The sequence below is a fragment of the Neoarius graeffei genome, chromosome 1, assembly GCF_027579695.1.
Source record: "Neoarius graeffei isolate fNeoGra1 chromosome 1, fNeoGra1.pri, whole genome shotgun sequence".
Lineage (NCBI taxonomy): Eukaryota > Metazoa > Chordata > Actinopteri > Siluriformes > Ariidae > Neoarius > Neoarius graeffei.
In genome coordinates this window covers 22,892,643-23,036,821 of record NC_083569.1, presented here as the reverse complement: position 1 = coordinate 23,036,821, position 144,179 = coordinate 22,892,643, and the positions used below count along the sequence as shown (strand labels likewise).

Below are 144,179 nucleotides of genomic sequence, written 5' to 3'. Positions count from 1 at the left end.
GCACCAACTCTGCTGGGCCAGAGGAAAGAACCGCTTACGTCAGCGGGGGGGCGGAGTTGTTAAGACCAACAACAATAAAAAAGACCACGAAAGATCGCCATTTTTAGGCGAAGAGAAGCAGCAGCTCTACAAACGCGAAGTCATCCATTATTATTATTATTGTTGTTGTTGTTGCTGCTGCTTCTTCCGTGTTGTTTTTGCTTTGATATTCGCGCCAAGGTTTATGCAAACGTAGCGCCGTAACTGACGTATACAGCGACGTAAGTGACGTATACAGCGACGTAATGATGTATTCAGCGACGTAATGACATGGCTCCGCTTAGCACGGCGAGCTTGGAAAAGCAAACTGGTTCTCAGCTGGCTCGCAAGTTGAAATACACATTTTGCCCATTATGTACAAAAAACCGGGACATTCAGTGTCCCGGATTTTTATTATTTTTTTTTCCGGGACAGACCATGAAAATCCGGGACAGACCATGAAAATCCGGGACAATCAGGAAAAACCGGGACAGGTGGCAACACTAGGAGTGTTGATGCAAGTACAAACATATCATACATTCATGGATGGACCGTTTCACAAAGTGATTGTTGACATATATGTACATACGTATTAGATATTCATGAATGGACTGATGGACAAGCAGCATATTGATACACATGTGCCACACACTCCTGGACTGCGAGTAAGCCAAGTGATTGTATACACTGCTGAATGATTGGTCTGATGACATATGGGTAAATGCTCTAAATACTACTTGACTACATTACTTACCTGTTGGATGAGATGTCGGGGACGACATCTGTGTTGTAGGGGAGTGTGTCATGGTTACAAAGTTTGTGACTGACAAATACTGAGTAGATTGATAAAAAGGTTTAGGGTTAAGCAGGAGCTTATGACTAAACATAATTCATGGCAAGATAAGATTTAAAAAAACAATGCACTGGTAATGCATGTTGTTCATACTGTGATAATGTAATTCATTAAGAACAGTGATAAAAAAGAATAATAATTCATTATTTTCATGTGTTCAGAGTTGAAAAGGTTAAAATGATGAGTGATTACCTACTCTGCGTTCAACTGCTTTTGTCTTGCGGGTACAGAAAACAAAAGAGACAGTGATAGCAGCTAAGGATAAAAGTAGTTAATTTCGTATCATTTTTTATTTACTCCCTTTTACTTATCTTTCATCAAGATGCATTTGCAAATGTTAATTTTGAGAACTCAATTGTGTTTATATTTCCTGTGAAAAAGTCTGTGGCGGATGTGTAGCACAGCGATCGATTGGTGATGTCTGTATATATGGCTTCCGTGTTCTGAGAAGAGAAGCTGGAGCGCAGAAGAAAAATAAATACACAGTGAAGGCTAATGTCGTGCTCGTGTTTTTTTTTTTTTTTACTTTTATATTTTCATAACCTTACCCGGCAATGAGGGCGTAACACATGCAGCATATAGAGAGGTGAATGGAAGGAGGGAAACCAGAGTGATAAGTTGTATTTTGTGGGGAGAACCTGCAGACGTGCTTTTACACAGAAAATAAGAATCTCCTCACTGATGGTGGCATTACTATGGTGTGTGACACAGAGTGGTCCGCACAGGGCAGAGTCTGCCTTGATGTTGCCATGATTAATGGTTTCTGTATTCACATGATTCTAATAACTATAAACACACACACACTACCGTTCAAAAGTTTGGGGTCACCCAAACAATTTTGTGTTTTCCATGAAAAGTCACACTTTTATTTACCACCATAAGTTGTAAAATGAATAGAAAATATAGTCAAGGCATTTTTCTGGCCATTTTGAGCATTTAATCGACCCCACAAATGTGATGCTCCACAAACTCAATCTGCTCAAAGGAAGGTCAGTTTTATAGCTTCTCTAAAGAGCTAAACTGTTTTCAGCTGTGCTAACATGATTGTACAAGGGTTTTCTAATCATCCATTAGCCTTCTGAGGCAATGAGCAAACACATTGTACCATTAGAACACTGGAGTGAGAGTTGCTGGAAATGGGCCTCTATACACCTATGGAGATATTGCACCAAAAACCAGACATTTGCAGCTAGAATAGTCATTTACCACATTAGCAATGTATAGAGTGTATTTCTGATTAGTTTAAAGTGATCTTCATTGAAAAGAACAGTGCTTTTCTTTCACAAATAAGGAAATTTCAAAGTGACCCCAAACTTTTGAACGGTAGTGTAGATACACGAATTTTTTCATCGTAATAAGTGCTTTATTCAGATCAGGGTCACAGTGGATCTGGAGCCAATTATGGGAACACTGGGTGAGAGTCAGGCATATACCAAATACCTACATCATACTATAGTTTCATGACAAGAAAAGGGATTGTAAGACAACATAGTTCCTGTGGAAGAAAGAATAATGTTTGAAATAAATTTAGTTTAAATTCAATTTTGTGGTTTTTGTTGGGAATTCTGAAAAGAAGTTTCAGAAGCCAGCCTCAGTGAAATACATTTCTCTATGCTCTCTCTCTCTTGTACACCTGCCTACATGCAAACCCCCACTTCCCAGAATTCACAGCAGCTTTCAAATATGGCCACAACAGACTCCAACACCCACCCTGCACATCACTGCTCACAGTCTGCTGATTCTGGTTTGGACTTTGCATTTTGACGTTACCTCTGATGTTCTGTTTGTGCCTCGCTTGACCTTTGCCTGTTTTTTGATACTGTGTTTTGCATCATGATTTGGATCTGATTAACAGTGTGCGCTTTATAAACACCCCATTCTGCTTTTACAGCTGTCTATTGCATGTCAATCTCTCTCTCTCACTCTCTCTTTCACTAATTTCATGTCATACTGGAAAAAGGCATTCAACATTTTCATAGAAGAGAAAAATAAATAAGTTTTAGCTTCTTTTACTTTCTTGATCTAGGATATTTCAGCGTGTTTAAACAAGCTTTCATTATTGTACTCCAAACTCAGTAGTTGTTTAACAGGAAATGTGATGGTCTTCTTTTTTTTAATCAAATCTCTTCTAGTAAACAACTGACCCCCCCAAGATTATAATATACCATTGGTAAGAATGATGTTTCGGTCTAATTTAGAAATAAACTTCAGCAGATTAATACACAAATGGTTTATCTACAAAAGCAAACTGACATCATAGACTGAGGGTTGAGCCTGCAGAGGTAAACATGTACAGAGCTCCATCATGTGAGAAAAGCACGGCTCTGCTCCAGTCATGTGTAGTGCTTTTTGTACAGTGTAGTTGGGTTTCCTGTCACTGTGGGCCTCAGAGCACAGTAGTACAGTGCAGAGTCTGTCACTGCAGCAGAGGAGATGAGCAGATCCACTTTCTTACTCGTTTTATCAAGTTTGATGGACACTCGTGGATGAGGTGGTTGAGCCTTTGTGACATGTCCACTGCTTTCGTCAATTAACAGCAGAAACTCTGGTCTTGATCCAGGTTTTTGTTGGTACCAGTGGAGACTCGTAACTGATCCAGTATATGTGCAGGACAGTGTGATGTTGCTGCCTTCAGTTCCAGATATAGTGGTTTGTTCTGGTTTAATGCTGTTGTCAGCAGCTTCTGCTATAAATACATTAACATAATATCATAACCATTTATTATTAATAAACTATTATTAAAAACATTGTTCTTTTTGTTTGTTAAATAATTAAACATTTCGTGTATAATGTATCTGACTTACCAATGTCAGCATGAGTGAGGAAAAGCAAGAAGAGTAACATTGTTGTTATGAGTGTTTAGTTCAGACCTCTAGTTTTAGAAATAAATGCCAGTGTTGTGTATTTGAGATTGTCTCTGATGTCACCACATGTAGCTCCACCCACTCATATTTACTCATATTCACCACGACTCTGCTTCAGCTTATAATACACAAGCCTTTATTTGCTTGTCTGCGACTTTAATCAATTATGACTTTATGTTGCTATGAACTACAGCACAAATATTACAACTTTGAAAAATCCCCAACTTTGCCATGAGACATATTCTATACTCAGATACAAATTGACTGTGAAACGGGCTGTAGGATTGGTTCTGGACTAACGGCCTTTAGGAGCCGCTCTAGAACATCGGCCTCAGATGGACTAGCCCCGTCTCAAAAATTTGTATGGGGGTTCTCCTTCTCTAGGGACTCATAAATGAACCAGAGCATGACCAGAAAATCATGTGAGTTCCGAAGGCACGGGTGCTCTCATCGCATGAGGGACTCGGCCCATCGGTGTGCTCATCCAGTCAGACAGTTAATCACGCATGTTACCCAGACAGGTTCTGGAGGCTTGAGTTCTTCAAGGTCTGCATAATAGGTGCCACACTGTATGGTGAAGCCACACAGGTGATACTCTCCATCGTAGGGTGTTGAGTGTATACGCCGTTACACTGCCAGAAAAACGAAGCTAGAGGCTGAGATACAAAATTCCAGAAGTGGTGTGGCATGGTGTACTGGAACCCTTCTGCTGCATTCATGGTTTGATGAAGTATTCTGTCAGGGAGCGGTGGGAGATGGATGCAAGTGCAGAAGTATTTTTGAAAAATACATAAATTATGTATTTTTACATATTTATTAAAAACAGCGTGACAATCAGGTGTAAACACACAGGCAAAAAATCCAAATCGACAGGCAATCTCTAGAATGGGAAACAAGCAAAAGGTTGGGTGAGGTGTGAACAGACTATCACAGGCAAAGAGAACAATGGAAACTAGGAACAGGCATAGGAATCAGAAAACCAGGAAATCTAGCACGGGGAAATAAGGCTCGGTGATGCGCACTGCATGTGAGAGTCTGTTCAGTGCGCGCGCAGTCTGGAGCGCATCCCAGAGTCCTTCTGGTGCACCAAAGTGCACAGGACTGACAGTGATGCATTACATAAAGACCAAAAGAGGCATGACCTGTCAACAAAGCATTTTAATTTTGCAAATATATAATTTACACAGGCGGCACGGTGGTGTAGTGGTTAGCGCTGTCGCCTCACAGCAAGAAGGTCTGGGTTTGAGCCCTGTGGCCGGTGATGGCCTTTCTGTGTGGAGTTTGCATTTTGTCCGTGTGGGTTTCCTCCAGGTGCTCCGGTTTCCCCCACAGTCCAAAGACATGCAGGTTAGGTTAACTGGTGACTCTAAATTGACCGTAGGTGTGAATGTGAGTGTGAATGGTTGTCTGTGTCTATGTGTCAGCCCTGTGATGACCTGGTGACTTGTCCAGGGTGTACCCCGCCTTTCGCCCGTAGCAGGCCCAGCGCCAGGAACAGTTTACTTAGGGGGCAATTAGAAATCGCAAGGGGGCAAATATTTTTCATATAGTGTGTAGTAGTGATGGTGGTCTGACAACGTGTTTCAAACAATTAACTGCGCCATCCACAAAACCACGGCCCCGAAGGTTGCTTTAGTCCGGGAAAATCATGTGACATATTACCAGGGCAGTTGCGCTTTATCAACTCCCGTGCCCACCTGTTAACCCTCCCCTCCGATTTTTTCACAGGCACGCGTTACAACCGGAAAGATGCCAAACATAAAACAACACACACAAACCTACAGGCAAGTCCTTTAAATTTAAAATACATACAAATAGCTCCACGGCATGAAAACAAAACGTCAATGCAAGTCTAAGGTACTTGGCTCGGCGGCCAAAATCATAATTTAAAAAAATCAACAGACCCCGCGGCTGCACCAGTAATAGTCTTCCTGACTCGCACCGAGTCAACGCTAACCACTTAATCCGCGATCCCAGTTTAGGTGTATAGGGGACTAAACACTCTGAAGTGATGAATTTTCACCCCCGCTGCATGGGGGGGGGGGTGACGTGAACGGCACATATTCTTACGCTATTTGCGCACAAAGCGGACCATATATGAACACATACACCAACATAAACGGATCATAAACATCATCATTATCTGTAGCCGCTTTATCCTGTTCTACAGGGTCGCAGGCAAGCTGGAGCCTATCCCAGCTGACTACGGGCGAAAGGCGGGGTACACCCTGGACAAGTCGCCAGGTCATCACAGGGCTGACACATAGACACAGACAACCATTCACACTCACATTCACACCTACGGTCAATTCAGAGTCACCAGTTAACCTAACCTGCATGTCTTTGGACTGTGGGGAGGAAACCCACGCGGACACGGGGAGAACATGCAAACTCCACACAGAAAGGCCCTCGCCGGCCACGGGGCTCGAACCCAGACCTTCTTGCTGTGAGGCGACAGTGCTAACCACTACACCACCGTGCCGCCCACTTGACTGCATATTACAGGATATTGTAGAGACAGTGCACTTGTAAGTGTCATAACAACCAATCAGATTTGTTCTACCGTGCCAGTTTTAGTAGTGATTTATGTGAAATGTATTTTTGTGCAATGCGCAACCACTGAATATTTCGTATTTGAAAATGCAAATTATTAATACGTCTATAATACATTATATTTTCATAAGAAAACAATTAAGTGATCTGAGTCTCCGTTGAGGGGGCAGGGCTGTAGCCACGAGGGGGCAACGCCCCCTTTCACCCCCCCACGGCGCTGGGTCCGACCCGTAGTCAGCTGGGATAGGCTCCAGCTTGCCTGCGACCCTGTAGAACAGGATAAAGCGGCTACAGATAATGAGATGAGATGAGATAATTTACACACACACACATTTGCACACTCAGTCAAATCAAGGGTTAATTTAAAATCACTTATCCATCCACTAGGACCAGCTTGAAACCAATCTATTATTGATAATAGCCCCTCTCACTCACCATTAATGAAACAATGTGTTCAAAGCTTGATATTCACAGTGTAAGGAAATCACACTTCAGCCCAAGATGCAGCTTTAGCTCTACTTTCACAATCAGCATTACAACCCCAAATCAGAAAAAGTTGGGAAAGTATGGAAATAAAAAAAAAGCAGTTAATTCTAAATTTACTTTGCCTTGTATTTCATTGTAGAAAGTATGAACCCAAGATGTTTCATGTTTTGTCTGGTGAACTATATTTCATTTGTTAATATACATAAAATAAGGAAAAAAAATAATATTTTTGATTCTAAATTAAGGTTTATTAAACTCCTTACTGCTCAGCCCTAACAACACACAAAGTTAAACATCAATACATCCCAGATGTCTCTGTGGAGCAAATTAACTTTTTTTCCCATCTTCAAACCAATTTACATTTATTTATTTATTTATTTATTTATTTATTGAGGATGATATTAATATTTAACTAGAAACTATTTGTACCTCTTATGTAAGGGCCAGGACATCAAAAAGCAGTTTTCCTTAATGGTCATGAAAATTAGGTTGAATTAAGCTGTTTGCTTGTTTGTGAACAGAATCATCGCACACCCCAAACCTTGTGGTAAATGTTTTTTGCACAAGCGTATTTCACTGATTACTATTTAAAATAAATGCTTAAACTGCATTAATGCACTGACTGTTGGATTTTAATAGAAAGATTATGGACAAGTTTGTCTAGATGAGAGCTCACTGTGCATCTTCACTTATTTTTATCATGGGATGTCATTAGTCACTGATATATTTTACATTACGATAGAATTTGTTATTTTTTTGGCTGTAGTTTTAAATCACAGGTAGAGGTGCAGCACTTTCTCTGTTATAAAATGTCTGTGCAACATAGATTATGAATATGGCAGAATTTGGCTTTGTGACATGTTAATGTCAGCATCAAGGAGAAAGTACTGTAAGTTGTGATGTTTTTGCACTACCTTAGAGTAGCTTTTTTTCTTCCATTAACCTGATTAACGTAGCATGGTGGTGTAGTGGTTAGCACGGTTGCATCACAGCAAGAAGGTTTCGGGTTTGAACCCAGTGGCTGGCGAGGGCCTTTCTGTGTGGAGTTTGCATGGTCTCCCTGTGTCTGCGTGGGTTTCTTCTGGGTGCTCTGGTTTCCCCCACAATCCAAAGACATGCAGTTATTGACGTGGGGCGGCCTTGGGCTGAGGTGCCCTTGAGCAAGATACCTGACTGCTCCCTGGATGCTTTGGTGTGGCTGCCCACTGCTCTGTATGCATGTATTCACTGCTTCAGATGGGTTAAATGCAGAGGATGAATTTCACTGTGCTTGAAGTGTGCATGTGACAAATAAAGGTTTTCTTTAATTTGAAATTGCAAACTAAAAACAAAGAAGGGAAACAAGAGAATTAAAAAAAAACCTCACAAATATCACAAAAATGATTTTGATGTGTCTTTCCAGGTGATTTGATCAAGCAATATTTCCAAAATTGAAATGGAATCCCATTTCCTGCATTTAAGTCACATAACATGACATGATGTGCAAATGGAAATGCTACCTTTCTGAAAAAAAGAACACTCTTTTAGAGCTATCGCAAGAGGAGAATCTATCCTGAGAGGAGAAAATCCAACATCACTCAATGGAAACACAGGCCATTCACAATTGTGCTTTGTCAAGAAAAAGAAAAAAAAAATCCATTCCTTCTATTTTGCACAAAACTGCACTGGAAACCCAGCTCATGATTGATGAGGTGTGTAGAAGGGTTTAGATTTATTCAGTACATTAGTGCATAGCTTCATTAGCAGAAGTGTTTGCTGTCCTACAAGAATTTCAGAGTTAAAGACACCTCAGGGTTTGTTTCTTTTTTTATAGTTATCAGTGTACACTAATCAGCCATAACATTAAATCCACCTGCTTAATATTGTGTAGGTTCCCTTTGTGCCACTCAAAACAGCTCTGACCCATGGAGGCATGGAATCCACAAGACCTCTGAAGGTGTGCTGTGGTATCTGACACCAAGACATCAGCAGCAGATCCTTTAAATCCTGTAAATTGGGAGATGGGGCCGCCATGGATCAGACTTGTTTGTTTGGCACATCCCACATCTGCTTGATTGGATTGTTATCTGGGAATATGGAGGCCAAATCAACACCTTGAACTCTTTGCCATGTTCCTTAAACCATTCCTGAATGGTTCTTGCAGTGTGGCAGGGTTCATTATCCTACTGAAAGAGGCCACTGCCATAATGGGAATACCACTGACATGAAGGGGTGTACTTGATCTGCACGATGTTTAAGCCTCACTCACAACCCACCATATGTGCTACTACAGGTGGTCTAGAGTAAAAAATTTGGCAAAACCATGCTTGAGACTTGAGCGACACTTGCGTGTGTTCAGCGCCGTAGAAGGTCGCAGACTGCCCATGGAGACTTTTGGTCCTGCACATGCAAATTCTACGGGTCTTGTGACAAATCAAGAACGTATACACTACATACAGGACCCATACTCCTTTTGTACACCTGAACCAAGTCAGCAGCATGGCTAGTAGGGGCTTTTTGCGATGACAGTAAGACACATGAGTGACGCACAGTCATTGTATGAGTGATGTGCCTCAGAAGTACTACACAAGTATTCCACACTTGCTATTTGTGCGGCACGCAAGACAGAAGTACATCTCACTTTCTACCCCTATGTGTGGCGTGCATGCAGCACACGCGACCTGCACACGACACTAGGGGCAAGACTCTGGGTATATACTAGGGAGGAACCAAGGAATCGATCATGTAGCATTGTAGAAAGTCAGAAGACCACCTTATTTGCTGTTTTTATTTGAGTATATGTTAATTTACTATGCAAACGTCAAATAATAAAATGTGAGTATAAGGGAATAACGCATTTTATTACATTGTAAAAAATCCCAACTAAATAGCCCAACAGTTTGAGCACTGAAACACACTTTGACTCCGAGTTGCTGTCCTGCTCCTACTCCTGCTGAGTGGTGGGACGGGGTGTCGGGATGTCCTTGTCCTCATCACTGAGCATGGCACAATGGCCTGACAGCGATGATGGGATTGCAATGCCCTCACTTCTGGGTGTCGTTAGCTGAAACATACATGAAAATCAGCATATATAATATTAATTACATAAGCATATAGATACTGAAATGAATGTTTAAAGCATGTGTATTTACCTGTGAAAATACCTCTGGTGAGGTGCTGTGCCTTCTGCTGGCTTGAAGGCAAACTTCTCCCTGTCCGTGCAGGGCTCACCGGTGCTGCTGCCATCATCATCAAATTCTTCCTCCTCCTCCTCCCCCTCTGCTGTTTCAGGCTGGGTTACTTCACATTTGCTCGCTTCTTCTTGGGTCCCATTTTCTAAACTTTAATCTGAAAATTTTTAAATTTTTCCCACAAAATATCCATTGATCTTCAGTCGAAAGACATATTCAGAATGCTGCAGACATGCTAGTTTTATACCCACTCCTGGCTTGCGTCACACGCAAGTTATGAGTGATTGTAACGCGCTAATCACATGCATCACACATGCTTCACAAGTGCGGCCCGAACTCGTAGTGCAGGAAACTGGTAAAATGCAAGTCTCACACACGCCACTCTCACTGAACACGCACTGATCACATGCGTCAGACATACGTTTTCCACAGGCTAACGGCGCAGTTTTTCCCATGCCTCGAGGAAGCCAGGCGTGCAACCTGTACTTGACAAGTACTTTGCCCGTACTCCTCCCCCAAACTTTCCCCCCGGTTCACCGTGACCCTGCAGCACGGCTGCAAGCTACCAAACCCTGCATCCTTTGTGTGTCCAAAACACTTATGGCGGGTTGCGAGCAGGTAGGTGGGGGTTAGGCAGATGGAAAGAGAAAACCTCCACTAAATACACACAATTTCAAACTGAAAGTCTTCAGTGTAATCCCACAGTCAATTCAAAATATTTTTGGTTGTTTATTTTATAACAGACATTTTTTGAAGTATTTAATTAAAATGGGAGAAAAAACAGCTGCTGATCTTGGTAATACTATCAAAGGTGCCATCAAGTCATTCGGCCTTACAGGTGAGTGGTGTATGTTATATCTGTGTATGTGTGTGTGTGTGAGAGAGAGAGAGAGAGAGTGGCAAACTGGGTGTTTTACTTGCTTAAGGTGTCTTCCTTCCTTCCTGTGGCCTACATTTACATTTAGAGTAGCTTTTATCCAAAGTGACAGTTGAACTCAGCAACTCAGCAGTCATGGTATTAATGTCCTGCCTTGAGAATAAGAAGTTCAAAAAGCACATACTGTATGGGTGTCAAGGTCAGGTGTCCATATATTTTTGGCCATGTAGTGTACCTACATATACCTGGGTGTTCACAGGTTGGAATGGGAAATAAACACTGATAACCTCTATGTGAATTTCTCCTTGAGTCCTGTATGTGTTTCCTCCAGGTTATCCAGTTTCCCATCTCCTTCCAAAAACATACCAGTAAGTACATTGGAGATGTCCATCCATCCATCCATTATCTGTAACTGCTTATCCTGTGCAGGGTCATAGACAAGCTGGAGCCTATCCCAGCTGACTGTGCAGGGGGGACTATGATAGGCAGGGTACACCCTGGACAAGTCACCAGATCATCACAGGGCTGACACATATGGCCCTTTTCCACTACCCTTTTTCAGCTCACTTCAGCTCGCTTCAGCTCACTTCAGCCTGACACGGCTCGCGTTTCGACTACCAAAAACCAGCACGACTCAGCTCGTTTCAGCCCTGCTTAGCCCCTAAAACTCGCACCGTTTTGGAGTGGGGCTGAAGCGAGCCAAACCGTGCCGACTGAGGTTGGGGGCGTGAGCAGACACTCCCCTGTGCACTGATTGGTGAGGAGGAGTGTCCTCACATGCCCACACACGCCCCGCGAGCACGCTGGGATCTGTAAACACCGCAAACCCGGAAGAAGAAGAATTATGAATTACGAGAATTTCTGAAGCCTTATGCGCCTCGCCTCATCTATACGCTCTTGCCAGTATCTGTTGGTGTTGTAGGTGACAACAAGCCACAGCACCAAGACCAGCAATACTAACGACTCCATGTCCTCCATGTTTATTGTTTACTATCCGGGTTGTGAGACTACCGCTTAAAAGCTCACTGAATCAGTGACATACAGAGCATCGTGGACGAGTTCGCGGAGCGCAAGGCTCGTCGTATGCCCTTCAAATAATGCGCGCAGTAGGCTATTGATGTTTTATTATGAGCCATGTACAGTATGTCGCCGAATGTTTTTTTGTTTCTGAGTTACATGTTCGTTTGAAGGACTTAATGTACAAAATAACATAGTTGCACCCCGTAGTGTTGAAATTGGTAAACACAGTGCATTCAGTGAGGTTTGCACCGCCCTCCTTTTATTTCTGACTCTTCCTGTCACCACTCTGAGCGCTCATTCGTATGCCCTTCAAATAATGTGCACAGTATAGGCTATTGATGTTTTATTATGAGCCATGTACAGTATCCTAATGTTTTTTGTTTCTGAGTTACATGTTCGTTTGAAGGACTTGATGTACTAAATAACATAGTTGCACCCGGTAGTGTTGAAATTGGTAAACACCGCAGTTGCGGACATTTTGTAACCTAAAATGATGTTATGATAAGCTTTAATAAAATGCCCGGTCATTTGCCCCGCCCCCGGCCCGGCTCTGACTTGTTCCGCCACTGTCACTGATGTCACTGTTTGCGCTGCTTAACGACATCACGTGACGTCCACCCACTTTCGCTAACTCCACCCAATGTGTCCACCCACTTCCAGCCAGCACGGTTCAGCGCGGTTGTAGTCGAAATGCAACTTCAATAGCCCCGCTCAGCTCGACTCAGCTCGACTCGGCACGGCACGGCTCAGCCGCGTTTGTAGTGGAAAAGCGGCAATAGAGACAAACAACCATTCACACTCACACCTGCAGTGTATTTAGAGCCACCAGTTAGCCTAACCTGCATGTCTTTGGACTGTGGGGGAAACTGGAGCACCTGGAGGAAACCCACACAAACGCCACACAAAAGGCCCCCTGTCAGCTGCTGGGCTCAAACTCAGAACCTTCTTTCTATGAGGCAACAGTGCTAGCCACTACACCACCCTACATTGGAGCTGTCCCTCACAAAAAATTTAAGTTTCTGGCAGATTCCCCTCAAGCTAAGAAGAGTGTTAGAGAGTTTGTACATCACAAACAGGACTTCTGTGTTCTCATGGTTCCTGCAAGTTGTAGTTTGATGTTAAGACTGGTGTGAGACAAGGGTCAATAATATCATCTCTTATGTTCATCATATTGAAGAATCAAGTCATCAAACTGTCAATGAGAGAGATGGTGAAAGAAATCATGAAATGAAAGACAAATTTGCTTATGCTGATGACGTGGCAGTTATCGAGTCTGACCCACTGAACTTGACCAACTCTGTCTGAATGTAGTACAAAAGGAACATGGATTAAAATTAAACCTAGGAAAGACAGAGGTGATGACAGTATCAAGGCACCCCAAGGAGATGAAAGTGGAAGTTGAAGAAGTCATCCTGAAGCAAATCAATCAATTTAAATACTTGGGGAATATTTTTGACAGCAAGCCTACACATAAGAATGCCGTTTTGGAGCAAATTAAGGAATATAGTAAAAATGTGAACCTGCTCTTCCCCCTTCTAAAAGACAAACAAAAACCCTCAAAAAGCTGGGGTTAGGCATATATAAGACTATCCTATGGCCAATACTGTTATAGCTGCAAAGCATGGACCCTTACATCAAAGACCAAGAGTAGGGTGCAGGTGGCAGAGATGAGAGTTCTATGAATGATCAAGGATGGAACCAAACTTGACAAAATGAGGAATGAAAAAAAATTGGAGAAGAACTGGGGGTGGAGAGTGTCCTAACTTATGTGGATCATGCCCAACTCAGATGGTTTGGTCATGATGAGAATGGAGGACCAATGGATACCAAAGAAATGGTTCATCTGGAAACCTACAACTAAAAGACCCATTAGACAGCCAAGAATGTGATGGATCCAAAACATTACTGAGTCCCTCACTGTATGATCGATATCCATGGACTCTGTAATAGAAGTCAAATTATTTAAAGATTAAGATAAATGGAAAAAAAACTTATCTGCTGACAGGTGTTAGGCCTACCAGGATTTGGATGAGAGGTGCATTATTGACTCCATCAGAAGAACAAAGATTGCCTCACTAAGGAGCAGGAAGTGGTTGTAGTATAGGCCTGCAAGAATGTCCCAGAACACAACTGGCCCAAAAAAACAACAACAAAATGGACTGATACTCAGATGCTTTACAGAACAATCTGTGAGAAGATACAGAGTGATGGAATCTGATCAAAAATGGTGGTCATATTTCTTTCATCCACTTGTCTACTTCACTGATTGACCTGACCATACTAAAAGCACATTGGGAAAACTCTGTGGAAAACCACAAAAACATCAACAAACGCATAACTCCCAGTAATACAGAGTGCATATAGTCCATACTGGTACCCAAGAACAAATCATAGCTCTTTAGTCTGCTGAGACAGATAGGGCCTTTCACCCCATGCACAATGCTTTTGGAATCAAAGGCCATCTTAGCATTATCTACAAAGCCCTTGTGGGTACGAGTGGGGCCTTTTGGATCTACTGCCTAAAAATGAAAGGCATGGACTTGACCTTTCTCTCCACTTTTTACTGTTTGACCAAGATGTTCACATTTTAGACCCAAACTGTCCAGTGAATTGAACAGAATCAAGTACTAATGCTTTTTCCTGGCAAATCACATGTTCCAGCAACAGGAAACACTTTACACATCAAAGGTTCTTGAGCTCCTGCAAACTGAACAGAAAGTCCATCTCTTTCAATTTTGTTCAGTGTCACATAGTGATTCAAGGAATGTCAACACTCATGGCTTTGAATCCTCAAACCAAAGACCTTCAAATATCATGTTTTCTTGTTTTATGCATTGAACAAAGCTTAGCTCATTTATGACACAAGAAAAAGACCAAATAGAAAACTTTGAAGAGTTGATAATGGGTATGCCATTTGTGTTCCTAGTTAAAGAAATGTTTCTGGGATCACCAATCTGATAGACTTCATCATATATTTCCTCATCAATACTGTCATGACACTTTTTCTGTCTATTAAACCTGAACTTTGGTTTTTTCTCAAACCTTCCTTAGCAAACAATGACTTTAGCTGTGCTTCAATAGGAACCTCAATGAAATAGGAAGTGGAGCCTCCATCAACCCATTTGTTTCACAGGATTTACACAGGGTGTCTGTATTGTCAACGGACGTGAGGCATGCACTCCACTACTTGTGCAAAAGTAGATTAGAGGAATCATCAAAAATTGTTTGAATTTCTGAAGACATTCAGTCTGGAGATCAGAGGGCCAGTGCAGAGTGATTAGTGTGAGCTAATCAGGCTTTTGCTGTTATTTTGTGTCTGTTTGCAAAAGTCATTATGAGAAGAAGGCTCTCTGCAACAGAAATTGGCACATTTTGGTAAAGTGGATGATCCCCAGTTTTTGTAGAGTCTTTGAATCCTGTTCCCTCCTCTAAGTTCAGCTCTACACTGTCCTCAAATGATGGGTAATCATCAAATATCAGGTTAGCATCTAACGTTCCCTCCTCATCAATTTCAGGTCAGCAATCAACAAATGTATTGATGTGAAAAGACTGTTCACTCTCTGATTCTACATTAGTTAATGTAGAATCAGAGAGTGAACAGTCTTTTCACATCAATACATTTGTTGACACAAGAAAAAGTTACTAACTAACTTACTCAGTAAGTCAGCTAACCTGCCAGTATTAGAACCATAATTAGTACTGTGGAGAGTGAGTGAACATGTGGCAGCAACAGTGAGTTTGGAGTGGGGCAGCCATTTCCATTTCAACCAGAACTTGTTTCCTGCCATGGACTTTCGAGCCTCAGGAAGCCCAGGAAAACAAAGTAAAGTCAACATGTGCCTCCTCAAGGGACCACGACAGATTAATATTTTCTATTCAACAAGGCCTTGTGTCTATTGAACTTGAGAGCTTGTTAGCTGCTATCTTGTGCTGTCCATTCTTCTTCTTCAGACGCCAAACAGACCTCTGAGGAACAATCAATAGGAGGAACAGACAGCTGCCTGAGAAAGCTGACTGCTAACATCAGTGTAAGTGCTATTTTATAATCTGTTAAATAATGAGGGTGGAAACCATCATGTTAAATTATGAATCAGAATCTCAAACTATTTCTTTATATTAACGTCACTGAACATTGTGTTACATCATCATAGGAAGTGTAAAGTTTTTTAAAGTTTGTTTTCCATTGATTGCTCAAAGAAAGCATTACCAAAGATGATGGCTGTAGATATTCAAAGCAAATAAATATCAAAGTTTGGGAACTCATACAGAAAACTGTATTTGAATGAAACAGGTAAACAGCTCCCCCTCCTGAGGGAAAAAAATCAAGCTTTTTGTACAGTGTGTTTGAGTTTTGTGTCACTGTGGTTGCCATTGCGCAGTAGTACAGTGCAGAGTCTGATACTGCAGCAGGAAAGATCTCCAGATCTACTTTCTTATCCTTTTTACGAAGTCTGATAGACAGTCTTTGGTCAGGTTTAGTGACATCATTTGAAGATACAAAAGTCAGCAACAGAAATTCTGGTCCTGATTGAGGTTTTTGTCGATACCAGTGGAGATATTCAGCCGAGTCATCATATGTGCAGGTCAGTGTGGTTTTGCTGCCCTCAGCTGAAGATATAATGGTTTGGTCTGATTTAATGCTGCTGTCAACAGCACCTGCAGTAAAGACATTGCAACAACATCAACATTTCTTTTTTCATTATTTAAGGACATTTTTTTAAACCAACTAAATCATGTTTAGGTATCAGTACAAATCTCCAGGATCCACCTAAAGCTTGTGTATAATATAAATAACTTACCAAAGGTTTTAATAACCATGAAAACAAAGAAGAGTAACATGATTGTGATGAGAGTCTCTTTTGCAGTCGATATAAATGGCAGTAACTCTGTGTAACTGTCTAAACTGTATCTCACCACATCTCGCTCCACCTACTTTTACACTCGTATCAATTCTGGCATCAATCTCTCAGTTTATAGTCTTATACATTCTGCCCTCTTTTAATTAGAAATGACAAAGATGGTGTAGTAATCAATTATTTAAATCAAATCACAGAAATATTGAATGTAGATAATACAATATATCATCTGTGATAATTCCACATGTTGCTGAATGTTCTGATAATATTATACAGTTCTCTAGTATAAGGACCTTCTGTTTTTTGTGATATTAGCAGACTGTGATAATTTTTGCTATGTGGAACATTACAGGCTCATTAATGCTACACACATATTGAAATAATAAGCAGTTAATTAATTTACATATACAATGACTTTAGTTTCACTTTATTTATCTAATATGTTCCATTGCATGTCAATGGAATTGCATGAAATTTCTGAAGGCATGACATGTATCAATCACAGAAAGAAAAAAAGGCAGTTGAGGTGATCTGCTGCATAATAGAATTTAACTCCCACAATTTAACTGTTCTCCCCATGTCTGTGTGGGTTTCCTCTGGGTTATTTGGTTTCCCCCACAGTCCAAAGACATGCAGGTTAGGCTAATTGGTGGCTCTAAATTGACTGTAGGTGCAAATGTGAGTGTGAATGGTTGCTTGTCTCTGTGTCAGCCCTGCGATAACCTAGCGACTTGTCCAGGGTGTACCCCACCTCTCGCCCGTAGTCAACTGGGATAGGCTCCAGCTTGCCTGCGACTCTGTAGGACAGGATAAGCGGCTACAGATAATGGATGGATGGATGGAATTTAACTGTTTGGCTAAACTTGATTTTAATGAGCCTATTCCACTGTATATCAAGCTAACTGCATCAACTTTCCTCAGGTGTTTCCTGTATTAGTCAACTGGGTTGTGATTAAATACTTGCTTAGATTTTGATCAGACAGCAGAAGACTTAAACTGTTTGTTATTAAATTTGAGTGATACATAGAACTACAGAACAGTAATAGTCTATTTAACACACAGTATAATGCTGTTCAGTAACAGACTATCATCAGCAAAGACACAGTTTACTTGTTGAATATTATTTAAAATGCTGATGAGAATTTTCATCACAATTCCTGTCTTGCAGTGATTCAAGTTTTCCTGCTTCCAACACACCTGCAGTCTCATTTATTAAACTTGTGTACACATAGTTTTGTACATAAACAGTGCATAAATTCCACACAGAATGGAACTTATCAAGTTGCTCTTGAGTGTGAAGATGATCATGTGTATGCAGGAACCTCTAGTGGTAGAAAAATACAATTACAGGCAAACTGATTAAAAGAGGCGCTCATCTCATTTACTGTCAATCATATCAGTGTAATTGTCATAATCCAGTATGACAGCAATTTCAGAAATGTTGGGAAGCTGTGTTAAATATTAATAAAAACAGAATGTGATTATTTGCAAATCATGAAAACCCTATAGACCCCTTGCGCATGACGTCACACATCACGTGATAATTACACCTGGGGGTCAAACAGACACTGTCTTTCATGTAAGTAAGGTTTAATCTTTTTCAATATGGTTTATTTTTGTGCTGTTTTTGGTTGTTTAAATCATTCAAATCAAGACCTAGATAAAAGGTATTACTGTCTCCCCACGATCAAGAAAAATGTTAACAAAGAGAAGCAAATGCTTCAAGAACAATGAAGAAATGAGTGGTTAAAGAGAATACGACGAGAGGAGCGAAGCCTGAAAACCCCAGGGAAATTTGTGATTGTATTTAAAATATATTTAAAAAATAGAAAGTTGAAAGTAAGTATGGAAGAGTTTGCTTAAGAATCTCGTTTTATTTTTTTCTCCTTGCATTCGAGTTTGATTTTCTTGCAGGTGAAGCAGCTTCCTGATTCAACACAGAAAACCCAGCTTGGTTTCAAAAAACTTGGTAAAAAAAAAAAAAACAAGGAGTGGCATGCATGATATATCCTGAAAGAACAGAAAAGATTAAGAGCAGAGAGCATTGGAGCTTTGTTTCTGTTATCAGAGGAACACGGTTCCATGCAAAACCGCTCTGTGAAAGACTGCGTGGGCAAGCCGTGCAATAATTTAAGAATAACTTTCCTCAAAATTAAATTGCAAAGAATTTGAGGATCATATCATCTACTATAAATAATATCATTAAAAAATTCAGAGAACCCAGAGAAATCTCTGTCTGCAAGAGACAAGGCCGAAAACCAACATTTGATGCCTGTGCTTTTCGGGCACTCAGGTGACACTACAACAGACACAATTCTGTCATGGAAGTTACTGCATGGGGTCAGGAACACTTCTGAAAACAACTGTCTGTGAACACAGTTTGTCACAGCAAGTTAATACCACATATAAAAAATAGCCAGAAACACAGTCACCTTCTCAGGGGCCTCAGCTCATTTACAATGAACTGAGGTGAAGTGGAAAACTCTCCTATGGTCTGACGAATGGAAATTTATCTGATGACATGGACATTACATTCTCCGGGCAAAAGAGGAGAGGGACCATCTGGCTTGTTATTGATGCACAGTTCAAAAGCCATCATCTATGATGGTATAGGATGCATTATTGTACATGGCATGAGTAGCTTGCACATCTGGGAAGGCAACATTAATGCTGAATTATATCTCATCTCATCTCATTATCTCTAGCCGCTTTATCAGGGTCGCAGGCAAGCTGGAGCCTATATAGGTTTTGAAGTAACACACTGCCTTCCAGATGACATTTTTTCAGAGTAGGCCTTGCTTATTTCACCAAGACAATACCAAAATCCATTCTGCACATGTTGCAACAGCATGGCTTCATAGTAAAAAAGAAAAAAAAGTGCAGGTGCTAAACTGGCCTGCCTGCCGGCCATTGAAAATGTGTGACACACTATGAAGTGAAAAATATGACAGTGGAGACCCCAGACTGTTGAGCATTTGACATCATTTATCAAACAAGTATGGTAAATAATTCCATCCACCCATTATCACTTACCTTGTGTAGGGTCACAAGCAAACTGGAGCCTATCCTAGCTGACTATGGGCAAGAGGCAGGGTACACCCTGGACAAGTTGCCAGGTCATCACAGGACTGACACAAAACTATTCACACCTACAGTCAATTTAGAGCCACCAATTAGCCTAACCTGCATGTCTTTGGACTGTGGGGGAAACCAAAGCACCCAGAGGAAACCCACACAGACACAGGGCAAACATATACCCTGTCCAGACTAGGGATTTTGTACCAATATGATACTACTTTCGTACCGCAACACCTGTCCACAGTAGCAACTATACTGGTACTGTAGCGGTATAACTGTATCGGTACGAAACCCACAAATGTATGGGTTTCATACCAGTACAGTATCGGTACTGTAGCGCTTCGCTGTAGTGTGGACAGATGAAGCGGTTCTGTATCGATACAAATATAATGTGCATGCGCAAAGTCACACACCTCAATCGATGTCTTCGCTGAATAAAATAGTGAAGAACGGAGATTCGTTTTCTTTGTTTCTTTCTCAACTGCCTCACGCGTTTTATACGATTCGACTGAATAAATGACCACCAGAAATACAGACTGTACATTGACAACAAAAAGCACACACACGTTGTTTCATCTGCCATATTCTCGGAAGGAAGTTACTCAGTAACCACGGAAACATTTCGCGCACGCGCATTTCAACTACCGTGAAAGAAAACCACAAACATTTCTCGCTAGTGTGGACAGATACATATGTACCGGTATACTTTGTATCGATACAGTTCCACTATCGTACCGGTATATCTGTGAACACAGCTATACAAACTCCACACAGAAAGGCCTCCATCAGCCACTGGGCTCGAAACCAGAACCTCCTTGCTGTGAGGCAACAGTGCTAACCACTACACCGCCGTGTAAATAATTTCATGTACAAAACTTCAACAATTAGTGTTCTCAGTTCTTACTGAGTGGTGTTTATAGAAAAGGTAAAAAAGGGCAATATGCCCTTGTCCAATACTTTTTATTGGGACATATTGCAGGTATCAAATTCACAACGAGTGTACATTTACAAACAACAATAAAGTTTATCAGTTTGTACATTAAATATCTTCTTTTATTATATTTAATTGAATACAGATTAAAAAAGCTTTGCAAATCACAGCATTCTGTTTTTATTGAAGTTTTTCACAGCATCCCATTTTTTTTTTTAAAATCAGAGTTGTATGATTTGACAGTAGGAATTACCTGATTTCTGCAGCATCTTGCTGCATAGAAGCCACTCTAACCTAATATTGCCAAAATGATTCGCTGAATATTTGTAGAAGGAAAGAATGAGACATGAACATTAGAACAAGTTCCTTTGTTCCATAATGAGTTGTAACAACAAAAAGCATTTTTAACCACTTACCCTCATGCTTATAATCAACAGGTAATGGATTTTTGAATAATTATGATGAATAATAATTGATACTGATCAAATGGGCAGCATGGTGGTGTAGTGGTTAGCACTGTTGCCTCACAGTAATAAGGGTCTGGGTTTGAACTTAGTGGCCAGTGGGGCCCTTTCTGTGCGGAGTTTGCATGTTCTCCCTGTGTCTGTGTGGGTTTCCTCTGGGTGCTCCAGTTTCCCCCACAGTTCAAAGACATGCAGGTTAGGCTTACTGGTGGCTCTAAATTGACTGCAATTGTGAATGGTTGTTTGTCTCAATGTGTCAGCCCTGTGATGATCTGGTGACTTGTCCAGGGTGTACCCCATAATTAGCTGGGATAGGCTCTAGCTTGCCTGTGACCCTGCACAGATTAAGTGGTTACGGATAATGGATGATACTGATCAAGAAATAGAAAAGGGTCATTTTAATTTCATTCATTTGTCATAAATGGTTGGATGGTTGCTATTATATAATAAATTGTCTGCTGAGCTCATCTCATTGTGAAATGTTCTGTATGGTTGTCAGTGTTGCTCCATAACAACTTGTACAATATTATTTACCTTCCCTAGATTATACTACATCTCTTAGCATAGACACTTCTGAATGTTCCAAAATATCAATATTTCTCCAAACAAGTTGTACAATATGTCTTTTCTCCAGAATATAGGACAATTCTTAATTTGTTTTTGTACATATAAATGGATGAAAATTGATTGGAATAAATCATGGGGTAAACTGGGCAACAGAGTAGTTGACAATGAATTTAAAACAGTCTGCAGCAGTAACACCTGACACACTCCCTCTTTATTTTTATTTTCTGTTTCTTCAGCTGCATCTGTTACCACAAATGTTGTTTGAATCTGTGGTTAACTGATAACAAGTTGGTAAAGGAAGGATCTTCGATATATTCCATTTAACTTCATGTGTACTATTGTTTAGGTTTTTGTACAGCCTCTCAGTGACTCTGTATTACTGTGCTGATACTACTGTAAGAGCGCAGTGATAGAGTGCAGAATCTGAGATCTGTAGGTCTTTAATAGTAAGTTCAGTCGAGTCTGAGGATGTTTCTGAATTGAATCGACGGCCAGAAGGGTTGTAGCCATCAGAACTTAGTGACTTTGCGCCTTTATACAGTAAAAACTGTGGTGCCCTCTTAGGATATTGTTTGTACCAGTAAAGCCGAATGTAATCATTGCTTGACTGATATGAACATTTCAGAGTAACAGTGTCTGTTTCTTTCCCCACAATGTTGGTATCTTTGTCCATCGGCCCAATGTTATCTGCAAAACTGCCTGTTTGCAAAGAAGAATAGAAAGAAATTAATCTGTGAAATATTTCTGTAAACAAAATATTGACTTACAAAATTAAGAATTTAATAGATTAATACAAAAATGAGTATTGGTTAGTATAATTAATGAGCTGATGAAAGTGAATTACCTGTTGCTACAGTGAGAATCAGTGGGATGTATCTCACTGTGTACAGTAAGTTGTATAGTTGAGCCATTTCTGAACACAGCTCTGTGAGGATTCTGTATAATAGTGCTGTATGTGCTGAAGCTGAGGTTGAAACAAGGTTTACACATGAGGGAACATGTGTCTCTAGAAGGCCACACCCAGGAAGTGCAGCTGTTGTAGCAGAACGTTACACAGATCATCACTTCACAGCATCAGTGACAGTGAACTGCGTCACCAGTACAACACAGAACAAGTCCTGCTGCTGATCAACCCAAAACATGCTTTTTTTCCCCCATAGCAATTGTAGTTCATGATGATTTTACCCATGAAATTGATGGATGATCATGATTTGACTCTTAAACAGCATTATTAAAAACAAACAAACAAAAACAGCACACATCCAGAACTGAATATCTCCGCCTACATACATCCCTTTATCTTTACTAAGTGGACAGTGGATCTGGAACCCTTTCCTGAACATGCTGAATGAGAGGCAGGGATTATCTTCATTTTATTTAAAAGTTTTTGGAACATCTCAAAAGAAGACTTTTTTTGTAGTAACTTCATACACAAGCACCTCTATCAGTTTCTCTGAAATTAATCTTTAAGAAAGCCCATTTCTCTACCAAATTGGAAACACAGAAATTGGAAACACAGTGGGACAAGGTTTACACACAATGGGTTAGTGAAATGTCTATTTTTCAAAACCAGACAAAAATATCTTTGGCAGATCTCCTATGTAGAGGAAACACTGATACGCTCAAACACGATTTCAGCACATAATTATTGTGCAACAGCCCGAAATAATATTTTAACAGGTAATGTGATGTTCATTTAAAATATTTTCTACAAAATATTTGTTATTGAATCAAATAATTGGATTTTATTTGATCATTAGCATTTTTAAGATGTCATTAGTGAGGATTACTATTTAGGTCTAATCCAGAATAAACTTTAGCAATTCATAATACGTAGGTACACAAATTAACATCATAGACAAGCTGATGAAGGAGGGAATGTAAACGCTAATGCTAAAGCTAACATGGCTGCTCAGTGGTGGACCCACAGTGACTTCCGCATACACAGATACTGTAAGAGCTGATAATGCAGTGTAGTTTTGAATAGACTCTGGCTTGTGCTGGTAAAACAATAGGAAACTAATGCTACCAAATTTTAACGTTGCATAAAAGAGAAAAAAAATGGAGGTAGCACAAATGTTCATAAAAGTTTATTAAGAATGGCCTATATTTTATTTAGCTTCTTTTTTAATAAAAGGAATATTTTACTTTATAGGCTATTATGTTTTATTCCAATCTTTACAAATGTGAGGAAATGATTATTCTTGGTTATTAAGAAAATGAAACCAAAGGTGTTTTTTTTTAACAAAAGGAATATTTAATCTGATACAGAATAAGAAAATAAATGTTGTATTTTTTTCTTCCTTTTTTTAAAAAAAAATATCTTCAGAATATTGAATCGTGAACCCAGTATTTCGAATCGAATCAAATCATGAACTGGTGAATCGTTTTGCTAAATATTTATTCTTTTTGTGTTATGTAGTTATTTATGTATTTTTATTTATTCACATTTATTTTTTCATTCATTACTGACAGACTGAATGAATGTGAATCACATGAGATGCCCTTAATACAGTTGTGGTGAGAAGTTTACATACAGTTACATGAATGTCATATTTGATATGAATGTCATGGCAATATTTGGGCTTTCAGTAATTTCTTTGAACTGTTCTTTTTATGTGGCAGAATGATTGTATAGCATACATCTTTAATTAAAAAAAACACTAGAATTTGGTGCACAAGTTTTAATTTTATTTGGGTTTTCTGAAATCAACACAGGGTCAAAATTATGCATATAGGGTCAAAAATTTACATGCACTCACTTAGATTATTAATTCAGAGGTGCTGAAACTTCCAAAATGTCTCTTATCTTGCCAAGGCCGAGGTCTCTTAACTTTATGTTAGTGATCATGATTGACTACAGCTGGTAGCTTCTCTGTGCCTTCATAAAAAGGGTTTGTTTACAGTACTCATTGGATTGACCAATACACAGTAAAATGGGAAAGTCCAAGGAGCTCAGTGCAGATCTGAGGCGACGTTTACATTAGACCGTATCTGTCTCGTTTTCTTCGCGGATGCACTGTCCGTTTACATTAAACCACCTGGAAAAGCCGGGAAACGGGAATCCGTCAGCGTCCACGTATTCAATCTAGATCGTATCTGGTCCGGTGCTGTGTAAACATTGAGATACGCGAATACGCTGTGCTGAGCTCTAGCTGGCGTCCTCATTGGACAACGTCACTGTGACATCCACCTTCCTGATTCGCTGGCGTTGGTCATGTGACGTGACTGCTGAAAAACGGCGCGGACTTCCGCCTTGTATCACCTTTCATTAAAGAGTATAAAAGTATGAAAATACTGCAAATACTGATGCAAATACTGCCCATTGTGTAGTTATGATTGTCTTTAGGCTTGCCATCCTTCCACTTGCAAGTAGTAAGTGATATGCGCTGGGATCACACACACAGCGGCTCAGTCCCGAATCGTGGCTTGTGCACTTCACTCGCGCACTGTGTGAGCTGCGCAGGGCCGGAGTGCGCACCCTCCAGAGGGCACTCGCTGTTCAGGGTGGAGTGATTTGGAGCGCAGGATGCCTGCGGAGCCGAGCGTATCCGTGTATTGGTGTTGCTGTGTGCACGGCTAACGGTTTTAGTGTAAACGCGAATCGTTTTAAGAACGTTAATCTGATGATCCGCTGATTCGACGTAATGTAAACGTAGCCTGAGAAAGAGGATTGTAGATATTCACAACTCCGGAATGTCCCTTGGAGCCATTTCTAAACAACTGCAAATTCGAAGATCAGTTCAAACAATTGTATTCACGTTATTGTGAGGTGTAGTCACTTTGCCAAGCCACTTTGCTTCAAGAAAACCCAAACTGTCACCCTCAGCTGAAAGGAAATTGCTTTGGATGGTCAGGAACAACCTGCGAACCATCATGGTGATGAATCACTGTCTACAGGTCAGATCATCTCGTTGCCGTTGTCATGTGGATGTAGCTAAGAGGCTGCTATCCAAGAAATAACCCCCTGCTCCAAAATTAACATCTTCAAGATTAACTAAAGTTTGAAGCGGACCACATGGACAAAGAAAAAAGCCTTCTGGAGGATAGCTGTATGGTCAGATGAGACAAAGATTGAGTTGTTATATGTGATAACTTAGGCAGCATAGGCTTCGTAGACTCGTTCACGTCCAACCTGAGGATTTTGCCTCCCTGAAGCAGCGGTCTCAAAAGTAGCTGGTCACCGGCGGCAAATTGCTGGCTATGGCTTGTTATGCCGCCGGCTATTGTCAGTCGAGTCACAAAATTTAATATTAAATATTTCTGACAGCAAAAAAAGTTGTGAACGTAAATTATATCCACTATGTCATGTATGTCCGTTGCCGCGTCAACTGTGTTTACATCCTCGACACGAGTGCAGCCATTACTGCCGCCTGTGTTGCCAGATTGTGTTTATATCCTCGACATGAGTGCAGCCATTACTGCCCCTGTGTTGCCAGATTGGGCGGTTTTAAGTGCATTTTGGCAGGTTTTGAACATATTTTGGGCTGTAAAACGTCAGCAGTATCTGGCAACATATTTTTTTACTTAATACAAGAAATTAATGGGGGGTGGCACGGTGGTGTAGTGGTTAGCGCTGTTGCCTCACAGCAAGAAGGTCCTGGGTTTGAGCCCCGGGGCTGGCGAGGGCCTTTCTGTGTGGAGTTTGCATGTTGTCAGCGTGGGTTTCCTCCGGGTGCTCCAGTTTCCCCCACAGCCCAAAGACATGCAGGTTAGGTTAACTGGTGACTCTAAAACTGACCGTGAGTGTGAATGGTTGCCTGTGTCTATGTGTCAGCCCTGTGATGACCTGGCGACTTGTCCAGGGTGTACCCCACCTTTCGCCCGTAGTCAGCTGGGATAGGCTCCAGCTTGCCTGCAGCCCTGTAGAAGGATAAAGTGGCTAGAGATGATGAGAAGAAATTAATGGATGCCAACATTTTTGCCAAAATGGTATTTTATTTTCCATTGTTTAGGCAGCTTCAGCATCATACTGTGAGATTCTGTTCAAATTGTTCTTTTTCTTCTATGAAGCCTGAGCCATTTATTTTATTAGTTTATAATTATTGTTTAATTTAGTCTTCAGGAGAGACTGCCTGCACACAGTACTAGTATTAATAGTTTTTTTTTCTTACATGAAAGCTGAGGCATTTATATTATATTTAAAGGTAACTTCATGTTGTGCTGTGAGGTTCTATGCACTTTAACTTTTGAACCAACAGGTGCATTTGGATAAGTAAAGCCTATTTTTCTGCATTTTTGTAGTCCTGGTAATATTTATATTGGTAAAGTTGTTTATAGGACCATTTCTCAGTGTCTGTTTTTTTAATCAATAGTTTTTCAGTAATAACTTAATATTTAACATATCACTCAATTTTAAACAACCCCCGCGCCTCCCCCATGGCTTGCCCCCATAGTCTCCAAAATTTCTGTGGGAAACACTGGTGTGCGTAACAATGCTAATCAAGCTTAAGCTAGACGACCCGCCTCAAATACCCGTCCCGGGTAAATGTTATCCCAATTTTAGATGGCCTGTTCCAAACCATCCCGCCCCATGAAAAATTCATACTTGCATCTATCTATCTATCTATCTATCCCTGCACGCTTTGCGTGCATTATGTCTGCTGCTGGCAGACATTTTATTATTTTGCACCCTGCTGTAAATTATTTGTACCCTGCTATTCTCCCAAACTTTGAAGCCCCTGCTGAAGCATATGCGTTTTGAAACAAAGTGCACCAAAGCATCTCCTAACATTTGTCCACGCTGTCCCGAGGCCCCGTGTGTAGTTGTGGCCACCTGGTTAAAGCGATGTCCTCGACGTCCACTCGACGTCTCCCACGCTGCTTTGAATGTGCTGCCGACTCCATCTGAAATTGGGTTTGCCGATGGGCAGCCGAAGCCTTGTTCTGTGGCGGCTTTTACCCGAGCTTGTCCGGCAAAAGAGGGAGCGGTTCCAAGTCCAGGTATCTGTCCTGAACGGAATGGGCTTCTCTCCCGGACAGGTCGAGTCAAAGCACTGTCGTAAAACGTTTGCCAGAAAGTCCGTGTTTTCTGCAAACTTGTAAAAGCACTGCCCAGAGTATTGCAATAGTGAGCCAAGTGCATGACCCACGTGTGAGAGCAGCATGAGACCTCAGCATGTTCCATGCCGGATTCGCAGCAGGTGTGGCAAGTCAGGGTGGCCAAGCAGTCTAAGATGCTGTGTTAAGGTCGCAGTCTCCTCTGGAGGTCTGGGTTCGAAGCCCACTTCTGACATCTGTTACAGCGGGTTGTGGAGTGGCCTGTGCTTGGGGCAAGCAACAAACAGAGGCTTTGGCTGAAGTGGCTTTGTGAAAGTAAGTGCTCTAAACGATTTTTTATTTTTTTTGTCGCACATGAATTCCAGCGCCTCCAGTAGTCATGGCCAAGTGGTGAAGGCGACGGACTTGAAATCCGTTGGGGTTTCCCTGCGCAGGTTTGAATCCTGCTGGCTACGTGCGGCGTGACGTTTGAGGCCCGTCAAGTGCTACCTGTCTCGGTCCGGCTGGCGGTGGATCGGTTTCAACAGGGCCCCTGTGCTCTTGGTGTGCAGCAGGGCGGCGGCCTTCTTTTGATCACCGTGCATAGGTATTTGAGCAGTGACCCAAGCGCATCGCCAACTCACGTGGTCAGCACAAGACCTGCGTGCGGTCAACGATGCGTCTGGCCGAGTGGTTCGGCTAGCGGTTACCAGTGGAGAAGCGTTCTCCTATCTTGATCCTGAGGTCTGTTAAGTCCTGCTTACTGATGTTCGGGGTGGTGTACTGATACCACGCTGAAATCCAGTTTTGCATCTTAAGCTACTGAAACGGATGCCTTGATGATTCCCTACGCAATTTAGCATGCTTACGAGTAAGTTTGAGATCCTCTTTGCCATACGATGGGTGTAAACTGGTCATTGCAGTCCATTCTAGGGTTTCATTTTACAACACTGGCTTTATTTAGCAGCGCTGCCCTTAGATGGTCGTACATCCTGTGCTCTTGGTGTGCAGCAGGGCGGCGGCCTTCTTTTGATCACTGCGCATAGGTATTTGAGCAGTGAAAAAAAATATGTTCAACTTTTACGAACAAACTATAACTCTAGAAAACTCTTTAATGGTCTTTCTAGTTTCATCACACAATTTCTTAATATTAGTATGCTGATAATGCCGATGCTGAGTGTTTTAAATATTTCCTCAATTGCACTTTTTTTTCTTAACAAAACCCCTGTCGTCTTTTCAAAGTCAAAGCTCGAATCCCCGGAGCTACATGCGCTGCATTCGGACAGGTAATAATTTTACATAGTAACTACGTACTTACAACGTAGTGGTTTGGTAGATGTTACATAGTGTTTTTACATAGTTACTACATAAAATTCTGGACTACCAACAATGTTTTTACTACATCGTAAAGTTACATAGTTACAGGCTTGCTCATTGGGGATAGATTAGGGATAAAATTAGCTCATGTTTTAAGTCGTTCAAATTCTGTCAAGCTGCTTTGCGACAATGTTTATTGTTAAAAGCGCTATACAAATAAACTTGACTTGACTTGACATACCCACCACCTTCCCACTACACTATGGATACTTTCACACTCATATGGGCACGTTCTCACCACCTTACATTTTCACATCCTTTCTACTACCTTACAAAATCCGAGTAATATTATGCAGAAAACATGGAAGAAGCAACAATATTTTGCATAGTCAGTGCATTTATTTCAACAACAACAAAAAAATAGCATAAAATGGCACAAAAACATGCCAACCATTATTTTTGTTCTGGCTCTAGAAAATATTTAATGGTGAACCAGTATTCAATAATAGAAATTCTAGCAGTGAAAGAGCTAACAGCTGTCTCTGGTTTCCGAATCAGATGAATGGTGGGTCGGTACAGTAGTTGTCTCCTGAGTTGTTGCAGCCACAGCAGCACGAGCCTGCAAATATAATTATAATCAATGATAAATTGGGAAATCCTTGTTTACCATTATATGGTCAGATTAAATGATGCATGTACACACAAAATATTTCCAAAAGGTACAGATAATTTTCTACACTGAACGTGAGAAAATACTCTCTTATCCAATCAATATTGAAGATCCTGAAGACTTATTACCCCATTTGCATTTTGCAATATCACAGAAAAATAGTAATGTTGAACTCGGAAGAGATTTCCATTATAATATCACAAAAGTAAAGAACCATCATGAGCATGTCATGTATTTTATTACATAATAATATACCAGTCAAGCATCATGTCACTGGAATCGAGACCCCAGCCAAATACTAACCTGAAAGAGGTATCCACCCCTCTTGCTTGGGGCATGCTTCAGTGTCTCCGCCACTTGCAGCTCAATGTTGTGGTCTTTACAGGTTGGGTGGATCTTTCTGCACGCTTCTGTTAGTATATATAAAAAAACACCTTGATTACAACCAGTCCCAATTAATTAAGGTATTCTAAGTGTTTAAATTGTCTATATAATTATTTGTGTAATGTTTAATGAATTTATATATGCAGAATTCAGGTTTATTCTGCAGGTAAACTTAGTCAAGAATTTCTTAAATGTCTGCAATTTTGATTCATGCAGTCATTTTTAAACTGTTGCTAATCTTATCATCAGCATCAGACCTAGGACCATGCAGGGTCAAGTGGCCACTGGCCAGAGTTAGAGAACAGCTTCCCTTATAATGAAAAGTATACATCAGCCAATGCTAACCATCATCCTCATCTTTGTTATCCATCATTTCACCAAATTCTTCAAACTTTCAATCTTTTAAACCAGCTTATCAAAATAACTTTATTCACTGAAACTCCTACCAACCATACATTTGTACATACAAGTTAGAGCATAATATAAGTGAGCCTCCATGACAGAGTGGTAGATTCACACCCGAGTCTGGGGATCGTTTCATCCTTCATCTCATTATCCCAGGAGTAGAGATGAAAGTGGAGCAAAGAAAAAAAACCCCTGAACTTTTGAAAGTCAAACTAAGATATTGGGGGGGCAACGTCCCCCGAAATTATTTTAATAACAAACACGCAAAACCCTGCATTCTAGTGCATTTCAGTACTTATTTTTCACTAAAACAAGTTATAACTTTTTTAAGCCTTTTTCTTTCATGTACATTAATGATTAAAATGTCAAAAATATCAAATTTAATTCCCCTAGTTAATGAGTAATTTTCAGGAGTGCATTTAGAAAATGCGGTGATTTTCCTGCTACACAGTTCATTACCTTGGAAAAAAAAAAAAAAAAATCAGACAGTTGAAGGTAAACTCAGCAAAATCCCAAAACAGTACTGTTAAAAAGTAAAGGTCTGTTAGAGTTTCTAAAGCTTTCAATGTTGGGGACATTGATAAATGCAGGAATTAAAGCAAAAAAAAAAAAAGTCATCTGACTGAACTTTTTACGGATTAGACATCCGATCGAGTATCCCCCCGTACCCCTTCGAAAACCAATGGCTCCGCCCTCAATACAGAACATACATTGGTTCTATGCAAGGAATGGAGGGATAATGGAGATACTTGATCAGATGCCTCACCAGACTGTACGATTCTATGGCCTAACACCGACAGCTGGCCCTTTGAAGGCTTTTACTATTTATATTAATATTTAATAACATTGCCTCATTAAGTCTGAATTATATCACCTTCGTTGTTCACTTGGTTTGTTTCTTTAGGCTACAGCCTCAGCCTCAACCCAAATAATAAATGGGCAGATCTTGAATTTTTGAGTATGGATCAGAATCTGACAGAGATAGGACTTTTGAGAGGTGTAGGTGTAATTACAAGGAGGAAGCACAAGAGGGTTAAATTGAGCTGCCTTTGTGGAGGCCTACACTGTCATAAGTGACCTTCTTTTTGTTGATGGCCTACAAATGACAAAAAAATTTAATTCAGTGCAGAGATTTATTGCTGTAATGCACATCACTTTTAAAACAGTTGTATTGAATTGAACAATGTTCAAACAATAATGTTTAAACAGAACAGTGTAGGGCGGCACGGTGGTGTAGTGGTTAGCGCTGTTGCCTCACAGCAAGAAGGTCCTGGGTTCGAGCCCCGGGGCCGGCGAGGGCCTTTCTGTGCAGAGTTTGCATGTTGTCTGCGTGGGTTTCCTCCGGGTGCTCCGGTTTCCCCCACAGTCCAAAGACATGCAGGTTAGGTTAACTGGTGACTCTAAATTGACCGTGAGTGTGAATGGTTGTCTGTGTCTATGTGTCAGCCCTGTGATGACCTGGCGACTTGCCCAGGGTGTACCCTGCCTTTCGCCCATAGTCAGCTGGGATAGGCTCCAGCTTGCCTGCGACCCTGTAGAAGGATAAAGCGGCTAGAGATAATGAGATGAGAACAGTGTAACGTAACAATAGACTTTTAACAATTTTAAAAGTCTACTTCTTTGGCCTTTTAGTGGTGAATCCAAAGTCATCTAACTTCAGGACACCTGCTGCACGTTTCTGAGTGCTTTTGGACTTTCCTGTAGAGGAGGTGGAGGAGCATTTTCCTGTGGAGGAGGTGGAGGGAGTTGTTGTGCTTTTGGAGGAGGATTTTCCTGTGGAGGAGGTGGAGGGAGTTGTTGTGCTTTTGGAGGAGCATTTTCCTGTGGAGGAGGTGGAGGGAGTTGTTGTGCTTTTGGAGGAGGATTTTCCTGTGGAGGAGGTGGAGGGAGTTGTTGTGCTTTTGGAGGAGGATTTTCCTGTGGAGGAGGTGGAGGGAGTTGTTGTGCTTTTGGAGGAGGATTTTCCTGTGGAGGAGGTGGAGGGAGTTGTTGTGCTTTTGGAGGAGGATTTTCCTGTGGAGGAGGTGGAGGGAGTTGTTGTGCTTTTGGAGGAGGATTTTCCTGTGGAGGAGGTGGAGGGAGTTGTTGTGCTTTTGGAGGAGGATTTTCCTGTGGAGGAGGTGGAGGGAGTTGTTGTGCTTTTGGAGGAGGATTTTCCTGTGGAGGAGGTGGAGGGAGTTGTTGTGCTTTTGGAGGAGGATTTTCCTGTGGAGGAGGTGGAGGGAGTTGTTGTGCTTTTGGAGGAGGATTTTCCTGTGGAGGAGGTGGAGGGAGTTGTTGTGCTTTTGGAGGAGGATTTTCCTGTGGAGGAGGTGGAGGGAGTTGTTGTGCTTTTGGAGGAGGATTTTCCTGTGGAGGAGGTGGAGGGAGTTGTTGTGCTTTTGGAGGAGGATTTTCCTGTGGAGGAGGTGGAGGGAGTTGTTGTGCTTTTGGAGGAGGATTTTCCTGTGGAGGAGGTGGAGGGAGTTGTTGTGCTTTTGGAGGAGGATTTTCCTGTGGAGGAGGTGGAGGGAGTTGTTGTGCTTTTGGAGGAGGATTTTCCTGTGGAGGAGGTGGAGGGAGTTGTTGTGCTTTTGGAGGAGGATTTTCCTGTGGAGGAGGTGGAGGGAGTTGTTGTGCTTTTGGAGGAGGATTTTCCTGTGGAGGAGGTGGAGGGAGTTGTTGTGCTTTTGGAGGAGGATTTTCCTGTGGAGGAGGTGGAGGGAGTTGTTGTGCTTTTGGAGGAGGATTTTCCTGTGGAGGAGGTGGAGGGAGTTGTTGTGCTTTTGGAGGAGGATTTTCCTGTGGAGGAGGTGGAGGGAGTTGTTGTGCTTTTGGAGGAGGATTTTCCTGTGGAGGAGGTGGAGGGAGTTGTTGTGCTTTTGGAGGAGGATTTTCCTGTGGAGGAGGTGGAGGGAGTTGTTGTGCTTTTGGAGGAGGATTTTCCTGTGGAGGAGGTGGAGGGAGTTGTTGTGCTTTTGGAGGAGGATTTTCCTGTGGAGGAGGTGGAGGGAGTTGTTGTGCTTTTGGAGGAGGATTTTCCTGTGGAGGAGGTGGAGGGAGTTGTTGTGCTTTTGGAGGAGGATTTTCCTGTGGAGGAGGTGGAGGGAGTTGTTGTGCTTTTGGAGGAGGATTTTCCTGTGGAGGAGGTGGAGGGAGTTGTTGTGCTTTTGGAGGAGGATTTTCCTGTGGAGGAGGTGGAGGGAGTTGTTGTGCTTTTGGAGGAGGATTTTCCTGTGGAGGAGGTGGAGGGAGTTGTTGTGCTTTTGGAGGAGGATTTTCCTGTGGAGGAGGTGGAGGGAGTTGTTGTGCTTTTGGAGGAGGATTTTCCTGTGGAGGAGGTGGAGGGAGTTGTTGTGCTTTTGGAGGAGGATTTTCCTGTGGAGGAGGTGGAGGGAGTTGTTGTGCTTTTGGAGGAGGATTTTCCTGTGGAGGAGGTGGAGGGAGTTGTTGTGCTTTTGGAGGAGGATTTTCCTGTGGAGGAGGTGGAGGGAGTTGTTGTGCTTTTGGAGGAGGATTTTCCTGTGGAGGAGGTGGAGGGAGTTGTTGTGCTTTTGGAGGAGGATTTTCCTGTGGAGGAGGTGGAGGGAGTTGTTGTGCTTTTGGAGGAGGATTTTCCTGTGGAGGAGGTGGAGGGAGTTGTTGTGCTTTTGGAGGAGGATTTTCCTGTGGAGGAGGTGGAGGGAGTTGTTGTGCTTTTGGAGGAGGATTTTCCTGTGGAGGAGGTGGAGGGAGTTGTTGTGCTTTTGGAGGAGGATTTTCCTGTGGAGGAGGTGGAGGGAGTTGTTGTGCTTTTGGAGGAGGATTTTCCTGTGGAGGAGGTGGAGGGAGTTGTTGTGCTTTTGGAGGAGGATTTTCCTGTGGAGGAGGTGGAGGGAGTTGTTGTGCTTTTGGAGGAGGATTTTCCTGTGGAGGAGGTGGAGGGAGTTGTTGTGCTTTTGGAGGAGGATTTTCCTGTGGAGGAGGTGGAGGGAGTTGTTGTGCTTTTGGAGGAGGATTTTCCTGTGGAGGAGGTGGAGGGAGTTGTTGTGCTTTTGGAGGAGGATTTTCCTGTGGAGGAGGTGGAGGGAGTTGTTGTGCTTTTGGAGGAGGATTTTCCTGTGGAGGAGGTGGAGGGAGTTGTTGTGCTTTTGGAGGAGGATTTTCCTGTGGAGGAGGTGGAGGGAGTTGTTGTGCTTTTGGAGGAGGATTTTCCTGTGGAGGAGGTGGAGGGAGTTGTTGTGCTTTTGGAGGAGGATTTTCCTGTGGAGGAGGTGGAGGGAGTTGTTGTGCTTTTGGAGGAGGATTTTCCTGTGGAGGAGGTGGAGGGAGTTGTTGTGCTTTTGGAGGAGGATTTTCCTGTGGAGGAGGTGGAGGGAGTTGTTGTGCTTTTGGAGGAGGATTTTCCTGTGGAGGAGGTGGAGGGAGTTGTTGTGCTTTTGGAGGAGGATTTTCCTGTGGAGGAGGTGGAGGGAGTTGTTGTGCTTTTGGAGGAGGATTTTCCTGTGGAGGAGGTGGAGGGAGTTGTTGTGCTTTTGGAGGAGGATTTTCCTGTGGAGGAGGTGGAGGGAGTTGTTGTGCTTTTGGAGGAGGATTTTCCTGTGGAGGAGGTGGAGGGAGTTGTTGTGCTTTTGGAGGAGGATTTTCCTGTGGAGGAGGTGGAGGGAGTTGTTGTGCTTTTGGAGGAGGATTTTCCTGTGGAGGAGGTGGAGGGAGTTGTTGTGCTTTTGGAGGAGGATTTTCCTGTGGAGGAGGTGGAGGGAGTTGTTGTGCTTTTGGAGGAGGATTTTCCTGTGGAGGAGGTGGAGGGAGTTGTTGTGCTTTTGGAGGAGGATTTTCCTGTGGAGGAGGTGGAGGGAGTTGTTGTGCTTTTGGAGGAGGATTTTCCTGTGGAGGAGGTGGAGGGAGTTGTTGTGCTTTTGGAGGAGGATTTTCCTGTGGAGGAGGTGGAGGGAGTTGTTGTGCTTTTGGAGGAGGATTTTCCTGTGGAGGAGGTGGAGGGAGTTGTTGTGCTTTTGGAGGAGGATTTTCCTGTGGAGGAGGTGGAGGGAGTTGTTGTGCTTTTGGAGGAGGATTTTCCTGTGGAGGAGGTGGAGGGAGTTGTTGTGCTTTTGGAGGAGGATTTTCCTGTGGAGGAGGTGGAGGGAGTTGTTGTGCTTTTGGAGGAGGATTTTCCTGTGGAGGAGGTGGAGGGAGTTGTTGTGCTTTTGGAGGAGGATTTTCCTGTGGAGGAGGTGGAGGGAGTTGTTGTGCTTTTGGAGGAGGATTTTCCTGTGGAGGAGGTGGAGGGAGTTGTTGTGCTTTTGGAGGAGGATTTTCCTGTGGAGGAGGTGGAGGGAGTTGTGGTGCTTTTGGAGGAGGATTTTCCTGTGGAGGAGGTGGAGGGAGTTGTTGTGCTTTTGGAGGAGGATTTTCCTGTGGAGGAGGTGGAGGGAGTTGTTGTGCTTTTGGAGGAGGATTTTCCTGTGGAGGAGGTGGAGGGAGTTGTGCTTTTGGAGGAGGATTTTCCTGTGGAGGAGGTGGAGGGAGTTGTGCTTTTGGAGGAGGATTTTCCTGTGGAGGAGGTGGAGGGAGTTGTGCTTTGGGAGGAGGATTTTCCTGTGGAGGAGGTGGAGGGAGTTGTGCTTTGGGAGGAGGATTTTCCTGTGGAGGAGGTGGAGGGAGTTGTGCTTTGGGAGGAGGATTTTCCTGTGGAGGAGGTGGAGGGAGTTGTGCTTTGGGAGGAGGATTTTCCTGTGGAGGAGGTGGAGGGAGTTGTGCTTTGGGAGGAGGATTTTCCTGTGGAGGAGGTGGAGGGAGTTGTGCTTTTGGAGGAGGATTTTCCTGTGGAGGAGGTGGAGGGAGTTGTGCTTTTGGAGGAGGATTTTCCTGTGGAGGAGGTGGAGGGAGTTGTGCTTTTGGAGGAGGATTTTCCTGTGGAGGAGGTGGAGGGAGTTGTGCTTTTGGAGGAGGATTTTCCTGTGGAGGAGGTGGAGGGAGTTGTGCTTTTGGAGGAGGATTTTCCTGTGGAGGAGGTGGAGGGAGTTGTGCTTTTGGAGGAGGATTTTCCTGTGGAGGAGGTGGAGGGAGTTGTGCTTTTGGAGGAGGATTTTCCTGTGGAGGAGGTGGAGGGAGTTGTGCTTTTGGAGGAGGATTTTCCTGTGGAGGAGGTGGAGGGAGTTGTGCTTTTGGAGGAGGATTTTCCTGTGGAGGAGGTGGAGGGAGTTGTGCTTTTGGAGGAGGATTTTCCTGTGGAGGAGGTGGAGGGAGTTGTGCTTTTGGAGGAGGATTTTCCTGTGGAGGAGGTGGAGGGAGTTGTGCTTTTGGAGGAGGATTTTCCTGTGGAGGAGGTGGAGGGAGTTGTGCTTTTGGAGGAGGATTTTCCTGTGGAGGAGGTGGAGGGAGTTGTGCTTTTGGAGGAGGATTTTCCTGTGGAGGAGGTGGAGGGAGTTGTGCTTTTGGAGGAGGATTTTCCTGTGGAGGAGGTGGAGGGAGTTGTGCTTTTGGAGGAGGATTTTCCTGTGGAGGAGGTGGAGGGAGTTGTGCTTTTGGAGGAGGATTTTCCTGTGGAGGAGGTGGAGGGAGTTGTGCTTTTGGAGGAGGATTTTCCTGTGGAGGAGGTGGAGGGAGTTGTGCTTTTGGAGGAGGATTTTCCTGTGGAGGAGGTGGAGGGAGTTGTGCTTTTGGAGGAGGATTTTCCTGTGGAGGAGGTGGAGGGAGTTGTGCTTTTGGAGGAGGATTTTCCTGTGGAGGAGGTGGAGGGAGTTGTGCTTTTGGAGGAGGATTTTCCTGTGGAGGAGGTGGAGGGAGTTGTGCTTTTGGAGGAGGATTTTCCTGTGGAGGAGGTGGAGGGAGTTGTTGCATGTGTGCTTTTGGAGGAGCATTTTCCTGCGGAGGAGGTGGAGGAGGTTGTTGCAGGTGTGCTTTTGGAGGAGGATTTTCCTGTGGAGGAGGCAGAGGTGGAGGGAGTTGTGCTTTTGGAGGAGGATTTTCCTGTGGAGGAGGTGGAGGGAGTTGTTGCAGGTGTGCTTTGGGAGGAGGATTTTCCTGTGGAGGAGGCAGAGGTGGAGGGAGTTGTGCTTTTGGAGGAGGATTTTCCTGTGGAGGAGGTGGAGGAGGTTGTTGCAGGTGTGCTTTGGGAGGAGGATTTTCCTGTGGAGGAGGCAGAGGTGGAGGGAGTTGTGCTTTTGGAGGAGGATTTTCCTGTGGAGGAGGTGGAGGAGGTTGTTGCAGGTGTGCTTTGGGAGGAGGATTTTCCTGTGGAGGAGGTGGAGGGAGTTGTTGCATGTGTGCTTTTGGAGGATTTTCCTGCAGATAAGGAGGTGGAAGTGGAGGGAGTCCCTGCTGCAGAACTTTTGTAGGAGGATTTTCCTGTAGAGGACGTGGTAGATGAGGAGGTAGAGGTGGAGAGAGTTTTTTCAGGAGTGCTTTTAGAGGAGGTTGTGGATTGTCTGGAAGCAGAGATGGATGGATGAGATGTGGTAGCTTGTTTCACCTTCACCCTAACTGCTGAAAGGACCTTCACAGCTTCCTTGATTTTTCGTTCTTTGTCATCATTTGTTTTTTTTTTCTTGTCCTCAAGATGAACGTTCAAACGATGACAGACAAGACCTCCGCAAATCAGCACTGATTTTCATTGTGGAAGGTGTTTGCTCAACTGCCTTCAGGTGACCTTTAATGATGGCAAAGCCTTCATATGTTTCTGTGTTTAGCCGCACCCTATCCTTTTCAATGATGTCATCCATGTCATTGAAAGATCCCTCCACAACGGGGCCAGTAAACACAGAAAGCAGTGCCTTCACCAATTTGCCCAAGACTGGAAATTTAGTGGAGCCTTCTGGTGTCTTCAGTAAGAAGATATGACTCCACCAGTCAGCATCAATACGTGCAGCACCATCATCAAAACCTTTGGCCTCGTGTGCCAGGTCAGGGTCTGTCTGGTAAGCCCTTACCTCTTCATCCAGCTGGCCCAGAACTTTTATGACACATTTCCTGATGGCACTGACATATTCCAAGATGACAATACCAGGACTTATCGGGCTCAAATTTTGAAAGCATGGTTCAGGGAGCATGAGACATCCTTTTTTACACATGGATTGGCCACCACAGAGTCCAGACCTCAACCTCAGTGAGAATCTTTGGGATATGTTGGAGAAGGCTTTACACAGCGTTCAGACTGTACCATCATCAATACAAAATCTTGGTGAAAACCTAATGCAACACTGCAAGGAAATAAATCCAGACATTGCAGAAGTTTATTGAAACAATACAACACCAAATGTGCTGTATAATCAAAGCTAAAGGCGGTCCAACAACATATTAGTGTGTGTGACCTTTTTTGGGTGGCGACTTTTTTTTGGGCCATGCTGTGTATATTGCAACTTAACAGCAATTTAAAGAAATAGGCCTAATGTTTTCAGTTAGTTACAAGTACTCAAGCTCCTTAAATTCATATTTTATTGATCAATTAGAAAATACGCATAAGGCATACAAACTATGTGTGATGCTGTTACTGTTCAGTTATGTTTTCTACAAAAATATGAATGAATGATAAAATAATAATGACCACCATAGCTCTTCTGTACATGTCAATTGTGGTTGTGAGCTTGTTGAACTCGGTGAAAAGCACACAGATCCTTTTCTTGCGGTCATTATTTGCATCAGTTTGGCCTTTCACAAGCTGTTGCTGTAGTGCAACCATCCTAGCCTTTTCATCTGACGTCACTCCATGTTTTTGCTGCACCTGGTTGAGTAGCCATCTGTAAAATAAATACATGAATAAATTCATACATAGGCCAACATACATACATACAGTGTAAAGAAATAAAAATGAATACATGCATAAGTAAATACATAGGTAGATTTTTTTAACTTTTACTTAGTTCATAAAAAACAGTAACAGGAAATATTGAAAGGAAAGACTATATTACTCCCATCTCACCTGTATTTGTGCTGATCATGGGTGAAAGGAAGCTGTAGTAGTGTGCAATCAGTGGATCCACAAGCTCCCTTACCCTGTTGCACACATCTAGCATTTGCAGAAACCTTCTGCTGATGGGGCGGATCAGGCTCTTTTTCTTCATATGTAGAAGGGATTGCAACTCTCCAAACAGTTCCTTCTGCTTAGGGAACTTTTCAATGTCATAATAGACATCCATGCAAAATTCCTCCACATAATTCTGAAAAGACCCCAAAAGGGCCTTGGCAGCATTTGACACCATGTGAACTGTGTCTCCACTGATATCAAGTAGAGATGGATTGAGCTGCCTAATTTGGGTCTCCACTCCAGACCGCTTGCCTCTCATGACGCTGCAGTTGTCCAGCAAAACCGATGTGACTTGATCCCAGGTCAAGTTATATGACTGGAGGATATCGTGCAGTGCATTGGTGAGGCTGGAAGCATCTGCGATGTTTACCATCCTGGACCCAAAGTGCTGTGTGACCACCTTCCTCATTTCCTCGTCAAAAAAGCGAACAAGCACATTTAACATTTTATCCATGTTAGCATTAGTTGCCTCATCTGCGTTCAGGGAAAACATTTTTGTTTGCAGCTTCATTGATAACACATTTTTGAAATGCGGTGCAATGCCATGAGTGCTCAAGTAAGAGGCGTGTGCATTTGACAAGGACAGCCTGGATAGCGCGCTCCTGTCTTCCGAAACTGCTCGCATCAGGTTGACCAGAGGCTGGGATATGGTCAATGGCAGATCATGTTGTGCTATAAAGGAACAGATGCGTATTTTTTGGGCGCAGACACGATCAGCCATGGATGGGTTGACCTCACTGCTGTTAATAGTTGCACCAGGCAAAGCAGATGTGTGTTTCAGACTTCTTACAGACGTCTTGTGGCTAGCTTCTAGCTGATGGCGTGAAAGCACCTTCTTACCATTGCTCCCGTATATAATCTTCTTGTGGCAAACCACACAAAAACAAACGCCAGGGATCTTTAATCTTCTGCACCATGAACTGAATGGCTTGCCATTATCCCCAGTTTCATTCAACCAGGCCCACCTCCACTTATTTTTCACTCCTTTATCGATTTCAGACACATCGGTGCCTTCCTTCAGTAGAAGGGCGTCCATGCTGCCGAAACCGAAAGTAAATGCGACCTGCTATTGTGATGCTCGGCTTGAATTTTATAACCTACAGAAAGTTGTTTGGATAATCTTTTAAATTTAAATAAAATGCAATGGTCTTCATGTTCAAATACAACTTCAAGATTTTATTAAGACATTAGCGTATGTTTCCTGAAACATTGCATGAAAAGTTGACTGTTACTGCACTCGCACTCAATCATTTCACACATGACCTCGTGTTCCTTTTTGCTGTACCTGGTTTAAACATGATCAAGCGGAAGGGCACGGCTCAAACATCTCATCTCATCATCTCTAGCCGCTTTATCCTGTTCTACAGGGTCGCAGGCAAGCTGGAGCCTATCCCAGCTGACTATGGGCGAAAGGCGGGGTACACCCTGGACAAGTCGCCAGGTCATCACAGGGCTGACACATAGACACAGACAACCATTCACACTCACATTCACACCTACGGTCAATTTAGAGTCACCAGTTAACCTAACCTGCATGTCTTTGGACTGTGGGGGAAACCGGAGCACCCGGAGGAAACCCACGCGGACACGGGGAGAACATGCAAACTCCACACAGAAAGGCCCTCGCCGGCCACGGGGCTCGAAGCCGGACCTTCTTGCTGTGAGGCGACAGTGCTAACCACTACACCACCGTGCCACCCCGGCTCAAACATAAAGGAATTAAAACAAACACTGCTGTTAATTTAATCTGTTACATCACATCAGTGTTATAGCTAAATCCATACACCAAACACCCGTCACAACCCGCCCTCCCCCTTCTCTGATAAGCACCGATCTCCCATTTGAGTTCAGCTGACGGAAAATAAGTTGACATAAATTATCCAGACAGTTCAGGTGACGGAAATCCGTCACAGCGACGGAAAACTTTAATCCATGTAAATGAGGCTCAACCTTTTAGTAGAGTTGTGCGTTTGCATAAGCTAAAGTGAACTAAAAACTTCCAATTCATATTTATGCGAGTTGAAGCCAATTGTTTACATTAGTTCGTATCAGTGATGTGCGTGAACGAGTTCAAAAGAACGCGTTCACTGAACACGCTCATTTTTTCATGAACTTTGAACTGAACGCAACACATGTTTTAATAAAGAACTTGAACGTGAATTTGTTCACATTATGTGTCATGAACGGCAGACATCACTGTAAATGAACGTTGGAATTTGTTTTCCCTTGATAACTCGAGTGGCATTTGTTTTCTCTTTTGAAACGCAACGAGAGAAAGTCTCCCCCTCCTGTATTCTCGCAGCCGGTGCCGCTCAAATCATGTATCACACCAGACAGAAATGGCTTTGACATTGTGTGCGCAATGCATTGCGGGGAACGTAGTGTCCGGCCGAGAATAGTTGAATAACATACTGGCTTCCGCACTACGTTACCCATGATGACTTGCAGCAGGGCGGGGTAGGCGTAGCAGGCAACGATGAGAGCGAGGAGGAGAATGGGCTGGAGCGAGAGGAGGAGTGTGTGAGAGACCAATGACGAGAGTGAGAGAAAGCGCTGCAATTTAAAAAAAATGGCTAGTGGAAGTGATGGCACGGAGAGCACAGACACTGATTATGAACATTTAAGACAATTTTACACACTGTCACACCAAGACCCCAACGGCAAAAACCTTACCTTTCTGTGTAATATATGTCCACCTGCTCAGAAAAAACAAATAAGGACTTCAACAACTTCGTTCTCGAATTTGAAACGACACATCGAGTTGAAGCACCCATCCAGCGTTAATGCATATATGCACGTCCTCGAGGGTCAAAAGGGAGGAAAGGCAAAGAAGACACCCTCCCCCTGCCAACCCCCCCAAACGCAAATTACACTGCCAGCTGCCTTCAAGAGGTCCGTGATCTCCCAGGAGCAGGTAGATAAACTGATTATCGACTACATTGTGGAACGTATAGTGATTTTCTAGCTCGTGGTCTGAAAAATGTTTTTATTTTCATATCTCACCAAAAAGTAAAATGAACTGAACTTTGAACTAGTTCAGAATTAAAATTGTGAACTTTGAACGTGAACTGTTCACTTTGAGCATGTATGAACTGAACTTGAACTAGTTCAGAAAAGGTGTGAACTGGCACAACACTGGTTCGTATTGTCTGTAAATTTAACACACCAATGAATACCAAATTTCTCATGTAAATCAGGGGCGTAGGGTGCGTGTGTGTCACACACTGACTGGCAGCCTGAGTGCATTATGTAACAAAAAAATAATTACCATTGCTAGTTTTAGGCAGCTTAGAAACCGTCTCTTCCATTATTGGTGTTTCTCCCACGTTTTCTTGATGTGTTCTAGAAACGGCGCTAAAACTTAGCTTCAAAGCCACAAAATGCAACTTTGATGGGGAAAAAAAAAAAAAAAATTATATATAAATTGCTTACCTCTCTTCACGTCGAAAGAAGGAGGAAAGTTTTGCTTGTTTTGACATGGCGAATTATTAACACAAGAGAAAATACTCGTAATTCACAACTAAAAAGACTGCAGCTACACTGGCAGCTTGAACATGCCTTCTAGTGCGATTGTGTTGCGCAGAACGGTGTCAGTCCTGTGCGCCTTAGCTCGTGCACCTGAAGGCGTGCCTTGGGCACGCGTGCGCCTAACGAGCTCCGGCACACACGCCGTTAAGAAAGAACACCTGTCTTTAATCAATGAACTGTGGTTGGGCTATTTAAGGACTGCACCCACGCAAGGACGATGCGAAGTATTACGCCACGTCTAGGAACGCGAAAAATCCGAAAAATAAATTTCTCCATTCGGAAAACCAGAGATTTTCAAGAGTTTTGTCAAATATCTGGATTTCCGGGTATTTCGTCATTTGCGGAAAAAACCCGGAGGAATTTTCATGAAAATCTAAAAATCTGGAATTCCGGGAAAATCCGGAACACTTTCATGACTACAGGAGGTCTCTTGGGCTGCATGAGCCTTAGTTGCTAAAAGGTGGGCAAAAATCCCAATTCACCACCACTTAGAATGCAAAAACTAACCAATATTGCTTGAGTGCTGTTCACCAGTTTAATTTCACACTTTTGGGTCTTTAGGCCTGAATTAATGTAATGTAAATATTATTTCCTGAGAATAAATGATTTCTGTGCATATACATACTATATATAACTCTGTTGAGTGGCAGGGCCTCAAATGACCGCTTCTTCTTCCTTCCTTTCATGTTGAACTGAGACCACAGTTGGAAAGTTCCCAACTTTTTCATCATCCTTCGGATGGTGTCTCCCACATCATGCCCACCGACAGCACTCAATAAAGTCACCTACAAACAAAAACGAAATTCCTTCAGGACATTTTAAGAAAATATATGCAGACTAAATGTTTTTATTTCATTAAAATCATATGAAAATTTGTTGATATAATAAATATACAGTGGTGCTTGAAAGTTTGTGAACCCTTTAGAATTTTCTATATTTCTGCATAAATATGACCTAAAACATCATCAGATTTTCACACAAGTCCTAAAAGTAGATAAAGAGAACCCAGTTAAACAAATGAGACAAAAATATTATACTTGGTCATTTATTTATTGAGGAAAATGATCCAATATTACATATCTGTGAGTGGCAAAAGTATGTGAACCTTTGCTTTCAGTATCTGGTGTGACCCCCTTGTGCAGCAATAACTGCAACTAAATGTTTCCGGTAACTGTTGATCAGTCCTGCACACCGGCTTGGAGGAATTTTAGTCCATTCCTCCGTACAGAACAGTTTCAACTCTGGGATGTTGGTGGGTTTCCTCACATGAACTGCTCGCTTCAGTTCCTTCCACAACATTTCGATTGGATTAAGGTCAGGACTTTGACTTGGCCATTCCAAAACATTAACTTTATTCTTCTTTAACCATTCTTTGGTAGAACGACTTGTGTGCTTAAGGTCGTTGTCTTGCTGCATGACCCACCTTCTCTTGAGATTCAGTTCATGGACAGATGTCCTGACATTTTCCTTTAGAATTTGCTGGTATAATTCAGAATTCATTGTTCCATCAATGATGGCAAGCCGTCCTGGCCCAGATGCAGCAAAACAGGCCCAAACCATGATACTACCACCACCATGTTTCACAGATGGGATAAGGTTCTTATGCTGGAATGCAGTCTTTTCCTTTCTCCAAACAGAACGCTTCTCATTTAAACCAAAAAGTTCTATTTTGGTCTCATCCGTCCACAAAAATTTTTCCAATAGCCTTCTGGCTTGTCCACGTGATCTTTAGCAAACTGCAGACAAGCAGCAATGTTCTTTTTGGAGAGCAGTGGCTTTCTCCTTGCAACCCTGCCATGCACACCATTGTTGTTCAGTGTTCTCCTGATGGTGGACTCATGAACATTAACATTAGCCAATGTGAGAGAGGCCTTCAATTGCTTAGAAGTCACCCTGGGGTCCTTTGTGACATCGCCGACTATTACACGCCTTGCTCTTGGAGTGATCTTTGTTGGTCGACCACTCCTGGGGAGGGTAACAATGGTCTTGAATTTCCTCCATTTGTACACAATCTGTCTGACTGTGGATTGGTGGAGTGCAAACTCTTTACAGATGGTTTTGTAACTTTTTCCAGCCTGATGAGCATCAACAACACGTTTTCTGAAGTCCTCAGAAATCTCCTTTGTTTGTGCCATGATACACTTCCACAAACATGTGTTGTGAAGATCAGACTTTGATAGATCCCTGTTCTTTAAATAAAACAGGGTGCCCACTCACACCTGATTGTCATCCCATTGATTGAAAACACCTGACTAATTTCATCCTTCAAAATAACTGCTAATCCTAGAGGTTCACATACTTTTGCCACTCACAGATATGTAATACTGGATCATTTTCCTCAATAAATAAATGACCAAGTATAATATTTTTGTCTCATTTGTTTAACTGGGTTCTCTTTATCTACTTTTAGGACTTGTGTGAAAATCTGATGATGTTTTAGGTCATATTTATGCAGAAATATAGAAAATTCTAAAGGGTTCACAAACTTTCAAGCACCACTGTATATGTTATTTACCAGCTGGGAGGTCCATATTGTGAAATACCATGACCGAGGTCTTGAAAGTACTGACCGACGTCACAGTATTTCACCATACGGACTGACCTTAAGCTGGTAAATTTTTTTTTTTCTTTACCAAATTCTAACAGAAAACGAGCGCACCCGAAAGGGAAAACAGAGCCGAGCCGCCATTCTGAATCCTCATTCACGGCTGTAATGCAAATTACCTCCTCCTCAAGATACAAGTGCACTTCCATGGCAGGAAAAAAACCTACATTTTGCTGCCTATGTAGTCCCCTATGTACAACCCCAATTCCAAAAAAGTTGGGACAAAGTACAAATTGTAAATAAAAACGGAATGCAATAATTTATAAATCTCAAACTGATATTGTACAGTATTCACAATAGAACATAGACAACATTTCAAATGTCGAAAGTGAGACATTTTGAAATTTCATGCCAAATATTGGCTCATTTGAAATTTCATGACAGCAACACATCTCAAAAAAGTTGGGACAGGGGCAATAAGAGGCTGGAAAAGTTAAAGGTACAAAAAAGGAACAGCTGGAGGACCAAATTGCAACTGCGCCGACAAATAGTGGAGCAATATCAGAAAGGAGTTCAACAACGTAAAATTGCAAAGAGTTTGAACATATCATCATCATCTACAGTGCATAATATCATCAAAAGATTCAGAGAATCTGGAAGAATCTCTGTGCGTAAGGGTCAAGGCCGGAAAACCATACTGGGTGCCTGTGATCTTCGGGCCCTTAGACGGCACTGCATCACATACAGGCATGCTTCTGTATTGGAAATCACAAAATGGGCTCAGGAATATTTCCAGAGAACATTATCTGTGAACACAATTCACCGTGCCATCCGCCGTTGCCAGCTAAAACTCTATAGTTCAAAGAAGAAGCCGTATCTAAACATGATCCAGAAGTGCAGACATCTTCTCTGGGCCAAGGCTCATTTAAAATGGACTGTGGCGAAGTGGAAAACTGTTCTGTGGTCAGACGAATCAAAATTTGAAGTTCTTTATGGAAATCAGGGACGCCGTGTCATTCGGACTAAAGAGGAGAAGGACGACCCAAGTTGTTATCAGCGCTCAGTTCAGAAGCCTGCATCTCTGATGGTATGGGGTTGCATTAGTGCGTGTGGCATGTGCAGCTTACACATCTGGAAAGACACCATCAATGCTGAAAGGTATATCCAGGTTCTAGAGCAACATATGCTCCCATCTAGACGACGTCTCTTTCAGGGAAGACCTTGCATTTTCCAACATGACAATACCAAACCACATACTGCATCAAGGCTGTGTAGAAGAAGGGTTCGGGTACTGAACTGGCCAGCCTGCAGTCCAGACCTTTCACCCATAGAAAACATTTGGCACATCATAAAATGGAAGATATGACAAAAAAGACCCAAGACAGTTGAGCAACTAGAATCCTACATTAGACAAGAATGGGTTAACATTCCTAACCCTAAAGTTGAGCAACTTGTCTCCTCAGTCCCCAGATTAGGCCTGTAGCGACGCGTCGATGACGTCGACGAGTCGACATCAAAATATCGTCGACGTCATATTTAGTCGTCGACGTATCGCCACGCACACGTGAGTCAGAAAAACAAAACAAAGTTGGCACTCGGCAAAATGGAGAAGGAAACGGCGACCTCCTCAAAGCAAAAAAGCCCTGAAAAAAGCCCTAAGAAAACTGCTCGGCCGAGGTCATCGAAGGTATGGGAATACTTTAAACTCAGTACCAAACGCAAAGGCATCGTCATCTGTAGTCTTTGCCAAATCGAACTGGCATATCACACCAGCACAACGGCGATGTTGGAACATCTAAAGCGGAGACACCCCCTTGTCTCTCGTGGAGGGGACAACAATAAGTAAGTAGCCTACTAACTTTGGTTAGCGTTAAGTTGATTTCACTTTTGTGTAGTGTGTTGTGCAGCTTGAGCTGTGAGCATTTCTGTAGTGCCAGCTAACTATCCATGCGATTGTATTGGCATTTATTGTTGGCTGGAATGGCAGCTAGCTTACGGCTGCAGAACACAGCTCTGCCTGGCCGCTACCGGCACAAACAAACTACGTTTAGACAGAGAGCTCATGTTGTGGTCATTTACAGGTGAAAGGTAACATTAACGTTAGCCAGCTTATTGTCATGATTCACTATGTTAACGTTAGTTCGCCAGGCCCAGTGTCAAACGGAGCCAAACAATGTCCAGGCAAGGGCCGTGCGCAGTGGTCATGAATGAATCAGTTTTATGAGCATTGAAAACATTAAAATTAACATTACATCCAAGTTTGATGTCGACTCGTCGACGCGTCGCTACAGGCCTAAATTTTGTACAAGAGAGATTTTTGTTGAACTTTAAGAGAAACAGGCTGGCCTTTTTATTTTGTTTATTCCAATTCTATTTTATTCTATATTATTTATTTTACTGTGCAAAACAACAGTGCTGCTTAATAAACTATATTATTAAGATTTTTTTGGTATTTATTTGAGATACGAAATGGCTTTTATTAATCGAACAACGGAAAAATAATCGTTAGACTAATCGTCCAATTAGTCGTTAGATTAGTCGATTAATCGATAAAATAATCGTCCGATTAATCGTTTTAAAAATAATCGGTTAGCCCCAGCCCTACCCCAGACGTTTACAGACTGTTGTAAAGAGAAAAGGGGATGTCTCACAGTGGTAAACATGGCCTTGTCCCAACTTTGAGATGTGTTGCTGTCATGAAATTTAAAAATCACCTAATTTTTCTCTTTAAATGATACATTTTCTCAGTTTAAACATTTCATGTGTCATCTATGTTCTATTCTGAATAAAATATGGAATTTTGAAACTTCCACATCATTGCATTCCGTTTTCATTTACAATTTGTACTTTGTCCCAACTTTTTTGGAATCGGGGTTGTATACAAAAATGAGTCATTCAGGATTCAGCCATGTTTTTGCTCGGCATTAGCAAGTTAGAGGATTTTAGCTTTCTCCTGAAATGTTTTCTTTTATTTCTTCTTCCTCAGGGTAGTAAAACTCGCTTTCGCTGTGAAGACTGTCGTTATCACAATCTGCTGTAAAATTAATGATATTCTCCTGAGAAATGCTGGCAAAGGTTTATAAGATTTTTGATAATCTTATAAATAAATCTTATTAAAAAAAAAGATAAAATGTTGACAAAAAATTCTATTGTTTGCTGTTGTTGTGAACGAGCGAGGTCCGTAACCGGGGTCCGTAACTTGGCCGTATCGTAGGATACGGACCCTATCAGAGCACAGGATTTAATGGGAACCGCACCGCGAAAAAACCAATATTGGTTATGTTTCATACTAATAGTTCCCTACCATATTTGCTACATTTGCTTTCATACAGTATAGTTAGAAGAACAGAGTTGAGGGTTATAATCACATATGGTGGATAGGCCAATGCAGCAGTGATTTTTACTGATGTAACCAAGTGGCCTGTACTCCGTCATTGGCATCTCATCAATATACATATATAATTACCAATTTCTTCCTTAGAGCTGGATCTGCCAGCTTTTCACAGAACCTGTCTAACTCTTCAGTTGATGTTAGAGGATCCTCCAACATGTCTTCAATAACATCAACATCAGGCCCTGCTGCTGAACCTTCTGCCAGGATTTGTTTCAAAAGTTTCATCTGAAGCTTCTGATTCTGCACAATTTCATCTAGGCGCTTCAGAACCTTTCTCTGATAATCTATAAAAACACATAAAAAGGAAATGGTTTGTGTCATTGGCCACATAAAAACGAGTGAGCATTATGCATTTATGAATTAAAGACAAATTTAAAAAATGGTTGGATTTTATGATATATTACTTACTGATGTGTGGTACTTTTAGTACTGGATGTCACTACACATTCAGACTGACAGATCACAAATGCAAGTCATTTATTCAAGTAGTGTTTCTATCTTTTCATAAAATGTGTACACTAGCATGTCTCTTTTGTAAGTAAGAATAGAACTCACTGTCCGATCTGGTATTTTGCCGTGGACCTGTACTCCTCGGCCTGAACAGCTCTTCAAGGTCCTCTGTATCTGAGACAAATTTGCAAACCAATTAATATCTTGCAGAACAAATGGAATTAATTAAGCTAATGGTAAGATTTTACTGTTTGTTTTTAATGAATGTAATATGCAAACCTTGGAGATGAATGATAAACCTGGCTCTGGGGGTTTTCAACAGAGTACGGGCTGTAGCAGGCAGCCCAGGATGACCTTTCTTTTGCAGGTATTTCAGGAGACTGTCAACAGCATTATGTTTCACATCAAATTGATTGACCCATTTTGACAGTCCATCGGAAAAGGAAATGTTGTCATCACTTTCTTCACCGTCATATTCATTTTCAGAACTTGATAATATGAGGTGTTCATGTTCATCTATCAAACTCCAGCTTGCACTATTGTCCTCCAACTCAACATCCACACTTGAATTCTTGTCCTCTGAGTCAGCATCGCAAATGGAGTCATTTTTGTCCATTTTGACAATACCAGTGTTTATGCCACTAAATTCACTTGTATTCACATTTAACTGTTGTTCTCCAGAGTCCAAAAGTGGTTGTTCCAGTACATCCTCAACACTGGGATCTTCACCACGGTCAGAAGAAAAGGACGGCACTTCACATTTGTTTTTCTTCTTCAGAGCATAGTTTGCCGGTGCCCATTTCCTCTTGCATTCGCGTCGACGCTTAATACTTGCCTCATCCATTTTATGTTTTCTATAAAACAAGAAGCATGCACATTTGTTATATTTTATTAGTATCAATTAAGTAACACAATCAGGGTTTCACTATGATTTTGGGTACCAGTAGAATAAAATGCTTAACCAAAGTTTAAATTAATATAAGAGGGCTGAAATAAACTTCATTAAAATAACAGAGGTACAAATCACAAAGTGGGGATAGGAAGAAGGCAAGGCTAAAATAGGCAAACACACTAACCCACCATTGTCTCTCTTTAACAAGCTTCACTTCTATACATATGAGAAAAAAATGCTCAATAACCTTCTAAATCAGTAAATGGGGCTATCAACATGTCTGACCAAAACCTAGTGACAGGCACATTTAACAGACAACAATGCACTAAAACTCGTTAAAATAAACATTTAACGATAACATTTGCATCTAATATATCGTCAGACTTAATCACCTTACATTCACACAGTGACAACAACAGCAAGGGGAACATTCTTATAGACCATAGTTAGAGGGGACTGGTTAGGAAAGCCGGCAAACTTCAAAGGGATAACACTCTGTTATGGTTTAGGCTTGATCACGTGACCCTGAGAGTGCACACTAGTTTATAGACCCTCTTCACGTGACGTCACGACAAACGCGGCCGCCATTTTGGACACGTACTACCAGTAGTTTACCACAGCCAGCATTGAGGAACGGCAGCAAAGAAAGTGTTTATTTTCAGCAAGACTTCCATCATGCCACTATATTGTTGTGCACCTGGATGTAGTAACCATCAACAAACAAGGCAAGGGTTATCATTTTATCGGATCCCAGTAGATGCTGACCGATGGAGAAGATGGATAGCAGCATACCAGCGCTTGTGTAGTGACCACTTTGTTGGAGGTAAGACGAATAAAATTAGCCAGAAAAGGCATTACATTGCTGTTAACATTCTGTGGCGGCGAGTGTGTAACCAAATAGGCTAAAATAACCCATTGTAACCTCTTTGTTCTTCTGTAGTAGCTATTAACTAACGACATTAGCTAGCATTGTGTTCCTTTGCTGTTGGTAGACTGTAGGACAGATCAGAGGCAGTGTCCTACAAACAGCGCTTAATTTGAGGGGGAGCAAGCCGGAGCGCGCTCCGGAACTTCGGGCGTTGGCTCCGGCAGCTATTTACACTGGATCCGGTGATCCGACACCTCTTTTGACTATGTAACAAAAAAATAAATAAATAAATAAAAAAATGCAAGTTTATTTAGTGTTAATGTCTGATTTTGATATGTCTTGTTAGTGATTTCTCTCATGAAACGACATCCACAAAATATCTGCAGATGAACTTAATTTGCAGTGTTATTACAAAACATGCCCAGAAGCGCAGCGCCGCGCCCCCCTCTTTTTTTCCGCACCGGAGCCGCTCATCCTCTGCGCTCCGGGACCTCCCACTTTACAAATTAAGCACTGCCTACAAATAAGTGTTCAAAATAAGAGGAACATGTATTTGTCTCTTAAATCCAGGCTGTTCCCTGTAATCTGTAACAACGGTTGGAGAAAGTAATGGCAAATAGTGAGTGCACAAACCATAGAAGGTAAACTGTACACAGCGCCAGGGCAGTGTGATGGTATGTCTACTTTTAGATTGTGTTAGCTTATCAATGAACACACTCGTCACTCGATGAGTTTCACGTCTTTACAACAGATACTTAAATGTGTGTTAGGTATTATTGTTGCAGTCTAAGCAGTCATTGTAGCAGCTAGATGAGCGAGAACCGAAAGGGTCTGTGCCATAAACCGTTATTTCTGTACGGCGTTGCTAATGTGTCGTTACTGTTGTTATTTCTCCCTCTGCTCGCCCTGTAAATGCCCTACGTCGCTGGATAGCGAAGGTGTTTTCTGCATCTCGCTCCTTTTTCTTGTATGTTCTCCGTTTGTCGCCTTCCTCGCATTCAAACCAATTCGAGCCGAAGTCCGCTACATGTCCAAAATGGTGGTCGCGTTTACGAAGGTCACGTGACTGAAAAGGGTCTATACTAGTGCATCTCAAAAAATTAGAATATTGTGAAAAAGTTCAATATTTTCCATCAGTTATTTAAGAAAGTGAAAGTTATATATTATAGACTCATTACACATAAACTAAAATGTTTCAAGCATTTTTCTATTTTAATCAGTATGGCATACAGTACAAAATGATGCCCTCCACAAGGAGGGTAAGCCACAAAAGGTCATTGCTGAAAAGGGTGGTTGGAGAAGGTGCACAAGCAACAGAGATGGCCGCAGTCTTGAGAGGATTGTCAAGAAAAGTTGATTCAAGAACTTGGGAGAGCTTCACAAGGAGTGGACTGAGGCTGGTGTCAGTGTATCAAGACCCATCACGAACAGACATCTTCAAGAAAGGGGATACAACTTTCACATTCCTAATATCAAGCTACTCCTGAGCCAGAGACAATGTCAGAAGTGTCTTATCTGGGCTAAGGAGAGAAAGAAATGGACTGTTGCTCAGTGGTCCAAAGTCCTCTTTTCAGATGAAAGTACATTTTGCATTTAATTTGGAAATCACGGTTCTAGAGTCTGGAGGAAGAGTGGAGAGGCACAGAATCCAAGGTGTTTGAAGCCCAGTGTGAAGTTTCCGCAGTCTGATGATTTGGGGTGCCACGTTATCTGCTGGTGTTGGTCCACTGTATTTTATCAAGTCCAAAGTCACACTGTAAAAAAAGAATAGTCGAGAATACTTGAAATTTCAAGGCAACAGTCTGCATTAAGAATTTTATGTTTTGCCAACGATGTATGCCCATGATAATCCAAACTATGATAACACTGTTATCTTTATTAAGAATTCTTAATCAAGTCAATTTTCAATTCCTCATTCTGCCAACATAGATTTCTCTTTTTGCTGAACAGTGGCATTCACAGTAGTACAAAAAGGCAATTGCGGTTCTCACAATTTTTTTTACCTTTATTTGGATAGGACAGTGTAGAGACAGGAAATGAGCGGGAAAGAGAGACGGAAATGACCTCAGGTCGGAATCGAACCCGGGTCCCCAGACTTATGGTATGGCGCCTTATCCACCTGAGCCATGACAACATGATCTTCAACCGGAGAGAGAACCATATTGCCCAGCCCTTGCATTTGGGAGAGGAAACCCCGTGTCTTGGTCATTAAGAGCATGTGCTGAATAAACACCTGTGGCAATTATGTATTTTCAATTCAGATTATTCACTATTGCATATTTACACATCATTGAGGTGCACCCTATCAGTTTGATGTGAATTTTTCTGTTCGTTAATAATTATTCATATTTTCTTGTCCATTCAATTGTGAATATGGAATTACTTGAACAAAGCATAATTCTATTTTTTAGAATTATCCACATCAAGAAAAATCCACATCAAACTGATAGGGTGCACCTCAATGATGTGTAAATATACAATAGTGAATAATCTGAATTGAAAATACATAATTGTCACAGGTGTTTATTCAGCGCATGCTCTGAATGACCAAGACACGTGGTTTCCTCTCCCAAATGCAAGGGCTGGGCAATGTGGTTCTCTCTCCGGTTGAAGTTCATGTTGTCGTGGCTCAGGTGGATAAGGCGCCATACCATAAATCCGGGGGCTTGGGTTTGATTCCGACCTGAGGTCATTTCCTGATCTCTCTCTCTCCTGCTCATTTCCTGTCTCTACACTGTCCTATCCAAATAAAGGTGAAAAAAGCCCCCCAAAAAATTGTAATAACCTCAATTGCCTTTTTGTACTACTGTGAATGCCACTGTTCAGCAAAAAGAGAAATCTATGTTGGCAGAATGAGGAATTGAAAATTGACTTAATTAAGAATTCTTAATAAAGATAACAGTGTTATCATAGTTTGGATTATCATGGGCACATCGTTGGCAAAACATAAAATTATTAATGCAGACTGTTGCCTTGAAATTTCAAGTATTCTCAACTATTCTTTTTTACAGTGCAACACAGCCATCTACCAGGAGATTTTAGAGCACTTCATGCTTCCATCTGCTGACGAGCTTTTTGGAGATGCTGATTTCCTTTTCCAGCAGGACTTAGCACCTACCCACAGTGCCAAAACTACTACCAAATGGTTTGCTGACCATGATATTACTGTGTTTGATTGGTCAGCCAACTTGCCTGACCAGAACCCTATAGAGAATCTATGGGGTATTGTCAAGAGGAAGATGAGAAACACCCGACCCAAAAATACAGATACGCTGAAGGCCACTATCAAAGCAACCTGGGCTTCAATAACACCTCAGCAGTGCCACAGACTGATCACCTCCATGCCACACCGCATTGATACAGTAATTCATGGTAAAGGAGCCACAACCAAGTATTGAGTGTATAAATGAATATACTTTTCAGAAGTTGGACATTTCTGTATTGTAAATCCTTTTTTTGATTGATCTTAGGGAATATTCTAATAATTTGAGATACTGGATTTCTGATTTTCATGAGCTATAAGCCATAATCATCAAAATTAAAACAAAACGGCTTTAAATATTTCACTTTACATGTAATGAATATAGAATATATGAAAGTTTACCTTTTTGAATTAAATTATGAAAAAAGGAACTTTTTCATGGTATTCTAATTTTTTGAGATGCACTAGTAGACCGATAGAACCGAGCGAGTAGTATTTCAAGCGAGCGATATTTTCCTAGATTTCTTTACTTTAGCAATACTTTATTCAAGTTTCCAGAAATGCCAGGCCGAAATTGTGCGGTTTTTGGTTGTGGTTCTTGCAGAAGAACCAAAGGAATCGGCATTTTTAAGCTGCCGTTGGCGAGTGATGAAGCTCATAAGAAATGGCGAGAGGAATGGGTTGGTGAGCTACAGAAGACAAGAGAAGTAGACCAAGATTTTAGAGAACAGATCAAAAGGGATACAGTCTACACCTGTGAGAAGCATTTTGCGCCTGAAGATGTCGAAATATGTAAGTATTCAGTTGTTTGTTATTGATCAGTGAGTCTCTGCGCACCGGTTTGAGACCGTACAACGCTAAGCTTTAGTTGAGCTTCCCTTTGCTTTAATTTCTTCTTTATTTGAACTATGTTTTCTCAAAATATTCCTTTGTCTTGTTTTTTTCTTTTGCTTTTTTGTAGTTCACTCCGAAAAACTAACAAAAAAGAAACCCATATTTGGCGCTGTGCCTAAGCTGAAAATGCCTAAGAGAAGCCATGAAACCTCTAACAAGCCTCTATTAACTATGTCTGGTCTGGTATTTTTTCCCACAATCATTACAAAGTATTTCTGTCGATTGAACCTGCCAAACAAGAGAGACTAATGCATTAAAGCATGGCCATAACAAAACAAAGAAAAATGTTCAAACAAAGCTTCTGATCCAAAACTACATGAAAACGAGAGTTTGGGTGCAAATGTTTAAAAAAAAAAAACAAAAAAAACCTTGATCTTAGGCATGAACTTGTATTTTTGGTTGATATCTAGATCACAAGAGATCAAGTTCAAGCTTAGTCGAGTTTAGTCTGGGCAGTCGCGCAGCTCAACTTTCGCGCAAATTCACACTCGCATCAACTGAGGTCGTAAAGTGCTCCTCTAGTTCTTCATTTTCCAATAAAATATCTAAGATAGCATCAAAATCATCCCCAAACAAGAAGTCGTCGTCAGATCCGTCCGCCATGTTTGTTGTTGCCGGCGTCACGGTCTGAATTTACCACCAGTCTGAATTTACCAGGTAAATTTATACTGTAGCAGCCACGGTCTGAATTTACCACAGTATAAATTTACCAACTTGGTATAATTGGGCCTAGTCTGAATTTACCAGTCTAATATGAGATTTAGGTTCATACTTGAATTATTTACACTTTATCTTGATGAATATTGATTTGTTTAAGTAAGACTCCTCATGATTATAATGATTTAGTTATTCTCTCAAATTTACCAACTTGGTATAATTAGACTGCTGTCATTGGGTCTAGTCAGAATTTACCAGCCCAATAGAGGGCTGCCGCGTGACGTCACCGTACCGCGTGATTTTGTTAGGGCGCTATATTGGAAGACCAAGTACATACATACATACAATACAAACTACGAGCGAGAGTGAAGTGATATTACAGCTGTTGTGAAGTGACACAATGAGTGAAGTGACACGATGGCTGATAATTCTGGTTATGTGAGTACATTACCAGCTGCAGAAAGGGCACGGTATGTGGAGAAATTGGCTGTGATAGATGGGTTTGACCCATATGATAAGACTCGGGGCAAGGGAGAATGGAAACATAAGGAGGACCTGACACCAATTCTGCCATCTCTTTGCTACCCAGACATTGTAAACTATTGCAATCTGTATTCATGCTGTTATGGATTTTTTTATTTCATAATTTATTTTTAATTTACTACTTATCTTTTTATTTATTTATATATCTTTGAATTATTTGGACATGGGGAAAAACTATGAGTGATTCCACGCTTATGGGTACTGAAATGGGGACATGAACTTTTTAAAAATTCACCTAAAACCATTTCTTTTTTTACCATCAGGTCACAAAACATGTAATCTTTAATGAATGATATGTTAAAAGATAACTTTAATTTTCTGAGATGTAATAAAAACATATTTATATGCCAAAGTCAAGCCTATGAGTTCCAAAATGATGTCTGTTACATTACTTCTGTTACGATTGTCCATCTCGCGTCTGTTACAAATTAATTACAATCTAGCTCTATACCATGTTAATCTTATTGAAAGAATGTGTATGTTTATTCTACTACACATGTTTATTAATTATATTTGCTAAAACATCACCTTCCTATGTTTCAAAAAGTAATTCTACATTGTTAAAATTGAGAATATATATGTCCACAACACTTCTGTTACGTTCTGACTTTGGCATATTTATATGTTTTTATTACATCTCAGAAAATTAAAGTTATCTTTTAACATATCATTCATTAAAGATTACATGTTTTGTGACCTGATGGTAAAAAAAGAAATGGTTTTAGGTGAATTTTTAAAAATAAGTTCATGTCCCGGGGGCGGCACGGTGGTGTAGTGGTTAGCACTGTCGCCTCACAGCAAGAAGGTCCTGGGTTCGAGCCCCGGGGCCGGCGAGGGCCTTTCTGTGACGGAGTTTGCATGTTCTCCCCGTGTCCGCGTGGGTTTCCTCTGGGTGCTCCGGTTTCCCCCACAGTCCGAAGACATGCAGGTGAGGTTAACTGGTGACTCTAAATTGACCGTAGGTGTGAGTGTGAATGGTTGTCTATGTGTCAGCCCTGTGATGACCTGGCGACTTGTCCAGGGTGTACCCCGCCTTTCGCCCATAGTCAGCTGGGATAGGCTCCAGCTTACCTGCGACCCTGTAGAACAGGATAAAGCGGCTAGAGATAATGAGATGAAGTTCATGTCCCCATTTCAGTACCCATAAGCGTGGAATCACTCATATTTAAAATCCAAAGAGGGATGGAGGGAGGAAAAAAAAAACAAAAGAAAGGAATGAAACATAAATGTGATAAAATTAAGAATGTTTTTATTCAGTAAACATTTTTAAAAAATGTTCTACAACACTCTAGCCTAGTGACTTACCAGTAACAAAATGGTCTGAACATATTCTGTACTGTTGTAAATTTGAAGTATTCAGATCAGCTCTGCATAAAGCAGCTAAATCCTCTCTCTGTCTCCTGGCAGAAAGCTCCTTGGTTTGCTCCCCTTGTGTCTCAATCACAGCTGGTATTCTGTAGAAAGACTTCTTTTCACCTTTCCCATCAGCTTTGTTAGAACACCCTAACACAGCACAAAAGTTTACCATTGTAGGTTTTTGATGAACCAAGTGCCTCGTGGGTTCACATACCGCACGCTGCCGTTATTTCCCCCTAATCACGAGTTTGTTGGTCTTCCAATATGGCGCAGGGTTTGTTTACTTCCGGTTTCGGGTGACGTCAGTGCAAAGGGTCTATAGGATAGGAGATTTATGATCATACTTGATCCACAAATAAATTATTTTCACTTTATCTTGATGAATATTGATTTGTTTGAGTGAGACTCATCATGATTATAATATAGTTATTCTGTCAGGTATAATTAGACTCCTGTCATTGGGCCTAGTCAGAATTTACCAGCCCAATAGGATAGGAGATTTACGTTCATACTTGATCCACAAATAAATTATTTTCACTTTATCTTGATGAATGAATGACCCGTGTTTTAGTTCCAGTTTATGCACCAAGTAGGCTGATCAGGACCAGCCAGCAGCCAGGAATGATCAACTTTATCTTCATGAATATTGATTTAAGTATATATGAAAGAACGAAGCCAGAATGTAAAGTGTTTTGAACAACTTTATTAACTTCATTTACTAATAAAATTAATAACATACTAATAAAATTCAATCCAAACCATTCTTGTCTACTGATAATCAAATCTCACAATTCGCGTTCTATTTGTCCACAGATGTGTTGAAATGCTCGGTACAAAATCGCAGCAAGAAATGGTAAATTTATGGCCCTTTTCCACTACCCTTTTTCAGCTCGCTTCAGCTCACTTCAGCCCGACACGGCTCGCGTTTCGACTACCAAAAACCAGCACGACTCAGCTCGTTTCAGCCCTGCTTAGCCCCTAAAACTCGCACCGTTTTGGAGTGGGGCTGAAGCGAGCCAAACCGTGCCGACTGAGGTTGGGGCGTGAGCAGACACTCCCCTGTGCACTGATTGGTGAGGAGGAGTGTCCTCACATGCCCACACACGCCCCGCGAGCACGCTGGGATCTGTAAACACCGCAAACCCGGAAGAATAATAATTATGAATTACAAGAATTTCTGAAGCCTTATGCGCCTCGCCTCATCTATACGCTCTTGCCAGTATCTGTCCGCGTTGTCGGTGACAACAAGCCACAGCACCAAGACCAGCAACACTAACGACTCCATGTCCTCCATGTTTATTGTTTACTATCCGGGTCGTGAGACTACCGCTGAAAAGCTCACTGAATCAGTGACATACAGAGCATCGTGGACGAGTTCGCGGAGCGCAAGGCTCGCCGTATGCCCTTCAAATAATGCGCGCAGTAGGCTATTGATGTTTTATTATGAGCCATGTACAGTATGTCGCCTAATGTTTTTTTTGTTTCTGAGTTACATGTTCGTTTGAAGGACTTAATGTACAAACTAACATAGTTGCACCCCGTAGTGTTGAAATTGGTAAACACAGTGCATTCAGTGAGGTTTGCACCGCCCTCCTTTTATTTCTGACTCTTCCTGTCACCACTCTGAGCGCTCATTCGTATGCCCTTCAAATAATGTGCGCAGTATAGGCTATTGATGTTTTATTATGAGCCATGTACAGTATCCTAATGTTTTTTGTTTCTGAGTTACATGTTCGTTTGAAGGACTTGATGTACTAAATAACATAGTTGCACCCGGTAGTGTTGAAATTGGTAAACACCGCAGTTGCGGACATTTTGTAGCCTAAAATGATGTTATGATAAGCTTTAATAAAGGGCCCGGTCATTTGCCCCGCCCCCGGCCCGGCTCTGACTTGTTCCGCCACTGTCACTGATGTCACTGTTTGCGCTGCTTAACGGCATCACCTGACGTCCACCCACTTTCGCTAACTCCACCCAATGTGTCCACCCACTTCCAGCCAGCACGGTTCAGCGCGGTTGTAGTCGAAATGCAACTCCAACAGCCCCGCTCAGCTCGACTCAGCCCGACTCGGCACGGCACGGCTCAGCCGCGTTTGTAGTGGAAAAGCGGCATTAGACTTCCCGGAAGTTGACCAGGAAAAAAAAATCGGTCTGCGCATGCGCATTGTAAATTTATACCAGCGAACGATCAGACCGTGACACCGGGTTAAAGTGTGCACTTTCGTGATGACGTCACGGTACAATTCAACCTTAAATACGAAACAATAGGACGGTCCTTTGAAGTTTGCCGGGTTTCCTAACTATCCCCTCTATTAACTATCATCAAAATCAAATCATCAAAAGCAGCTTAAGTTGTTGGATAAACTGACGTTAGCTTTGGCTAGTAGCACTAGCTGCTCGCTTACATAAAACAAAGCCAGAACCCAGGTGGAAAGATGGACAGATCTAACGTTACGTTACCTTTTATGACTTTGGACACATCAGTTTAACTGAAGGGAATTCGAGGTTAGTCTCAGGGTTGACAGGTTTGGCTTATGCAACAGAGGAAAACAAACAAAACAAAAAACGACTGAGAAGAGCAGCTCTAATCCTACCTGTCCATCTTTCCACCTGGGTTCTGGCTTTGTTTTGGGTCTGGAAACACAGATGGCACAAAATCAGGACTACTGGAGTCCAATGACATCTCGCCTGTAAAACACAAACACATTTGTTTTGCCGAGCAAGCTAATGGGCAAAGCTAATACAACTTTAGCTGCACAGCGAGCCAGCAGCTAGTGCTACTAGCCAAAGCTAACGGCAGTTTATCCAACAACTTAAGCTGCTTTTGATGATTATTCTACACCATGCAGGTCATCACTAATGTAAACAAGGCTTCTGGTAAAATGAGCAGATAGAGAACCTTACCTGATATAAAGTGGGCGCTACAGACACGAGCATTTTTGATTCTGTCCTCATTCCAGTCCACACGTTTAATCGCCTGCAGCCACAGCCGCCGTCTGTTGCTCTGAAATGGGTGCGAGCCTTTAGGAATCCTATGAAACTTTAGTCCGCCGGTGGAATAGCGATTCGTACAACCGTTTACGCAGCAACCAGACATGTTGATGCTGAGAACAGAATATATCCGCGTTTAAATGATTGATAAGTGGGCCAGTCTGTCCCACAATCAGTTGGGAAGCTTACTGCTTCTGTTACCAGGGTGCGCGCGCAACTGTTTGATCACGTGACGTTGAAAAAAGGATCTCTTACCAAACACCTTCCCTTCGTACCAATAAAAACAACTGGGAGGCCGGAAGTCCCGCCTTCAACGGGTTTTGAAAGACTGACGCGCTCCGGAACCGCAAAGCATGATAGGTGGGGTGGGGGCGGGGTCACGGGATGGGGGCGGGGTCACGGGATGGGGGCGGGGATTGGGTTTGGAAAGAAAGTGGGGGATGTTGATGGTTTGAGCAGCCCGAAGGGAAATGAAACTGTCCATGTTCATTCAGTGAATTTGAGCATGTTTTGAATAATTTTGCTCGCTTCAAGCTTTCTGCTGTGTTCATACATGTCAAACTTTGATCAATCAAACCTGTATAACCAACCTCCAAAATCCGTATTTCCCTTATAAAATCCGTATAAGATGCAAATTAAAATAATTTACCTAAAATTTGAATGATAATTAACAATGATGTATCCCAGTTACTTTTTATTCAATATTAATAACAATAAACCTTCAGAATGAATACAAAGCTCCAATGTTTGACAAAAACACAAAGTGTTATCAGCGTAGTTACGGAAGAAATACTTCGTTGTTTGGAGACAGGTTTCACCGAGCGGCTATTATGCGCGAGACTTCATATTAGCCACAAAGTCAGAAAAATCTGTTCGTAAAATTATGTTATAATGACCAAATACAATGAAAAGTATTTTTCCAGTCTCACCTGTGAAAGGTAATCCCATGTGATCTCGTTTGGACGGTAAACCTGTTGGTACAGTTAAACGCAGCACATGAATGAGGCATCTTTATTCTCGGCTACTGTCTAGACGCTGTACCAGAGACGGCTGAAGAATCTCCACTTTGCCACATCCAATATGGCAGCAAGGATGACGTATGATTCTACGCAGAAGGCGGCGTCTATGTTTATATGTCTATGACTTCACGGTTGGCGGGATTCTCGCAATGCGGTGTGCGCATGATCAAAAGTGGAACGAAGTCTCGCTACCACAAGATAACGCGCGATTTCATAAGACTCTTTACTGGCTGTCTGTGGTGTACAGTACGTTTGTAAATGCTATGCGTTCTTTTATCATCATGGGAATTGATTATAGCTCTAAATAAATATTGAAGTTTTTTTTTAAAGAATCCGTATAACTTTATTTATGCGCCCGTATACTACGTTTATTGAATCAAATCCGTATAAAATATGGACATTCCGTATAGGTTGACATGTATGTGTGTTTACTCTTTTATACCCCTCCCCCCCGGTCGCTGAAGGGGGGTTAAACCCCTCCCCTGGTCGCTGAAGTGGGGTGGGGGGTTAAACCCCTTATCTCACCCGGATCCGCCCCTACGGGCCACAAACATCAACATTCTCAATCACACATCACAGGAAGAGAAACAGGCTCAAATCACTTGTTGGCAATCACAGGTCATGTGAAAGTCCTCCCCTTCAGTTAAAGTTTTGCGTGGACCAAACATGATTTTGGATTTAAAAAAAAAATCCCACTAATAGTTATATTAGAGGGTTACAATGCAGATAAACTGATAAGACAAACTGCAAAATCATGACTCTACAAACTTTTATTTCACTGAAATGGCCTCATTCAGCGCTATTTTAAAATTAAATAAACCACAATCAATTCATCAACAGACCAAGATCACATTGTTAATATTATTCATAGAGACATACAACAAAATGTACGAAAGCAAATTATTAATACAGCAATCGTCAAATGGGAAATACACACAACATGTAGACTATAGACCCTTTTCAGTCACGTGACCTTCGTAAACGCGACCGCCATTTTGGACATGTAGTGGACTTCGTCTCGAATCAGTTTGAATGCGAGGAAGGCGACAAACGAAAAACATAAAAGAAAAAGGAGCGAGATGCAGAAAACACCTTCACTATCCAGCGACGTAGGGCATTTACAGGGCGAGCAGATGGAGAGGTATTTGCAAAAATTGAGGTTAGCAGGCTTAGAGAACGACATTTACCTGCTTCCACCAGGATTGTTCACTGACGTACGGAAGTACACGAAGCCCTCGTCTTTACCTGACTTCGGCCCACATGATCTGTATACCTATGTCATTAAAAACCCATCAACATACACATACACGCCAATGTCCGAGGTTCCGGAGCGTGCTCCGGCTTGCTCCCAGAGTGCTCCGGCCGAGATTACGGAGCGCGCTCCGGCTTGCTCCAGGAGTGCTCCGGCCGAAGTTACGGAGCGCGCTCCGGCTTGCTCCGGAGCAAGCCGGAGCGCGCTGCTTAATTTGAGGGGAACCTCGGCCGGAGTGTGCTCCGGAACCTCGGCCGGAGCACTCTGGGAGCAAGCCAGCGCGCGCTGCTTAATTTGAGGGGAACCTCGGCCGGAGCACTCCGGGAGCAAGCCGGCGCGCACTGCTTAATTTTAGGGGAACCTCGGCCAGAGCACCCCGGGAGCAAGCCGGCGCGCACTGCTTAATTTGAGGGGAACCTCGGCCGGAGCACTCCGGGAGCAAGCCGGAGCGCGCTGCTTAATTTGAGGGGGAGCAAGCCGGAGCGCGCTCCGGAACCTCGGATGTTGGCTCCGGCAGCTATTTATACTGGATCCGGTGTAAATAGCTGCCAGATCATAATTAACTGTAAATACAGTAAAGGAAAAACTTGAGACTGAAAGGTTTTAACAGTCATCCAAATGACTGAACGTAAACATTGCTACAGTAACATACCAGCTACTTGTTGACATTAGCTAGTCAACAATAGCTACTACAGAAGAACAAAGAGGTTACAATGGGTTATTTTAGCCTATTTGGTTACACACTCGCCGCCACAGAATGTTAACAGCAATGTAATGCCTTTTCTGGCTAATTTTATACGTCTTACCTCCAACAAAGTGGTCACTACACAAGCGTTGGTATGCCGAGGGCTGCCAATCTTTCCTGTTAATGGCCGCTATCCATCTTCTCCATCGGGATCCGATAAAATGATAAACCTTGCCTTGTTTGTTGATGGTTACTACATCCAGGTGCACAACAATATAGTGGCATGATGGAAGTCTTGCTGAAAGTAAAAACTTTCTTTGCTGCCGTTCCTCAATGTTGGCTGTGGTAAACTACTGGTAGTACATGTCCAAAATGGCAGCCGCGTTTGTCGTGATGCCACGTGAAAAGGGTCTATAGGACATACGTCACTGGATGGTCGCCAGATAACGTGTCCGTTACATATTACCACTACGTTGTATTAGGACGTGCCTACTGCGTAACTACAACATATTTCCCTGACATTACCAAACCACTATGTCGTATGTACGTGTGTGTTTGCTGGGTGCATCATAGTTTCAGTTTGTAAAAGCTGTCTCAGCTGAATTTACACACGAGCGAGAGTTAGAATTTTAGACTGGATGCTATGAAAAATGTTGGTGATGGTGATGATGATAATAATGATGATGATGGGTCTCTGCTTATTTACATATATGATTTTCTTTCAGCTCACCAACAGCCAGTTATTTTCTCTTATGGATGAAACGAAGCCCAAAGATTCCAGCCTGCAGAAATTGTCTAAAAATACAGCCAGATGGCCGATCACTGGAGTTCATTCTGTCTCAACATACTGTATTACATGCATTCTTCATTTTGATAACCATGTAATAAGGACCTGAGACCTTCGTGCAGAACATGCATACTTCTAAAAAAATATGTTCATCTTTTACAAACAAACTATAACTCTAGAAAACTCTTTAATGGTCTTTCTAGTTTCCAGAGGCGATTCTAGAGTCTGTTGTGGCCCCAAGCAAAAATTTCCAGTGGACCCTTCTGACCAGTGTTCATCACCAATATGTTATAAATAATCTGACACCAATGAAAAATGTATGAAACCAAAGTTTTTTAAATTCCAAATGTGAACATACAATGGTAAAGAACAATAAAAACAATAAAAAACAAAATAAATAAGCCCTTGGGCCCTGACTCTCGGGGGGGCCCCTGGGCCAGGGGGCCCCAAGCAGTTGCCTGCCTTGCCTGTTCACAAGCTGCGCATCTGCTAGTTTCAGAACACAATTTCTCAATATTAGTATGTTGATAATGCCAATGCTGAGTGTTTTAAATATTTCCTCAATTGCACTTTTTTTTAAAAAACAAAACCTCGATCATCTTTTCAAAGTCAAAGCTCGAATCCCCGGAGCTCCATGCGCTGCATTCGGACAAGGAGTCTGTTCCCGGGAGGTTCTAATCCCACTGGGGTTTTATCCCGGGGTTTTGTACTGGGCAGCGGATTCATTGTATTATATTTAGTTTTCAATATAATATTATTTTTTCAATATGTTTTTTTTTTTTTTTGTATTCTTGTCTCAGCAATGGTGAAATCGAATTTGTAAATAAAATCAGTGCCCTGACTCTACTCATCAGGCCAGAGCTATTCTCATTCTGTGTCTGTTTTGTACAACATAAGGAAACAGTATAGTAACTATAACGGTAAAGAAATAAAACAAGAGTCTGGCTATGATATAAGAAAACTCTACAACCCAGAAACAGATGGAGCTCCGCTTTTAGGCAGTGCCTCAATCTATATATTACACAGTAAGTTGTTGCTTTTCGGTCTTTTGTTTAAGATCAAGTGTAGTGTTTGTTTTTATCACTTTAATATCTGATATGTTCTTTAACTGAAAATGTTATATTAAATAGGTTTTTAGACCAGGGAGCTGGAGTTGGGGTTTGCTCCTTCTGCTCCACCCATCAACCTGGTATTATAGTATCTCCAGGAGTAGTGCCTTGTTCTAAATACAAAGAAACAGCTTTCTTATTTGATATATTCTTTAAATAAAGATGATTAATGAGTTTTCTAAAGTAATGAGTGGGAATTGAGCTTTTTCTATTCTATCTGTTCACATGGCATTGTAGTAGATCTCGGAATTGTCTTGTTAAAAAAATAAGTAAAGAAAAAAGTTCTTTCTTTCTTTGCTGGGTCGACCTTTTCCCCATTAAATTCCCCATGAATCCCACTTCTGATACTTGTTATTGTGGGTTATTAACGGGCCATGGGTTCTCTGCTCATGGTCTGTGTTTAGTGAATGCTTGTAAGGAGTTTTGCCAGCATATGACTGAAAATGGAAGCTTCAGCTAGCATGCCTTTGCAAAAATAAGCTTGAAAAACTTTTGGAATAGAATGCTTCGAGAGTATTTGGAGTCCTACTGCAATAAATAAAATTAGATCAGAATTAAATTCTTAGCCTGTAAAAAATTGCATGCTTGAAATATTCAGATTTTTAAATTCTATTGAGATACATTTTTATTTATTTATTTTTTCAGTTTGTTGTGAATATCTGCCACATATTACAATATCAGTAGGTATTTTATATTTTTAGATGTAAAAATATAAAGTTTTAGTTCGTGGAACGACGTGCGACCTTTGACCTGGATTATCATGTGGTTACAATGTCAATTGCCTGTTGACATTGATTGATAAACTACAAAACTAGAAATTAATACAAACAACAATGAATGATTAACCATGTAGCCAGCAGTCCAGGGTTCCTTTAACTTTTTTTTTTTTCCAACAGGTTGACGATTTAAGGTAAAACCTTCAATCATGTGTTCATGTGCAGGTGGAATTTCATTATATCATTCAAAGGTTTGATAGTGAAAACAACCCTTTAGTTGTGTCTTGGTTCCATGGTGTAATGGTTAGCACCCTGGACTTTGACTCCAGTGATCTGATTTCAAATCTCAGTGGAACCTCTGAAGCCTTATGGCTTCTGAATTCATATGCCCTGACTATCTCAACTGTATGCTCCTTTTGGTCAAGCTATCATGTCTCAAACCCTTTGTTTCTGTTAAAGTGCCAGTCTTCTGAAAATTACATTATACCTGATAAAACTAGATATGTTTAATAGTTTACTGTCTAAATTGTATTTTAATGGGAGACCGGGAACATGTTCTGTTTATTTGGTAAAGTTTGGCTCTTTGAGTCCACCATTACACGAACGCGTTCCTGGTAAGTTACTGTTCATTCAAAGAAGTGACATCATATGAGAAATGCTTAAAAGTTCATTGGCATTTCTGGCTTCATCTGTTTTGCAAATTGTAGCACGTTTTTAACGATTTTTTAAAAATTTATTCCGCAACAAAACTAAAACCAAAGCATACCTCCTAAGGGGTGTGTCCTTCAAGGCTGTTCAAGTGTAGCCATTAAAAAAAAGCAGAATTTTGATCCATTGTAGCCCAAAGTTGGCAGGACACTTGCGGAATGAATGGGTTTGATTTGTACCAACAAAGAGAGGTAACTGCAAGTCAACAGGACGGTTTGGTGTCTGCTCCATACATTCTGAAAAAGATACATTTGTGAGGCAGATTCACATAGAAGGATTTGAGCGATGTCTGGTACATGGAGCAGTTCCTACGATCTGGAAACAAAAGTCAGACGTGCCATCCCAAAGAGCTGACCGCGCAGTAAGTGTCAAGCTTGCGTTTAGCCTTTCGCTCTTGGTGAGGATAAGCAGGGTGGTGGTCTTCTTTTGGTCACTGCACATACGTATTTGAACAGTGACCCAAGTGCATTGTCAGCTCATGTGGTCAGCATAAGACCTGCGTATGGTCAACGATGCATCTCGCTTTGGTGCCTGGCTGTCGGTCTGGCCGAGCGGACTAAGGAGCAGTGTTCAGCTCGTGGTATCCAGTGGAGATGCATTCTTCAATCTTGATCCTGATGTTTGTTGAGTCCTGTTGACTGATGTTCGGGATGGTGTGCTGATACCACGCTGAACTCCAGTTTTGCATCTTAAGGTACTGAAGCAGATGCCTTGATGTTCCCCTGCGTAATTTAGAATGCTTACGAGGAAGTTTGAGATTCTCTTTGCCATGAGTGAAAACTGGTCATTGCAGTCCATTCTAGGGTTCATTTTACAAGACTGGCTTTATTTAGCAGCGCTGCCCACAGACGGTTGGCAGGTCAAGTCAAAGCACTGTCGTAAAATGTTTGCAGAGGTTGCTTGTAAAAGCACTGCCAATACAGAGTATTGCAATAGTTAGCCAAGCGCATGGCCCACGCGTGAGGTCAACACACCATGCCACCCCAAAATGTAGCTTCCTCCAGTCTCTTGCTGCAGCTGACATCAATTTTACTTTGGCATTTTTTTAACTGACTCCTCTATTACTAACACTGTCTGATGTGCTAGGGGACAGTAGGGGCTCCGAGTGTGCCTCCCTCACGGCTGTTTTAGTCCTTAAGTCATCTTCAGTGCTTAATGAAGCCCACCCAAAAAACTTTGTCAGCTTAGACTACGCCACTGTTTGTTTCATGCAGAGATAATTCCACCAAAACACCAGACCGATTAAGACACACTGTCATTGGTCAAAAGCTTGGAGCTTATTTGGGCATTATGCGTTGTCGATTTTTATTGGTCACAAGCATGTGCTCATTGTTTACACTCTGGCTTCCTGCCGTCTCTTCACTGGGGTTGGATTTTGGCAAACGGAGGGATTTGTGGAGGGAGTTCTAGAAAAGATGAAATATGATAATGATGGCAAATACATTCATCACAGTGATGACTGCTAGTAATTTTCTCTTCGTCATTGATGGATTATTTTCATCAGTGACAAGCGTGACGAGTGCTAGTGGGAACCCTGGTTACACTACATTTAAATTCACTTGACCAACATTGAGGGAATATTGCTCCAGCAGGTACAACAGTCTTTCAATCATCATTAAATCTACCTTGCTAACAGTGAGTGAAAGTGCAGACAAAGTGGATTTCAAGGTGGGAAAACATTGTCAGCACTGCTGTCCCAATGAATTTAGGAGGCAAAAATATCTATTTACAACACACATGAAAGTGCAAAATATAAAATAGTAAATGTGAAACATGATACATTTGAACAATGCTCCATGTGAAAATGCAGTGCCATGCTCACAATTTGAGGCTGATCAAACCAAGCATCAGCAAGTAATGTCTGCTTCCTCTTTTGGGTTGGCATCTCGTGGAAATCAATTTCTCATGACTGTGTCTTTGTTCGAGATATCCAACATTCCTTTGCAATTTATCATTACATACGTGTGAAGTTTATTCCAAGCAAGTTTCAAAGAAATCTGATGAACTCTGGAAAAGGAGGTCAAAAAAGATTGTAAAAATATGTGAAAAATACACAAAATCCAAAATGGATGACGTCACTCAACCCAATGTTAAAAATTTCCAGAATGATGATAGACATGCTCGTACCAAATTTTATGGATATCAAAGTAACTGTGTCCTGACCATGAAGACCCGTGCATCTGATTTCATGTCGCATCTCAAGCAAATTGATGGTCTGCCATTATGTCCTCATTTGAGATACGGCTCATTTAAAAACAAAAACAAAAAAAGGCTCATTTTTGCAAAAAACAGTGTATCCCCTACCATTATATTGGGCAGTATACCAATGGAGCACTTGCATGTGACGTCACATCCGCTCCAGATTGTAGACAGACGCCATCTTGTCGGTAAAACGCTATATTTCCGCCGTCTTTCCGACACTGACTTTCATTATTTTTCGCCGAAATCTTCAAATATTACCGTGCCACAATGCCGGAGAGTTGCATGGCATATAAATGCCACAACAGGAGAGGTCAGAAATCGGGAAGAAAGTTTCATAGGCTGCCACGGGACCCTGACAGGCGTGCAAAATGGATTGCTGCTATCAGCCGGGCCAATCCAAACAACAAGAACAAGGCATGGGTACCGACTGGAAAGAACGATCACTGGCGCCTGTGCAGTGACCATTTCATCTCAGGTTCGTCATGTATTTATTTCAGTATATCCATGTGGTTATTTGCAACATAAGTTTATGACTTGCTCTAATAAAACATTCCGGGAAGTGAGAACCTGAGAAAAGGGTTGGGGCGGGGGGGTGGATTGGGTCTTTAGCGGTGTGACATTCTATGTAGTCTCTAGATGTATAATAATTTTATACTTTTAGGGGTCACATGTAGAGATGGATAACTTCATAAGTATCAAATCATAAATTCCTCGTGCTCAATTGCCACTAGTCAGTATATTTCTGTCTTTCAGGGAAGAAGAGCAATAACCCGACCTCTCCAGATTATGCACCATCCATTTTTGCTCACACTTCCTCTCCACTGAAGAGAAAACGAAAGAGAGAAATGGAAACGTACACAAGACGTAAGCGATCAAAGAAGCAACGTCGTGATCAGTGCACAAAGGCACTGGCTGCCAGTGCTCTTCTTAAGTTGTCTGAGCAAGTTATTTCTACAACACAGGCACCAGATTCTGTGAATGTGATGGGGGATGACCAGGATAATCCTGCAACAATGACAGCAGATGAGTGTCAAAACACGGAGTGCATTGAGCTCAAACAGTCGTTTGAACAATTATCTTCATCATTTGATAAACTCAAAGTTCACTCAGAAATGCTTGAAACTGACTGTCAGGCACTTAGAAATGAAAATTCAATCCTCAAAGATAAAATTAAATCTCTCTCTCTACTTGAAGCCGACTTCGAGGATGATGATGACAAGGTGAAGATGTTAACTGGGGTTCAGTCCTTTACAGCATTGATGACCTTGTTCTACATTATTCAGGATCATTTAAAGGCAAATTCTGCCCTGTCACCATTTAAGCAATTTATATTGACTCTTTTATGGTTGCGGTTAAACTTATCATTTACATTCTTAGCTTACTACTTTGGTGTACATGTTACGACTGTGTCTCGGATATTTCACCACTGTATCAATGTAATGTACACAAGATTAGTACCATCTTTAGTTTTCTGGCCAGATAGGGAGGAGCTTAGATTAACATTGCCATACGTTTTTCGTAGAAGTAAATTTAACAAGTGTACATGTATAATAGATTGTTTTGAAATTTTTACAGAAAAACCTCGTAGCCTCCTAGCCAGTGCACAGTCATATTCATCTTATAAATCTCATCAAACTATAAAATATTTAATAGGCATAACACCACAAGGTGTAATTTCCTTTATATCAAATGGATGGGGTGGGAGAACTAGTGACAAACATATTACAGAAAATTCAGGATTCTTAAACAAACTTGAACCAGGTGATCTGATCTTAGCTGACAGGGGCTTTGATGTTGGGGACACGATTGGATTGTATCAAGCTAAATTGAAAATCCCTGCATTTACGCGAGGCCAAAAACAGCTAGACCCTCTTGACATTGAAAACACCAGAGGACTAGCTGCTGTCAGAATAAATGTTGAAAGGGTGATAGGAACTGTTAGACAGAAATTTACAATCCTTCAAAGTACCCTTCCTATACAACTTCAAGATGTTGAACCAGGTTATGATGTAACAAATCTTGATAAAATTGTACAAGTTTGTTGTGCACTTACAAATGTCTCAGAGTCTGTGGTTCCATTTGAGTGACATGTATCATGATGGTTTCTTTGTATGTGTTTGACAGTTTTGTATGTTGTGATCATAAATGATGATAAACATGTGATCAGTGCTTTTTGGTTATAGTACATGTCAGGTTACAAATTCAAATCACATAATGTGTTTGTGAATTGTTATTGTTGACAACTGGTTATTATGTAGTCAAATGTGATGACTTAATCTTACAACCTTTGTTCTTTGTTGATTGTTACTGTTATTTTTTTTTTCGACCTGTTGCCCTCTGGCAGGTGCTACAGGGCCATACCAGCCAAAACAAACAGACTCAGGGACAGTTTCTTTCCAAGAGCTGTCACAATACTCAACTCAAGTTTGCACTGAGGAACTGTCATGCTTGAACACCACTGACAAGGTAACCATCACCACAATGCTGCTAACCACTTGATCTCAACCTAGTCTCTCCTTGTCAGACTGTAAACTGTCATATTTGCACTGTAAATGCCACAAGACTGTCATATTGCACTATCATATCAAGTCAGTTCATCTGTTCTTAGACATCCACTTTCTTTGTCGTTTTAAGTACTGTAAACTGTCATATTTGCACTGTTAATATCATAGCTATCTGTAAACTGTCTTATTGCACTATCATATCAAGTCAGATAATTTGGTTTTTTTTTAGTTGTCTACATACTGAAAATAGGCGTCTGTACATGCCAATGCTACCTCTATCACTTGATGCAGCTAGTCACTTTATTCTCAACCCTGTTACTGTTATGCACCTGTGTTCCTTCAGGGACCTGCACAAGTTTATGTATAGTTTAGATATAGTTGTCAGTAGTTGTTTTTTTTTTTTTTTAGTAGTAGTAGTTTTATTGTGGCGGCACGGTGGTGTAGTGGTTAGCGCTATCGCCTCACAGCAAGAAGGTCCTGGGTTTGAGCCCAAGGGCCGGTGAGGGCCTTTCTGTGTGGAGTTTGCATGTTCTCCCCGTATCCGCGTGGGTTTCCTCCGGGTGCTCCGGTTTTCCCCACAGTCCAAAGACATGCAGGTTAGGTTAACTGGTGACTCTAAATTGACCGTAGGTGTGAATGTGAGTGTGAATGGTTGTCTGTGTCTATGTGTCAGCCCTGTGATGACCTGGCGACTTGTCCAGGGTGTACCCCGCCTTTCGCCCGTAGTCAGCTGGGATAGGCTCCAGCTTGCCTGCGACCCTGTAGAAGGATAAAGCGGCTAGAGATGATGAGATGAGTTTTATTGTACATATTTTCCTATGTCTATTTTACTATTTATGTGTGCACTGTATGGTGAAGCTTTACATCTCATTGTACTTGTATAATGACAATAAAGGCTTTCTATTCTATTGTCAATTGCACATTATATCTACTTGTAACCCATTTATTGGAATTAATAAATTAATGACGGTTAGTAACTCAACTTTAATTTCACAGAAAAAATATGCACAAGACACTTGCAAATATTTAAGGTCCTTCAAATATTACACACAACTATCACAACACACAAATGCAAATCTGTATAATACTAGTAGTTGACATGTAGCAAAATAATTATACAAGATCTCGCAAATCAAGGCATGCCACTAATAGTAATGTAAAAAAAAACAAGTATCAATATTATGATATAACAGTTTAACAGCATTACAAAACAAATGCAACAAGAGTAAATGAAACACAGTTTAAACTGACAGTAACTGTCAGGGTGAGTACACCACTTATTTCGGCCTAAATGGCTTTCTCACTTGGCCTGTTTTTTTGCATCCCTTTTGTTTTTGTTCATAGTTGTACGACATGATGGGCATATGTACTTTTTTGGAATCCTTTTCAACTTTAAGCATGTCTGGTGGAACTTCTTCATTGAACAGAAACCTGACTCGCATTCCAACATCGTGCCACACTGCTGCTCCTTGCAGTAGCACCAAAGCTCGCCTGTGCTTGTACATGCAGTTGCGATAGGAGCCAAAATACTTTTTGAAACAAGTTCAGGTAGAACTGCCTTCTTAAAGAATACAGTAGCCTTTTCCAGTTCCTGATTGAAAAAGTCAATGTCTGGAAAAATGCGTTGCACATAGAGTGACTCCGTATCTGTCCAAACAACAAAATCACAGTATGGCTTGTCCGTTACAAACAGTTGCATTTGCACCTGATAGTAAAAGGTGTGATCTTCTCTTAATCTCAATTCACCATTCTGTTGTTTTTCCAAAAAAACTTTCCATCTTGGCAGGCTTCTTCAATGCCAATATGGGCAGCACAATGGGGACATTTCACTTCAATGATTCCAGCTCCACAACATGAACAAGACACATAGCCATCTGGTGACGCACCGATAAATGGGTAGAGACAACTTATCCTGAGTCCAGCATCATCAACCTTTAGGTTTTGGTGCCGCTGCTGTTGGATATGTTCATACTGTCGACGAGCTGTCTCTTCATGTGTACATCCCCACCTGGAGGCTGTTGTAGAAAACTTGGTGCTCTCAGGGTAACAGATGGCTTGGACCAGACTCTTGCTGGGGTTTTCAGGACTCGAGTGGACCGCTGCCCTAAATTTCGATGCAGTAATGCGTCCTGCCCTATGAGAGTACCACAACTTACTTTGCGCCTGTTTTCGGGTCTCCTCTTCGACCACGTCACTCTGGTGGGGGGAAACCACTATAGAGTTGAAAGTGTCTTCATACAGAATCTGGAGATCATCTGGGCTTAACTTCCTGTGGTCAGGTTTATAGAGCTGGTCTAGTGTTGGAGGTAAGTCCAGAGTGATAACTTTGGGAACATACCTTTCAGCGTAGCCAGGAACCACAGACAGAATAGCTGATTTTAAAGGTCTGCCCTTGTAAGAACATTTTGACAGCTGTCTGTATAGATCAGTTTTTTCATCCTGTGTCAATGGTGGAATACTGAAGGTAGGACCGGAATTAGGCTTCCTTTTTTTTCTTGCTTGATGTGAATTAAAGTCAATGTTACGTGCTTGAGCATATTCCACCCTTCTCAAAGACTCCTTGCTTGGCTGTGCCCACCCATATTTTAAAGATGTCACTGAAGGCTGGGATTCTAGTTTTTGCTTTTTTTGACTGTACTTCTCCTGCATGTAGAAAAGTAGTGATCCTACATGAGAGCACGCCTCACCCAGTCCAGCCATGCAGCAGCAGTGAGCACCGCGCACCACCCCATCGTCTGCCAAAACGACCCATGGTTTCAGAGGAGGATCATTGAGTCGCTGTGAATGGTTTACCTGCAGAAAAAGAAATAATAACTATTATAAGAAATCAGTTATAAAAAACAGTGACCTTTAGACATTTGTCAGTCACCCTCTCATTTTCCCTTTCCACGTTTTGGCTGTGAAGTGTCAAGTGTATCATTACCAATATCTATGACATAGACGAGCACATCTATAATTCTAAGAATTATGATTTATCAGTATTGCTAATTATGGTAAAAGCAAAAGAAATTAAACTGGACAAATACATTTTTATTTCATAAAGCAGGTATACCATATATACAGTAATAGTGATAGACTACTGATACTTGATCTAACTGATAATATAAAATATTCAACCATAATCGGCTGGTCAGTGCTATACTAGATACTACTGATATATCTAGTATCAGTTCTAGTACTCAATTGAGGTTTTTCACCCACGTGACCAAGTCATGTGATGCATCGTTAGGCTGCGATTTTGGACGTCACGGCTCGAATCAGTTTGAATGCGAGGAAGGCAAGGCAAGGCAAGTTTATTTGTATAGCGCATTTCATACACACAGGCAATTCAATGTGCTTCACAAAAAATAAAAGCATAAGAACAGTAACAAAGAATTAAAGTAAACGTGAAATCATTAAAATCCAAAATTAAAAAGAAATTAAAATAAAGAATTAAAGTAAAATCATTAAAATCAAAATTAAAAGAAATTAGTTAAAGGAAATTAATTACACTTTAGGTAAAAATTAATCAAGTGAAAGCATCTGAAAACAGCTTTGTCTTGAGCCTGGATTTAAAACTAACAACAGTAGGAGCATTTTTGATATCATCTGGAAGTTGGTTCCAAAGCTTAGCAGCATAGCAACTAAAGGCTGCTTCACCACACTTCGTTTTGACAGCTGGTATTACTAGCAAGTTTTTCTCCTGTGATCTTAGAGACCTAGTTGGTGCATATAATTGAAACATATCCAGTAGGTAGCTGGGTCCCATCCCATTTAATGTTTTAAACAGAAGAAGTAATGCCTTAAAGTCAATTCTATAGCTCACTGGGAGCCAGTGCAGAGACCTTAGGATTGGAGTGATATGGACTACCCTTTTTGTTCTTGTAAGAACCCTTGCTGCTGCATTTTGGATTAGTTGAAGCTCTTTGATGGTCTTTTTTGGAAGACCTGTGAAAAGGCTATTGCAGTAATCAACCCTACTGGAGATGAAAGCATGAATAAGTTTTTCTAGATCATGCTTTGACATGAGACCCCTGAGTTTAGAAATGTTTTTTAGGTGATGGAATGCAGACTTTTTTACCATTTTCATATGACTGTTGAAGTTAAGTTCACTGTCAATAAGGACAACAAGGTTTTTGACAGTATCCTTTGCTTTAAGCCCCTTAGTTTCAAGAACAGTGGCAATCCTAAGCCTTTCCTCCTTTTTGCCAAATATAATTACTTCAGTTTTATCTGCGTTCAGCTGAAGAAAATTGTGAGACATCCATTTGTTAATTTGGTCAATGCATCTATGAAGAGACTCAAGAGGGGCATAGTCATTAGGTGACATAGCTAAGTAAAGCTGAGTGTCATCTGCATAGCTATGGAAGTTTATTGAGTTATTCTTAATAATTTGTCTAAGTGGGAGCATATAAAGGTTGAATAGTAATGGTCCCAGGATTGAGCCCTGGGGAACCCCACAGTTCAAGGACACGGGTGATGGCGACAAACGAAAAACATAAAAGAAAAAGGAGCGAGATGCAGAAAACGCCTTCACTATCCAGCGACGTAGGGCATTTACAGGGCGAGCAGAGGGAGAGGTATTTGCAAAAATTGAGGTTAGCAGGCTTAGAGAACGACGTTTACCTGCTTCCACCAGGATTGTTCACTGACGTACAGAAGTGCACGAAGCCCTCGTCTTTACCTGACTTCGGCCCACATGATCTGTATACTTATGTCATTAAAAACCCATCGCCATACACAGGTATTGATCTGAAAGCGTATAAGAGTTTGGATGCCTACAAATATTTTGTGTCAGGCTGGGTAACATGCCTACATCAGTGGGTCGTCCCTGGAGCCGGTGGTCGCCATCTTATTACAGCTTTGTTCACAGGTTTGTTTGTTCACTTATTACAGGTTTGTTCACATTTTCATTTACTTTCGGTCCTCAGGATAAACAAAATGTTATTAAATGTCATTGAAATAACTTCTTAGTCTGTTGAGACATGGCCCGTTATAAATTTGCTGTTACCAGGCAATGACCAAGAACTGTATTATTAGGGTCGGTGTCTGTGTTGTAGCAGTGTCCTAGCAGCTACTGTAGCTGTTAGCACTAGCTAATGTCAACAACATAGTAGCTAGTATGTTACTGTAGCAATGTTTATGTTCAGTTTGGATGACTGTTAAAACCTTTCAGTCTCAAGTTTTTCCTTTACTGTATTTACTAGTTTACTTTAATTATGATCCGGCAGCTATTTACACCGCATCCAGTGTAAATAGCTGCCGGAGCACGCTCCGGCTTGCTCCCCCTCAAATTAAGCAGCGCGCTCCGGCTTGCTCCTAGAGCAAGCCGGAGCGCGCTGCTTAATTTGAGGGGGAGCAAGCCAGAGCGCGCTCCGGAACCTCGGCCGGAGCACTCTGGGAGCAAGCCGGAGCACGCTGCTTAATTTGAGGGGGAGCAAGCCGGAGCGCGCTCCGGCAGCTATTTACACTGGATCCGGTGTAAATAGCTGCCGGATCATAATTACAGTAAACTAGTAAATGCAGTAAAGGAAAAACTTGAGACTGAAAGGTTTTAACAGTCATCCAAATGACTGAATGTAAACATTGCTACAGTAACATACTAGCTACTATGTTGTTGACATTAGCTAGCTTGACCTTCAAAATGGCGGACACCGGGGCGTCACGTGACCCTGTGACATCGGGTGAAATACCTCAATACTTAAGTCACTTACCCGTCCAATGAGGATTGTTATTTTCTTGTTTACAAGATGCCACACCTGAGGGGGGCTGACAAATCCTGAATTTCTGTAAAGATAACCGTCCAGAGATTTATAAGCACGCAGTGCTTCACCACTGAACAGCGAGGGAAAGTTAATGAGGTAATTGTACACATCTGGGTATTCCACCTCTGGCAGTTCCATATCCACTGACACGGTCATGAAAACTACATCCGGTAAGCCATAAGGGTCACTAATCTGTAGGTCATTTATTTTAGACATATATCTAATTATCTGTTCATTAGAAAAATGAGCCGTGTAGTCCGTCGGTTGAAATTGATCCATTCTGTACACGAGTGCAGCAGTATTCAGCGGTGTTCTTTACCGACAAGATGGCGGCTGTGAACTTTCCGGTCACGTGACTGCAAGATCTCTATACACGGAAGTAAGGCGGAAGGTAGTTTGTCGACGTCTCCTCAAGACGACGCCAACGATTGGCCAAATTTGCGGGAACGTTGCGGTGATTGGGTATAACTGCAACCCCGCCCTGAATTCGCGGGGATTGGTTGAATTTGCATTGAAGTACATCGCGAAATCCTGGAGGGTCTGATTAGAGCGCGCGCAGCAGCAAAAAACCGACTTAAAACTGCGCTTTTACAGCCAAAACCCCTGTTTTAAACCCGGAACAACCTCTGAATTACACTGGGAAACATATAAAAGGGTGGAGATGATGTGAAAGAGACTTTGAGCCAGAGCTGTTGACCAAAGCCGTTTAAAACAAGGATTTCAGAGCGCGAAGCGAATCGCTCTGAAATCCTTCTTTTAAAACCCGACCCTGTGGGGAGAGTGTCTGGGTGAGAGAGACATGTAGAGAATACCAAATTCTAACAGAAAGCGAGAGCGCCCGAAAGGGGAAACCGAGGCGAACCGCCATTTTGAATCCTCATTCACGGTTGTAATGCAAATGGCTTCCTCCTCACTATACAGTAGAAGTGCACTTCCATGGCAGGAAAAGCACTACATTTTGCGCCTACTGTACGGTATGTAGTGCCCTTTTTATACAAATAGGAGTCATTCAGGATTCAGCCATGTTTTTGCTCGGTGTTAGCAAAATAGTTTTTAGCTTTCTCCTCATAAGCAAGCCCACATGAGGAGAAAGCTAAAAACTATTTTGCTAACACCGAGCAAAAAAAAACATGGCTGAATCCTGAATTGCCGGCAGTAAGTCAGACCTGTTCCCAGTGCATGTTGGACTCCGGCAGGGCTGCCCTTTGTCACCGGTTCTGTTCATAATTTTTATGGACAGAATTTCTAGGTGCAGCCAGGGGCCAGAAGGAATCCTGTTTGGGAACCACAGGATTTCATCTCTGCTTTTTGCGGATGATGTTGTCCTGTTGGCTTCTTCAAACCAGGACCTTCAGCATGCACTGGGGCGGTTTGCAGTCGAGTGTGAAGCGGCTGGGATGAGAATCAGCACCTCCAAGTCCGAGGCCATGGTTCTCGACCGGAAAAGGGTGGCTTGCCCTCTCCAGGTTGGTGGAGAAGTCCTGCCTCAAGTGGAGGAGTTTAAGTATCTCGGGATCTTGTTCACGAGTGAGGGAAGGATGGAGCGTGAGATCGACAGGCGGATCGGTGCAGCCTCCGCAGTGATGCGGTCGCTTTACCGGTCCGTCGTGGTGAAGAAGGAGCTGAGCCAAAAGGCGAAGCTCTCAATTTACCGGTCGATCTACGTTCCGACTCTCACCTATGGTCATGAGCTTTGGGTAATGACCGAAAGGACAAGATCGCGGATACAAGCGGCCGAAATGAGTTTCCTTCGCAGGGTGGCTGGGCGCTCCCTTAGAGATAGGGTGAGAAGCACAGTCACTCGGGAGGAGCTCGGAGTAGAGCCGCTGCTGCTCCACATCGAGAGGAATCAGCTGAGGTGGCTCGGGCATCTTTTTCGGATGCCTCCTGGACGCCTCCCTGGGGAGGTGTTCCAGGCATGTCCCCCCGGGAGGAGGCCCCGGGGAAGACCCAGGACACGCTGGAGGGACTATGTCTCTCGGCTGGCCTGGGAACGCCTCGGTGTTCTTCCCGAGGAGCTGGCCGAGGTGTCTGGGGAAAGGGAAGTTTGGGCTTCCCTGCTTAGACTGCTGCCTCCGCGACCCGGTCCCGGATAAAGCGGAAGAAGACGAGACGAGACGAGACGAGCTTTCTCCTCAAATGTTTTATTAGTGTGCTTGCCTTTGTTGTTCTTAAGTTTACTTATTCTGCCTTTTTCCGACACGTTTATTGGATCCGCTACTCCTCCTAGTTGAATTTTAATCTCCATTTCCTTTGATGAATTTTGACTCATGCTTATTTTCATTTATAGGCGACCACAGTCTCCTCATGCCGTGGCAGCTCTTCTCACAGCGCTGGTGGTTTTCGCGAGGCAGAGATCAGGGAGCTCAGAAAGCGGGTCGCTGCGGTTGAGACCGCACGATGCAGCCACCGCACAGACTGCAGTGAAGCGCTGGGCGGCATCATTCAGCGGCTCAATCAGATAGAGGAGGAGCGCTTAAAGGCGGAGGAACTTCTCCAGCGGCTCATCACTCCCCCACCAGCATAATAGTGCATTATATTGACAGTATTCCTAATATTTTGCCCCAATAGTGTATATTGGATGCAGTGTATACTATGTAATACTGTCTGTTTGTTCTTTTCATGCCAATGTTAAATTTATGGCTGCCCCATAAAGGATTGGACAATTCAATCCACAATAGTAGTGGCTTTTTGCTTTGACAGTTCTTGTTTGTTAAACTGTTTAAAATGAAAAATAAACAGTTTAATTGCATTGTAATTTAGTTGTGTGATATGTGATTAAGATATATTAAATGCATAGAGTATTGGTTAAATTTATTTGGTAACATTTATCAAAAGAATAATGACAGTGATTACCTAATTTTAATGAGTAATGTAACGTTATGCAACCAAGTAAATTAAAATGTCAAGCACAAGAAAATAATTAAAATCTACTAAATTACTTCATAACAGCAAATACTACAGAAATATAAAAATTTACTTAAAATTGAGTAAAATGATCCTGCCTATGAAAAACAAGTAGACTTTACTTAATTTGTTTAAATAAATATAACTGAAAACTTAGATGTAATTAAGTAAATGTTACTTAATATCTTCACAACTGTTTTATGGTAAGTAAAATTTGCTTAATACTGGCAAGTGAGTGTTACTTGATATTGCAGCATTAAATTTTACTTAAATCATTTGCGTTCAAATACTTACAATATATATTTTAAGTAAATGTGAGAGTTATTTTTGTCAGTGTCCCTCACTATCATGAGGCATGCAGTGGAACCCCTGCGCTACCGAGGCGCAGCTACTGAAGAGTCCCTGCCGTTTCCCCTTCACATAAATCACCTGTCAGATCTGTTGAATGAATGTTTAATTATATTGACATTGTGCTGTAACCGATGAGTAATTTCATTTCTATTAGGATTTCTCAGTGTGGTTGGCAGCTGCAGCAGTGTTGCGCTTCTTTCAGAAAACATATTCAAACTGGCTGTATGAGCGCATTAAAATCTTGCACTACTGACAACTATACCTAAACTATACAGTGGGGAAAACAAGTATTTGATCCCTTGCTGATTTTGTTGGTTTACCCACTAATAAAGACTCGATCAGTCTGTAATATTAATGGTAGGTGTAACATGCTGAGACAGAATATCACAAAGAAAATCAAGAAATCGACTTTAAAGAATTTGTATTAATTTATTTGCATTTTATTGAGGAAAATAAGTATCTGAACCCTCTTGCCAAAAGGACTTAGTACTTTGTGGCAAACCCCTTATTAGCAAGCACAGAGGTCAGACGTTTTTTGTAGTTGATGACCAGGTTTCTGCACATATTAGGAGGAATTTTGGTCCACTCTTCTTTGCAAATGACCTCTAAATCATCAAGATTCCGTGGCTGTCGCTTGGCAACTCTGAGCTTCAGCTCTCTCCATAGATTTTCTATAGGATTCAGGTCCGGAGACTGGCTGGGCCACTCCATGACCTTGATATGTTTCTTCTTCAGCCATTCCTTGGTTGCCTTGGCTGTATGCTTTGGGTCATTATCCTGCTGGAAGACCCATCCATGACCCATTTTAAGCTTCCTGGCAGAGGGAAGGAGGTTTTCACTTAGGATTTTACGGTACATGGCTCCGTCCATCCTCCCATTGATACGGTGAAGTAGCCCTGTGCCCTGTGCAGAAAAACACCCCCGAAGCATAATGTTACCACCTCCATGCTTGACAGTGGGGATGGTGTTCTTGGGGTCATAAGCAGCATGTCTCTCCCTCCAGACACAACGGGTTGAATTGATGCCAAAGAGCTCAATTTTGGTCTCATCTGACCAGAACACCTTCTCCCAGTCACTCTCCAAGTCATTCAGATGTTCATTGGCAAAGTTCAGGCGGGCCTGCACATGTGCTTTCTTAAGCAGGGGTACTTTGCGAGCACTGCAAGATGTTAGACCATTGCGGTGTAAAGTGTTACCAACTGTTTGCTTGGTGACTGTGATCCCAGCTGCTTTAAGATCATCCACTAACTCTGCCTGTGTTGTATTAGGTCTATTTCTCACCGTTCTCATGATCCTGGAAACCCCACGAGGTGAGATCTTGTTTGGAGCCCCAGACCTAGGTCGATTGATGATCATGTTGTGAGTCTTGTACTTGCGCACAATTGCACCAACAGTTGTCACCTTAACGCCCAGCTTCTTGCTAATGGTTTTGTAGCCCATACCGGTCTTGTGCAGGTCTACAATCTTCTCCCTTAAATCCACAGAAAGCTCTTTAGTCTTTCCCATGTTGGAGAGTTTGGAGTCTGACAAACTGATTGATTCTGTGGCCAGGTGGCTTTTATACACGTCATTAGTGATATCAGGTGTCTTCAATTTAGGTGACAAGGTAATTTGGAGAGTCTAACTTGTCTGTATTAACAAGAACTCTTGATGGTTACTAGGGGATCAAATACTTCTTTTTCTCAATAAAATACAAATAAATTAATATAGATATTTAAAATTTATTTTCTGGATTTTCTTTTTGATATTCTGTCTCCACATGTTAGAATACACCTACCATTAAAATTACAGACTGATCAAGTCTTTCTTAGTGGGTAAACCAACAAAATCAGCAAGGGATCAAATACTTGTTTTCCCCACTGTACATAAACTTGTGCAGGTCCGTGAAGGGACACAGGTGCATAACAGTAACAGGGTCGAGAATAAAGTGACTAGCTGCATCAAGTGATAGAGGTAGCATTGGCGTGTACAGATGCCTATTTTCAGTATGTAGGCAACTAAAAAAAAACAAAAGAAAAAAAACAGATGATCTGACTTGATATGATAGTGCAATAAGACAGTTTACCGATAGCTATGATATTAACAGTGCAAATATGACAGTTTACAGTACTTAAAATGACAAAGAAAGTGGATGTCTAAGAACAGATGAACTGACTTGATATGATAGTTCAATATGACAGTCTTGTGGCATTTACAGTGCAAATATGACAGTTTACAGTCTGACAAGGAGAGACTAGGTTGAGATCAAGTGGTTAGCAGCATTGTGGTGATGGTTACCTTGTCAGTGGTGTTCAAGCATGACAGTTCCTCAGTGCAAACTTGAGTTGAGTATTGTGATAGCTCTTGGAAAGAAACTCCCTGAGTCTGTTTGTTTTGGCTGGTATGGCCCTGTAGCGCCTGCCAGAGGGCAACAGGTCAAAAAAAAAAAAAACAGTAACAATCAACAAAGAACAAAGGTTGTAAGATTAATTCATCACATTTGACTACATAATAACCAGTTGTCAACAATAACAATTCACAAACACATTATGTGATTTGAATTTGTAACCTGACATGTACTATAACCAAAAAGCACTGATCACATGTTTATCATCATTTATGATCACAACATACAAAACTGTCAAACACACACACACAGAAACCATCATGATACATGTCACTCAAATGGAACCACAGACTCTGAGACATTTGTAAGTGCCCAACAAACTTGTACAATTTTATCAAGATTTGTTACATCATAACCTGGTTCAACATCTTGAAGTTGTATAGGAAGGGTACTTTGAAGGATTGTAAATTTCTGTAACAGTTCCTATCACCCTTTCAACATTTATTCTGACAGCAGCTAGTCCTCTGGTGTTTTCAATGTCAAGAGGGTCTAGCTGTTTTTTGCCTAGCGTAAATGCAGGGATTTTCAGTTTAGCTTGATACAATCCAATCGTGTCCCCAACATCAAAGCCCCTGTCAGCTAAGATCAGATCACCTGGCTCAAGTTTGTTTAAGAATCCTGAATTTTCTGTAATATGTTTGTCACTAGTTCTCCCACCCCATCCATTTGATATAAAGGAAATTACACCTTGTGGTGTTATGCCTATTAAATATTTTATAGTTTGATGAGATTTATAAGATGAATATGACTGTGCACTGGCTAGGAGGCTACGAGGTTTTTCTGTGAAAATTTCAAAACAATCTATTATACATGTACATTTGTTAAATTTACTTCTAGGAAAAACGTATGGCAATGTTAATCTAAGTTCCTCCCTATCTGGCCAGAAAACTAAAGATGGTACTAATCTTGTGTACATTACATTGATACAGTGGTGAAATATCCGAGACACAGTCGTAACATGTACACCAAAGTAGTAAGCTAAGAATGTAAATGATAAGTTTAACCGCAACCGTAAAAGAGTCAATATAAATTGCTTAAATGGTGACAGGGCAGAATTTGCCTTTAAATGATCCTGAATAATGTAGAACAAGGTCATCAATGCTGTAAAGGACTGAACCCCAGTTAACAGCTTCACCTTGTCATCATCATCCTCGAAGTCGGCTTCAAGTAGAGAGAGAGATTTAATTTTATCTTTGAGGATTGAATTTTCATTTCTAAGTGCCTGACAGTCAGTTTCAAGCATTTCTGAGTGAACTTTGAGTTTATCACATGATGAAGATAATTGCTCAAACGACTGTTTGAGCTCAATGCACTCCGTGTTTTGACACTCATCTGCTGTCATTGTTGCAGGATTATCCTGGTCATCCCCCATCACATTCACAGAATCTAGTGCCTGTGTTGTAGAAATAACTTGCTCAGACAACTTAAGAAGAGCACTGGCAGCCAGTGCCTTTGCGCACTGATCATGACGTTGCTTCTTTGGTCGCTCACGTCTTGTATACGTTTCCATTTCTCTCTTTCGTTTTCTCTTCAGTGGAGAGGAAGTGTGAGCAAAAATGGACGGTGCATAATCTGGAGAGGTCGGGTTATTGCTCTTCTTCCCTGAAAGACAGAAATATACTGACTGGCAATTGAGGATTATAGGATTTTAATTTTTTATTTACTTGCTCAAGGGCACTCCAAAACACTCTTCAAAACAGTCTCTGCCCAAGAACCCTCCAGATCTGCTACTTTATGTAACAAAAAGCTGTTAACAAAAGGATTGACTAAACAAATATATTTTCAGCCAAGACTTAAACACTGATACTGTGTCTGAGCCCCGAACACTACTTGTACGGCTGTTCCATAACTGGGGGGATTTGTAAAAGAAGGTTCTCCCTCTGCTGTAGCCTTAACTATTTGAGGTACCAACAGATAGCCTGCACCTTTTGATCTAAGTTGTTGTGGTGAGTCATAAACGACCAGAAATTCACTCAGGTACTGTGGCATGAGATCAAGCACATTTAATGCTTTATAGTTAAATAGTACTAGTTTATAATCAGTGTGAAATTTGAATGGGAGCCAATGCAGTGTGGATAAGATAGGGGTGATGTGGTCATATCTTCTACTTCTAGTCTCTCGCTGGAGCTTGTTGATGCTGTACATTCAGACAGTAAGGCATCACAGTAATCCAACCTGGAGGTAACAAACGCATGAACTAAGTTTAATGCATCATGAAGTGGCATTATATTTCTTACCTGAGCAATATTTCTGAGATGAAAGAAGGCTATAAGTGATATTATCTACATCCAGCCTCACATGGGGAACCTGTCCTGCACATTTAAGTAAACACATGCTGAAAGGAGGGAATTAATGTTTTTACATAATTACAGTCATTTTAATGTATAAACTACACTCGGGTGGCACAGAGGTGCAGTGTCACAGTCACCTCACAGCAAGCAGGTTCCTGGTCTGAACATACCAGTCAATCGGGGTCTTTCTGTGTGGAGTTTGCATGTTCTCCTTGTGCCTGTGTGGGTTTCCTCTGCATGCTCCAGTTTCCTCCCACAGGCCAAAGGATGAGGTCAGCTGGCTTCTCTATATTGCTTGTATGTGTGAATGTGAGTGTGAATGGCTGTCTGTCTCTCTATCGTAAGCCTGCAATAGACTGGTGACTTGTCCAGGGTGTACCCGGCTTCTCCATCATCATCAGCTGGGTTTGGCTCCAGCTCACCGATGACCCACAATGGAAATGCAGTATAGCAAATGGATGGAGGGAGAGAAAAATATACTTAAAGAATTAAAATATTCACTTATGTACTTTGGTGTTTTAGTGGTGCCTCTACATTAGGGTCCTCGGCCCCAACAGAGAATATATTAGAGAGAAAAGAAACACAAAGCCTTGTTTTTATTTGTTTTTGCATAATAAATATTTTCTGAGGTGTTTCGCTGCTGGTCTTTCAAAGATGCCAGCAAGCCATTAGGCTTTGGAAGGGAGTGGTACATACTGTGTGTGTGGTACTTTTGTATTAAATGAACTGATATTCACTTTGAATGCTAATTTGTTTTGCGTCTTACTTTCTCCATGTGTCATATGTGCAGCAGCAGGCAGCTTAATGTTAGAGCTGCTAAGTGGAAGAGAATAGTTAAGCTTTATTTCACAGTTTAGTCATCCATAGACAGTTATGTTGTTTTATCAGAATGGTGTCTCTGGACTTAACTGAGCTACTAAGAGTAACCAGAGCAGGGGTTCGGATAATATATATGCAGTGTGTATGATAGAAGACCAGGTATACTCTGTCACAGAGGTTTTATTGTGAAAAGTCGTGTTCTTCATCAAAGAGCTGAACATCTCTGGAGGATGTGAGCAGGGTTGTGTGGGTCTCAGTACTTTGCCCACAATAAGATAACTGACTGCGCCATCTAGTGTTCACCAAGGAGAAAAACCTTTATACAGTCATAAGTGTTTACTACACATACAGTGTATACATTACAGAAAGACAAAAGAGTTATGAGCTTTCGAAAAATACAGTATAAGTCAAATTTTTGGAGACACCTAATTCAAAGTTGTTGTTTTTTTATTCATTAAAAGACACTTCTTGTCATAAAGTCATGATGGACTGTCGTTTCTCTTTACTTAGGTGAGCGGTTCCTGATATAATATGGATTACTACCAGTGTCAAATAGAGCTACTTACTGCATTTTTTATTATTTACTATTTACTGTTTGATATCAAAAACATGAAGAAGGCAAGGAATTCCACAAATTAACTTTTGACGAGGCAACACCTGTTAACTGACTACCTCATGAAGCTGGTTAAGATAATACCAATAGTGTGCAAAGCATCATCATGTGCCATGTGTTATTTCATAGTTTTGATGTCTTCAGTATTGTTCTACAATGCAGAAAAGAGTCAAAATATTCTGATTCCCACAATATACAGTTTCAGTATTATATATGTGGGTTTAATACACTCAGATGATGACATGCCCTTCCTCAAGACAATCCAACAGTGTAATTACTCCAGTCAGAACAGAGAGACTCATGGGTCCACAGTCATTGTGGAATTCTGGTATGAGGATTGAGCCAAGCCTTGTCTTTAGTGCACTGGCTATTGAGGAATATGGAATTGTACCATGAGAGTCCAAAGATTTATTTTTAATAAAAATGACATAATGTCACACCACAAGGAAACATTTTAAGCAGAAGAATTGCAAAAATGTGATAATTTGATGATTATTTGTTTTACTGGCAGCACTGTGGCACACGTGCAGTTTTACATGTTCATCCCACATGGGTACTTCAGTTTCTTTCCACCTCCAAAAAAGACAAGACTGTAGGAAATTTGCTGGGACAAAATGTCCCTAGGTGTGAATGAGTGTGTGAAATGGTTTGTACATGGTGCTCTGTGAAGGACTCACATCCCATTCAGGGTTTATTCCCACTTCACACCCAAGAGATTCCAGTACAGGCTCCATAATCACCACGACCCTGACCAGCATATAATGGTTACCAAAGAATGAATTCTGTCTCCTAAAAATGTAACATGTGGCAACAATATAATCTCTTTATAAATCTTCAGAGAGAAAGAGAGAATCCTGCCAAAAAATTCTCAAAATCATCAGCAGAACTGTCTACAATATAAACAAAACTGTGTGAAAGTTTTTGTACAGTGCAGTTGGATTTCCTGTCACTGTAGGCGGCAGAGCGCAGTAGTATAGTGCAGAGTCTGATACAGCAGCAGAGGAGATGAGCAGATCCACTCGGTTATTATCTCCATTCACTTTAGCAGACATTCTTGGGGGACTGTTGGAACTGAGATCTTCACTTTGAAGAACATAAAGAAGGAACTCAGGTTTAGATTTTGGATATTGTCTGTACCATTGCAGGGTGTCTCTTTTATTTCTTGTTTCATATTTGCAGGACAGAGTAACATCACCACCTTCATGAACAACTTTATAAATGAAAAGTGGCTCTATTGACTCTGCTATGGAGTCACCTGTCAGAGAAAGGAGAATATAATGTTTTAACCTTTCCATAATCAAGCCAGAACTACATAAGTCAGACCCACATTCTGCTGTTTTTAACACCACACAGACTAATTAATCACTAATTCAACACTTAATATTTCTGAAGTCACAGAAAAACGTTAACTCACTGAGTGAGAGCCACAGACACATGAATATAACAGTGAACATGATGAATGGTCTCAGCTGAATGAGAATATTCTTTCTGTGCTCTGATATATTAAGATCATAAAGGTTCCTGAAGCTCCGCCCCACAGCATCACATGACAGTGTCACCAATGTTATTGACTGATTGATGATTCTTGCTGAATAATCCTGGCTTTACATTCAGCCTCATATATGGAACCTGATTTAAGCACATTGTAAGCAAATGCAAACTGGAAGCAGAAAGAGCTAATAGTCACAACGATGCAGTGCAAATAATTTAATTTTAAAACCAATTATTATTCAATAATTACATAAGGATTTTTTTTTTAAATCAGGTTTCTGGAAGACAGTTGTGGTTAACCTTTGGCAATGTTTCTGCAAATTTGTGCCAAGGTCGTATTTTCACATGAAAATTAATTTTGTGGCAAACCTCTGGTGCAGGGGTGGCACGGTGGTGTAGTGGTTAGCGCTGTCGCCTCAGCAAGAAGGTCCTGGGTTCGAGCCCCGTGGCCGGCGAGGGCCTTTCTGTGAGAGTTTGCATGTTCTCCCTGTGTCCACATGGGTTTCCTCCGGGTGCTCCGGTTTCCCCCAAAGACATGCAGGTTAGGTTAACTGGTGACTCTAAATTGACCGTAGGTGTGAATGGTTGTCTGTGTCTATGTGTCAGCCCTCTGATGACCTGGCGACTTGTCCAGGGTGTACCCCGCCTTTCACCCGTAGTCAGCTGGGATAGGGTCCAGCTTGCCTGTGACCCTGTAGAACAGGATAAAGCGGCTAGAGATAATGAGATGAGACCTCTGGTGCACTTGTGGCTAACTTTGTGGAAAACTTACGGCAAACACTTGATCCCTAATTCTATTTTTTGCCACAGGTTTGCTAGAATGTTTATTGTTTGCAGTAAATTTGCTGGCTGTGAGATGAGTGCTCAGGGACTGTGTACACAGTGCAACACCGAAAAGATTTATTCAACAACTTCACTCTTACACAGTGTAGAATCACCATCACTGCACATATCAATTATTATTATTATTATTATTATTATTATTATTATTATTATAGAAAATGTTAAATAAACACAATTATATCAACAACACAAAAAGCAAACTAGTGGAAGAAAAAAACTAATTTGTTTGCTGCATTGATACAAATCGGCACATGTATGAATGAGTATAGACCCCTTCACGTTTGTAAACAAACCGACCGTTGCCAGGATGCGCGCAGCCTGGACCCAGAAACAATGGCGCTGCCCATAGACCGGCATTATGAGCTGTCAGATTATGTCAAACAATTGTCGTTACAAGATCGAGAACGCTACATAAATAAGTTAACTCTAACAAGTGGACATCGCCTACCGGATCCGTATTTAATTAAAGAGTGGACGGACGATGTTAGTAAGTTCCCTGGTATACAATGGCCAGATATATACTCGTACCTTATTGACAAGACTTCAGTGTACACCCATGAAAAAATTCGTGCCTACAAGTCTTTAGACACATATGATTATGTTATGTGCGGGCATGTACAACTTGATTAACAATGGGACATTCATATTCATTTTGTTTTAATCAAATTATGCCAGTGATGTGATGGCAATGTGGCTTTAGCTACAACAGCAAATACCAACACTAAACAGCAATTTGCAGGAGGCAATGGCATGAAAGGAATGATAGTGTAAAGAGTGCAGCTAAGAGAAATCAGAGCTGCGTAAAAAGCGAGAGGCAGAGACCAGAAATGAAACTGAACGGGGCAGGAGCTAGGTTAGAGCAGTCAACGTAAGTTGGCATTTAGAGTGAGGGCACACAATTTTACCTTTCCATCCTTGCTTTAAAATTGTGATTTTCGGCATACACAAATAATGATGGCACAAAATCTGGACTGCTTGAGTCAAGCGAGACCTCTCCTACAAACAAAATTGCATGCAAAGCTAAGTTAACATGCTAACAATATTCATTACATTGTGTAACTATGACCCAGCTAATCAGACAAACATTACCAAAGTATTTTGCTACATCAATAAACGAAGACTAGAAAGAATAAAAAAGAAAGATTTAATAAATAGCCTGATCTTACCTGTGATGAAGTGGGCACTGCAAACCCATGCATTTTTGATAGTGCTTTCATCCCAGTCTACACGTTTGATGGCTTGTAGCCATAGACGTCGCGATTTTTTTTGGAATGGGTGAGATCCTGCTGGAATTCTGTACATTTTAACCCCATCACTGCTACGATTCTGACACCCGAGAACACAACAACTAGGCATTTCTGAGTCTTTTTTGGGTCCAGGCTGCGCGCGCAATTTCCGCTTACGTATGAATGACGTTTACTGCGAAGGGGTCTATATGCATTGTGCCAAGTTATTTAAATGATTTCCCTCAAATAAATATTAATTTCCTCTGATTTTATTCAGGAAAGTTCATATAGTATAATTATGTAGCACAAAAGTGAAACTGTGATTGCACTGGTGCAAGCAGAAATCATCGTGTTCCCAAATAGAATAATATAGATATTTAGGCACTGCCTAAAAGTGGAGCTCCTGATGAGTGTATGAGCAAAATATTTACAAGGACACAAAATCAACCTGACTAGAATAATAATGTTAAAACATATAAACCATCAAATTGTGCAGTGTAGTGGATTTCGTGTCAGTAAATTGGTGCATTGTCTTGTCACATTGACACCAAAAAGGAGATACACATCACAGTTATGAATACATATTTATTCCTTTCTTTGACACCGCATACCATGCGCCAGAACCAACACCATGGCATTATTATGGTGTGACTCTGCTGGGTGCCTGGTGGACAGCAGGGAACCAGCACTTTCACTTTATAGCATTACTGCATAGTTATAATTGAATATCAGACTTGATATGTTCAACAATTTTCTGGTTACATCTTTCAGAGTTATTGGTCCGGGAAGTTTGAATCTGTGAATATATTTCTAACTTTACCGCAGTTCAACCCACGCATGAAATAGAACTTGATTAATGAGCCATATTACCCAGTTAATTCTCCACACACCTCATTCAAACCCTTGGTTCACAAATGAGCTTAAAGTTATCATTTTATAATGTGAAAAGTTTCACGTTTTAACAATATAAATTATCACGTCATAACGTAAAATGTTTCATGCAATAACATGAAAATATATTGTTATAGCATGAAAGATATATTGTGATAATAAATTTTTCACAGTATGATGTGATACTGATTTTTATTTTTTATTTTTTTCTGGTGTGGCATCAATATGCTGCCGTATTTCATACAGTGTCCTTCTTGTGTCAGGAATCTTCAGAACTTTTGCACATGCAAGGAGAAAATAGTCACAATATTTCTGCTATTTGTTTTAGTCATGAGACACTCAAGTCTTGCCCTAGAGGATCTTAAACAGTGTTTTGAAACACGCACTAACTGTCAAAAGTTGCCCGTAAAACCACTTTTGTCTTTGGTTAAACAATCTATTGTGTCATTTTACATACCCTAAAATCAAATCCTGTTTGGAATTAGGAATTGTGGGTGAAATCTGGTGTGTAAAAATCCCTGAAGGGTTTAAGCTCTCCAGTGCTTGAGTTTCACTCCCCTGATGTGATGTATGTCAGGGGTTCTCAACCTTTTCTGCTTTTCTGCCCATTAAAAAAAGATCCCCAATTATTTTGGCTCAGAATCTAATAATCTATTGTAAAGTGTATTAATGGGATGCAACAAACAAAGTTTGGCGGGGGATATAGAAACAGGTTCTGTCCATCCATCTGTCTGCCTGTCTGGCTGTTCATCCGGTGTTGTTGATGGTATCAAAGGCTCAAAGAGAGAGATTTGAGTGCAACATGTTTTGAAGAAACTGCACTTTCCTCAGCAGCAGTGAGAACTCACAAGCAACAATGCATGCACCACTTCTCTCAGGTCCCAATATTTTCAGATTGGAGCCTGAGAGGCTTCAGCTGGCATGCCTGTGCAAAAATAAGCGCTTGAAATTTTTTTTGGAATGGAATGCTTAGAGAATATTTGGAATCCTACTGCAATAAATAGAATTAGATCAGAATTAAATTCCTAGCATATACGCATCTCATTATCTCTAGACGCTTTATCCTGTTCTACAGGGTTGCAGGCAAGCTGGAGCCTATCTCAGTAAAACATTTCTGAAAAATGTCAAGTTGTGAATTTACTGTGATAAATGTGTCTTTGTTTAAAGTTGTACCACATTTAAACAGTCTTTATTTTAATTTGCTTTTACTTTCAGCTGCAGATGTTACCACGACCTTTGTTTGTGTGTGTAGTTAACTGATAATAATTTGGTAAAGAGAGTATATTTGATTAGGTTTTAGAAACTTACTGTATGACAGTTGTATGTTTTTGTAAAGCCTTTCATTGACTCTGTATTACTGTGCTGCATCTCTAAGAGCACAGTGATAGAGCGCAGAATCTGAGAGCTTTAGACCTCTGATAGTAAGTTCAGTGGAGTCTCTGGTTGTTTTTGACTCTAATCGACGATCAGTAGGAGTGCTCTGGTAGGTGTTTGACCTTGTGCCTTTATACAGTAAAAACTGTGGTGCGCTGTTCGGATATTGTTTGTACCAGTAAAGCAAAATGTTCTCACTGCTTGACTCAAATGAACATTTCAGAGTAACAGTGTCTGTTTCTTTCCTGACAATGGCATCTTCATCTGTCGGCCAAATTTTATCAGCGAAACTGCCTGTTGTAAAGAGGAACATAAAGAAATAAATCTATGAAGTATTTTTGTAAAGAAACCAAAAACAACCATTTGGAGAATGTATGCTTAAAACATGGGTATTAAGGAATACAGTTAATGATCTGATGAAAGTTAATTACCTGTAGTGACAGTGAGAATCAGTGGGATGTATCTCACTATGTACAGGAAGTTGTATAGTTGAGCCATTTCTGAACACAGCTCTGTGAGGATCCTGTATAATAGTGCTTGCTGTATGTGCTGAACTTTACACATGAGGGAACACATTTCTAGAAGGCCACACCCAGGAAGTTCTGCTGTTGGAGCATAACTTTGTACAGATCATCACTTCACAGTATCAGTCACAGTGAACTAAATCACCAATACAACACAGAACAATCCCACTGTTGCTGATCAACTCACTGCATCCAACTTCACCTCTTAAACATTATTGTAGACACTTCACATAATGTAAGATTTACAATAAACAGAGTCCAAATATTTCAGTTTAGTTTTCCACTGTGTGCATTATTGTGGTATAACAGCACGGCCTGTTGTGTGTTATTCCTCACCTCATGCTTATGGTTTTGGAATGGGATGTTCAACAAACTCATCAGACTGGTCAGGTCTCCTATATTACAGTGTCATATATAATCACATACAGACCCAGTCTACCATAGAAACAATATAAGCAGCCGTTCACCAATGAAAATAAATTTATAGAGAAAACAAATAGTGTTAGCTTAAAGTTTAGAGGCATCTATGATCTAATAATGATGCTCTCAATTTTATAAAATTAAACTTTGCCTTAGGATGTAGCACAAGCGAATATTTTTGCCTCGAGCCCCAGGAAAAAGTTGTCAATAATTATTTAGGTTTTCAGTCCAGTGATCAGAATATTTTTAAAGAAATTTGGCTGCTGGCTCATCCAAGTTTAATACTTCATTGAAATGTGCTTTGAGTTGTTTATTTGTATGTTGGTCACATTTGGCTTGTGTTTCTAAACTTATACTTTTGTAATGTCAGGGTTCAAAGCTCACACAGCTGCAGTCACGTGACCGCACCTTTCGCTATGACTTAGTGTTCCGACAAATCCCAACAAAGGAAGGAGGACATGGACAGAGACTGAAGATCTTAATTCATTTACTTAAAGACAATAAAATATTTACTAAATGAATGAATGGTGTGAGTAAGGCAATTAATCAGTAGTGTTACAGTGCAAGCATGTGATGATAGTGGAGTGAAGAGCTGTAACATGAAAGAAAAAACAAATATAAAACAAAGCCATAACAGATAACCAAACCCAAGCCAGCAGGTGATGAGCTCCAAGCCCCCGCCATTTCCCAAAGGCTCCTCCTTTTAAAGGAGATCCCAGGTGTTTCCGTAATGAGCTCCTCAGCCACAACTCCAAGCATCACAGCGGCAGCGCTGAGAGTCTCCCAGCCTCCAATCCAGTGTCACTAACCTGATCCAGTGTTCAGTGCAGCTCAGGTTTCTCTGCACTGACCGCAAATCTTTCACCTTTTACTAAACATTTCCGGGGAGAGGGATGTTAATGAGCTCAGCTTATTTTTGCAGGCTTTGCTCTGGTAGAGCTGGACATGTTTCATGGTCAAATGTTAGAAATATCGAGCCTTTTGCATGGAAACCACACACACACACACACACACACCAAGCCGATGTCTCTCTTCAAAAGGATCCAGCTGTTGGGGGCGGAGTCTAGCTGTGTTTACCTTTCTGGAGTTTAATATTTGGAAGTGGTTTATTTAAAGCTGTTCACTACAGTAAGTTATCGCTTCTCGGCCTTTTGGCTAAGATCAAGTGTAGTATCTGTTCTTATCAGTTTAATATCTGATATGTTCTCTAAATGAGGACGATGTATTAAACGGATTTTTAGAACAGGGAGCTGGAATAAGGGCTTGCTCTTTCTGCTCCATGCATCAACTTGGTATTGCAGTATCTCCAGGAATGGTGCCCTTGTTTAAAAACTAAAAAAAAGGCTGGCTTTTTTCTTTAATAGAGTAATTTGATGTTTGTGTTTTCTATATAAGATTAGCAAATGTATGTTTGATAGTAGAGAGCTAGCATTGGGGTTTGCTTTTTCTATTCTGTGTGATATTATAGTAGTTCTAGAAAGAGTTACTTTATTCAAAAAGTTAAAAAAAAAAGATTTTTTTTTTTGTTGTTTGGTCTAACTCTTCCCCATTTTCTGGTTTTCTTCATGTTTAACAAGCAACTGGACTGTTAGTCTGCAGTAATACTTTTTCATGAGACAGATCACATAACATCTACCTTCTGCTTTCTTTCTTTTTATTTACTTACTGGCTTATTTATTTCTCTGCCTGTGTGCAATGGCTAAGAAAGCTGCAAGAGATTGTACCCTAGACCAGCTTTCTGGATCTCCAATAGTGTTTTCACCAACATCACCAAAACACAAACATTCCGGATGTATGCTGTATTAGACACATGGCTTTCCATAAACAAACAGTGCTTGCAATTCATCCAGGAAAAAAAAAAAGATCGCAATTTTTGTAATAGTATTGGCTAAAGAAACTTGCAATAAGAAGACAAAAACTGCTAGAAAACATGTACAAGGCCTGGAGCCCAGTGTAAGAGCCGACTATCTGGAGGAAATTGAGCTATTTGCATGGAATTAACCCTCCCCCCCCCACACACGCCCCCAAGACAATGTCTCTTTTCAAAAGGATCCAGCTGTTGGGGGTGGAGTATAGCTGTATTTACATTTCTGGATTTTAATATTTGGAAGTGGTATATTTAAAGCCCCTGACTTTAGGGCATACCTGTCAACCCTCCCGTTTTTCCCGGGAAATCCCTTATTTTGACTTATTTCCCGCTGTCTTCCCGTTTTTTTATTTTCCCGAAATTATCCCGTATTTTCACAATATAAAAAAGTCGGTAGGTCCAGAATTCATGACGCGCCTCTGACAGGAGTTTACAGCAGGAAGTCGGGCCATGAATTCACGTCCCCGCCCTCTCAGGCATCAGTAATTACATAACTACGTCCGGAGGCGAGGCTGAACAAGTGATTAGGTCTGAGGTGAAGATGGCGATGCTAATAGCTAAGAAAAACATTAGCCTCTCTTTCTTTGATGATTTCAACAAGTGCGTGGCTGGAATGTTCCCAGACTCTTCCATCGCAAAGAAATTTTCCATGGGGAAAACGAAAGCCTCCCAAATAATCAAAGGGAAGCTACACATGTTTACATTAAATATGTCCTGGCTAGACCTCATAAATAGCCTAGTGTAAACTAATTGGTGTATTAACTGTTTTATCCACTCATTGTCTATTTTATTTTCTATCTGAAACCCATTTTAAATCACTCTTGGTTTAATATCTTATATTATATTACTCTTTATCACTCTAATCTATCTATCTATCTATCTATCTATCTAGTGTTCCGAGGCCATGACTATGGTAAAACCATAAATTGCAATGGAATTGAATTTATTGACTGGTTATATAATGACCTTTCTTATTTTAACATAAGATATGTATTTTAGCCCTTAATTTGGGAAATAACTGGTACCACTGAAAGCAAATCAAAATAAATGTATAGTTTATTCACAAATGCACTCTATAAACCATAAGCATATTGAGTTTGGGTCTTGGCTATCACCAACATGTACCAGAGTACAGGAAATCACAAATACTAGATAGAAAATTGCCCCCCATTCAACTACACACCCACTTTTGGTGAAGGGTATGACTTTCCGAAATTTTCCCTTATTTTGAGTTAAAAATCTGGGAAATATCCCTTTTTTTTCAAACCTCAAAGTTGACAGGTATGCTTTAGGGTAGTATCTGTTTTTATTAATTTACTAAAAAAAAACATCGAGTTGTTTTCGGTCCTGTGTGTGCCTGCCACCACAGGAAACCCAACAACCAGTGAAGTAGAGTAATAGTCAGGACAGTATAGTAGTGAATAACTTGTTGCTGTTGTTGCCTGACCTTTTGTACAACATAAGGAAACAGGATCATAACTACAGTATAACAGTAAATAAATAAAACAAGAGAGTCTGGCTATGATATAATAAAATTCTACAACCCAGAAACAGATTGGAGCTCCGCTTTTAGGCAGTGCCTCAATCTATATATTAACACTTAAAACTAATCCTATGCCATTCTTGAGGTCCCAAGGCATTTAAAAACAAAAAGTGAGGCCATGGTTCTGTGTATCTCCTTTAATAAGTACCTTGCTCAAGGGCACTTCAGCCCGAGACCAGCCCATGTTAACCTAACTACTATACATGTCTTTGAACTTTAGGGGAAACCAGAGCACCCAGAGGAAACCCATGCTGACACAGGGAGAACATGCAAACTCCACACAGAAAGGCCCCCGGGCTCAAACCCAGAACCTTCTTGCTGTGAGGCAACAGTGCTAACCACTACACCACCATGCCACCCAAGTTAATACATTTTTAAAGCCTCCCCATCAGGGAATCGAGCCCCGGTCTTCCATGTGACAGGCGAAGATACTGTCCACTATACTAACAAGGATGACACAGTGGCCCTCATTTATCATTCTAACGTTGAAACCAGTGCAGATCAAAGTGTAGAAATCACCGTATGACAGACAGAGAGAGAGAGAGAGAGAGTAAATGAGTGTGTCCAGTAGCTGAATGAACCTATTTTAATTATGAGTCTCCTGAACCCAAAGTCTGCTATCTTCACAAATCTCATATCTCAATATGGGAGCACAGATTCTTCCACACATCCACTGGCAGCATCATGTGCCTCTTCATCACTGGCTGAGGTGGTGGGATCAGGTAAAGGAGATCTTGCGGCTAATACCACAGAATATCATCCCTCATAGTCCATAAGAAATGGTTTTGGCCTGAACGGCTCATAGTTTTGGCAAAGGTCCAATCCTTTTCATTCACATCTTAAATTATTCCTGGATACACATAGCCATCATATTTTACAACACACTGGCATCCTCTGAGTTTTTCTGTGATTTCAGTGACCAGAGCAAAGGTTGCTTTTGCACCCATCACAGATTTCTGCACACCCATGTTTGCAGCTCTCTTGGATGTGGTGTGTACTTGCAGTCATGTGGAGCTGACCAGAAGCAGCTGAGTTCTTGTCAGTTGATGTACCCTGGGGTGCTGGTGAACATCTGTTTCAGTAGGAAAGACTGTATGTTCGTGTTGCTATACATATTATCCACGTGTCAACAGCATAGAACTGAAATTTGCCTGGTGAATCTTCATGGTTCCACAGACAGTGTCCAGCTGTTGGGGAATTAATTAATTGGCCTCACTCTCAAAGCTACACTGCTGCCTCCCCACTGTTTCTTATCTGGGATTTGCGCTCTCACAAGGGGAAAGAAAACTGTCTGAGGACAGACAGCAAATTCTCTGTGAGTTCAAACCTCCCAGTACCCAGACAGGCATGCTAAGGTTCTTCGGTCTGGTCAACTACAGCAAACAGTGGATTCCTGACTGCACCATACAGTGGTGCTTGAAAGTTTGTGAACCCTTTAGAATTTTCTCTATTTCTGCATAAATATGACCTAAAACATCATCAGATTTTCAGATTGTGTGTGTGTGTGTGTGTGTGTTCAGTGCTTCCAACGAGTTAAATGCAGAGAAGGAATTTCGTTGTGCTTGAGTGTACATGGGACAAAAAGAAAGGCTTCTTCTACCCAGAAATGTATTCATTCCACTTGAAAAGTGTTCAGCAAACCAGTTATCGGATTTGGGACATTACGACATCCTGAACGATTGAGCATTTGGGACTTCTAATACACTGGAGTGATGCTAAAGGCTGACAAAAGCACAGATGCTTCCCAATATTTCAGGGCAGGTTTCGTGCTGGAATGTTATGGGAAATTCCCGATAAAGTAAAATACCTTTATTATGATGAAGGTAAGCATAAACGTGGACTTATAAGAGTAATAAACAAGCCAAAGCCTAGAGCTCGCATATTTTATGGTGTTTAGCCGAGTTTAGCGCATCCAAAGCTAAATATCCAGATATCCACAGCTGCCATGATGTCACGTAAAAGTGACCAGGATGCTGTGACCTTCTCATTCTGTTCACTTTTGCTTTGTTTGTTAAACAACATAATCTAACAGATTTGCCAAGGCAATGGGGAAAAATTCAAGTAGGAACCCTGCGTCCTGGGACGCATTAAAATTCTGAACATGCATTCTTGTGCATAAAAATGCATGACTTCTGCGTTAGCACAGTCTGGTAGGCCTAAATTATAAGTGTTGTGGTGATGGTGCAGTATGTCATGAAGCATATTGATTGATTAATTAAGCATAGCAGGGCCACTACACTACAATGCTTTAGGGGAAACCCTTATATATATGTTCTTACCATCAAATACTTTTGTTCCATATTTTGTTGCTCTTTTTTGGGGTTTTGTTTTCGAATAGAGTTTTTATTTCATTGTTGGTTGGTTCAAGAAGACAGTCTGCCATTGTTTTCTTCTTTAAGGTTTTTGCTGGTTTGGCACCACTGACTGGGCTGGAGTGTGGAGTAGGAAATGTTATGGGGAAAAATGAATTCTTTTAGCCATTTTTGTTTCTTTTAAATACTTGATAACAAAGTGATATATCTGACTTGACGTGCTCCACCATTTTGTTTCCCTCTACAATATGAGCTGATATTCTAGCAGGGCTTTCCCCAGAAAAAAAAAAAAAAATCAGAGCAGTTTTACTGATGCAGAGTCCAGACAAACACGACAGAAGCTTAACAATAATACCAACAAAATCTGCAATTTAACTAACGTGACTAATGTGTGAAACAAGATGTGCCATTTTCAGCACTGACGTGACATGGTTGGTCTAATAAATAAACATAATCTTATTCAACAACAACAAAGTGCCCACAAACAGTGGATATATTTGTTGGTACATTTTGGGTATTGGGGATAAATTACTAATTATTTAAAGAAATAAAAACAAGAAAGGTGATTTTACATTTTTATAAAGATTATTTAAGCACAATCAGCACAGAAATTCAAATATACTCTACATCAAAGACTGGAAACTGAAACAGGGAAATTTACTTGAACAAGCTAAATAGCGCCCCCTCCTGACAAAAAAGAAAAACAATTCACTTTTCTCATCTGAAGGGGTTTTTGTACAGTGTAGCTGGGTTTCCTGTTACTGTGGGCTCCATGGCGCAGTAGTACAGTGAGGAGTCTGATACTGAAGCAGAGGAGAGCTCCAAAACTACTTTCCTTTCAGTTTTGTAAAGTTTGATGGATAGTCCTGGGTGAGGATTAGTAACAATGTCTGTAGATTTTTGAATCATCAGAAGAAACTCTGGTCCTGACTGAGGTTTTTGTCGATACCAGTGTAGATAGATAGCTGATTCATCATATGTGCAGCTCAGTGTGGTTTTGCTGCCTTCAGTTGAAGTTATGATTGTTTGGTCTGGTTTCATGCGTTCATCAACAGCCTCTGCTGAAAACACATTGTAATATACTTTAATAACCACTCAATAGTACTAATTTAAGAACAGTAAAATGGTACATATTTGTATATAGTATGCCATGTTTAATATAGACTTATTGGTATTAATTACAGCTGTTGTAACAGCTGGATAAGTAACGGTTTTCCTGAGTGTCAGTTTGGATCTCTCTTGTATAAATGGCGGATTTGTCTCTGTGTCTGTATCGTTACCTCCTACATCTACATTCAACATTTCAAATAAACCTTTTGTTATGAAAATAAAATCACCTAAAATAATACTAAATGACTTACCAACATTGATAACAACCATGAAAACAGAGAGGAAGAGTAACATGGTTGTTCTGAGTGTGTCTCTTGCAGTCGATATGAATGGGAGTGTTGTCTCTGTGAAACTGTGTAAACTGTATCTTACACATCTCGCTCCACCCACTGAGGATTAGATGGAGTCCTACAGATTGTGTTATCAGTCCCTTAACTTACAATATTGTAAACTCAAACCTCGTTTAATCTGATATTGCTTATGTGGTGCAACAAATCCATTAAAGAAAGTAATTAATTAAAATCCCGATAATGTAGTTAATGATGCTTTGTGTTGTTAATTGTGTTTATGTTGACTTTGCTGAATTTGATAATATTACACTGTTCGTTAATATAAGGTTTTCTGAGCACATCCCTTAATTTATTCATTTATCTTCAGTAAGTGCTTTATCCTGGTCAGACTGTTGTGGATCTGGAGCCTAACACTACGTGTGAGGAATTCACCCAGGAAAGGACACCACTCTGGTGTGTGTGACACCACTTTGTATGTGACACCACTTTGGCCTCTGATCAGGGCTGTGTCTCCCTGCTTGTATTGCTTGACCTTAGTGCAGCCTTTGACACCACTGATCATACCATTCTCCTTGATAGACGAGAACATGTTATTTCAAGGGAACAGCCCTCTCCTGGCGCAGGTCTTATTAAACTGATCGTTATTAGTTTGTTGATGTAAATGGTGATTTTTCTATGCACACTAAGATACATTTTGGTGTTCCACAAGGTTCTGTCTGAGGCCCACTGCTTTTTTCTTTGTTATGCTGATGACACAAAGTTGTATGTTTCTGCAAATCCAGATGAGAGACACCAGTTTAATAAAACTGAGGAATGTGTGAAGGAAATTAGATACTGGATGCTTATTACCTTCCTTCTCCTTAAGAAACCAAGCCTTTATTTGTCACACATACACTCAAGGACAGACTTAAGCACACAGTGAAATTTAACCTCTGGATTTAACCCATCTGATGCAGTTAACACACACAAGTGAGCAATGAGCACACACACACAGAGCAGTGGGCAGCCATGCTACAGCACCCAGGGAGCAGTTGGGCATTAGGTGTTTTGCTCAACTGCACTTCAACCAAACCTCATGGCCACCTCATGTTAACTGAAAGACTGCATGTCTTTGAACTGTGGGGGACACTGGAGCACCTGGAGGAAACCCATGCAAACACAGGGAGAATATGCAGATTCCACACAGAAAGGCCCTCGTCAGCCGCTGGGCTCAAACCCAGAACCTTCTTACTATGAGGGGACAGTGCTAACCACTACACTGCCCTGCCACCCTGAACTCTGACAAGACAGATGTACTTGTACTAGGACCACATGCAGCTAGAAATAGGTTTTCTGATTACATTGTAACTCCGGGGGCAGCATGATGGTGTAATGGTTAGCACTGTCACCTCACAGCAAGAAGGTCCTGAGTTCGAGCCCAGTGGCCGACGAGGGTCTTTCTGTGTGGAGTTTGCATGTTCTCCCTGTGTCTGTGTGGGTTTCCTCTGGGTGCTCCAATTTCCCACACAGTCCAAAGACATGCAGGTTAGGCTAATTGGTGACTCTAAATTAACCATAGGTGTGAGTGTGAATGGTTATTTGTCTCTATGTATTAGCCCTGAGATGACCTGGCAACTTGTCCAGGGTGTACCCTGCCTCTCGCCCATAGTCAGCTGGGATAGACTCCAGCTTGCCTGCGACCCTGTACAGGATAAGCAGCTACAGATAATGGATGGACGGATAGTAACTCTGGATGGCCTTTGTGTTTCTTAACGTGCAGCAGTAAAAGACCTCAGTGTGATCATTGACTCCAGTCTTTCATTTGAAACTCATACAGACAACATTATGGGGATTGCTTTCTTTCATCTCAGGAATATTAAAAGCCGATGTAAAAAGTGTACACACCCCATTAAAATGATAGGTTTTTCTGATGTAAAAAAAAAAAGACCACGATAAATAATTTCAAAACATTTCCCACCTTTAATGTGACCTATAACCTGTACAATTCAATTGTACAACAAACAAATCTGTTAGGGGGAAAACATAAAGAAATAAAAAATGTACAATAAGCTGGTTGCATAAGTGTGCACACCCTTAAACTAATACTTTGTTGAAGCACCTTTTGATTTAATTATGGTATTCAGTATATAGCCTAGTGGCCAGTGTTATTAATTAGCAGTTCTAAACACCGCCTAGTGGCCAGTCGGCATAGAGTGTGGATACATAAAGAAACCCATCGAGTTGTTTTCTGATGGTTTCAGTCCTGTGTTTCTGCCACCACAGGAAACCCAACAACTAGTGAAGTGTGAATGCCTAAGTCCTAATGGATGTGCAGAGGTTTTCTAACAGAGCCAGATGTGTCATTGCCAAGATCTGATTACTGGCAAGACTCTTCTTTAAATAGTTTAGATGCTTATTCATTCATCTTTCACATATTTGTATCTGAAGAATCAAACTTACATTGTCTTGCAAAAGTATTCATCTCCCTTCGTATTTGTCCTGTTTTGTCGCATTACAAGCTGGAATTAAAATGGATTTTTGGGGGTTAGCACAATTTGATTTACACAACATGCCTCCCACTTTAAAGGTGAAAACTGTTGTTTTATTGTGACACAAACAATAATTAAGATGAAAAAAACCCAAACGTCTGGAGTAGAGGCACATGATCTGCTTTGGTTTCTACGTTAGATTGATAAATGACATGATAATATTTAGGATTGTAATATTTAAATGACAATGGTTTTCACCCACCACATTTATCAATGCCCAATCATTCTTACACTATGGTTGGCAAGATACAAACGTTTCATGAATCACATGTGAACCCTGTCATACGGTGATTTCTACACGTTGAGCTGCGCTGATTTCTACATTAGATTGATAAATGAAACAACTGATGTCATCCTTGTTAGTAGAGTGGACAGTATCTCTGCCTGTCACATGGAAGACTGGGGTTCGATTCCCTGACGGGGAGACTTTAAAAATGTATTAATGTGGGTGGTTCTAGTTGTTAACCCCACAGTTCAAAGTCATGCAGTTAGGGTAATATGTGCTGGTCTTGGGTAAACTAGACCCTAGCAGCCAAAAATATTTTTGCCTACGAGTGGGTCTAGCCTCGGACCATATCAACAACACACCCCGGGCATCAAATCTTGCCTGCCAATCACAACGCAAGGTTTTTGTTTGGATTCTTTGGGCGGGCTTTTGCAGGAGTGACGACAAGGCTGCGCGACGCTGGAGAACAGCGCTCATTTGACTCCGCTTTGGAATCAGTTTTAGAAGAATTAGACTTGGAGTTTTCATTGAAACATGAGCAGGAAGAGGCTGTCCACTCATTCCTTTTCAAGAAGGACGTTTTCGCTGTTTTGCCGACCGGCTATGGCAAAAGTCTGATCTACCAGCTGGCTCCGTTTTCTGTTGCTCTGACTACGTCACAGTCACTGTTGCGCTGATTGGTCAGAGCATTGGCCTATATGCACAGACAGTTTGAAAGACAACGGGTTGTTCCTACCCACACCCTTCGGAAATGTCTACGACCGAGACCAGACTAAATATTCACATTTAGTCTGGCTTGCCAGGCTAGGTCTTGGGCTGAAGTGCCCTGGAGTAACGTACTTACTTGCTTTTAAATGCCTTGAGACCTCAAGTAAGGGGTGGCACGGTGGTGTAGTGGTTAGCGCTGTCGTCTCACAGCAAGAAGGTCCGGGTTCGAGCCCCGTGGCCGGCGAGGGCCTTTCTGTGCGGAGTTTGCATGTTCTCCCCGTGTCTGCGTGGGTTTCCTCCGGGTGCTTCGGTTTCCCCCACAGTCCAAAGACATGCAGGTTAGGTTAACTGGTGACTCTAAATTGACTGTAGGTGTGAATGTGAGTGTGAATGGTTGTCTGTGTCTATGTGTCAGCCCTGTGATGACCTGGCGACTTGTCCAGGGTGTACCCCGCCTTTCGCCCGTAGTCAGCTGGGATAGGCTCCAGCTTGCCTGCGACCCTGTAGAAGGATGATGAAGGAAGATGAGATGAGATGAGATGAGATGAGACCTCAAGTATGGCATAGGAATAGGTCATACACACCGCCTAGTGGCCAGTGTTAGTAATTACCAGTCATACACACCGCCTAGTGGCCAGTGTTAGTAATTACCGGTCATACACACCACCTAGTGGCCAGTGTTAGTAATTACCAGTCATACACACTGCCTCGTGGTCAGTGTTAGGGGTCATCCATAATTTTCATCATTGTCACGAGCGTACAAACCGTACGAGGGGGGAGGGGGTTAATGACTAGGCGTACACTTTTTTAAAAATGGAAAAATGATGATCCGTCAATGTGCGAATTGGCGGCCGCCATGTTAAAAATTTCGCGCCACATCGGTGTTGCCAGCTAGCTCTACACGCTTTCTTTCTTCAATACAACAACAATGGCTGACCCAGATTTTGACTGCATTTACAAATTTGTGAATAGCAGAAATACCGCTATTCACAAGACTCGTTCAAACGAGTACGAGCAGTTTTTAAACATTTATTGTTTCCTGCATTCATCTGAGAGGAGGCAGTTAGGGCAGGACAGGCTGCTTGGAAAGAATCAAAAATGAACGTTTCAAAGCCAAAAGGCAACAGCTCCCCTTAAAAAGACAGTTCCTAATTTTCAATAATCAGACCCTCCAGGATGTTACGATTTGCAAATTCAACCAATCCCCGTGAATTCAGGGCGGTGTTGCGGTCCAATCACCACAACTTTCCCGCAAATTTGACCAATCGTTGGCGTCGTCTTGAGATGACGTTGACAAACTACCTTCCGCCTTACTTCGAGTGTTGCCAGATTGGGCGGTTTCCCTCCCAGTTGCGGGGGGGTTCAAGTGCATTTTGGCAGGTTTTGAGCATATTTTGGGCTGGAAAACGTCAGCAGTATCTGGCAACACTGCTTACTTCCGTGTTTCCGTTCAAGAGAAGCAGCATGTGTGAGTCAGTGTTTATGTAGGCTTAAATTCTGTTACTGAAAGTGTGTTATGTTTACAGTGAAGGACTGTGTGCACTTTACATTATTTTTTTTACTTAATACAAGAAATTAATGGATGCCAACATTTTTACCAAAATGGTATTTTATTTTCCATTGTTTAGGCAGCTTCAGCATCATACTGTGAGATTCTATTCAAATTGTTTTTCTTCTTTATGAAGCCTGAGCCATTTATTTTATTAGTTTATAATTATTGTTTAATTTAGTCTTCAGGAGAGACTGCCTGCACACAGTACTAGTATTAATAGTTTTTTTTTTTCTTACATGAAAGCTGAGGCATTTATATTATATTTTAAGGTAACTTCATGTTGTGCTGTGAGGTTCTATGCACTTTAACTTTTGAACCAACAGGTGCATTTGGATAAGTAAAGCCTATTTTTCTGCATTTTTGTAGTCCTGGTAATCTTTTATATTGGTAAAGTTGTTTACAGGACCATTTCTCAGTGTCTTTGTTTTTTTAATCAACAGTTTTTCAGTAATAACTTAATATTTAACACATCACTCAATTTTAATCACAAAAACAGAAAATCGCAACAATTTCTCGCAACTTTCACTTCCTCCCGCAATGTAATCGCAACAAAAACCTAAAAAACACTGCAACTTTCATCGCAATTTTTTGGAAAACCCCCCACAACATCAGACATTTTAGCCCGCAACAATCACAAAAAAGGCCCGCAGAATCCTGGGGGGACTGAAAAATGAATCGCCTGCTTTCCATGAAAACTTCTGGACCCGTCTTGTGTCTTCTTTTCTTCTCTTGTGAATCTTTGTTTTGTCCTGTCATCCGATTTTAATAAAAAGTAATACAAGACATGGTTTTATTTTGAATTTCTATTCCACGTAGATCCATCATCATTTTTTTTGTCCGCTAATGTACACTTTTGGGGGGAGGGAGGGGGGTTGCTCAAAAGTCTACTCTTTGTAGACTCATGATAATGATGAAAATTATGGATGATCCCTTAGTAATTACCAGTCATACACACCGCCTAGGCACGGTGGTGTAGTGGTTAGCGCTGTCGCCTCACAGCAAGAAGGTCTGGGTTCGAGCCCCGTGGCCAGCGAGGGCCTTTCTGTGCGGAGTTTGCATGTTCTCCCCGTGTCCGTGTGGGTTTCCTCCGGGTGCTCCGTTTTCCCCCATAGTCCAAAGACATGCAGGTTAGGTTAACTGGTGACTCTAAATTGACCGTAGGTGTGAATGTGAGTGTGAATGGTTGTCTGTGTCTATGTGTCAGCCCTGTGATGACCTGGTGACTTGTCCAGGGTGTACTCCGCCTTTCGCCCGTAGTCAGCTGGGATAGGCTCCAGCTTGCCTGCGACCCTGTAGAACAGGATAAAGCGGCTAGAAATAATGAGATGAGATGAGACACACCGCCTAGTGGCCAGTGTTAGTAATTACCAGTCATACGCCGCCTAGTGGTCAGTGTTAGTAATTACCAGTCAGACACACCGCCTAGTGGCCAGTGTTAGTAATTACCAGTCATACACACCGCCTAGTGGCCAGTGTTAGTAATTACCAGTCAGACACACCGCCTAGTGTTCGCGGAGCTCCTGCGCCTGCGCGAGCAGAGCCCCATAGGCATAGAGTGTGGATACGTAAAGAAACCCATCGATTTGTTTTCTGATTTCTTGTCATGATGCATTTCATTGTACCTCTTACCTTTAACTGACAAGCATAATTTTATCATTTAAAGAAGTGTATGCTTATTTACATATATCATTTTCTTTCAGCTCACCAGCAAAGTTATTTTCTCTTTTAGATGAAACGAAGCCCAAAGATTCCAGCCTGCAGAAATTGTCTAAAAATACAGCCAGATGGCCGAGCACTGGAGTTCATTCTGTCTCAACATAGTGTATTACGTGCATTATTCATTTTGATAACCATGTAATAGGACCTGAGACCTTCTTGCAAAACGTGCACACTTCTAAAAAAAATGTTCATCTTTTAGGAACAAACTATCACTCTAGAAAACTCTTTAGTCCATGCGCTGCATTCGGACGAGGAGTCCGTTCCCGGGAGGTTCTAATCCCACTGGGTTTTTATCCCAGGGTTTTGTACCGGCAGCGGATTCATTGTATTATATTTATTTTTCAAAATGATATTTTTCCAATATGTTTTTTTTTTTGTTTTCTTGTCTCAGCAATGGTGAAATCGAATTTGTAAATAAAATCACTGCCCTGACTCTACTCATCAGGCCAGAGCTATTCTCTTTCTGTGTATATTTTGTCCAACATAAGGAAACAGTATAGTAACTATAACGGTAAAGAAATAAAATAAGAGAAGCTGGCTATACAGAGCATTTTTTAACATAGTTACTGGGAGACCAAATCCCAAACCAGCTTCACTGGGAGACCAAATTTTATCATTTGGTTCAATTGGTTGCAATTAATTAACCAAGTACCATGTAAGTATACATTTAACAAGGAAAACGAAGATCTATGTTATAAGATATACACACAAGATCATGTTGGTTAAGAAAACCAAAACTAAAATTTGGTTACTGAGATGGCTGATGTCAGAATCCGATGTCATTACTGTGTAACTTTGAGTGTCTTTGACATAACATTTGTGCTTGGTAATTGCTCTTGATAGCTGTGTAGTCACTGTAGTGTGTTTGTCTGTATGGTGACTGGTGAACCATTTTGCATCACAGAATATGCCGCAGCGGTGCAGCCACATGGACTCTGGGGCTTGTGATTGTATTGCCCAGACCAGTTGGTCTCCTAGTGGAAAATCCTTAAAAAATGCTCTGGATCATGATACCGCTTAAAACTATTCCTATGCCATTCTTGAGGTCTCAAGGCATTTAAAAACAAAGAGTGAGGCCATGGTTCTGCGTATCTCCTTGAAGTACCTTGCTCAAGGGCACTTCAGCCCAAGACCAGCCCATGTTAACTTAACTACAGAGCTGACACAGGGAGAACATGCAAACTCCACACATGCCCCTTTTCCACCAAAGCAGTTCCAGGGCTGGTTTGGGGCCAGTGCTTAGTTTGGAACCGGGTTTTCTGTTTCCACTGACAAAGAACTGACTCTGGGGCCAAAAAAAATGGTTCCAGGCTAGCACCAACTCTCTGCTGGGCCAGAGGAAAGAACCGCTTATGTCAGCGGGGGGGCGGAGTTGTTAAGACCAACAACAATAACAAGACCGCGAAAGATCACCATTTTTAAGTGATGAGAAGCAGCAGCTGTACAAACGCGAAGTCATCCATTATTATTATTGTTGTTTTGCTGCTGCTTCTTCCGTGTTGTTTTTGCTTCGATATTCGCGCCAAGGTTTATGCAAACGTAGCGACGTAACTGACGTATACAGCGACGTAATGACGTGGCTTCCCTTAGCACCGCGAGCTACGGAAAAGCAAACTGGTTCTCAGCTGGCTCGCGAGTTGAACGAGTTGTGAACCAGCACCGGCCCCAAACAAGCCCTGGAACTGATTTGGTGGAAAAGGGGTAACAGAAAGGCCCCCACCAGCCTCAAACCCAGAACCTTTTTGCTGTGAGGCAACAGTGCAAACCACTACATCCCCCTGCTGCCCAAGTTAATACATTTTTAAAGCCTCCCCATTGGGGAATCGAACCCCGGTCTTCCACGTGACAGGCAGAGATACTGTCCACTATACTGACAAGGACAATGCAATGGCCCTTATTTATCAATCTAACATAGAAACCAGTGCAGATCAAAGTGCAGAAATCACCATATGACAGGTCTCACGTGTGATTCATGAAACGTTTGTATCTTGCCAATCACAGTGTAAGAATGATTGGGCATTGATAAATGTAGTGGATGAAAACCATTATCATTTAAATATCACAATCCTAAATATTATCGGTTTAGAGGCCTTGCTCCTTGACTTTATGACATGGAGAAGCGTAATATGGTCAAGAAGAGAAACTTATCTGCCCTCAGAATAGAAGCTTCAACATCACAAATCCAATGGAATAAATTATTTCTATTTGGCAGCCTGAACAGTAGCATCGCAGGAAGGCAGGAAAATGTGGTATGGAAAGCACTTAGGTGGAGTAAAAATGTTGTGTGTTATTCCTCACCTCATGCTTATGGAATGGGATGTTCAACAAACTCATCAGACTGGTCAGGTCTCCGATATTACAGTGTCATATATAATCACATACAGACCCAGTCTACCATAGAAACAATATAAGCAGCCGTTCGCCAATGAAAATACATTTCTAGAGATAATAAATAGTGTTAGCTTAAGGCATCTATGATCTAATAATGATGCTCTCAATTTTATAAAATTAAACTTTGCCTTAGGATGTAGCACAAGCGAATATTTTTGCATCGAGCCCCAGGAAAAAGTTGTCAATAATTATTTAGGTTTTCAGTCCGGTGATCAGAATATTTTTAAAGAAATATTGCTGCTGGCTCATCCAAGTGTAATACTTCATTGAAATGTGTTTTGAGTTGTTTATTTGTATGTTGGTCACATTTGGCTTGTGTTTCTAAACTTATACTTTTGTAATGTCAGGGTTCAAAACTCACATAGCTGCAGTCATGTGACCGCGCCTTTTGATATGACTTAGCGTTCCGACTGATTCACAAATCACAACAAAGGAAGGAGGACAAGGACAGAGACTGAAGATCTTAATTCATTTACTTAAAGAAAATAGAAATATTTACAAAATGAATGAATGGTGTGAGTAAGGCAATTAATCAGTAGTGTTAGACAGTGCAAGCATGTGATGATAGTGTAGTGAAGAGCTGTAACATGAAAGAAAAAACAAATATAAAACAAAGCCATAACAAATAACCAAACCCAAGACAGCAGGTGATGAGCTCCAAGCCCCCACCATTTCCCAAAGGCTCCTCCTTTTAAAGGAGATCCCAGGTGTTTCCGTAATGAGCCCCTCAGCCACAACTCCAAGCATCACAGCGGCAGCGCTGAGAGTCTCACAGCCTCCAATCCAGTGTCACTAACCTGATCCAGTGTTCAGTGCAGCTCAGGTTTCTCTTCACTGACGCGCAAATCTTTCACCTTTTACTAAACATTTCCGGGGAGAGGGATGTTAATGAGCTCAGCTTATTTTTGCAGACTTTGCTCTGGTAGAGCTGGACGTGTTTCATGGTCAAATGTTAGAAATATCGAACCTTTTGCATGGAAACCACACACACACGGTGATGTCTCTCTTCAAAAGGATCCAGCTGTTGGGGGTGGAGTCTAGCTGTGTTTACCTTTCTGTTACCTTTCTTACCTTTCTACCCAATCCGGCTGAGTTCAGTGCTATTTGGCTTGAAGAATTCTCTGCGATTCCAGAAAAGGTTAAAATTGTCTATGAAGTTTATACAGGTACCAAATAAAAAATAAGTTTTTCCAAGCCAGGTGTTAAGACTGAAGAGTCTAGTAAATGCAAAGCTTCCCCTTGCAGGGAGTGGGCCACTGATAAAAGATTGTATTCTAGTCTTATAGAGATCAGAAAAAAGTTTTCTGAAATCATCTTGGACAAACAGCTGTTCTCTGAAAACATCATTTGCTACCACATGCACAACAATACGTTTGATAGTTTTATGCTTGGACATGAGTTTCAAAATGCTGTCTTTGGTGTCAGAGATGGATGCATTTGGAAGGCAGCAAATAATCAGTGTTGGGAGTAACGCGTTACAAAAGTAACGAATTACTGTAATGCATTGCTTTTTGCAGTAACGCGGTAATGTAAGGCATTACAGTAAAAAATTTGGTAATATTTTACTTGGTACAAATGTCAGTAATGCGCGTTACAATGCATTTTTAACCTGGAATGAAGTGGTGGGTTTTTTTTTCCTTCAAACAAATTCGCCAAAATCACGCGAGATCAGCAGAGGTGAAACGTCCACGCAAAATGTTTCACTGCCTTTTCCTTTAGGCTAGTCAGACAGGAGCGAGAGATGAGTGAACCTGCAGCTGATCTAATGTCGGATAGCACATTCTCCAGATGGGCATACGCCCATTACTTTAAGTTTGTGAAAAATAAGGATGTGAAGAACATCGTAGCCAGATGCACTTTGTGTGCTAAACCTAAAGAACTGTCCACTTCCCAAAATAGCACCAGTAACTTAACTAAACAGGGGCGGCACGGTGGTGTAGTGGTTAGCACTGTTGCCTCACAGCAAGAAGGTCCGGGTTTGAGCCCTGTGGCCGGCGAGGGCCTTTCTGTGCAGAGTTTGCATGTTCTCCCCGTGTCTGTATGGGTTTCCTCCGGGTGCTCCGGTTTCCCCCAAAGACATGCAGGTTAGGTTAACTGGTGACTCTAAATTGACCGTAGGTGTGAGTGTGAATGGTTGTCTGTGTCTATGTGTCAGCCCTGTGATGACCTGGCGACTTGTCCAGGGTGTACCCCGCCTTTCGCCCGTAGTCAGCTGGGATAGGCTCCAGCTTGCCTGCGACCCTGTAGAACAGAATAAAGTGGCTACAGATAATGAGATGAGAATTTAACTAAACATTCACAGAGATGCCACAGTAACATGAAAGAAGCAAGCGGAGGATGAGAGTGGCGATAAAATCACAAAGCAGCCAAAATTAAAGTTCGCCTGCTCTGAGATGCTCCTTCAGCCTCAGGAGGTTAGGAGACTTGTGGTGGAGTATGTTGTTGAAGATATTTCAGTTTGTTTACATTTTTCCTACGGAAGCCGCGAGAGGCCCTTCATATAATCTTTTTTTATTCACCTTGTTATCCCGAGATAACGACATAATTAATTCAGGATCTCGAGAAAACAACACAACTAATTCGAGATCTCAAGAAAACAAAACCGTTATTTCGAGATCTCGAGAAAACAAAACAATTATTTCATAATCTCAGCTGGATCACTGTATCTCCGTCGGTAGAGACGAAGCCGGGCCAGTCTTCTGCGGAGGTGCCACGGACTAATTTTGAAATCATCCCTTATTAAAAGACTTAATGCAATCTCTCCCTGTGTCAACCCCTGATCAAAATATTGCCTTATTAGGTGATCGATTATTCCAGACATTCTAATGACCAAAGTTGCGTCTATACAGAATGAGAAATAGCCCCAAAGTCAGCATATCACAAGTCTCTTAGCGTACCTGAATGAACCATTTCTCAGCTGTTTTCTCAAGTTCATGAAATAATTGTTTTGTTTTTTTGAGATCACGGAATAATTATTTTGTTTTCTCGAGATCACGGAATAATTGTTTTGTTTTCTCAAGATCTCGAAATAACAGTTTTGTTTTCTCGAGATCTCGAATTAGTTGTGTTGTTTTCTCAAAATCCTGAATTAATTATGTCGTTATCTCGGGCAGGCCCGCCGACAGGGGGGGACAAACGGGTATGTTGTCCCGGGCCCAGGAATGGGGGGCGGCGGGGGGGGGGGGGGGGGCAGAACTGGGCTCTCATGAAGTTGTGATTATTTTATTTCATTTCAAAATGTGTTGATTTGGGGGAGAAATGCGCTATATTTGCATTCAATAAATGATTTCTAGATCTTTTGCCTTTATTGTCTTTGAAAAAGGCGTCAAGAACCCCCTACCACCCCTAATGCAAAAATGGTTTGGTCTGACTCTTTGATTAAGGGGAAAAAAACGACATCGTTCAATCATAGCGCTTCGACAATCAGCGTGCGTGCCATTTGCCAACATGCACAAGTCAGGAGCACAGAAAAGAAAAGAGAAAAAGAGAGGAAGAAACCAAGAGACTCAGGGGCTCACTGCATATTTTAAAAAAAGATTCGGATGATGCAGCAGGTACGAGCAAAGGCAGTGGGGCAGCTGAGCCAGGTAAGACCAGTGTTGGGCACGTTACTTTCAAAAAGTAATTAGTTATAGTTACTAGTTACTTTTCCCAAAAAGTAACTGAGTTAGTAACGGAGTTACTTTGTCATAAAAGTAACTAATTACCAGAGAAAGTAATTATTCCGTTACATTTCGTTCCCCCTCAAAAAAAATCAAATTCAATTAGTGTAATCATAATAAAAGTGAATGTTAAATGTGTTTAATGACCGAAATGGACACTTAACAGAACCAATTAGTAATGTTATCTACACTATATTAATATTTTTGTGAGAGAATGTGAGATAAGACATCTATTAAATGTAATATATTTTTGTAGTTATTAAAATTATGTTACTAATTACTGGCCACTGACGAGGACAAACACTTTGTTCCTTGACATAATGTGCATTGCACGTAAACACTCTTGCCTTTTATTTCAAGTAATGAAAAGTAATGGCTGTATTTCCAATGTGAAAGCGCAGTGCTGGGCTGACCGCTCGCCATCGCTGTGTCTTCCGATTGAAAGAGCGCGCAGTAGTGCAGTAGGTGTGGCCTACCCACGTATGTTGTCCAAATCTACTCTGATTGGCTTACTGTGCCGTTGTTTCGCGTCTCCCCGCCCCACACTAAAGCAGAGGAAAGAAAGGCTGAGCGAGCAGCGTGCCAGATGAGAACAGCTTTAATAAAGTAACGCATAGTATTTTATTGTAAGTAACGGGAACGGCGTTATAACGATGTAAAAAGTAATTAGTTAGATTACTCGTTACTAAAAAAAGTAACGCCGTTAGTAACGCCGTTTATTTGTAACGCCGTTATTGCCATCACTGGGTAAGACACAGCCAACTTTTTCCAGCCCCGTAAAGTAACCCCAACCAAGGCACGCGCGGCACGCAATTCATGTTACAAACGAGGGGAGAGCAAGTCACACTGAACACCATATCAAACGCACAGGGCATTGAATCATTTCATAACCACAACGGCTTAATAACATTGTGTTTCATATATCTGATTGAAGCTAAGAATATTCACATTAGCCCGCAATCATATCCCGCCGTTTCTCGAGCGGTGTGTTCTTCTCTGCTTTTCACACTGGACAGTACGCACCCACGCACAACAAAAGTCTAGCGCATTGCATTTCGCACCTGAATAGTTGCAGACTAAGGAAATGTTAAAATGTTAAAACTGTAAAAATGTTGAAATGCTAAAATGAAATGGTTGTTGACCGGTTGAATGGTTTTTGAATACCTGTCATTTAAGGGTTGGAGTGAGTAGAGACTGGGATAAGAGAGGTGGGTGTGTGTGTGGGTTGTTAGGGGGGGCCCATTCAGAGCATTTTGTCCTGGGCCCAGCCAAAGCTGTCAGCGGCCCTGTCTCGGGATAACAAGGTGAGTAAAAAAAAGGATTATATGAAGGGCCTTTCTCGGCTTCCGTATTTTTGTCCTGTATAACTGAGTTTTTTTTTCTGGTCGGAAGTCATACTAAAGTGATTGAGCTGCCTTTCCTTCGAGGGCTAATATGTCTAAGCACTTCAATATCATTAAAAGCACTTTGATTTTGTTATTTCTAATTCTGTTTTTCGAAATGTGACTGGGTAGCCTCATATAGCTAATCGTCATTGTCTAGCTGTGATTTAAAAGGCTTGTGGGGTTTTTTTTCAGGCCAGTTTTATTGTAGGCTACGATTTGCCATAATATGTTCATTTTTGTTAAATTTCTGAAATGATGGAGTCATATCCCTTAGGGCTAATCTTTTTTTTTTTATGAAGCATAAACTATGCTTAATGCTGTAAACTTGAAAACAATAAAGGCATAGAAATGCTAATCTTGTATCCTGTCATATCTTTAGACATTACAATACATTACAGTTCAATTAATGTTAATAGGCCTAAAGTTACAGTATTTCTATCACAATTTGCCAGACTTTCACCTATTGTCTGTTCTTGCAATGATTGTTCCTTGTATTGTGCCATGAGCCATCACTGTGGCTATTATATTCTACTGTTTTTAACCATAAGCCTAGCTCAGTCAGATACCACATCACCTTCCACTGGATGTGTGATGAGCTAATTGAGCGTCTTGAGCTACATTTAGATTGCCAGATCCATACTTCCAGTTATTTTGGTGAGAGTAACTTAAAAGTAATGCAATAGTAGTGTAATGCCTTACATTTTAAATACAGTAATATTGTAATGTAACTCATTACTTTAAAATGACAGTAACAAGTAATAAATAATGCAAAACAGTTTTGAAGTAACTTGCCCAACACTGCAAATAATCATCCCATGCCCTTTTAAATATCTTACAGTGGAATCACCAAGAACAAGGGTTGTGGGATCAGGTGGTGTTATGAGCTGCTTTTTGCCTCTTCCCACAGCTCTTCGGTTGTGGTGCAATCTCTTTCTATGAAAATTCCGCTTCCACATCCCTGAGGCATTCAAATTTGTTCTGAAGCCTTATGGGCTGTGGATTTTCCATAAGATTGTAAATCCTATTGTAGCTTGCAGACCTGGTGTTAGGGTTTTGCTGGGATTCGAACCTGGTTCGTTGGTGTGATAATCCAGCAAACCCCCACTAGGATGACTCAAATGCAGAGGCGTGAGGCGGAAGTAGAAAATGTATCAAAAAGGTTTATTTACAATATGTACAAAAAATATCCAAAAACTAAAAATACAAAAACACTCAGAAGATACAAGGGAAAAAATAAAAAATCCAAAAGTACAAAACAAAAGCCAAAAAAACAGAAAAGAAAAGGCAAAAATACCAAAGCTCAGAAGATCCAAAAAACACAGTAACTACTAGGTCCAAAAGAAAAGCAAAATGCAAAATAAAGAACACAGTACAGAGGAAACTGGAGATAAACATAACAGCACAAAGACTCCGTGACAAGAGGACTGAACTCAGGGGGTATAAATACACAAACTAAATTGAACACAGGTGAAGATAATCAGGACTAAACAGGCAATTAACACAAACACAAAACACAGGAACAGTGGCGGCCTCTAGAGGCCAAAATAAACATGACATGAAAAGGAAATAACAGCGGCCTCTAGAGGCCAAAACAGTCCTAGTCCTAACATCTGGCTCTGTTTCTAATAGCATGGCTGTGGAGCATGGGTTGCATAGTATCAGAACGAACTGGTGTTGAGGTAATTACTCTTCTGTTTTTATTTTTGGGCCTGCCACCCATCGTGTGCCAGTTTTCTGTATTCACATTTTGCTTTCTTAGATCGATGCATTCATCCACTCGATTTGCAATGCCATCGGCCTGTCGGGGTGCAATCTCTGCATTCTCAGCCACTGTTTCTGTGCTCCTTTCGTGAGATATCGCTCTTAGTTCATCCATCTTTGGCAGAGCATCAATCTTTGATTCCAGGATAGAAATCCTCTGTTCTAGTTCTCAGAGGTGGAAAGTAACGAATTACATTACTCGCGTTACTGTACCTGAGTAGCTTTTTTGTGTACTTATACTTTTTCAAGTAATTTTTAAAGAGTGTACTTTTACTTTTACTTAAGTATGTTTTCTTTTAAGTAGTGTACTTCGGTACATTTTACATCACAACTGTTACTGAGTAAAAAATAAATAAATTAAAAATTAAAAAAGGCTAAAACGGAGAAGGGGAAATGCGTTCTGGAAATGAATCACGGGAAGGACAGTTGTCGCGCGCGAGTCTCACACAGACAATGGCGGACATGCACTGGCGCTTTAAGGGGGGGGCTTCGGGGGGCTCAAGGCCCTGGGCCACAGCCAATCAGGGGCCTTGTAATATTAATAAAATAATAAACTGTCGGAATCGTGGGCCTACATTAATGTACGGATAGAAATAAGGTTAGAAATAAATGAGCGCACAGTAGCCTGCTGTAAGAGACATGGTGGATGTGGTTCGCGAAACGAACACCCACAACTGTACCAGAATAAAATGTAACAAAATGTAACGTCACGCACGAAAGCGCGCCAAAGACTGCAGACTACAGAGACACAAATTTAGAGGCTTTGAAAGATGAAGCGTTCACATGTTAGTGGGGCGCATAAAAGGAAAAAAAGAGAGATGCAGGTAATGATAGAATCGTTGCCTAAAGTCACAGACTTTTTTAAGGTAAGGATCACCAATCTGTTCAGAATATCAGCTACTTATCAGTTATCAGCCTACCAGCAGCTAGGCTATGTGCAGCTAGGCTAGATATGCTATGATCTGTCCAACAGTAAAATAAATCAGTTGTGATTTGAATATGTGTCGTGTGATTTGAGTTATAATCCTGTTAGTATAATAGCATATTTCGATGGGGATAATAAAATGTCTAAAACGGCATCTACTGAAGAAATTGATGAAAAGATTGTAGCCTATAATTTTCACAGTTCAGGCAGCAGACAGAGTAAGCATACTGAGGGGAATAGCAATACAAAGCTAGCGCAGATCCACATTTCTCGCTAGCTGTGTTGGGTGTGTTGTGTGTGGATTTAAGTGAAATACTTGAGAAGTTCTGTGGTCAAGACAACGTTTTAAGGTAAGGACACTTGATTATTAATGTTTGCCCACCGTGGCTTGTTGTTGACGAAAGGCCCACATGATTTTGCCTTATGCAGCTACTGCTAGCATCATGCTCTGAACTAGGTTAAGCTCATTTGCGCTAAAGGATGGGTTTATTGAAGGACTTTGATGTAGCTAGTTTCTTTTTTAAAAATCATATGCTCAAAACAGTATGCCCGTGTTCATCATGTTTAACTTTTTTCTTGATGGAGTGCGTGAAATATTGTTGCAAGTGGTATTTTGATGCAGTCATGTCAAAAAGGCAGTTGAATGCACGGTCTTATTCAAGGAGAAGGAAGACTTGCATGATGCTTGAACATAGATCGGTAAAATAGACCCTAGTAGGACTTGGTTTCGTGTGTTTCGGTCTGTAGAGTTATGAGTTTGGCCGCTGTCCATGGTGTTTACGTTTCATGTGGCCGCCGAGCCAAGTACCTTGACTTGCAGTGAATGTTTGTTTTCATGCCGCTGAGCTATTTTTTATGTACAGTGGTGCTTGAAAGTTTGTGAACCCTTTAGAATTTTCTATATTTCTGCATAAATATGACCGAAAACATCATCAGATTTTCACACAAGTCCTAAAAGTAGATAAAGAGAACCCAGTTAAGCAAATGAGACAAAAAATATTATACTTGGTCATTTATTTATTGAGGAAAATGATCCAATATTACATATCTGTGAGTGGCAAAAGTATGTGAACCTCTAGGATTAGCAGTTAATGTGAAGGTGAAATTAGAGTCAGGTGTTTTCAATCAATGGGATGACAATCAGGTGTGAGTGGGCACCCTGTTTTATTTAAAGAACAGGGATCTATCAAAGTCTGATCTTCGCCTCGGTCGACGATTTCGGTTGGAAAAAGCTTCCCTGCAGAGTGTATGCAAAAGGAAATGACTCTGGTGGGACTTGAACCCACAACCTTTGAATGGCTTCTCTGATGACCCTAGAAGTCCAACACGCTATCCATTGCGCCACAGAGCCCAGCTTGCCCTGCCTTCATGGTGTTTCCTCTCAGATTCTTTCAAATTCCTGGCTGGCCTCACGTTTCCTGTTCTGTTCCAGGGACAAGTCCTTTTCTTGTCATAACAGATGAAATGAACATGCAGTAAACCTCAAAACCAATGAACTCTGGGAGGATCTCAACCCACAAGCATCAGCACAAGGCCTGCAATTCAACATCCAGTATGCCACCATGCCGTCTTCGCTCGTTTTTCAGCTCAGAAAGTAAGATGGGCACGGAAGGAATCGATCTTGCACTGACAGAAGACTTTTGTCTCAGGTACTGCTGGGATACCATGGCTCCTGTTTCCTGGCAGTCCCTATTGGGCCAGTTTTATCATCTTGGCATGGCTTTTCATCTCACGCTCTTCCACAATTATGGGCGCCATACTACTTGCCTGTACTTCTTGATTGTAGAGGTGCATTTTTGTCAGCAATTGAAAGAAACCTTCAAGAGAGTCTCGAGAGCAAAGACCTGTGGCAGGACCTGAATCGGCAAGCCTTTAAATGCAACAAGCCTTCTCTGTGAGCAACTGAAATCAACATTCAGTTGAGTCTTGCATCAGGCGCTGCTGGGTTTTCTCCCACATGGAGAACACAAGTGTTGGCTTTGGAGGTGTAAGCACAAATTATGTCAGGAGTGAATGTCATGAGTATTGTGAGGAACTGGAATTTCAGGTACAGCTTCCTTTTGGCCAAATTCGTAGGAAGAGGTGGAACATGGTGATATAACTGGTTGACTGGGGTCAAGAAAGAATTGCATCTCAGATGGAAAAGAGGGAATGGCCATATCCAAAGGATTTCGCCTCAGGTCAATGATTTCATTTGGAAGAAGCTTCCCTGCAGAGCGTATGCAAAAGGAAATGACTCTGGTGGGACTTAAACCCACAACCTTTGAATGGCTTCTCTGATGACCCTAGAAGTCCAACACACTATCCTTTGCGCCACAGAGCCCATTTTGCCCTGCCTTTGTGATGTTTCCTCTCAGATTCTTTCAAATTCCTGGCTGGCCTCACATTTCCTGCTCTGTTCCAGTGCAAATCATAAACGTGAGAGAGGACACCCCTGACGAGTACCTCTACTCAAGGGGAAGATATCCGATACTGAACCATTTATGAAAACCCTCGCAGCTGGGGACCTGTACAGCACCTTGATCCACTCAACAAAACTGGAGTCCAAACCATACCTGTTCAAAACATCAAATAGATACTCTCACCTGATCAAATGCTTTTTCAGCATCCAGTGACACAGCAACAACCTTGCTTTTTTGTCATTTGTGTTAATTGTATAACATTTAGAAGCCGTCGGACACTGGAGTGTGAGTTCCTACCCCTGATGAATCCTGTCTGGTCCAGTCTCACTCAAATGGGCAACACTTCTTTCAAACTTCTAGCCAGAAGCGTAGACAAAATTTTACAATCAACCCCAAGCAAGCTTATTGGTCTATAGAATGTACACATATCAGGAGATTTATCTTTCTTTAAAATCAGAGAATTATGGGTGAGATTTAAAGTTGGTGGGAGTGTGCCCCTCCTAAATGATTCCATAAACATGTTAGTTAAGTGCCCCACTTCAAATTTTGCCATCTTTTTATAAAATTCAGGTCCAAACCCATCAGGGCCTGGTGCTTTCCCACTCTGTAGGGATTTAATGGCCTCCAAGACTTCCTAGGCTGTGACTGGCCTACACAGACCTTTTCTGCTTTCTTCAGATAGGGTAGGGAGATTAATTCTGTCAAAAAAAAAATCCTTAGAATTGATATGTTTTGACACTCAGATGAGTATAGCTTGAGCTAGATGAGCAAGTAGCCAGACGGATTTATTCCCAGATTCAAACAGTCTGTGCCTGGCATAAAATATTGCTGATTCTGCTTTTTGAGTTAGCAGTTGAGCTAAAGCAGATCTGGCTGCTTCTAATTTCTTCAACACAGAACTGGAGAAAGACACTTTAAAATCTCTTTCCATGATAGCAATGTCTCGATCAAGCTCCAACTGTTTTGCTAATATGTTCTTCCTCTTCGCAGTTGTGTAAAAAATGATAGCCCCTTTGAGGAAGGCCTTGTCTGTTTCCCATAAGGTCGAGGCTGAAACCTCAGGTGAATCATTTGTAGAAATAAAAAAGTTCCCATTGATTTCCTAAATATGTTAAAAATGCAGGATTGCTAAGAAGAGATGGATTTAAATGCCAATGTCCAGATAAAGGGTCATAGTAAGGAGGCAGGCGTTCTATAGAGATTGATGAGTGGTCTGAGAGAATGCATGTGTTAATGGAGCAGGCTCCGGTTCTGTCAAGGGCCGATCTAGAGATGAAAATATAATCAATTCTAGAAAAAGAATGATGGGGATGTGAGGAAAAATGTGAAATCTTTCTCTCAGGGATTAGTGACTCTCCATGTGTCAATTAACTTGAGGTCTGACCAAAGCTCTATTGTTGCTTTTGCCATCTTTGATAACAAAATATTATTTCCAGATATTATTTGTCAAGATATTATTTGTTTATTGGTGACCTTGTTAAAATAATAAAGAAAAAATCTTTCTTTCTTTGCCCGACCTAACTTTTCCCTATTTCCTGGTTTTCTCCATGCTCAACAAGCAGCTGGACTGTTAGTCTGCAGTAATTCTTTCCCCTACTTTTTCATTCGACAGATCACACAACACTCAGCTGTTCCTTTTCAAAATTCAACAATCCCCACTCCCTAGTTACTTACTTACTGACAGCTGAATCCTTTTGAAAAGAGACATCATCTTGGGGCGTGTGAGGGGGGTCCATGCAAAAAGCTCAATATTTCTAACATTTGACCACCAAAAATGTTATCTATCTATCTATCTATCTATCTATCTATCTATCAAAAATGCTCGTTGGTCAGACATTTCCCTGCCTGTTTGCAATGGATAATAAAGCTGTAAAGGTGTAAGAGATTGACCAAGGCCAAATTACCCTATACCAGCTTTCTGGACCTCCAATACAGTTTCACTAACCTGATCCAGTGTTAAATATAGCTCAGGTTTCTCTTCATTAACATATAAAGCTTTTGTGGTTTACTACAGATTGCTGGAGAGAGGCATATTATGGCCCTTTTCCACTACCCTTTTTCAGCTCACTTCAGCCCGACATGGCTCGCGTTTCGACTACCAAAAAACAGCACGACTCAGCTCGCTTCAGCCCTGCTTAGCCCCTAAAACTCGCATGGTTTTGGAGTGGGGCTGAAGCGAGCCAAACCGTGCCGAGTGAGGCTGGGGGCGTGAGGAGACACTCCCCTGTGCACTGATTGGTGAGGAGGAGTGTCCTCACATGCCCACACACGCCCCGCGAGCACGTTGGGATCTGTAAACACCGTAAACCCGGAAGAAGAAGAATTACGAGTTACGAGAATTATGAAGCCTTATGCGCCTCGCCTCATCTATATGCTCTTGCCAGTATCTGTTGGCATTGTCGGTGACAACAAGCCACAGAACCAAGACCAGCAACACTAACGACTCCATGTCCTCCATGTTTATTGTTTACTATCCGGGTCGTGAGACTACTGCTTAAAAGCTCACTGATGTCACTGTTTGCGCTGCTTAACGACATCACGTGACGTCCACCCACTTGTGCTAACTCCACCCAATGTGTCCACCCACTTCCAGCCAGCACGGTTCAGCGCGGCTGTAGTCGAAATGCAACTCCAACAGCCCCACTCAGCTCGACTCAGCACGGCATGGCTCAGCTCGACTCAGCCGCGTTTGTAGTGGAAAAGCGGCATTAGTAAGCTCAACTGCGTTTTGTTTTTTTTTTTGTAGGTTCTGCTCTGGCTGAGTTGTACATTTTTGGTGGTCAAATATTAGAAATATCAAGCTCCTTACAAAGAATCTCCTCCAACCATTTGGTGCACCCCTGAGATAATATCTCTCTTCAGAAGGATTCAGCTGTGTTTACCTTTCTGGATTTTAATATTTGGAAGTGATATATTTAAAGCTGTTAAATGCAGCCAGTTATCAGTTTTCTGCATTTTGGTTAAGATCTGTTCTTATCAGTTTAATATCTGATATGTTCTTTAAATGAGAATGTTATATTAAACAGATTTTTAGAACAGGGAGCTGGAATAGGGGCTTGCTCCTTCTGCTCCATGCATCAATCTGGTATTGCAGTACTTCCAGGAATAGTGCCCTTCTTGAAAAAAAAAAAAATCCTATGTCATTTTTGTGTTTGATGTGTTTTCTGAATGATGATCAATTAAATTGATTTTTTTTTTAGAGCAGAGAGCTGGAATAGGGGCTGACTCTTTCTGCTCTATACAGTAAATCAACATGGCATTGCAGTAGTTCTAGAAATGGTGACCTTATTAAAAAAAAATTACAGCCAAATCCTTTTGAAAAGAGACATCATTTTAGGCATGCATGGGAAAGAATTACTGCAGACTAATGGTCCAGCTGCTTGTTGAGCATGGAGAAAACCAGGAAATGGGGAAAAGTTTTGGAGCTATACCAAAAGCTTGATATTTCTCATCTTTGACCACCAAAAATGTTCAGCTCCCCCAGAGCAAAGCCTGTAAAAATAAGTTGATCTTATTAACATTCCTCTCCACAGAAATCTTTAGTAAAAGGCGAAAGATTTATGTGTCAATGAAGAGAAACCTGAGCCACACTTAACACTGGATCAGGCTAGTGGCACTGTATAGAGTATTTTCACGTGACGTCATCAAACCGAAAGTCGGCCATATTAGAGGCATTGGACACATGAACAGCAAAGCAAGCTTTGTGAATTTTTTGATAAACAAACCAAATAATGGTGAATTACTGCACAGCTTTGGGTTGCCACAATCTCTCAGATCTTGAGAAACATCTGCACTTCTACCGATTACCTAAAATAATCAAAAATCAGGGGGAGGAAACCAGAAAATTGTCAGAGGCGCATCATCATCTCTGGCTTGCCAAACTAAACCAGGATCTGGCCAACAAAAATCCACACAACATAAGTGTGTTCAGTTCACTTTGTATCAGGTATGAGGTTTTTTTTTTTTTAAGTTTTAATCAATGTCTTAAAATTAAGCATGACACCATACTGTCTAGGGCAGCATGGTGGTGTAGTGGTTAGCGCTGTCACCTCACAGCAAGAAGGTCCGGGTTCAAGCCCCGTGGCCGGCGAGGGCCTTTCTGTGTGGAGGTTGCATGTTCTCCCCGTGTCCGCGTGGGTTTCCTCCGGGTGCTCTGGTTTCCCCCACAGTCCAAAGACATGCAGGTTAGGTTAACTGGTGACTCTAAATTGACCGTAGGTGTGATTGTGAATGGTTGTCTATGTGTCAGCCCTGTGATTACCTGGCGACTTGTCCAGGGTGTAGCCTTTCGCCCGTAGTCAGCTGGGATAGGCTCCAGCTTGCCTGTGACCCTGTAGAACAGGATAAAGTGGCTACAGTTAATGAGATGAGAGATGAGACCATACTGTCTAGCTGTGATGGTGCTTCTGTATGTTCTCTTGAGAGTAAGGTAAGGTTAAAAATCACAATCAGCCATCTGCTGTCAGCTGAGGTAGGCCCACAGGGGATGTGATTCATGATCTACAGTATATCACTGTACATGTAATGTGCACAGTACACACCTTTGCTTTCACCAGACATTTGTCACCAAATTTCCGTGCTTTTCATTCCCTGACTCAGTCACAGCACATCTGGTTCTAGGCTTCTAGTCCCTTGAAACACTTCAGATCCTCAGCAGTGTATGGACTTGGCAAAAAAATTAAATAGTTGATGATGTCTGGGTATATTACAGCAGGCAGCAATGCATTGTCTTCACTCAGTTCCTCTCCCATTTCATATCGTTCCAGGCTGTTGATTAACTGCAATTTCTCCAGATAGTAGGCTCTTACACTGGGCTCTAGGCCTTCTACATGCTTTCTAGCAGCTTCTGTCTTCTTATTGCAAGTTTCTTTAAAATGTTATTTTTTTTCCTGGATGAAATGCAAGCACTGTTTACGGAAATCAAAACCGCCAACGTGGCACACATCCAGAACTTTTGTGTTTTGGTGATGTTGGTGAAAACACTATTGGAGGTCCAGAAAGCTGGTATAGGGTCAGGTGGCCTGGGCCAATCTCTTGCACCTTTACAGCTTTCTTAGCCATTGCAAACAGGCAGAGAAATAAATAAGCCAATAAGTAAATAAAAAGAAAAAAAAGAAGATAGGTGGTGTTGTGTGATCTCTCTCATAAAAAAAGTAAAAGAAAGAATTACTGCAGACTCACAGTCCAGTTGCTTGTTAAGCAGAGCGAAAACTAGGAAATGGGGGAAGAATCAGACCAGATCAAGCAAAAAACAAAATATATATATATATATATATATATTTCCCTTTCAAACAAAGTAACTATTTCTAGAACTACTATAACGTGATAGAGACACATACAGTAGAATAAAAAAAGTAAACCCCAAGTCTAACTCTATACTTTTAAGCAAACATTTATTACTCTTATTTAGAGAGCATAAACGTTAAATTGACTCTCTGAAAAGGAAAAAAATAGAGCTCGTTTTTTTTTTTTTTTGTTAGTTTTTAAACACGGGCACCATTCCTGGAGATACTACAATACCAGGTTGATGCATGGAGCAGAAAGAGCAAGCCCTTATTCCAGCTCCCTATTCTAAAAATCTGTTTAATATAACGTTCTCATTTAGAGAACATATCAGATATTAAACTGATAAGAACAGATACTACACTTGATCTTAGCCAAAAGGCCGAGAAGCGATAACTTACTACAATGAACAGCTTTAAATAAACCACTTCCAAATATTAAACTCCAGGAAGGTAAACACAGCTAGACTCCGCCCCCAACAGCTGGATCCTTTTGAAGAGAGACATCGCCTTGGGGGTCACAATATTCTGCTCCGTTGTGTTCCACCAAAAGAGATCCATCATCTCTCCAAAGCCCAGACTTTTAAAATTTGAAGTTTAGAACTGTAGTAATTCATTAATAATAATAATAATAATAATAATAATAATAATAATCAATTCATTTGATTAATTGCAAATCTTGCATGTGATGATTAACTCATTCTACCAATTTGCAAATGTGTTTTAAGCGAATAACGCATTGGCTGTCGGGAGGGTGTTTGTTCCTTTCCCTCATAAACGGCAGTGAAACCCATCCGGAGCCTTAAACCCTGCGTTCCATGAGGCTGCAGGGGGAGTCGCTCTCTTCTGGGGGAGCTGCAACTAGTTGAGAATGCGAGTTTAAGCTGAGATGTGATTGGTCTAACGGTAAAACAGCACGAGCGCTCGAGAACTTTTTTGATACGTTGAAAGGTTACAATTTTACTTGGCAACAGAGTGTATCTGAATTCTGATTGGTTGTTGTTATATTATTGCCCTTCTGTTCTTCATGTCGTAAAGTCAAGGAGCCTCTAAACCGATAATATTTAGGATTGTGATATTTAAATGACAGTGGTTTTCACCCACCACATTTATCAATGCCCAATGATTCTTAAGCTGTGATTGGCAAGATACAAACGTTTCATGAATCACACGTGAACCCTGTCATTTCTACACTTTCGATTGATAAATGATTGCTGTTGCGTCATCCTCGTTAGTATAGTGGATAGTATTTCCGTCTGTCACGCGGAAAACCGGGGTTCGATTCCCCGACGGGGAGGCTTCAGCAGTATGTTAACAGGGGAATGTAGTGGTTTGCACTGTTACCTCACAGCAAGAAGGTTCTGGGTTTGAGCCCAGTGGCTGGTGGGGGCCTTTCTGTGTGGAGTTTGTGTGTTCTGCCTGTGTCAGCTCTGGTTAACCCCACAGCTCAAAGACATGTAGTTCAGTTAACATGGGGTGGTGTTGGGCTGAAGTGCCCTTTAGCATATATATATAAAATGTGTGTATATATATGAATGACTCACCACACTTCGTGTCAATTAAATCTTATTAATAGTAACAGATCTAGATAAATCCAGTGACTATAGACCAAACTTTAATATGCCTACAGTCAATGTTAATGTCAATTATGACTATTATAAATTGCCAATGGTAGACCCTCTGATGATAATGTTCTTCTAATAATATTTTATTTCTAAGTTAGTAAATGTACTCATCCTGTAAATGGATCATGATTTGCATATTGCAGATACTCCCATATCCTTAGCCATTTTGCACTGTTACTATTACCATTTACACTAATACAATTTGTGCTATTTCTGCTTGTGTGGTATTGTATGTGTGTGCTTTTTTTAAATTAATGCTTGTTTGGTTTGTGTATTTATGTTTACACTGAGGGTCTTGGAGAAACAATATTTCAATCTGTGAAAAAGCCCGTTTGCATGGCTCCGTCCTCCGTTGCACAGTTGCTCTGTTCACTAGATGAGCTCTAGTGCTCCCTTTTTAGTGAGCTCAGTCAGCAGGCTGGTAAAGTCCAAAAAATTAGGAAAAACCTCCTGTAATAGCCAGCCAGGCCCAGGAACTGCCTCACCCCCTTTTGGTCTTGAGTCTTGGGCAGGCCACAATCGCTGCATTCTTATCAATTTAGGGACGCACCTGCCCATGACCCAAGTGAAAGCCCAGATACTGTACTTCCACCCACCAAATTGCACACTTCCTTGGGTTTGCTGTGAGTTGTGCATATTTCAGTGATCTCAGGACAGCCCTGGGGTTTTGGAAATGCCACTGCCAATGTCCCTGTGTGCTCATGACAGGAACTGAACTATGATGCAACGGCTGGAGTGCACCTCTGCAGAGCAGGGACCTAATCTGTGAGCAATGTCCACTGAGTAAGCCAGCTGGTCCACGATGTCCAGGGAAATGTGTTTGAAAATGTCAACGATGATATTCTTCACGTTCTCACCTGCTTGCTCTGGAATGCCAGACACTCGTAGATTCCATCTTCTTTAGGCATCCAGGTTGCTGCATTGTTTCTGAGGACACTGTTCTCTTTTTCTAAGATGTGGACTTTACTTTGTAAGGCGATGACTTTATTTTTCACGTCTTCTACCTGTTTCCCCATAGAATCAAGGACGTCGGTGACACTTTTAATGGAATTTGTATTATCTTTAACCATTGCCTCAAGTGACTGCAGCCATTTGAGAGATTCTTCTTGCATCTTTTCAATTCTTTCCATTATTTTTAGCAAAAGCAAGATGGGCACAGCCTCTTTATGATCCTCGTCACTGGCACGTGTCTTCGACTTTTTGGCTGGTCGTGGTTTCGGAGTTTCTGGTAGTGGCACCAAACACTGTTCCATTACGTCTTGTAAACCATCTGGTTCAAACTTTTCACTCAGAGACTCTCTGGCATAGAAATGCATTACAGCGCAGCTATCTTCCTCTGTTTCCATATTGATGGATAACCTGAAAAAATAGCAAGTATGCTTACCAACCAAGGGCGGCTGGTGCATAAGGGCGATTGGGTGACGTACTGCCAAAACGAAAAAAAAAAAGTTTTTTTTCTTTTTTTAAAACAAACTTTCACCAGCGCTGCTCGAGGCTGTTTTAATCTGTCTCTGGGTATCATTGTCCAATCAGGGTGGTCTTGCTTCTAGAATACCGCCCCTTTTGGGGCGATTTCAGTCACGTTGAAAATCGCCCAAGAGTTCACTGATAGAGTCCCATGTTAATATATATTTTTTCTCCTGACTGACACTTCAATGCAATCTTTATGGGTTCCGGGGGGGCTTGCCCTAACGTGCTTACGTCACTGCGAAGCGCGGCAAAGTTGCATTCGATCCGCTCAGTTTCTGAGGTGAGATGGATGCGGAAAGCAATTCAGTGCGGTCCTTAAAAGAAGGTCCATTTAGTCAGCAATCAAATTGAGCTAAATTGGCAACAAAACAAGCTGGACCCCCTCGACCAAATCTAAACATAAAACAAATTTCGACAAGGGGGGGAATCATATACTCGAGGTTTTACTTCAACATGGTCCCAGCACAAATCCTGGTGAGCTGGCTGCGAGGACGCCTCAGCAGTTTTCTGCTCCCCTGCTTACTTTTCCACCCTGGAGGTGGCTCCACGGACAACACTGCTTGGATGGTCACTGGAGTTTCGGACATGCATCATTTGTCGGGGAAAATAAAAAAACATGAGTCATCAAAGATTCACATGGGCAGCTGTGTGAAATGTTCGGCTTTTGGGAGAGTGAACATCGCTACACAACTGGATGAGGGCTACAGGCTAGCAGTTCACCGCCACAACGATGAGGTGAGCAAGAACAGGCACATATTAAACCGGCTCATCCAATGCGTGAAATTTTGTGGAGTGTTCGAGTTAGCTCTACGAGGCAAAGACGAAACTGAGGGCTCCAGTCACCGTGGTGTTTTTCTGGGTTTGGTTGACTTTGTGACTCACACACACAGTCACAGAATCCGTTCACTTTTGATGTTTTCAATGTGCATTTTTATATTTGCCACACTTTGCTCTGAGAGTTAGCACTTTGGTAATATCCTTGGTAAATACCAGTAATTGCAAGATCTAAAGATCCACTCATCTATTTATTCAACTGCTATTGTTATGTTAGCCAACTATTTACAATGTTTTGTTACAGTAAATGCACTTTCCTGTTTGTCCTTAAGTTGCACAGTCTGTAAAATTCTTGCTGGTCATGGAGTTTGAAGTACAAAATCTATTTACAGAACATTCTGTAGAACAGTTGACTTGCTACCTAGGTCAATTTACTTCAGTCCTGTGGACATTTATGGTCCGTGTAGACATAACGGGGGAAAATTGCCCCCCCTGAAAAAAAATTCAGGAGCCGCCACTGTTACCAACTCCTGTCGGTTTAGTTCGTATAGTGTTATGTTCACTTCTCCTTTAGTTAGCAGGTTCACTGAATGGTTAGCTTGAGGCATAGTTGGATAACAGTGAATAAAATGAAAGCAAACAAGGATTAAAAAATTGTTTCTGAGCAAGGTCCTTGTAGTAGCTATTTAGTTTGTCAATTAGGTTCATTCTAATCAGCCCTTAAGCATATTTAGCAATTCAGCACATTAGGTTTTGTTCTTCATGTTGCGGAGCTACACAAATCACATATTACACTGATGCCATCTTGGCTGCCCCCTGTTGCTCTATGTAGTTTTCATAACAGGCTTATTAAATAAATATACAGCAATAATGTTCCAACAAATATTTTAATGAGTCTGAGTTTTGACTTTGACAGAGTTACTAACACACCAATGATCATTGCATCATACAAAATAAACAAACACACATACAGGCGAGGTGGCCGAGAGGTTAAGGCGATGGACTGCTAATCCATTGTGCTCTGCATGCGTGGGTTCGAATCCCACCCTCGTCGCGTGCCTGTTCTTTTGGGTGGCACGGTGGTGTAGTGGTTAGCATGGTCGCCTCACAGCAAGAAGGTTCCGGGTTCGCGAGGGCCTTTCTGTGTGGAGTTTGCATGTTCTCCCTGTGTCTGGTTTCCTCTGGATGCTCTGGTTTCCCCCACAATCCAAAGAAGGTTGAAAGCTAACCTTCACAGCTCATCAGAGGAGCATATCAGCAGAAAAGTAGTGTGGAGTTAGTTTATTAGGTAATTGTTACAAACAGTGTCAAGGTTGTGGGTTTAATCCAAATAGTGGCTGTTTTCACAGATGCATGGGCGCCACCAGGGGGGGAAAGGTTAGAACAATTCTAGGGGCCCAGCACTGCCATGGGGCCCTTTAAGGGGCTGATAATATGATTTTAATAAGACTTTTGAAATAACAACAATGCAATATTCCATCTGGTAAAATGAGCTAATTGAACAAGGTTGTCTATTTCTTGAGTTCTTCAACATATTGTCATTTAACCCTCCCCCTTTTGCGAAATGGTATGGTCCAGTTCTGGTAGAAGCGCGATGCGTTAAATCTGTGTGCTGATCAGTGCAACGCTACTTGCTGCTGTGTCGCGGTGCAGCAGCCAGCCAGCCAGCAGTGGAGTGCGTACAGTCTATGATCGCTAAATATGAAGCGTGGCTGTCAAAAACGTAAAGAAAGGCAGCTGAAAGCTGAGAGGGACCGGAGAGGCAGGCAACTGGTCACCCAGTTTTTCCCAAAGAAAGGTAGCTATTGCTCACATGTGTTCAAAATATCAGCGAATGGTAAATGAACAGTATGAACGTGGTTGGATTAGCCTATCAAGAGAACACTTTTACAGTTTGTACAGTGACATTTTCCATTTTAATAACTGAACTGACTTGTGTGATAAACAAGATGAAATATTACGTTATGCTGGTGCTAATAACTAGTGCTAATAACCAGTTTCATAACTAATGGGGTGCCCTAAATAGGCACAGATTCAGCCTCAGGGGGACCTCCGCCCTACCAAACCACTGAACCCCCCTTTGGAGAAGGAGGTAAGCAGCAATACAACCCATAAATGCTTTAGGATTGAAGTTTTTAATGAGCGAGCGCCATATACAGTTTGCTAGATTAAAGTGTTGCTAATAATGGACACCAGTCAAGTGTTTGACATGGTTATGTGTGTGGAATGTTCACACGTTCTAAACCATTGTTTTCAAATTGACGAGCTGGAGAAAGCGCAGCACACATAAAAGAGGGATAGAGGTTACAACATATGAAGAAATACGTACGTAATTGATCAAATTGAAATGTCACTCCGTGTCACTTTGAAATAAATTTATAATAAGATGTTTCCTGTCTTTTATGGGTAACATTTGTAAGGCTACTGAGTATGGAGTTCATCACAAACTCAAGGTCCATGGGCTATCAAAAGTCAAATAATGACAATAGTGCAATTGTGACAAGGGTGGGCAAAGTTGGGGGGCCCAAAATTCTAATCTTTCATGGGGCCCAAAATTTCTGGGGCAGCTTGCCTGCGACCCTGTAGAACAGGATAAAGCAGCCTGAAATGAGATGAGACAAGTCTATTTGAAAAAATTAAATAAAAACTGTTTTGCGAACTTAATTCCACATACCATTTTAAAAAATAATTCTCATCTCGATGTCAATAATTGTGGAACGATGTCAATAACTATGGAATGGTGTCACATCATCTGACATGCTAAGTAATCGGGAATCAACTTATTTTTTTTCAGTGGAAGTTTGAGTGACTATTAATGCACAATTTACATATTGAAAGTCTCTTCTACTTTTGCAATGGCCAAAAGATCATTAAGGTGTCAATGATTGTAGCTGCAGCTCTACTTCTGGATACGTAAACTTACAACCTACGATACCCTGTGGTAGGAGTGGTGCTGTTTCAGATTGGCGTACTGCAGCAGTACGGTGTGAAGGTTTTGGGCACACCTGTAGAGTCCATCATCGCCACAGAGGACAGACAGCTGATTGCTGACAAGCTGAAGGAGACCAATGAGAGGATCGTCCCCAGTGTGGCTGTAGAGTCGGTGAGCCCTGCTCTTCTCTCGTTACACTCCACACATGTATATCCAATATCCAGCACACGATATTCCCAGTCACCCGCTTTTAAAGGCCTATATAGATCAAATGGGTGTGCTTTTATATGAATGTTTGCATGTGTAACATTATTTATGATAATATTTACTTGGCATGTAATGATATATTGCAATGATAAATCGTGATACATATTTATGATGATTTGAATAAATTAATTACAAAACAATATCAACTGTGAGCTACTGCTCACTTACGTATCCCCTCGCTCTCGCTTATATCAGAATGCAAGCTATTGAAAGAATATGACACTTATTATGAATGTTGACTTCAACAAATAATTAACCCTGACAAGTAAGTAAAGAGCAGTGTTCTCCCCAGGTATTTCAAATAGCATCCTGGTAAACTGTCAATTTGAAATAGCATTTTGCTTCTTGAAATGGCGTCTAAATCCACCATATATATTTCATAAATACATTCAGTCGGTAAACAGATAGTCGATGTGCGACAGACCTGAAAACGGTATACACAGTATAGAACCCCAAGCTGAAGTTCAGTACCAAATATCAAGCACAGTGGTCTCAAAATTAGCCGGTCACCGGCGGCAAATCGCCGTCTGTGGCTTGTTATGCCACCGGCTATTGTCAGTTGAGTCACAAAATTTAATATTAAATATTTCTGACGGCAAAATAAGTTGTGAACGTAAATTACATCCACTATGTCATGTATGTCGGTTGCCGCATCAACTTTGTTTACATCCTCGACATGAGTGCAGCCATTACTGCCCCTTGTGTCATATGTAAGCCGTACTCTGATTGGCTTAGTGTTCCATGGACTGTGAATGGTTCATGCCATCATGTGACTCACAAATGGCGACGAAGAGAGTCGCAAGCGGCTCCATGCTGGATGCGTGGCTAAAAAGGTCTAGAGGGAAAGGTAAGTACGTTTTGAACACAAATTTATTCTGTCATTGTGTTGATATAGAAAAATAAATACGTCTTAGTCCACTGTTTCTCAACCTTGCTTAAGACATTATAATCGCAGATCGTAAAGTTGACTCTGCGTTTGACAGCTGCTCGAAAAAACAAACTGCGTGCGTAACAACGCTAATCAAGCTTAAGCTAGGCGACCCGCCTCAAATATCCGTCCCGGGTAAATGTTATCCCAATTTTAGATGACCTGTTCCAAACCATCCCGCCCCATGAAAAATTCGTACTTGCATCTCTCTCTCTCTCTCATATATATATATATATATATATATATAGTTCTTCATCTGTATTCAAGATTTCACCATATTCTTCAATAGTATTAGAGAATCTGGAGAAACTTGTCACCTTAGCTTAGTCAAAGTGCACATCAGACTTAAAATTATTATATCATCCATATGTGGAGTTCAATCGGACTACTTTTTATGTGTTTGTTTGCAAATATTTCTGAAATTTGATATAATGACTGAGGTATGGTTTCATATTTCCAAATGGTATTGATTACCCTTTATTTTCACTGTTAAAAGTTACCAGAGGCCACCATTTCTCAGTGCATTTCATAAAATTTTCCATGCCCAAAGGGGGGCACACCCCCCTTTGAAACCCCCCCTGCACGCTTTGCGTGCATTATGTCTACCACTGGCAGACATTTTACGATTTTGCACCCTGCTGTAAATTATTTGTACCCTGCTATTCTCCCAAACTTTGAAGCCCCTGCAAGCAGTTGTGATTTGTAGTTGCTGAGAAAAGTCTTTCGAAAATTTTGTGAATCCACCCTATATGTTTCGTAAATACATTTAGTTGGTAAACAGGAAGTCGATGTGGGACAGACCTGAAAACGGTATATACGGTATAGAACCCCAAGCTGAAGTTTGGTACTAAGTGGCTATGATTTGTGGTTGCTGAGAAAAAGGGTGTTTTGGATGGACGGAGATACAGACGGACGGACAGAGGTAAACCAGTATATCCCCACTTCTTTGGAGTGGGGGTATAAAAAAATGAATTGTAATTATCAGGCTGTGTAATCACTAAGATAGATAGATAGCTCCCAAGGTGGGAATTTGTTTTGTTGCAGCAGCAAGTTATCAAACATGTGAAAAGAAAAAGACACACTGTGCAACATAAAATAGAATTAAAAAAAGAACAAGCTAACTTTACAATATACAGATAAAAATGTAACAATTAAAAATACCTATATATGCGCTTTGTACATGTGACTGTGCATTAATAGTGCTAAAATCAAGAATTGTGATAAATGAAGATAAAAACTGTGCAAAAAAAGTGTCAGTATTGAATGGAAGACAAATAAATAAAAACAAATCAAACAGTGCAAATGACTAATGACAGTAAACCCAAAATTACACCTGTTCAGGTAGCTTTTTTTTCTTTTGCCATGACCCGGATTCAAACCAGGGTTGCTGCAGCCACAACGCAGAGTACTAACCACTATACGATCATGGCAAACTACTCAGGTAATCAGACACTTGCTTTCAAGACCATACCACTCATGATTTTCAAGTTCTGCTCCGGAAACAAAACCTCCCCCTCAGACTAACCTGAGAAACTAAGTCTGAAATTGTTTCCATGGAAACATGAAAAATTAAAATTTCTCAAATTTCTTAGTATGAAAAGGCACATCTACATCACCTTCTTAATATGTATACCAAGTTTCAAATCCGTATCATGAATAGTTTTGGATATATGCTCCGGAAACAAACATTGCTCTTAGTTTCTAAGTCAAAATCTATTTATGTAAAAATTTGAAAAATACTTGAGAAAGTAGCCAGAATGTACAGTCCACAGCCCACTCTACAATTGACACACTGCATTATTTAAAATGTGTGTCCTTTTTTTGTGAGGCAAATAGTAAACAGAAGCTAACTGCGGTTAGGAACTAAAGTTGTGAGTGATGTTCCAGTAGGTTCTGTGGGCCGTTTTGAGGATCAGTACAGGGGCTCCATAGCTCAGTGGTGAAAGCACTGGTCTAGTACAGCCTTTCTCAACTGGGGTGCTGTCTGGCTTCATTAGGTTTGCCATCAAAAAATTATATATTCTAACATTGAAATAAATAAAATGAATTAAAATTCCAAAAAATGATAGTTACACTAATGCAGATCATCGCCGCCTCATGCATTATCAAAATCTGTCTCATGGCCCCCTTTCCCATGTCACAACGTCACTGCCGGGGTCAGCGTGGCTGCGTATATTTTATATGGGGGTGCCTTGAGAATTTGCATACTCCTGAAGGGTGCCGTGACTGAAAAAAGGTTGAGAAACGCTGGTCTAGTAAACCAGGGGTTATGAGTTCAATTCTCACTGGGGCCTGTCAGGGATATTTTGAAGGTGGAAAGATGATCCAGATAAAAGAGGGGATATTGAGAACACTGACACCAGAAGGTGAGCAAGTGCTGCTCATGATTTCTCATCACCTGAAGACCACTTTCTGCTGGTGAGAATGGCCTCATATGGACAGTTTGAAGATCAGTGAGATCACTGTGGATGAGACTGAGGACCTGAAGGTGTCTTTGGTGTGCAATTTCTGCAAAGCACTTTGCACTCAAATCTCCATCAATGCACATAGTCAGGTGGTATTTGGAGGCTATTTTGCAAAATTTACCAAGTCTTGTTTTTGGTAATAATATACAAGTTCAGATATAAATTCATAAATCTGGACTTCTTGTAATGTTTGTAGGCTGCTGTTTCATAGTTAATTATGCAGGGGAACTTTGCGCATAAAAAGATCCCTGAAACCACATGTAGGAAATTGGTATAAAAGTATTACATCATTAATATGCAATTATTATATCCATAATAGCGGAGCTCCCAGTGGAGCGCCATACCTAAGAAAAAATGGTAAACCAATCGAGTTGATTTTTTTGTGGTTTGTCCGTGTATGTGTAACACCAGTCATGCACACCGCCTAGTGGTCAGTGTTAGTAATTACCAGTCATACACACCGCCTAGTGGTCAGTGTTAGTAAGTACCAGTCATGCACACCGCCTAGTGGTCAGTGCAAGTAATTACCAGTCATACACACCACCTAGTGGTCAGTGTTAGTAATTACCAGTCATACACACCGCCTAGTGGTCAGTGTTAGTAAGTACCAGTCATACACACCGCCTAGTGGTCAGTGTTAGTAAGTACCAGTCATACACACCGCCTAGTGGTCAGTGCAAGTAATTACCAGTCATACACACCGCCTAGTGGTCACTGTTAGTAATTACCAGTCATACACACCACCTAGTGGCCAGTGTTAGTAATTACCAGTCATACACACCGCCTAGTGGCCAGTGTTAGTAATTACCAGTCATACACACCACCTAGTGGTCAGTGTTAGTAATTATCAATCATACACACCGCCTAGTGGCCAGTGTTAGTAATTACTAGTCATACACACCGCCTAGTGGCCAGTGTTAGTAATTACCAGTCATACACACCGCCTAGTGGCCAGTGTTAGTAATTACCAGTCATACACACCGCCTAGTGGTCAGTGTTAGTAAGTACCAGTCATACACACCGCCTAGTGGTCAGTGCAAGTAATTACAAGTCATATACACCACCTGCCCCGGGGCCGGCGAGGGCCTTTCTGTGCGGAGTTTGCATGTTCTCCCCGTGTCCGCGTGGGTTTCCTCCGGGTGCTCCGGTTTCCCCCACAGTCCAAAGACATGCAGGTTAGGTTAATTGGTGACTCTAAATTGACTGTAGGTGTGAATGTGAGTGTGAATGGTTGTCTGTGTCTATGTGTCAGCCCTGTGATGACCTGGCGACTTGTCCAGGGTGTACCCCACCTTTCGCCCGTAGTCAGCTGGGATAGGCTCCAGCTTGCCTGCGACCCTGTAGAAGGATAAAGCGGCTAGAGATAATGAGATGAGACACACCGCCTAGTGGCCAGTGTTAGTAATTACCAGTCATACACACTGCCTAGTGGCCAGTGCTAGTCAGTAAAGAAATAAAACAAAGGAGACTGGCTATGATATAAGAAAATTCTACAACCCAGAAACAGATGGGAGCTCCGCTTTTAGACAGTGCCTCAATCTATATATTAGGTGTTATTTGTGGCACACAACCTTTTTACTCACGTCAAAAGCAGGGTTCATACATTAGATACCCATTTAACCCTAAAAGGGCCTAAACTACTGAGTGGGATCAGTTAGAACCTCAGAGGTGGTGTGCTGCACAGTCTATTCAACTGACATAACTTTTTGCTTTTAGGAGTTTGTTACTCTATAGATTCTTTATCTAAAAGTATGTTTGTTTCAAGATTGATGAAAAAAAAAGTGTTTAACAAGGTGACTGATTTTCTCTTTGGGTCCCATAACTCTGTGAGATTTGTTGCAAAAATATTTCAGCAAGTTAGTCACTTCTTTGTGTGTCTATCTTTGCCTATCTGTATGTTTGCATGCTTGTCTCAGATATCTGCCATAATTAAGAATATAACTCTTTCTTACAAATTATAGATAACTAGTGAACCTGTTAGTTATAGAGTTACTGAAATGTCTGATGTCTGATGCTTATCTGTCCATGCACTCTCCATACAGAACAACAGACAGTCCAGCAGATACAGAGGAAACTGACATTGTCTAGTTGTGAAAGTGACATTGTTTACTTTTGAAAATAGTCCAGTGGCTGTTCTGGTCATAATATGTGTTACCAATAACTGCTTTTATCTTCGTGTTTTGTGTTTGAATCCTTACACAAAGTATTACTTCTTGATGTAGTTTGGACATTAAAAAAACAAACAAACCTGTGAGCAGCTTAGTAATAAATGTATCACAGAAATTTCTAAAATGAGAGATTGTGAGCTGAGTTCTGGAATGTAGATAAGCTATAAATATTCTCAAGTTCTGTAGCAATAGTGTAAAATATTACTGGCTTTTTTATGTTCTCTGTACTTAAATGTCTCATTTTAAACTTAACTTGATAATATCATGTAAATATATGATTTCTATTCACATAAAGTTAGTAAATGGGTAATTAAAAAAAAATACAGATTTTATAATGGACTTAAGTGATACGGATATATGGTGGTTTTTTTTTTTACGTTTTTCCATGCGATATTTAGCATTTCCTTTTTTGGTGAAAATGGTGATTGCTTACATTACAACAAGTAAAAATAATTTGTTTGCGATGTAAATAAAGGATTAATACTGAGAAACCAGACTTGGCAAATTTTGCAAAGTAGGTTACATATGCTCCCTGACTATAAAGTTGATACGTCAACAACAAAAAAGACCTTGCTATGGAATTTGTCTTACATACAAAGACAATTTAATTATAGCCCTGGTTGAACAGAGCAAAATCAGTAAAGCCAGAGAGATTTTCTCAACTCAACTTTATTTATATAGCACTTTCAAACAACCGTAATTGAAAACAAGGTGCTGTACATAAAAGACATAAAACAATTAAAAGCAATGAAATAAATAAAAACAGACAGTCGAACAGTTGTTTCATTGTTTTTAAAAGCAATTAGAAACAATAAAACAATAAATAAAAGCAAACCATAAAACACTAAAACAAGAGCAGAGTCTCATGCGGAGTTAAAAGCCAAGGAGTAAAAATGGGTTTTAAGACTAGTTTTAAAAATGGACAGTGAGGAAGCTTGCCTAATGTGCAAATGGTAGCTTGTTCCATAATTTTGGAGCAGCAGTGGAGAAAGCTCTGTCCCCTCTGAGCTTCCGTTTGGACCTCGGTACCTCCAGGAGCAGCAAGTCAGCTGACCTGAGGCACCGAGCAGGAGCATAGGGTTGAAGGAGCTCAGAGAGGCAAGGGGGGGCGAGACCATTTAAAGACTTAAAAACAAATAAAAGAATCTTAAAATGGACTCTAAAGTGCACAGGCAGCCAGTGGAGGGAGGCCAGGATGGGAGTTATGTGCTCCCTCTTACGTGCTCCAGTTAGGAGGCGAGCGGCTGCATTTTGCACCAGCTGGAGACGTGCAAGGGAGGACTGGCTAACTCTAAAATAAAGTGCATTACAGTAATCCAGTCGAGATGTTATGAAGGCGTGGATTACTGTCTCAAAGTGTGTTTGTGCAAGGAAAGGCTTCACCTTTGCCAGCTGCCTAATTTGAAAGAAGCTAGACTTCACTGCGGAACTAATTTGCCGATCCAATTTAAAATCACTGTCCATCTTAAAACCCAAGTTTGTGACTGTTGGCTTTACATAGTCTGCCAAAGGGCCCAAATCAATGGGCAAGGGTTCACAAGAGCCTCTGGGGCCAAACACCATCACTTCTGTTTTATTTTCATTAACATTTAAAAAGTTCAAGGCCATCCAGGCCTTGATGTCTTCAAGACATGACAGAAGTGGTGTGAGGGAGAAAGCATTTTTTTCTTCAGTGGCACATATATCTGACTATCATCTGCGTAACAATGAAAGGAGATGCCATGCTTTCTCAGGATGGAGCCCAGGGGCAATAAATACAAAGAAAAAAGCAGCAGCCCTAAAATGGACCCCTGTGGAACCCCATACAACAGTGGAGCAGAACTGGACTCCAAATTTCCAAGGCTTACACTCATGCTTCTGTCAGCCAGATATGATTTTAACAATTCCAGAGCAGTACCATGAATACCCACTAGGCGGTGTAACCGAGCCACTAAGATGTTGTGGTCCACGGTGTCAAAGGCTGCAGTTAGGTCCAACAGAACAAGAATTACATGGTCACCAGAGTCATTAGCCTTGAGGATGTCATTAAAAACCCTTAATAGAGCTGACTCTGTGCTATGCAGAGTTTTAAAACCGGACTGAAAGACCTCCAGGACACCATGCTCGTCTAAAAATGACTTCAACTGAGCATGAACAACTTTCTCCAAAATTTTTGAAATAAAAGGCAGCTTAGAGATGGGTCTGAAATTGACCAGCACACTATGATCAAGGCCAGGTTTCTTAAGTAGTGGTTGCACCACTGCATGTTTAAAACTCAGAGGGACAACACCAGAAGACAGACTGCTGTTTATGATAGCCAGGACTGACTGCCCTATACTAGGAAAAACCTCTTTAAAGAGACGAGGAGAGACAGCGTCACAGGGAGAACCTGAAGGCTTAATATGGCTGACCAGATTTTCTAAAAATGACAGAGACACAGGCTCAAATTTATCAAGAACTACAGAACAAGGAGCAGAGTCCAAGGGGTCCGATGCAGGAGCTGAGATGAGAGCCCTAGCAGTAGCAACCTTCTCAATAAAAAAGTGGAGGAAGCTATTGCACATTTCAGGAGATGCCTCCACGCTGACAGGCTGTGGGGCATTAAGAACAGTGTCAATGGTCTTAAATAGCACTCGTGGGTTTTGACGATTGGACTCAATGATATTTGACAGGTATTGTCTTTTGGTCTCCTTAACGGTGTTCTGGTAGCATCGGCAGCAGCTTTTTAGGATTTAGAAGGAAACCTCCAGCCTGTCGTCCTTCCACTTTCGCTCAGCTTTGCGGCACTCCCGCCTAGCCGGGCAAGTTTCCTCTTTGAACCACGGCTCAGATTTAGTTTTGGACTGCACAGTTTTTATTGGAGCCACAGAGTCCAGTATGGTACGGCAGGAGGAATGAAACTAGGAGCTGAGCTCCTCTGTGTTAACAGAGGCAGGACGGTCACAGAGCTGATCAAAAGCAACAGAGAACTGACCAGCAGTACAAGAGTTAACAATCCGACGTTTCTGAACAGGAGCGCCAGTTTTAACCTCAGCACTGGAAAAGGCAACTTCAAACAACACAGGCATATGATCAGAAATCACACTGTCACAGATCTCCAAGTTACATACAGATAGACCATAAGAGGACAAGATCTAATGTGTGTCCTTGTTCATGTGTGGAACCAGACACACACTGCACCAAATTAAATGACTCAATAAGGCCTAAAAACTCCTTCACCAACAGCTTTTCAGGACAACACACGTGAATATTAAAGTCCCCAAGAAAAAGGGCATGGTCATACTTCGACATAATTTCAGCCAAAAGAGCAGAAAAGTCATTCACGAAGTCCTTGTTGTATTTGGGGGGTCGGTAGATGACGGCGCACAGCACCGGGTCGGAACAACCCATCTCAAATAAAGTCACCTCAAAGCTGGAAGGTGGGGATGAGATGGTGTGCTGTTTACATTTAAAATCATTTTTGTAAACTATCGCTGTTCCCCCCCCACGACCCGACATCTGCAGGGAGTTGAAGTAAAAACAGTCAGCGGGTAAAAGTTGGACCAGAGCGCTGCACTCACCGGCACCGATCCAGGTCTCTGTCACACAGAGGAAATCCAGGTCACGGGAGCTGAAAAAATCCCTCAGGAGGAAAGTTTTGCTCACCAGGGATCTAACGTTTACCAAGCCAATCCTGGTGAGAGCTGGAGCCTGTGGTCCGGTGGATCGGGGAGCCCGGGGCAGCATCCTCAGGAGCCGGTGGTTTACCCCGCGCTGAGACAGCTGAAGAGGGCAGCGGCGTCGGGGCTGGAGTCCATCAAAAACGCCGGCGACAGGTACCAGGCAGGCGTCGATTGGGTCCAGGAAGCACCAGGGCACCGCAGAAGGAGGGAATAACCCATGTCCTGTCTGGAAAATGGACGAAGAGCGTGCCAGATAAAGTTTCAGCTTCACCAGCCAGCCGCCGCGTCTGCCGCGGCGACGTGGACGCTTCCGCCGAAAAGGTAAGGCCGAGGTCCGGCACAGGTGAGGCGGAATTCCCGCCAGGAACGGGGGCAAGGTATTGTGTCCACTGTGAACAAACGGACCTAAATCACTGACATTTTGTCGGATAATCAAGAGCGACTGGCGATCATACACCAGCAGAGACTCGATCTGTTTAGTGCCGATGGTTAAAAACAATAAAAACACCAAACATTGCAGGAGCAGCAGACGGCCAGCCACACACACTGGCGCCATCTTTTTTTCCATCTTCACCCCACTCACTCATTCTTCATTTTCTGAAGAAAGCAAAAGTGGCATGAACCTGCTTTCCTCCACACATCTCATGCAACCATCTCAAACATTGAGCAGGATCCTGCAGACATGAAAAAGTCAAATCTTTGAAGGATATAATGAAATTCCAGCATGATTCTTGCTTTGGGTGCAAGAGGTCCTGGGTCTAAATCGTGGACAAGCCCAGGTTTTACCTGAAATGGTCGACCTGGACTGCTGGCTACATGGGCTTCACTTGGCTGCATCATTCTTAAAGTGCTCGTCTAATGAAAATTACATCAGAAAATCCCCAGTTTTGTGTGTGTGATGTGCTCAAATACACTGTAAAGTTGGCGGATAAATAAAAATTGGTTCGAAAAATGCTTTTTGCATCTGAATTCGGTTCCAAAAATCACTAAAAGCTTGTCTGCCATTATTAGATCGCAGCAATTTACAGGTCAGTGGCACTGCACGCATGACATCATTTGCGCCAGTACCTTCTTTTATGTCCACCCGGACTCAACCACCTCAAACATTGAGCAGGATTCTTGTCCACCCGGACTCTATACTATTCTCTGCAGTGGTGTGCGTTCTTGATACCGATTCTTTTGAAAAAGACATGAAAGCTCTTCAAATTCGTCCTCAATCTTTGGTTGGTTGTCTGAGGATGATGTAGAACCTATAGCCACAGAGAAAAAGGTGGATGAATACACAAGCCAAGTCACTCGTGAAGAAGAAGGGCAACAACTGCGCCAGCTGTTTTCTGGAACCCGGGAAGTTAATGCATGGTACAAATCATAGTTTGCTAATTTTTTTAACTGATTTGGTGTTCAGTTTTCACAGTTATGATAAAGCAGTATCTCTTTGTAATTGTGACCTTTGTAAGCTCACTTGCTCGGCAGAAGGCTCAATAATGGCAGTAAATAGACACTTACTTTCACTTTACAGTGCTGGAGCTGCAGGAGCAGGTGGCGCACAACAGGCAGAAATTTGTTTGGATTCACCTCCAAAACTAAGTTGCTCATAAAACTACCAACCTTTTCTGGTTCTAACAGAACCAATTAGGACCATGTAAGTACGCAATTTTCAGTGGACCTTTGCCACTTGATTTTCTTGTGTGCAGAAAAAGTGATTCAGTCACATTAATTGACAAAATTACAATTGTTTGTTGTGCTTTAGTCAATATTTCTCCATCCTTGGTTGCCTTTCATTAAGAAATTTGAGTGAGTTCAACAATTTCTTGCTAATTATGATAGCGGACAGTTTGTCCCGACTATCCTCGGTATCACAACATTTGCGACGGAATTTGTCTCACATGCAAAAAGAATTTAATTATAGCCCCATAGAGATTTTCTGAAGAAAGCAAAAGTAACATGAACCTGCTTTCCTCCACACATCTCATGCAACCATCTCAAACGTTGACACTTTATTTTGGCCTGTTGGTCTAGGACAGGGGTGGGGAACCTTTTTACTATCAAGGGCCATTTCGAGTTTTATAACATCCTGTGGGGGCCAAACTAAATTTTTTAACCATAACCTCTCCTGAAAATTTTAAGATGCAGCCCATTTATTTTAGCTTTCTTTCATGCTATTCAAATAAAGCAACTTTATTGGTGTAACTTTCTCTTTTATCCCTTTTTAATCTTCCCATTTTCTTTTTAAATTTTATCCACCTCTTGTTTTAATGCTCTGTTTTTAGTCTTGTGTTCTTATTGATTTTATATGTACTGATGTAAAGCACTTTGAGCATTTTACGTAATGAAGATGCTACAATATAATAATATTTTACCAATTTTTATTATTACATGTGGCCGATCTAATGTGAAGGCTGGAACTGTTTCTCTTTGGCGAGGCATCTGATGTCAGATGGTACAGATGACGATGCTACTCGCAGCTGGTTTTCCAGGTTTGGGTCAGTCAGTCTTGAGCGGAACCGATTCTTTGCAAGGGTCAGTTCTGAGAAGAACTGCTCACAGCAGTAGGCTGTCCCAAACAGTGATGAAAAGCAGAGGAAGGTT

The 144,179-nt window shown here is 41.5% G+C and overlaps 1 protein-coding gene, 11 non-coding genes, 1 pseudogene and 1 gene segment (V, D, J or C); 9 read left to right on the top strand and 5 right to left on the bottom strand.

Moving 5' to 3' along the window:
- Positions 1-28,110: 28,110 nt before the first annotated feature.
- On the top strand, positions 28,111-28,192 carry trnas-uga (transfer RNA serine (anticodon UGA)). The gene has a single exon. It is a non-coding gene; the product is annotated as a tRNA-Ser (tRNA).
- Positions 28,193-29,392: 1,200 nt separating this feature from the next.
- LOC132892111 (uncharacterized) lies at positions 29,393-61,009 on the bottom strand. Of its 2 annotated transcripts, XM_060930513.1 has the most exons (8): positions 60,709-61,009; positions 60,399-60,492; positions 49,672-50,246; positions 49,498-49,566; positions 49,015-49,226; positions 43,629-43,788; positions 30,007-30,113; positions 29,396-29,652 (listed from the first exon to the last, which is right to left on the bottom strand). In XM_060930513.1, exons 1-8 carry the CDS (start codon positions 60,899-60,901, stop codon positions 29,563-29,565), a joined length of 1,500 nt encoding a protein of 499 aa, XP_060786496.1. In that variant the 5' UTR covers positions 60,902-61,009; the 3' UTR covers positions 29,396-29,562. The 2 variants fall into 2 exon arrangements, with proteins under 2 accessions (XP_060786503.1, XP_060786496.1); XM_060930520.1 differs by lacking the exon at positions 60,399-60,492 and having other exon boundaries at positions 29,393-29,652; positions 60,709-60,795.
- Positions 61,010-65,570: 4,561 nt separating this feature from the next.
- On the top strand, positions 65,571-65,761 carry LOC132897612 (U2 spliceosomal RNA). Its single transcript, XR_009656349.1, has one exon. It is a non-coding gene; the product is annotated as a U2 spliceosomal RNA (small nuclear RNA).
- Positions 65,762-66,649: 888 nt separating this feature from the next.
- trnaq-uug (transfer RNA glutamine (anticodon UUG)) lies at positions 66,650-66,721 on the top strand. The gene has a single exon. It is a non-coding gene; the product is annotated as a tRNA-Gln (tRNA).
- A 25,972-nt stretch (positions 66,722-92,693) lies between these two features.
- Positions 92,694-93,211, bottom strand: LOC132884153 (T cell receptor alpha variable 14/delta variable 4-like). The segment is given in 2 exon segments: positions 92,694-93,007; positions 93,145-93,211. Coding segments are annotated over 2 exon segments (381 nt in total).
- A 1,273-nt stretch (positions 93,212-94,484) lies between these two features.
- On the top strand, positions 94,485-94,598 carry LOC132896443 (U5 spliceosomal RNA). The gene has a single exon (XR_009656045.1). It is a non-coding gene; the product is annotated as a U5 spliceosomal RNA (small nuclear RNA).
- A 194-nt stretch (positions 94,599-94,792) lies between these two features.
- On the top strand, positions 94,793-94,983 carry LOC132897029 (U2 spliceosomal RNA). The gene has a single exon (XR_009656222.1). It is a non-coding gene; the product is annotated as a U2 spliceosomal RNA (small nuclear RNA).
- Positions 94,984-110,718: 15,735 nt separating this feature from the next.
- Positions 110,719-110,833, top strand: LOC132896267 (U5 spliceosomal RNA). Its single transcript, XR_009655982.1, has one exon. It is a non-coding gene; the product is annotated as a U5 spliceosomal RNA (small nuclear RNA).
- Positions 110,834-118,897: 8,064 nt separating this feature from the next.
- On the bottom strand, positions 118,898-118,987 carry trnar-ucu (transfer RNA arginine (anticodon UCU)). Its single transcript is given in 2 exon segments — positions 118,898-118,933; positions 118,951-118,987. It is a non-coding gene; the product is annotated as a tRNA-Arg (tRNA).
- A 3,991-nt stretch (positions 118,988-122,978) lies between these two features.
- LOC132897532 (U2 spliceosomal RNA) lies at positions 122,979-123,157 on the top strand (annotated as a pseudogene).
- A 354-nt stretch (positions 123,158-123,511) lies between these two features.
- On the bottom strand, positions 123,512-123,626 carry LOC132896097 (U5 spliceosomal RNA). Its single transcript, XR_009655932.1, has one exon. It is a non-coding gene; the product is annotated as a U5 spliceosomal RNA (small nuclear RNA).
- A 1,898-nt stretch (positions 123,627-125,524) lies between these two features.
- LOC132897021 (U2 spliceosomal RNA) lies at positions 125,525-125,715 on the bottom strand. Its single transcript, XR_009656220.1, has one exon. It is a non-coding gene; the product is annotated as a U2 spliceosomal RNA (small nuclear RNA).
- Positions 125,716-126,545: 830 nt separating this feature from the next.
- On the top strand, positions 126,546-126,617 carry trnad-guc (transfer RNA aspartic acid (anticodon GUC)). The gene has a single exon. It is a non-coding gene; the product is annotated as a tRNA-Asp (tRNA).
- Positions 126,618-130,161: 3,544 nt separating this feature from the next.
- trnas-gcu (transfer RNA serine (anticodon GCU)) lies at positions 130,162-130,243 on the top strand. Its single transcript has one exon. It is a non-coding gene; the product is annotated as a tRNA-Ser (tRNA).
- Positions 130,244-144,179: the final 13,936 nt, after the last annotated feature.

What these genes read in the sequence shown, in the direction of transcription:
- LOC132892111 (XM_060930513.1), bottom strand. Translation starts at nt 60,901, where the DNA reads ATGTCTGGTTGCTGCGTAAACGGTTGTACGAATCGCTATTCCACCGGC. An exon ending in GTTTATCATTCATCTCCAAG is followed by an intron (nt 49,567 to 49,671) that starts GTTTGCATATTA and finishes AATTTGTCTCAG; the next exon opens with ATACAGAGGACCTTGAAGAG. An exon ending in GGGGTGGATACCTCTTTCAG is followed by an intron (nt 29,653 to 30,006) that starts GTTAGTATTTGG and finishes TTATATTTGCAG; the next exon opens with GCTCGTGCTGCTGTGGCTGC.